At 44.1% G+C, this 143,159-nt stretch overlaps 6 protein-coding genes, 1 long non-coding RNA gene and 1 pseudogene across 11 annotated transcripts in view; 6 read left to right on the top strand and 2 right to left on the bottom strand.

Moving 5' to 3' along the window:
* LOC120064718 (calmodulin-binding transcription activator 2) overlaps positions 1–16,599 on the top strand; it is a 110,007-nt gene extending 93,408 nt beyond the window's left edge. Inside the window, exons 8-20 of the mRNA XM_039015339.1 lie at positions 1,929–3,826; positions 4,250–4,376; positions 4,635–4,769; positions 11,814–11,959; positions 12,057–12,241; positions 12,393–12,471; positions 12,568–12,835; positions 12,921–13,399; positions 13,466–13,650; positions 13,775–14,027; positions 14,447–14,518; positions 14,883–15,028; positions 16,521–16,599. Coding sequence (XP_038871267.1) covers positions 1,929–3,826; positions 4,250–4,376; positions 4,635–4,769; positions 11,814–11,959; positions 12,057–12,241; positions 12,393–12,471; positions 12,568–12,835; positions 12,921–13,399; positions 13,466–13,650; positions 13,775–14,027; positions 14,447–14,518; positions 14,883–15,028; positions 16,521–16,599 — 4,052 coding nt within the window. The remainder of the gene's footprint in view (positions 1–1,928; positions 3,827–4,249; positions 4,377–4,634; positions 4,770–11,813; positions 11,960–12,056; positions 12,242–12,392; positions 12,472–12,567; positions 12,836–12,920; positions 13,400–13,465; positions 13,651–13,774; positions 14,028–14,446; positions 14,519–14,882; positions 15,029–16,520) is intronic.
* A 27,433-nt stretch (positions 16,600–44,032) lies between these two features.
* Positions 44,033–68,318, top strand: vamp3 (vesicle-associated membrane protein 3 (cellubrevin)). Of its 3 annotated transcripts, XM_039015919.1 has the most exons (7): positions 44,033–44,154; positions 54,175–54,247; positions 55,677–55,835; positions 55,917–55,968; positions 66,696–66,774; positions 66,865–66,971; positions 68,210–68,318. In XM_039015919.1, coding segments are annotated over exons 1-7 (483 nt in total). In that variant the 5' UTR covers positions 44,033–44,152; the 3' UTR covers positions 68,221–68,318. The 3 variants fall into 3 exon arrangements, with proteins under 3 accessions (XP_038871847.1, XP_038871849.1, XP_038871848.1); XM_039015921.1 differs by lacking the exons at positions 66,696–66,774; positions 66,865–66,971 and having other exon boundaries at positions 68,210–68,299; XM_039015920.1 differs by lacking the exons at positions 66,696–66,774; positions 66,865–66,971; positions 68,210–68,318 and adding an exon at positions 60,011–61,618.
* A 4,043-nt stretch (positions 68,319–72,361) lies between these two features.
* LOC120064717 lies at positions 72,362–77,162 on the top strand (annotated as a pseudogene).
* Positions 77,163–77,364: 202 nt separating this feature from the next.
* On the top strand, positions 77,365–78,485 carry LOC120065148. Its single transcript, XR_005478646.1, has 2 exons — positions 77,365–77,736; positions 77,863–78,485. It is a non-coding gene; the product is annotated as an uncharacterized LOC120065148 (long non-coding RNA).
* An 841-nt stretch (positions 78,486–79,326) lies between these two features.
* On the bottom strand, positions 79,327–80,210 carry LOC120064716 (prepro-urotensin II-beta-like). Its single transcript, XM_039015338.1, has 4 exons — positions 80,105–80,210; positions 79,926–80,015; positions 79,593–79,636; positions 79,327–79,434 (listed from the first exon to the last, which is right to left on the bottom strand). Exons 1-4 carry the CDS (start codon positions 80,208–80,210, stop codon positions 79,327–79,329), a joined length of 348 nt encoding a protein of 115 aa, XP_038871266.1.
* Positions 80,211–84,389: 4,179 nt separating this feature from the next.
* Positions 84,390–101,552, bottom strand: LOC120065146 (matrix remodeling-associated protein 8-like). Of its 2 annotated transcripts, XR_005478645.1 has the most exons (13): positions 101,292–101,552; positions 98,008–98,034; positions 97,537–97,839; positions 97,269–97,370; positions 96,925–97,055; positions 96,241–96,420; positions 95,974–96,115; positions 87,323–87,481; positions 87,174–87,201; positions 86,988–87,073; positions 86,810–86,881; positions 85,957–86,035; positions 84,390–85,599 (listed from the first exon to the last, which is right to left on the bottom strand). XR_005478645.1 is itself a non-coding variant. In XM_039015917.1 (12 exons), the coding sequence occupies exons 1-12, from the start codon at positions 101,332–101,334 to the stop codon at positions 86,010–86,012; spliced, it is 1,299 nt and encodes a 432-aa protein (XP_038871845.1). In that variant the 5' UTR covers positions 101,335–101,550; the 3' UTR covers positions 84,390–86,009. The 2 variants fall into 2 exon arrangements, 1 of the variants encoding a protein (XP_038871845.1); XM_039015917.1 differs by having other exon boundaries at positions 84,390–86,035; positions 101,292–101,550.
* Positions 101,553–114,117: 12,565 nt separating this feature from the next.
* psma5 (proteasome 20S subunit alpha 5) lies at positions 114,118–119,590 on the top strand. The gene is made up of 10 exons (XM_039015916.1): positions 114,118–114,208; positions 114,503–114,547; positions 115,007–115,073; positions 115,861–115,987; positions 116,310–116,377; positions 116,622–116,729; positions 116,929–116,987; positions 117,192–117,294; positions 118,666–118,752; positions 119,037–119,590. Exons 2-10 carry the CDS (start codon positions 114,519–114,521, stop codon positions 119,112–119,114), a joined length of 726 nt encoding a protein of 241 aa, XP_038871844.1. The 5' UTR covers positions 114,118–114,208; positions 114,503–114,518; the 3' UTR covers positions 119,115–119,590.
* Positions 119,591–119,887: 297 nt separating this feature from the next.
* Positions 119,888–143,159, top strand: part of LOC120065144 (sortilin-like) — a 24,805-nt gene continuing 1,533 nt past the window's right edge. The window contains exons 1-20 of one of the 2 annotated variants that reach the window (XM_039015914.1): positions 119,888–120,226; positions 134,598–134,657; positions 134,732–134,805; positions 135,498–135,600; positions 135,886–136,047; positions 136,299–136,372; positions 137,146–137,195; positions 138,560–138,687; positions 138,770–138,914; positions 139,074–139,229; positions 139,324–139,436; positions 139,565–139,667; positions 140,454–140,622; positions 140,750–140,949; positions 141,150–141,339; positions 141,622–141,738; positions 141,826–141,934; positions 142,055–142,167; positions 142,250–142,376; positions 142,577–143,159. The exon at positions 142,577–143,159 is cut by the window's right edge and continues 1,533 nt beyond it. In XM_039015914.1, coding sequence (XP_038871842.1) covers positions 119,987–120,226; positions 134,598–134,657; positions 134,732–134,805; positions 135,498–135,600; positions 135,886–136,047; positions 136,299–136,372; positions 137,146–137,195; positions 138,560–138,687; positions 138,770–138,914; positions 139,074–139,229; positions 139,324–139,436; positions 139,565–139,667; positions 140,454–140,622; positions 140,750–140,949; positions 141,150–141,339; positions 141,622–141,738; positions 141,826–141,934; positions 142,055–142,167; positions 142,250–142,376; positions 142,577–142,591 — 2,448 coding nt within the window. In that variant the 5' untranslated portion in view covers positions 119,888–119,986 and the 3' untranslated portion in view covers positions 142,592–143,159. The remainder of the gene's footprint in view (positions 120,227–134,597; positions 134,658–134,731; positions 134,806–135,497; positions 135,601–135,885; positions 136,048–136,298; positions 136,373–137,145; positions 137,196–138,559; positions 138,688–138,769; positions 138,915–139,073; positions 139,230–139,323; positions 139,437–139,564; positions 139,668–140,453; positions 140,623–140,749; positions 140,950–141,149; positions 141,340–141,621; positions 141,739–141,825; positions 141,935–142,054; positions 142,168–142,249; positions 142,377–142,576) is intronic. The other variant, XM_039015915.1, reaches the window with a different exon arrangement.

Genomic DNA, 143,159 nt, shown 5'->3' with positions numbered 1-143,159 from the left:
GCCAGTCACATTCTGTTAAAGGTCCACAAAGCACACACATCCCTGGGTCGCTTGTCTTTTCAGTTCGCTGCAGCTAGCGACTGGAACGAGCTGCAACAACACTCAAACCGGACAGTTTTATCTCAATCTCTTCATTCAAAGACTCAATCATGGACACTCTTACTGACAGTTGTGGCTGCTTTGCATTATGTATTGTTGTCTCTACCTTCTTGCCCTTTGTGCTGTTGTCTGTGCCCAATAATGTTCGTACCATGTTTTGTGCTGCTACCATGTTGTGTTGCTACCATGTTGTTGTCATGTTGTGTTGCTACCATGTTGTTGTCATGTTGTGTTGCTACCATGTTGTTGTCATGTTGTGTTTCTACCATGCTGTGTTCTCATATGTTGCTGCCTTGCTATGTTGTTGTCTTAGGTCTCTCTTTATGTAGTGTTGTGTTGTCTCTCTTGTCGTGATGTGTGTTTTGTCCTAAATTTATATATATATACTGTATATATATATATACCTATAATTATTATTTTTTTTTAATCCAAGCCCTCGTCCCCGCAAAAGGCCTTTTGCCTTTTGGTAGGCGGCCATTGCAAATAAGAATTTGTTAATAACTGACTTGCCTAGTTAAATAAAGGTTAAATAAATAAATAAATAAAAAATTATTGCGGTTGTAGTGAAATGTTTGTGTTTCTAGCTCCAACAGTGCAGTAATATCTAACAAGTAATATCTAACAATTTCACAACAATACACACAAATATAAAGTAAAGGAATGGAATTAAGAATATATAAATATTTGGACGAGCAATGTCGGAGCGGCATAGACCAAGATACATTAGAATAGAATAGAATACAGTATATACAAATGAGATGAGTAGTGCAAAATATGTAAACATTATTAAAGTGACGAGTGTTCCAATTATTACAGTGGCCAGTGATTTCAAGTCTATGTATATACAGCAGAAGTCTCTAAGGTGCTAATGATGGATTTAAAATGTATTAAATGTTAAATGTTTATGTTTTTTGTCACTGGTATACACACAATACCCCATAATGTCAAAGTGGAATTATGTTTTTAGAAATGTTAACAAAGCTGAAATGTCTTGAGTCAATAAGTATTTAACCTCTTTGCTATGGCAAGCCTAAATAAGTTCAGTATTACTGTATGTAAATTAAATATTTCTGCATTTAATTTTCAATACATTTGTCATTAAGGGTTATTGTGTGTAGATGGGCGAGATTTTTTTAAAATCCATTTTGAATTCAGGCTGCAACACAACAAAATGTGGAAAAAGTCAAGGTGTATACATACTTTATATTATGCTCGAGAATACTTTGGAACAGATGTCCAAAAATTGTGGGGGGGAACCCTGCTCTAAGGCCTTGGTGTCAAACTACATTCCTGGAGGGCCGTTTGTCTGCTGGCTTTTGTTATTTCCTTTAAATCTATGTCCAATTAAGACCTAGAAAGCCAGGTGATGAGGAGTTCCAAACTAATCAATTACCTAAATGTATCATTCAAGTACAAGAGAGGAGTGAAAAGCTGCAGACACTCTGCCCTCACGGACCGGAGTTTGACACATGTGCTCTAAGCTCTCAGGGCCATGAGAGAAACATAAAGGATCAAACAGGTAAACTAGAAGATATTCAACTTAATTGTTAAAACAGATTTAATTCCCCTCTGAAATTGACAGCTGGTAATGTCCAAACTATGTGATCAATACTTGATAACATGAAGTGACAAAATGTTGTCTCTGTATTTGTGTTTTGTGGCTTGTAAATTGTTTGTGACAGTTTATAAATTATGTAGTGTATAACAGTGATATACTGTATATCAATCCCTGTCTCTGTCCTTTCCACCCCTCCTTCTCTCCTTCTCCATCTCTCTGTCCTTTCCACCCCTTCTTCTTTCCCTCTCCATCTCTCTGTCCTCTCTCCCAGGTGCCGGGAGTAGCCTGCACCAGAAATGCTCCACAGCCAAACACCGCATTATCTCCCCCAAATTAGAAGCAAAGACAGGGACAGGGACTGGGACAGGGACAGGGGCTGGGACTGGGACAGGGTCTGGGACAGAGGTGCAGAACAGTGATGTGTCTGAGGGGCAGACAGAGCCCAGTCCTGGAGTGGGGGCCAGGAGCAGAGGAGGGGGGGAGAGGAAGAATGGTAGGCTGCCCAAACCCTCCCTGCTTCCTCAGAGCAGCATGGAAGTCTCCTCCACATCCACCAATCAGGTGGAGGTTCCCGACACCACACAGAGCTCCCCACTGTCAATCACCAGCGACATTACTGCAGACAGTCCCGCCCTCTGCCTGGCCAGCAGCCTATCACAGAGCTCTGCTGCCGTGTTCATGTCCAAGGTTGCCACGGTAACAGGGGATTCCGTGTACACCACAGAACACGCCCACCTGATTGGCGCCACCCATGACGCCACCACCACTGGGATTCTACTGGCTGTTGCCCCGGACACCCAGCGCTTTGAGTTCCCTGGGGGGGTGGGATTAGCAGAGGAAGGGGGGGAGTTGGTCCTCTCCAGCAGTCTGGATGCCGGAGGTTCTGGAGTCAACCTTCTTGAGACCAGCATGAACTTTGACCCAGACTGCTTCCTCAACAACCCCAAGCAGGGCCAGACATACGGGGGAGGAGGGGGTAAGGCCGAGGGAGGTAGCTGTAATGGTGAGGGGGGGCTCCACTGCTCTCCACAGTCACTAACGACTAACGGCTATGTATTCAACGCCACGCTCGTAAACATCAAGACCGAAGATACTCCCCTGGAGCATCCGCTGGATAATCAGAGCGGGTACGCTGGCGAGGGGACGGGCCTGAGCCCTAGCACCACACTGGAGCAAATGGACTTCAGTGCTGTGATGTCATCAGCCTGCGCCCAGAGCTTGGCACAGCAGATACACCAACACTCCCCTAGTCTCTTCTTGCAGGCCTCCCCTAAGACCCCCCTCGCCCAGGCCACCCAGCCCCAGATCTGTGCCTCTGAGACGGGCCAGGACTCAGGCGAGACCCAAGCTTATCTGGGCCTACCTACTATACCACAGACTGACTCTCCAGGCACCAACGGAGACCCTCACACATACCTCCACCAACCCTCACCAGACCAACATGGCGACAGTGAGGAAAGCAGCCAGGGAGGTCTAGTGGGGCTGGGTAGCTTTCCTGTAAGGGGGCAGGAGATGAGAAAAGACCAGCTGAGCACCAGAGGACCTGGGAAGGTGACGTCCCCAGAGAAAGAGACACAGAAGAGGGCAGAGTTACTCCTCAATCCTGGGGAACAGCATGATGCCTACAGAAACAACACTGGTGTTGGGAGAGGTGGAGAGCACTACCTACAGCCAACAACCAAGAGTGGGGGAGTAGAGGGAGGACAAGAAATAGGAGAGAAATATATTTTCAGTAACGGGGTCAGGGATGCAGGAGTTAACAGCTCAGTGGTGGACAGTCCTCAGTCTCTAGCTGGAGCAGCCATGGAGGGGGGGTTGTACAGCTCTACTCTTCCCCAGCCGGGTGTAGGGGAGGCTGGGGGAGCTGAGGGGGCAGGCGGGGGCATCAGCCTGGAAGGCTTTGAGGCATCGTTTGGGAACCAGTTCTCTGACCTCATCAATGACTTCATCTCTGTGGAGGGGAGTGGAGGGGGGGCGGTGGCCGGGACAGGAGGCAGTGCACTCTACACCCCTGCTCTGATGCCCCAGGAGGAGGTTGGAGAGGGCCAGGAGGCAGGAGCAGCCCCCATTCAGGGTTCAGAGGTGGAGCAGGGAACTCTGAGATTGCTGCCAGAGACGGGAAGGCTGTTTGGGGTGACGGACTACTCCCCCGAGTGGTCTTACCCAGAGGTGAGGCACTAGTACCTAACCCTTAACCTCTGACCTCTTACCTCTTGAAGCCCAACTTCCCATTCCCTAGCTTCCGAATGGATATATCACCCAAAGTAGCTACATAGACATAGGAAGTAGTGTATAGATTACACTAGTATACATGAACTATCAGCAACTGTCACCTAAACCATATAACTCATAAGGCCAACGTCTGCTGTACGCAGTAAGAGTCTGACGTAGATCCTCTGAGACATTAATGACCTGAGACACACACACACAGTCTGTGGCTCAGCATTGATGTCAGTGCCCAGTGGCAAGTGGGTCAGACTGAGACTAGGGAGACACTAAGAAAGAGAACATACAGAGTGGCGTCATCCCCTTGGACGCTTTGACACACACACACACAACATCACTGCATGTGACTGTGTGTCTTTGTTTCAGGGTGGGGTGAAAGTGTTGATAACAGGTCCTTGGCTGGAGGCCAGCAGGGAGTACAGCTGTCTGTTTGACCACATCAGTGTCCCAGCTGCTCTCATACAGCCAGGAGTACTGCGCTGCTACTGCCCTGGTAACACACTCACACACACACACAAAGACATGCATACACTCAGCAATCTACTTTCTCATGCACACACTCTATTACTAATCCCAACCCGTGTGTGTGTGTGTGTGTGTGTGTGTGTGTGTGTGTGTGTGTGTGTGTGTGTGTGTGTGTGTGTGTGTGTGTGTGTGTGTGTGTGTGTGTGTGTGTGTGTGTGTGTGTGTGTGTGTGTGTGTGTGTGTGTGTGTGTGTGTGTGTGTGTGTGTGTGTGTGTGTGTGTCTTAGCCCATGAAACAGGTCTGGTGATGCTGCAGGTGGCTATGGGTGGGGATGTGATCTCTTCCTCTGTGGTGTTTGAGTATAAAGCTCGAGACTTGCCCGCCCTGCCCTCCTCACAACACGACTGGTTGTCCCTGGACGGTAAGTCACTGTCTGTGTGCGTACGTGAGTGTATACCATCCTGCATCCCACTGCTGGCTTGTCTCTGAAGCTAAGCAGGGCTGGTCCTGGTCAGTCCCTGGATGGGAGACCAGATTCTGTTGGAAGTGATATTGGAGACACTCTTCCTCTGGTCTAAAAAGAAATATCCCAATTCCCCAAGGCAGAGATTAGGGACATTGCCCTGTGTAGGGTGCTGTCTTTCGGATGGGACGTTAAAGGGGTGTCCTGACTCTCTGTGGTTACTAAAGATCCCATGGCACTTATTGTAAGAGTAGGGATGTTAACCCTGGTATCCTGGCTAGGGTGTCCACTCCCAGTGCTCAGAATGACTGAAATCACATGTAGATTATGGTCATTCCTCTTAACAGAACATGCAACTCCTGTAATGAAGCAGCCAATACAATGTAATTTGCCAAAATGCAATTTGCAGGAAAACACCATTCTAAACAGTGCACCTGAGGAAGCAGTTCCATGTGTGACAGAGATGAAAATCTCTGTTAGATTCCCCCTCTTTCTAAGTTTCTAAAGATGTGACAACCAGGATGGGTTGATAATATGACTAGGATTGTGCCTTTGGCTTCTGGACAAAAAAAGATAGTTGATATGAAAACCAATGGAACAGGAGAGAAATGCTAGTTTCAATGGCATAAAATAATTTCCTCCATGTTTCTATAAGGTAAGACATGCCTCATAATTTTAAGTAAAACATTCAGGTTTCAAACAATTAATAATATGTTTTCAAAATGCATACTGCCTCCGGCTCACATTGCAAAGTGGTAGAGGACGTGCTGATAGCCTGCCTACCTTTGTGTATTCACTTGAATGGCGAATAGGAAGCGTGCTTCAATTATTAGTTGAGAAATAAAAATAGTAGCTCTTTTTAATCGTGGCCATCAAAACTATTTTGAACACACGATTGCATATAGAATTGTTGCGCAATGACTGGGCTTATAAAAGCACATTTCACTCCAACAGCATCGAGCTGAGGAGCTACAGCAGCTCTAGCACTGTCTGACCAGCTAACGGAAACCCTGGTGCGCTCTTTACGTGCATACATGCCACTCTATGACAGATGTTATGATGTCTTATGTAGCTGTGATGAAGGCTTCATGAATGCATACATGAGGGGGGGTTACAGAATCCTCTTCTCAGATGCTAGTACCAAGGGTGAAACAGAGTGTTTAGACAATTTACTGTTTTAAATCAAATCAAATTTTATTGGTCACATACACATATTTATCAGATGTTATTGAGGGTGTAGTGAAATGCTTGTGTTCCTAGATCCAACAGTGCAGTAGTATCTAACAGTGTAGTAGTATCTAACAATACACACATCTAAAAGTAAAAGAATGTAATGGAATGTCGGAGTGGCATTGACTAAAATACAGTAGAATAGAATACAGTATATACATATGAAATGAGTAAAGCAGTGTGTAAATTATTAAAGTGACCAGTGATTCCATGTCTACAGTATGTATATAGGGCAACAGCCTATAAGGTGCAGAGTTGAGTAACCGGGTGGTAGCCGGCTAGTGATGTAATATATTTCTACAGATTTGGGTTCCTGCATGTAATATAGCATTTTTGGTGTGTTGCTGATCATGCCATAGGTTTGATGGGAGATTCCACCATGTTGTATGGGTGCCTGGATTTACACGTCACATAGGGGCCAGGAATAGGGACAAGGGGTGTTTTGGGACCAGATACACTCTCTTACAATCTCTCTCTGAGTGAGTGTTGAGTTGGAAATAATGATAGAAAATGTAGAGGCTTGTTTCAGCACCATGGACAGCACCACTAGTCTAGAGCCACTGGCTGGAAAAATGTCATTCTTTCCCAAAGGCGAGACATTCTACCACTATGCCTGATGGGATTTGTTAATTTAAGCCTGCAAAACAGTACCAGCCGAAAGTTTGGATACACCTACTCATTCAAGGGTTTTTCTTTATTTTTTACTATTTTCTACATTGTAGAATAATAGTGAAGACATCAAAACTATGAAATAACACATATGGAATCATGTAGTAACCAAAAAAGTGTTCAATCAAAATAGATTTTAGATTTTAGATTGTTCAAAGTTGCCACCCTTTGCCTTGATGACAGCTTTCCACACTCTTGGCATTCTGTCAACCAGCTTCACCTGGAATGATTTTCCAAGTCTTGAAGGAGTTCCCACATGTGCTGAGCACATGTTGGCTGCTTTTCCTTCACTCTGTGGTCCAACTCATCCCAAACCATCTCAATTGGGTTGAGGTCGGGTGATTGTGGAGGCAAGGTCATCTGATGCAGCACTTCATAACTCTCCTTCTTGGTCAAATAGTCCTTACACAGCCTGGAGATGTGTTGGGTCATTGTCCTGTTGAAAAACAAATGATAGTCCCACTAAGCACAAACCAGATGGTTGTGGTAGCCATGCTGGTTAAGTGTGCCTTGAACTCTAAATAAATCACTGACAGTGTCACCAGCAAAGCACCCCCACATCATCACACCTCCTCCTCCATGCCTCGTGGTGGAAACTACACATGCAGAGATCATCCGTTCACTTACTCTGCGTCTCACAAAGACACGGCAAATCTCAAATTTGGACTCATCAGACCAAAGGACAGATTTCCACCGGTCTAATGACCATTGCTCGTGTTTCTTGGCCCAAGCAAGTCTCCTTTTCTTATTGGTGTCCTTTAGTAGTGGTTTCTTTGCAGTAATTCGACCATGTAGGCCTGATTCACACAGTCTCTTCTGAACAGTTGATGTTGAGATGTGTCTGTTACTTGAACTCTGTGAAGCATTTATTTGGGCTGTAATTTCTGAGGCTGGTAACTCTAATGAACGTATCCTCTGCAGCAGAGGTAACTGGGTCTTCCTTTCCTGTGACGGTCTTCATGAGAGCCAGTTTCATCATAGCGCTTGATGGTTTTTGTGACTGCACTTGAAGAAACTTTCAAAGTTCTTGGCATTTTCTGGATTGACTGACCTTCAATGTCTTATAGTAATGATGGACTGTTTTTTCTCTTTACTTATTTGAGCTCTTCTTGACATAATATAGACTTGGTATTTTACCAAATAGGGCTATCTTCTGTATACCACCCCTACCTTGTCACAACTCAACTGATTGTCTCAAACACATTAAGAAGGAAAGACATTTCTTAAATTAACTTTTAACAAGGCACACCTGTTAATTGAAATGCTTTCCAGGTGACTTCCTCATGAAGCTGGTTGAGAGAATGCCAAGAGTGTGCAAAGCTGTCAAGGCAAAAGGTGGCTACTTTGAAGAATCTCAAATATATTTTGATTTGTTTAACACTTTGGTTACTACATGATTCATATGTGTTATTGCATAGTTTTGATGTCTTCACTATTATTCTACAATGTTGAAAGTAGTAAAAATAAAGAAAAACCCTGGAATGAGTAGGTGTGTCCAAACTTTTGACTGGCACTGTATGTTTTATACTGCAGCCTCCAGGGAGCCTTTGTGTGGGAGACATACTATATATAGCCTGTGTATAATTGCTGTCATGTGAATTGAAATTAAGTTTTTAAACACCTGTTGGTCATAGGCTTAAGACCCTTGTTTTATGTGATTGCTGTGTGTTTTGTTGTTTTTCACCATGCACAACATGAAGACAACATCCTGCCAATTATTGAATGACAATAAGGTTTCCTGACTGTACGAACCTCTAAGTAGTTACATTTTGTTTGCTACTCAATTTTCCCTCTCACACAAACATTCACTCTTGCAAACACTAGTCTGTGCAACAAGGTGCTGTAATTCTTCAATGCCTGTATAGTTCAGGGGCTTGTGTGTTTCATCTCGTTCGCTCCAGTCTATGTGATAGATACGCTATTGTGGCCTGTGCTATCGCCCGCAATGCAGAGAGAGAGAGCGAGCGAGCAAGAGAGAAAGAGCAAGAGAAAGATGGGGGAGGGGCAGTGCGGCAATGCGTCTACAGAAAGACGCACTGCTGCGGTCCACATAAAGAGAACACTCGCATAATGTTTTGTTGCGTTAACGGTCTGTTTTATTGCAGCTAAATGTAAACCGTAATGGGTCTTCACCAGGTTCCGCTCACATAGGATACACAAAGCGGAATAGCAATAGATTTTATAGCGTTTTAGAACGCTGGAGGTGGGATTAATAGAGCAGCCATCTGTGCATAGTCGCTCCCAGCATAATCTCGACAGACTGACCGAATGAGAGAGAGGCGTAGCCTCGGCAGCCTAGTTTAAGCCTGTTTCAGTGGTCGGTCGCCCCATATTGAGGCTCGTTGTCATAAACTAGCCTACCAAAATTGTACAATGCACCAAAGAGATCAAATAGCCGAATGATAAAGTACGGTTACCCAGGCATATTCGCATTAGCCTACTCACGCCTGCTTGAATTCACTCTCGTCTCTCCACTGTGCCTTTGTTTGAAAAGCGGGTAGTCAAGTTATTCTACTGTCTCTGACTCTTGTGATTCGTTTATTTTTCTCCCACCGATGATGACCGAGACACCGGTAGCTCGTGGAACTCCCCATGGTTAGATTTAACCCCGGCGTCTGTTTCCCTGCGGCGCAATTAGAATGAACGTCTGCCCTGTTTACGCACCTATCACGGTTTTAGGGGAGAGAAACGGCGCGAAATGGGAGGGGAGGGTAGAGACTCTCTCTCTCGGCTCTTCCACTTTGTTCTATTGATGTTGCATGGTAGCAAGCGTCGCACACCTCAAACTAAAAGGGAACTGTAAAACAGAAGAAGAAGGACAAAGAGAGCGTCAGAGAAACTATTTGAGCTTTCCGGTTAGTAGCCTTATCTATTATGTGAAAACGAGATAGAAAACAGAAAATAGACTTTTAGCTGTTGTCGGTGTTTTGTGCATTTACCTCGTAATTGGTGTTGAAAATGCGAGAGCCACAGAGTGTCTCGGAGGTCGCTGTTGAGTCTGGACTGGAGCCATTTAGAGGATTTTAGTTTATCCTATTATTCACTTTGGCTATCTGACTGTGGTGTTGATAGTAGGCTATGTCTGCCTATGCATGCTCGCATCATCTCGAAAGTCGTTAGTTGTGTGTGTTTACATTGCTTTCATTGGTCATTGCCGATGATATACCTGGTAAAGGCTCATAGCCAACACAGTCCAGGTAAATTCCCTCATCTTGCGGCACAGGTATTAAAACGTGTGTAAATGGCTAACCCCTGTATATTATGTTGTGTAACTTGGCTGGCCTGGTAGCACAATGACTAAGTAACTAAGTAACACGTGTGCTGTGGAAGAGCTGCTATCTCTTTCTCTCTCTCTCTCTCTCTCTCTCTCTCTCTCTTGCGCTTTGTCTCGCTCTCTATCTCTTTCTCTCTGAATAAATCAACCTCAAACAAAGGACTACAATAAGCCACTGTCCGTGTAACTCATATGCCGTTTGGGGACTTCTGTAGCCTAGTCTATTAACTTTTCGCAAAGGCATAGGCCTACATTTTGGGAAATGAACTATTATAACTTGTAAACTATAAGTGAGTGAATTGAACAGAGGGGAGTAGGCTACGAGCTGGTCTGAACCAAGTCGAAGTTGCATGAAGCGCATCCCACATTCTGATTTCAGCACCAAGAGAAGTGGACAGTGCCACGAGTTGTAGACTAGCTGTGAGTTGTGCTGAAAGCCCTGTGGGCTGGTGAAAATAATTTCCTAATGTGACATTTCACAGTTTTTATTCTGGTTACTTTAACAATTATATAACAATTTAACAAATCCCAAGTCTGATGGGCAGGAACAGGGGCAGAAAGTGGGTCAAAACTTGGAACAGAATTGAACAGTTCTGGAAAACAAGCTTTTCTCTAATTAAACAGACCTCCCGCCATCCATAAATACCCAACTGAAAAAAACTAAAACATAGAAACAAGCATGTTGTCAGCAGTGGTCATGTCTCCACCGCCAAGTACTGTGTTGTCCTGGACATGCTGTTGTCACTGACATGCTGTGTGTGTGACTGGAAGTGCCCCTGAGGGCCTCATAGAAGGGTAGGAACGGGGTGTAGCCTATGGAGTAGACGGATAGGCTCCCTGTAGGAGGAAAGTGACTGACACACATACAAACATATCTTGTGAGCAACACAAACATGGTTGGAGACTGAGACACACAAGTCTGTAGATACACACATGCAGAGACACAAACACACACAGTTGGAGAGTCAAAGAGGGTCAGTGTAATTCATGATTCCTCTGTGTCTGGTGAGAGATCAAGGTCCCACATGCAGCAGACTGATGCAACACCCACACAGATCGGAGTAATCCAGACAGACCCGCCTAGACATAGAACAGAGAAACTTCTAAATTCCCCCTAAAATTCTGTCCACCCAATGTGGTGGTATAACCAGCTGGTATTGAACCCAATATGTCTGGGTGACTACAGAACATGTTAGCCCACTGACCTTAAGGCATTTGTTTGGGAAGCTAACACAACATGTTGAGTTTGTTTTTCTGTTCATTCAGATGAGCTCTCTGTCATGTGTAGCTGGCAGGCTATGCTCCATTCTGATTGGCTGTAGTAGTTGTGTTAAAGGGGAGGAGCTCTTATGTCACAGTTGTCGTCCCACCTTCTTCTCCTCCTCTGTGTGTGCCGCATCCTGAGAGAGAGGGCGAGAGTGAGAGAGAGAGAGGGAGAGACAGAGATGGAGAGGGAGAAAGAGAGACCATCAGGTGGGGATGACATAATCTGCACTGCAGCAACACTGCAGTAGCATTTGAACAAAGACGCGCGCAAGCACACACACACACACAGTGCAAGTACACACTCCTGTTCTCTCTCACATAGATAGAAACATGGACTATTGTTGACTTGCCCCCAGGTCTAGTTTGTTTTTAAGGTTTATCTCTGTAGAGAGAGAGCTTGATGTTTCACCCATGTAAACTCTGTTTTCTCTTACTGTATGGGAATCTGCTACAGGGATAATGAACACATTATGAATAGAGTTATGCACAGCTCACCTCAACCAGTCATCTCTGCCTGTCCCACTTTTATCCAATCACAGTGTGTCCCTCCTGTGTTTCCATAGATACCCAGTTCAGGATGTCCATTCTGGAGCGTCTGGAGCAGATGGAACAGAGGATGGCTGAGATAACCAATCACCATCAGAGCTCCGAAACCACAGCAGCCACGGGGGGAGGTGGAGGAGCAGGTGGCACTGACCACCAGTCCCAGGTAACTCAATGGATTGGTTAATTGATTGGTTGGTTGATTGATTGGCTAGTTAATTGTTTTATTGATTGATTGCTTTTACCCCTCCCTCTCTCTCCAGCTCTCCCCAGCCGAGGGTTCATTTGAGGGCCGTGTGGTGGTGGTGTGTGAGAAGATGATGACCCGCCCCTGTTGGGTTTCCTCCAATCAGCTGATCCACAGCCGGAGTTCCCGGGGCATGACCCTGCTGCACCTGGCCGCAGCTCAGGGATACGCAGGGTTAATACAGACTCTCATCCGCTGGCGGTGAGAATCCACACACACACACACACACACACACACACACACACACACACACACACACACACACACACACACACACACACACACACACACACACACACACACACACAGGTACATTAAGATATGGTTCTAAACGTGCTCCTCTGTTCCTCAGCACTAAGCATGCAGACAGCATAGATCTGGAATTAGAGGTGGACCCGCTCAATGTCGACCACTTCTCCTGCACCCCACTGGTAAGAGATTGTGTTTGTGATGTAATGTGAATGTATGTTCTGTCTATATTTATTTAATGCTGTGTGTATATGACGTGTTTTGTCTCCGCCCGGTAGATGTGGGCCTGTGCTCTGGGTCATACAGAAGCAGCGCTGGTTCTGTACCAGTGGGACCCCAGAGCTTTGGCCATCCCTGATTCGCTGGGCCGCCTGCCACTCAGTATTGCACGCTCACGGGGACACACTCGCTTGGCCGAGCTACTGGAGCAGCTTCAACAGACTCCTCCTACTCAGAGTCCGCCCACTGACACCTGGATGGACAGGTGGAGCAGCGAATTGGAGCCCAGTGGACATAGGGAAAGCCCCGCACCCAGCTCTAACCAAGGTGAGAGAGGTTACCTTGGTTACATTGGGGTATTTAACCCTGAGGGCCGCAGTTCCATGTGTGATATCATGCTCTGTCTCTCCAGACCTAAGGAGAACCAGGACAGAACCACAGCAGAGCACCCAGAACCACAGCCAGAGCCAGAGTCAGAGCTGGGCTCATCAGGGCCAACCCCAGTTGCAGGGCCAACACCGGGGGCCACCAGACAACCAGGGAGACCTCCCACCAGCCAAGAGACTCAAACTCAACCCTGAGGCCCAGCAACAGCCAGTCAACCCCCCACGCTCTCAACTACCCAACCTCAGCCCCCTAAACACTCACCCACCCAGACCCAGCTCTAACACCCCAAATCCCCACTTCCCCAGCCCACCTCTGCAGGCCAGGTTAGGGGGGTCAGGGGGTGGTAGTAGGTATAGCTTGCGGCAGGCTCTTGGGAGGCGGAGTTTGGCCAGGAGGATTCTGGGAAAGGAGAGACTGGCCAATCATCTGCGTCAGAGGGGCGTATCCACCAGGGGGGAGGAGCCAGAACTTCTGACCTATCAGGAGAACAGTGAAGACCTGCAGGTAGGAGGAGCTTAGGCTAGTTTGACCAATAACTCCACTCAAGCCTCTACTTTTACTTCATGCAAGCACTTATTTGTGTGTGTGTTGCAGATGAACATGATGATGCTGGCAGAACACATCATGGAAGCGACTCCTGACAGGATCAAACAGGAGGGTTTTGTTGCCACGGAGACTGAGATGTCGCCACCGGAGACCGTTGGGGTCAGCGGTGATGTCAGCTGGTTGGCTAGTTACATTGGTGACGTAGAGCGGTGAGTCCAGAAAGCTCCTATCTCTATATCTCCTATCTCTATATGATACTGTGGTATTGTATCGATGTAGTGTATATTACTGCCTGCACTCTCCCTCATACTGCTTCTGGTGATTTTCCTTCAGGTTTCTATACTCCAGGCCCCAGATGCCCACCCCAAGCCCCATACCAAGCCCCCTGACTGGGCCTGAGGATCAGGAAAGTCCCCTGGCTCCGCAAGGCCTGCCCTCCCCGGCCGACTGGAGCTCCTTCCTGCATGCATCACTCAGTGGAGAGGGCCCAGACACCAACCCTGCCCACCTCACACTGACAGAGGCGGAGCAAAGAGAACTGTACGAGGCTGCAAGACACGCCCACCACACCCTCAGAAAGTACAAGGTATTGATAATAACTCTGTTTGTAAAGCCGTCGTACACAAAAATCACTCAAAGCACTACAAAATACAACAGAAGGGTCAAGTAGAAGAAGACTTTATTCTGGGTTAAAAGTTCTCCCTGCCAGGTCCCTGGCTCCACAGGTTGAAGGGTGAATGGGTGGATGTCTGGAGTAGTATTGTCTGGGTGTGTGTGATTGACCCTGCATGGGGAGTTTAAGCAGAGCATGGCCTGGATAGAAAAAACAACTGCACTGCATTCTCTCTCTCTCTCTCCCTCATAAGGATACACTGCAACAGCTGTATGATCTAGAATCCAGTGTTGTGAAGTTTGGGGTCAACCATCTGTGGCTCGCATGCCCACTCCTGGTCTCTCCCCTGTGGTTGCCATGCCAACTCACCCTTCCCTCCCTCCTTCCTCTAGGGCCGGCCAATCCAGGAGCAACGTAAAGAGACCGTAGCAGTGGTCCAGCGCTGCTATAAGAAATACAAACAGGTACAGTAAGACTCTCAATCCCAGATCAATCAGAAGAACATATCAGCCCTGCTACTGAAACCAATGACCAATCAGCATCAGTCAGCTCAGCCATTAGTCAGGACAGCTAGAACACAGCAGCTGACATACCTTCTACTCTATGTCTAGTCTGGTTCACTATGACTGGATGTGTCCACAATATGTCCTTCATACTCTCTCTCTTTCTTTCTCCCTCTCTCCATCTCTCTCAAGCTGTCATGGATAGCCTTGAAGGTAGTGTGGCACTCTCTCTCAATCTCTCTGTCTTTATTCTATAACACATTGTTTGAATGTACATTAAGTTTGTACTATTTCCCTGACCAGTCTAATGTAATATCTCTATCAGTATGCACTTTATAAGAGGATGACGCTGGCAGCCATTTTGATCCAGAGCCGCTTCCGCAGTTTCCACGAACAGAGGAAGTTCCAGCAGAGCCGGCGAGCAGCAGTACTGATCCAGCAATACTACCGCAGCTACAGACACTCTCTCAGGTACACACATGGCACGCACATAGGTCATTATCAATACAACATCACAATAAGGTGCACATAGGTCATTATCAATACAACATCACAATAAGGTGCACATAGGTCGTTATCAATACAACATCACAATAAGGTGCACATAGGTCGTTATCAATACAACATCACAATAAGGTGCACATAGGTCATTATCAATACAACATCACAATAAGGTGCACATAGGTCATTATCAATACAACATCACAATAAGGTGCACATAGGTCATTATCAATACAACATCACAATAAGGTGCACATAGGTCATTATCAATACAACATCACAATAAGGTGCAGAACGTTTGATTTACCTGCTGGGGGGCGAGGAGACCCCCATCGCCGCTGCGTGTCGTTTTTAAGGGATTGTTAAATAAATACATGTTATAACTATTTGGTTTTAATATCATCACCTCTTGAAGAACATAGTCAGGACTACACATTTACAATTATGCCACATTTAGCTCTATTATCCGACTTAAACAGCAAGTAACTGTCTGCTTTCATGATCAGTAAACATCAATTGATCATGTAATTTCAGATACATGAGAGTATTCCCAGGATATCTCTTTATATTGGCCACCATTAATTGGATATTTGAGTGATATAACATAAAAGTGAACTATACCTGACAAATATGACTGGTTTAAGTTCATTTCCCATCCTTTGTGGGGTCTACCTGTCAAGCAGCAGAAGGGTGCATTTGCCAAAGTATTGTTTGATCATGTTTACTTTGCAAGCTACCGGTAGAAACGTTGTACAGTTGGCTAAACATAGTGGTAAGTCGACCTAATGTGCTTTTTTATCCAACCAACGTGGACCTACCTAGCAAAGTTAGCTAACATTATCCCCTTTTCAACAGTGTTTTTCAGAGTGTTTAATCACGATTGCTGCTGACAGACATGATAGGCTACAGTGATTGATGGACACCGTCAAAGTGGCTAGCTAGCTAACAACAGATCGCGTCAATATGGCCAGTTAATAAGCTAACTTTCAGGGCTTAAACTAGATGGCTATATCCAAATATAGTTTGATTTGCTTGTCATCTATTGTGGTGATGACAGAAGTCTGACTGACAACTTTACCAGGACGATGACTTGTCAATCTCTTTCCAAAAGCCTAATCTCTGATGAAGCAAGCTAAATGACACATGTTATATATGCCAAATGGATAGGCTACCCTCACGTATCTGACATTTTACTGATCATGAAAGCAGGCAGTTACTTGCTGTATAAGTCTGATGATATTAAAACCAAATAGTTATAACATGTATTTAACAATCCCTTAAAAAGGACACATTTTAAAAAATAGCACAATGGTTTTAGCGGTGCTGGGGTCTCCTTGCCCCCCAGCAGGCAAATCGAACGCTCTGCACCTTATTGTGACGTTTTATTGATACCGACCTATACACACAAACAGACAAGCACACACACACACCCTAACTGTGCTGTGTGGTTGTCATCATGCAGCAGTCTCCTCACTAAGAGACAGAACCAGGCTGCCCGTAAGATCCTGAGGTTCCTGCTCAGATGCCGCCACAGGTACTAATACACACAATCTCCTTCCTGCTCCAGACCAGCTGTCACTACATCACCATGATAGAGAGGATGCAGGTGTTGACCATGTCTGTCCTCTCTAGCATGGCCGTGTGGTGACAACCCCACCCCTCCTTCCCATACCCAGTGTGTGTGTGTGCTAATAGTTGGTGTTGTTTTGCTGTTTCTGTGAAGCCTCTTGATGGACCATAGACCAGTCAAACGGGTAAGTGAGCACCAGTAACTCAGTTTGGGCTTTTCTTACCCCCTCTTCTTACTCTCATTTCTTACTTTCTCCTCATACTCTCTCTTTTTCTCTCCTTCGCCCCTTCTCTCTCTCACTTTTCTCTCGCTCCCTCTCTCCATGTGGCTGATGCCTGTTTGCATGTCAGCTCTTGAGAGGGAGAGAGGGAACACTGGGTCAGTCCAAACCTCAAACATAAACACCTCTATCTGTCCCTCTAGTCTGTTTGCTTTCTCTCTCTCCCTCTCTGTTTCTCTCTCTGTTCCTCTCTCTCTCTCTCTGTTCCTCTCTCCCTCTCTCTCTCTCTCTCTTCCTCTCTGTTCCTCTCTCTTTCTCTCTCTCCCTCTCTGTTCCTCTCTCTATCTCTCTCGCTCTCTGTTCCTCTCTCTATCTCTCTCGCTCTCTGTTCCTCTCTCTCTTTCTCTCTATTTCTCTCTCTTTCTCCCTCTCTCTCCCTCTCTGTTCCTCTCTCTTTCTCTCTCTCCCTCTCTCCCTCTGTTCCTCTCTATGTCTCTCTCGCTCTCTGTTCCTCTCTCTCTTTCTCTCTCTTTCTCTGTCTTTCTCTCTCTCCCTCTCTCTCCCTCTCTGTTCCTCTCTTTCTCTCTCTCCCTCTCTCCCTCTCAGTTCCTCTCTCTTTCTCTCTCTCTCTCTCATCCTCTCTCTTTCTCTTTCTTTCTCTCTCTCTCTTCCTCTCTATTTCTCTCTCTTCCTCTCTCTTTCTCTCTCTTTCTCTCTCTCCCTCGCTCTCCCTCTTTGTTCCTCTCTCTCTCTCCCTCGCTCTCCCTCTCTGTTCCTCTCTCTCTCTCCCTCTCTCTCCCTCTCTGTTCCTCTCTCTCTCTCTCCCTCGCTCTCCCTCTCTGTTCCTCTCTCTTTCTCTCTCTCTCTCTCCCTCTCTCTCCCTCTCTCTCCCTCTCTGTCCCTCTCTGTCCCTCTCTGTCCCTCTCTGTTCCTCTCTCTTTCTCTCTCTGGATATTGCTGAATGATGCTGGTATTTCTGCATGACTGACAGAGAGAGGGGGCAGGTCCTTCTGCTTTACTTCCAGGGACTGGGGCATGCTTTGAATGACATCACTTCCTCTGTGGGAGGGGCTTCTCTCTTGTTTGGCCTGCCAGTATCCTGCTATTATTTTTGGCTTGGTAGTTGTGGAGGGAGAGGGGGGAGAGAAGTGTGTGTGTGTGTGTGCGCGCTTGCCCGCGTGCGTGGGTGGGTGTGCGCGTGTGTGTGTATGAGGCCGCTCATCTTACAGTCATCTGAGAACTGTAACACAGAAAGTGGCTGGTGAACCAAAATAACTGTTTGTTGTCCCCAGTGCCACCCATCAGTGTGGTGTGTGTGTGTCTGACCTGGAGCTCTTCTCTCCTCTAGGGCAAGAGAGCAGAGAAAGGCCAGGGGTCCTGAGAGCCCACGAACCAGTCCAACACAGAGCCCCCTCATCCTGTGAGCTCCTCTACACCCTTCTCTTCCCTCTCCTCCTCTCCCTTCCTCCCTCGGTCTCACAGGGGCAACTCTATTTTCCTCCCTCTCCTCATACCACTCTCACAATGGGACTACTTCACAGTCCACACTCCTCTTCTCCAAACAGACTGCTAACAATGAGGATGGATACATGGCAACTATATCACTGAGACAACACAGAGACAACTCTCCTCTCTCTCCTCCCTCTGTTTCTGTGAGACAAACGCTTCCCAAACAGACAGGTACACATCAATATCTGGGAGACTGCTCTGATGAACGTATGGACCTGGCTCTGGCCACAGCATCGCTTTACTTTCCTCTTCCTCCAGATCACAGAGAGGAAACTACATTACCCTGCCTGGCATCTTTCCACTCTTCACAGATAGATCAATGTTTTCTTCAAGAGCAGAAAAGAACAAGAGAAGAAGATCAGAATGCAGCTGAAGATGCAACATTTTTTATCGAACGTGTTCGATACGGAGAATGAGATGATTGGTTTTCTCATATGGGCAACATTTGCATTGACATGCATAATCTATATTGGACCTGTTGTACATGCTGTATAAATGATACATTTTAGGAAAGGAAAACATAAACCAAATATCACTCCCATATCCTGTATGCATGCACTGTTTTTCACTAGCTCTTCTCCCATGGCTTTTATGGCAGTTGGCAAAGTCAATGTGATCACCACACTCTGATTGCCTGGCTAGACAGGTCAACCAGTCCCCCAAAGAGAAGTACTACACTTGAATGTAAGAAGAACATTAACAGATAGGGGTTTAGATGTAAATAACAGTGTCTTAATTTGTTATATTGACTTGTCTATGAAGTCATTCTCTGAGGCAGCATTTTGCTAGCCTGATGTGTGAGTCTGTGTTTGTTGAATCTAATGCATGTGTTTGAGCTGTGAGCTCCTGCATGCGAACCAAACTTGTTTGTTTTGTATTTATGTGTAGTGGTGTCTCACTTCTGTCCTCATTGACTATCTCTACCCTGTGTTTATCATGTGCTCTATGTAAGGAAAATAACCTGGGTTTTCTGTTTTTATTTATGTATTATTTATCTATTTTTTTTATTATTTACCTTGTTATGTTATTTCATTTAATTTACAGTAAGAAAAGGGCATTTTAGCCCGAGTCAGTTTTATCCCCCTATTGTGTGGTAATGTGTGGTAATGTGTGACATATTCAGTTCAGATGGTTATCTGTCTCTGTCAATTTGTTCTTAACATGAACTTCAAAAAGCCACATATGGTTTTGAGGAGAGTGTCACATTGCATTGCCTTGACTTCTTATAGTCTGTGAGAAGTCCCTATACTTACTATACGCTAGCCCCTGTCTAGGACATGGGTCCCTATATTAGCCCTTATAGAGTTTAGCCCAACCCATATTTTTGACTATTGAGCGTCTCTGTACATAAATGACGAGGTAAGGGTATATATAGAGACCCTGGATCTTTTCATGAGAAAAGACTGTATTTAAGAATATATATTATTTTACTTCTATAACAACAATATGAGCAGATAGAGACCCGGGTATACAGGACAATTGTATTGTTTGTAAATAATGTAAATACTAACCATGGATCTATGTGCATGAGAAAATAAGACAAAGAAACGGGGCAAGAAAATCAACATACATTTTTTTGTGGCTATGGACTGTAAGAGGATTTGAACTACTTTACAAGTGTTTGATATAAGTGTTATTGAAGAACATTTTGCTAAAGCATGACATTGATGAAATCTTATGTTAAAACAAGTGATATAAAGAATAAGGGCAGAAAGCAAAATGTATACACATCATGCTTTTGATTTCAGGCTAGCAAGAATGAAATAATTTTGCTAGTGGTGCCAATTATTATGAATTCTACTTTTCCCTAGGACCCTAGGATTAGCGCAGGAGTTTTTCCTGACCATGTGGTCACTTGTTCAGGAAAAACTCCTGGTACAGGAGGTAAAACATACAAGTATTAAATATACTGTACACAGTCATCTCAAGCAAATGAAGGATGGGAAAGCAAGGAGAACTTCATAATCTATTCTTCTAAAGTGTACACAGAATGAGTTCCTGTCAGGTGTCAAAACCAAACAAACTGGTGATGGGTGATGTTTCTGTTAGTGTGGTCCTCTGTGGCTCAGTTAGTAAGAGCGTTGTGCTGGCAATGCCAAGGTTGTTGGTTAATTTCCTGCAGGGATCACACACATACTCAAAATGTATGCCCTCACTGTACTGAGTAAGTTACTTTGGATAAAAGTGTCTGCTAAGTGGTATATACTTTTATGTTAATGCAATTGCAGATTTGAAACTTTCATCTCTTAGCTTCAGACAGATGTTTTCCCCTTCAAATTCCCCAGCATGTAATTGCCAATAGTATGGCCCGTGTTACAATGAGGCGTTTCCTTCCCTGGAGTGTCTTACAGATTTGCTTTGACTGAGGATTATGACCAGTTTGGTTAGAAAGTGCCTACTCATATACAGAACGTGCAAGCTAATATCAGGAACCCACTATATGTCTCCAAACTAGTTAACCCATTCTCTCTATAGTTTCCCAAATTGTGTGTGACGATTATTCTACACAGAAGATTGGCGCCCAGTCTTATTTTGAACTCTAATTTGTTAGTGATTTTTTTTCTGCTTCCTATACCTAAGTGTTTATGCATTCAAAAGATTCCATTGTTAAAAGACAGTGACAAGATGGCTATAGCAGAAACAGACTGATACTAGTGCTTACTAGTGCCTCTAAGCAGATGATGTATTTTACTCCTCCTACCAGGTAGACACTGAGTAGTGGATCCCAGCATACATTACCATGGTTCATTTGGGTTGCTACATTATTTTAAAAAATCCATAGCTCTGATTTGCCCCCTACATGTATTTATTAGTGAGAAGGAAACATGGACAACGTTTCAATCCTCATTGGGATCTCAGTTAGGTTGCCAGATCATGCCATATCTCTGACTGGGCTGGTTGATATATTATAGGCTAAATTCTGCATGGCACATTCACGCCCATTTTACAGTAATGGCAGTACATGTAGGCCTAGACACTGTCATATAGATACCTTGGGTTAAGTCTTTAGTGAGATGTAGAGCACAAGAAACCCTCTTTCTGGAATTCAACTGCTGTATGGTCATTCTCAAGATGCAAATATCTGTTTTGAACATTGATAAAGTGTATTCTTCTGCATGGAAATTGCACGACATTTCACTTTATTTATCATCTGTTCAGTCCTGGCAGTAATGTTCTTCCAACGTTCTTACATAAAAACATATCTTAGCTGGAGCAAACTTCACATACACAGACAGAGACATGCACACGACTCACTCGGTCGTCTCACAATCTCCAATCTTGCACACACATCACACTCTCTCTCTTTTATTTTTTCTTAGGGAGCAGTAACTCCCTCAGATTTAAACTCAGGGTTCTAGAATGGCTTGGGGGTGTGGAGTAGGCCCTGTGTGTGTGTGTGTGTGTGTGTGTTAATCAGCCAATTGTGATTAGGCTATACCTCCTCTTTCATAAGATGACAGTGGCGATGACCCCACAGAGAGCTGGCAGACTGAGGTCTTGTTCACAGGGAGTTGGCCTGAGATGGGTGCCACACACATCCCATCTATAAAGGACTTCCACGTCCAAACACCTGAGACACAACATATAACATATATAATACAAACATTTGAATATATGTAGAGCCTCACAAAGAAGACAATAATATCCTCTCTAGGGCCCGGAGTGGTTTTCCTGACCAGGAAAAACTCTGGGCATAAAACTCTGGGCATAATGACATAATGTCATTATGGCCCAGGAATTATTCATGTTGGAAAGGCTCTCCAGCCTATCGCTGTTTCACTCTGTAGTCAACTCTTGAATGCGCTTAATCATTTTATACCCTGGCCTGGAACTGTGCCCTCCAACCACATCACAGCTACACTAACAGAAACACAGAGAGGGGCTGCTGTTTAAAGGGGGTGAATTCACACTGGATAAGGCTTTCCACTGAAACACACAGAGCAATAAACAAACATATACATTTTCTAAATGAGGATCTGTAAATTTAAGTAAGCGTAGAGATCAGTTTGTAGAGAAAAACATAAGCTATGTCACAGGCAACTTTGACTTCCTCTAAGGAAGTGGGCCACATTCAGTAGCCGAACGTTGCAGATAGAAATGCTATGAATATAGCTGACGTGATTCCTTATTCTACATGTCAGAGAGGCATGTTTGTTCTACATGCCATATTTCTATCTGAACATAACAAAACGCTGCGTCCTGCTGAACTCGCTCCTGGGCAAGCTGCACAGAGGTGACCTTTGACCCACAGGTTAAAGGTCAAATAAGAGATAAATTATGAAATACAGGCCGTAGTTATAACGGGCTATGGGCTGACATCACTCTGCATGTTTAAATAGTGCTAGCTAGACTTCTCCCTCTCTTTCTCTTTTCCTCTCTCATCCCTAGCTTTGTTCCTTCCTATTTTGTGTTCTTCATGCCCCCTCTCTCTCTTTATCTCTCTCTCTTTCTACCTCTCTTTCCCTCTTTTGTAAGTGAATTTTTTATAATGTGCATGTATACGCATCAATAAATAGTTGAATATGTTTTTAAAAAGTATCTTCTGCTGCTGAGGCCATGCAAAGTGTTTTGAATTGCCCTTATATGTGGAAAATGTATTTTGAATGCTTTACATAATTTCTGCTGTAAAATGAAATCTGAGTAAAAAGAAAATTTGCACTTTACTGTAATGGTCTGATGTTTATTTTATTGTCAGTGTGATTGTACGACATTTAAAAGAAACTGGGCTACAAATTGTTTATCATATCTATGCTACGTTTTTGTATTTGTAGTATTTCCAGAAATACTGTTGAAAATTAAGTCTCTGGTAATTCTGTCCATGGGCCTATAATGAAGTAAGTTGAGGCATTGAAGAGACTTTATTTCCTTGTTGAATAATGATTTCATTTAAAGTAACTATCTAGTGAAAATCTCACTTTTAAAAGCTCTTAGGGCTCGATTCAATCCGTATTGCGGAGGTTCAGCGTTACAACGTGATTGAAATGTAAAGGCAATGTTCCCGCATTAGCAGAGACTGCATTCACGATAAACACTGCATATGTTGGCTTTACTTTTCTATGGTGCAATCTGTAATGCTTCAGCGAAACAGATTGAATCGAGCCCTTAATCTGTTAACTCATACCCAAATAATGTTGTTGACTCATCCTGTACTTGAAGTTGTGGCCAAAGCATACATTTTAGAAGGGGAAAAAACACTTTTAAAACCCTACCTCAAACATTTATCTCAAACAGCTTGCTATTTCCTGATAGTGGATGATGTCATGTTTTTGACCAAGATGTCTCACTGGCTCATTGGCTGTTTACTTGTCATTAATATTTTTATTGATATGCCCACAACATTCTGTCACAGAGTTTATAAACCCTGAGGTACAACATCACCAAGCTTGCGAAGCAGACCAAGCAGACCAGGTTTGAGAAGTCATTGAGAGAAGTGAATTTTCTCGAAATCTCAAAGCACAACCTAGATTCGAGACCAGTATCTTAAGTAGTTGAACATGTTATTACTCCAACCTCGTGAAAGTAACTAACTGACACATTTTCATTTTCGTCAAAAACAACTTTATATCGAAGGTGTGCCTTTGATTTGATGGCCTGCATGTGCTCAGTTTGCGCAAGACAACCGTTAGACCCGATGACGGGTTTCTACGCATGAACTTAGCTAGCCAACGACATCGCCTACAAGCGTGATCAGTGACTGGAGAAGCAGTTTCTGCCTATCTTTACAATGTACTGTCTTTGATTCTGTTGTTGGGGTATGCCCACACCATTCAAACACAGAAAAGCTGCTTTTTAACATACCTAATTACCAGTTTTTGGAAGAAAACTATTTCACTCATATTGTAATTAATTATAGATCATATTTAATAGAAATCTGGAAACACTGGACAGCTGCTTTAAATCCATGTGTATGTATTGCTGACTTCATGTGCTCATGGGAAACTGGGAAGTGGGAAGTGGTCAATCCAACATGATTGTGTTGAAGTGCTTATGAAGTCGAAACAATTCTTCAACCAATAAGACTTTAGCTAGCTTGAAAAACTAGCTAAAATTGCTAATAATAAAGTTAGCTAGCTTTCTTAGCATTGACAATATGGTCAGACTAGCTACATTATACATATTCATAAGGTTGTAATTGTCGAACACTGATTTGTTATCATCTGTTGGTTAAAAAGGTAAAATGTCACTGGTGAAACGTCACAACTCGACAACTCAGGTAACAACATTTTCTCAGAGTTTCAAACTTGTAATTCCGATTAGGAGGGTTATTCAAGTGAAATTTCCCACTGCAAACTTGGAGCTTCCGATAACTCCGACAGCACGTGAACGCCGCATAATTCCATTCTCATTTGCCACGTTTAGGTGCTAGTCGGAACTAGGAAACTTGTATATTTCCGACTTACTAACTAGTTGAACGCGGCATGTGTATAACTACAACCAGTTAGCAAGTTGGACATTTCAGAGTTTCCTATTTCCGACTAGCAGGTTAACTACATCACCCTTTTACCCATATTAGACTGCGTTTACACAGGCAGCCTAATTTTGATATTTTTTCACTAATTGGTCTTTTGACCAATCAGATCAACTCTAAAACAAGCTCTGATGTGATTGGTCAAAAGACCAATTAGTTTGAAAAAAGATCAGAATTGGGCTACTACTAGCGTTGTATGCCTATTCAAGACAAAGGAGATGATTGTGGACTACAGGAAAAAGAGGACCGAGCACGCCCCCTTTCTCATCGATGGGGTTGCAGTGGATCAGGTTAAGAGCTTCAAGTTCCTTGGTGTCCACATCACCAACAAACTAACATGGTCCAAGCACACCAAGACAGTCGTGAAAAGGGCACGACACAACCTATTCCCCCTCAGGAGACTGAAAAGATTTGGCATGGATCCTCAGATCCTCAAAAGGTTCTGCAGCTGCACCATCGAGAGCATCCTGACTGGTTGCATCACTGCCTGGAATGGCAACTGCTCTGCCTCCGACTGCAAGGCACTACAGAGGGTAGTGCGAACGACCCAGTACATCACTGGGGCCAAGCTTCCTGCCATCCAGGACCTCTATACCAGGTGGTGTCAGAGGAAGGTCCTAAAAATTGTCAAAGACTCCAGCCACCCTAGTCATAGACTGTTCTCTTTGCTACTGCATGGCAAGCGGTACCGGAGCGCCAAGTCTAGGTCTAAGAGGCTTCTAAACAGCTTCCACCCCAAAGCCATAAAACTCCTGAACATCTAATGAAATGGCTACCCAGACTATTTGCATTGGCCCCTCTTTTACACCACTGCTACTCTCTGTTGTTATCATCTATGCATAGTCACTTTAATAACTCTACCTACATGTACATATTACCTCAACTAACCTGTGCCCCCCACATTGACTCTGTACCGGTACCCCCCTGTATATAGTCTCGCTATTGTTATTTTACTGCTGCTCTTTAATTACTTGTTACATTTATTTCTTATTCTTATCCGTATTTGTTTTAACTGCGTTGTTGGTTAGGGGCTTGTATTGTGACTAATACTGTGCTCTCTGCTACTGCAGTTTTATTTTTTACAGTTTACAATTTTATTTGATTTCTTCTGATGGATTTACCTAGACAGGCAGCCTAATTATGATATTTTCTTCAAATTATTTGGGCTTTTGACCAATCAGATCAGCTCTTAAAAATAGCTTATGTGAAAAGATCTGATATGATTGGTCAAAAGACCAATTAGTGCAATTTCTTTTTTTTGTTGTTGCAGAATTAGGCTGCCTGAGTTCTTCACTTGCCTTGGGTCAGGAGTAGAATCGGATTGCTGAATCAATGCTATTCCTGTTCAGAAAAGTGAGAAAGACAGACAATTTTTGTGAATGATAATGTGGAAAGAACACCCCAAGAAGGATTTATTTTCTTTACACACCTGTGTGGAAATTTGGTAGGTTGATGTAAAGAAGTGCAGGAGGGAACCTGTGTGAAGCTATCCACAATAAGGATTAGCCACAATCTTGGAATTTGCGGTTTGCCTTCAAAATACAGGTTCCCCTTTTGCGAGGTTTCCATGTAATTGGCAACAGATTTTCATGCTAATATTCTAAAATGATGCAAATTTTCCCACCAGAGTGTTTCCATCAAACTGACTTGTTTTTTTTTTTTTTATTGCAAATTACAAAACAATAACAAACATAGATAGGACATCACTACAAGTATATTTTGTCTAGAGCGCAAGTATAGCCTACATGATAAGATTATTATTATGGACAAAAGGAAGATAATTTTTGTTTGCCAAATGGCAGCCAAGCATTGATTATTATGTCACCAGAATAAGACCCTCGATATTTGTTGGAAAGGAGCATCATGCTCATTGCCTTGCACTTTCACAACCATGTGAAGATTGTCATTATTTTAAATCAAATCTTATTTATCACATGCACCGAATACAACAGGTATTAACCTTGCAGTGAAATGTTTATTTACAACCCTTTAACCAACAATTCAGTTTTAAGAAGAAAAAAGAGAAGAAAAATAACAAATAATTAAGGAGCAACAATAAATAAATAAATAAATAATAACAGTAGCGAGGCTATATACAGGGGATTCCGGTACTGAGTCAATGTGCTGGGGCACCGGTGAGTTGAGGTAATTGAGGTAATATGTACATGTAGGTAGAGGTAAAGGGACTATGCATGGTTAATAAACAGAGTAGCAGCAGTGTAAAAATGGGGGGTTGGGTGGGGACAATGCAAATAGTCCGGGTAGCCATTTGATTAACTGTCAAAGAGTCTTATGGCTTGGGGGTAGAAGCTGTTAAGTCTTTTTGATCTAGACTTGGAGTTCCGGTACCGCTTGCCGTGCGGTAGCAGAGAGTACAGTCTATGACTAGGGTGGCTGGAGTCCTTGGCAATTTTTTGGGCCTTCCTCTGACACCGCCTGGTATAAAGGTCCTGGATGGCAGGAAGCTTGGCCCCAGTGATGTACTGGGCCGTACGCACTGCCCTCTGTAGTGCCTTGCGGTCAGAGGTCAAGCAGTTGCCATACCAGGCAGTGATGCAACCAGTCAGGATGCTATCGATGGTGCAGCTGTATAATGTTTTGAGGATCTGAGGACCTATGCCAAATCTTTTCAGTCTCCTGAGGGGGAATAGGTTTTGTCGTGCCTTCTTCATGACTATCTTGGTGTGTTTGGACCATGTTAGTTTGTTGGTGATGTGGACACCAAGGAACTTGAAGCTCTCAACCTGCTCCACTACAGCCCCGTCGATGAGGATGGGGGTGTGCTCAGTCCTCCTGTTTCTGTAGTCCACAATATTCTCCTTTGTCTTGATCATGTTGAGGGAGAGGTTGTTATCCTGGCACCACACTGCCAGGATGACCTATAGGCTTTCTCATCGTTGTCAGTGATCAGACCTCCCACTGTTGTGTCGTCGGCAAATGTAACGATAGTGTTGGTGTCGTGCTTGGCCTTGCAGTCATGAGTGAACAGGGACTAAAGGAGGGGACTGAGCAATGCACCCCTGAGGGTCCTCGTGTTGAGGATCAGCGTGGCAGATGTGTTGTTACCTACCCTTACCACCTGGGGGCGGCCCGTCAGGAAGTCCAGGATCCAGTTGAAGAGGGAGGTGTTCAGTTCCAGGGTCCTTAGCTTAGTGATTTTATTTTATGGGTCTCAGTGGAAAACCCCACTGAGACCCAGAGTCTCTTTTTCAAGGGAGACCTGGCCAAGAAGGCAGCAACAATCAATACATTACAGAATTAAAACATACAACAATACAATACAACAACATGATTCAGCCTAAAAAAAAGCATTTACACTCCTCCGTAACAGAGTCTCCCATCAATATTTTAAATTTATTCAGTGGCACTAACATATCGAGATGAAGCATGGATTGTAGATTATGCCACGCGTCTGGTGCACAAGAAGAGAAGGCAGTCTTGCCTAATACTGTAAATGTCCTGGGGACTTTAAGGTGGAACCACCTAGCAGACCGGGTATGGTAACTGCTGGTGGTGAAGGAGACCAGACTACAGAGGTAAAAAGGGAGTTTACCCAAAAGGGCATTGTAGATGAACACATACAAATGTATCTTTCTGCACAAATGAACTGAGGTCCAACCTACCATTTGGTACAATGTGCAATGGTGGGTGAGTGACTTGGCATTTGTAATAAAGCACAAGGACGCATGATAAACCGAGTCCAGTCTTTGTAAGACAGAGGAGATTGCAATCATATACAACAAGTCCCCATAATCAACTACAGAGAGAAAAGTGACCTGAACAAGCTTCTTTCTAGCCATAAGCGGGAAGCAAGTCTTATTACGAAAATAAAAACAATTTAAGCTTTGTCACAAGATTATCCACATCAACTTTAAAGGACAACTTGTCATCCAACCAAATACCTACAGTTGAAGTCGGAAGTTTACATACACCTTAGCCAAATACATTTATATTCAGTTTTTCACAATTCCTTACATTTAATCCTAGAAAAATTCCCTGTCTTAGGTCAGTTAGGATCACCACTTTATTTTAAGATTGTGAAATGTCAGAATAATATTAGAGAGAATTATTTATTTCAGTTTTTATTTCTTTCATCACATTCCCAGTGGGTCAGAAGTTACATACACACAATTAGTATTTGGTAGCATTGCCTTTAAATTGTTTAACTTGGGTCAAATGTTTCAGGTAGCCTTCCACAAGCTTCCAACAATAAGTTGGGTGAATTTTGGCCCATTTCTCCTGACAGAGCTGGTGTAACTGAGTCAGGTTTGTAGGCCTCCTTGCTCGCACATGCTTTTTCAGTTCTGCCCACCAATTTTCTATGGGGTTGAGGTCAGGGCTTTGTGATGGCCACTCCAATACCTTGACTTTGTTGTCCTTAAGCCATTTTGCCACAACTTTGGAAGTTGTCCTCCTCATGATGCCATCTATTTTGTGAAGTGCACCAGTCCCTCCTGCAGCAAAGCACCCCCACAACATGATGCTGCCAACCCCGTGCTTCACGTTTGGCATGGTGTTCTTCGGCTTGCAAGCCTCCCCCTTTTTCCTCCAAACATAACAATGGTCATTATGGCCAAACAGTTCTATTTTTGTTTCATCAGACCAGAGGATATTTCTCCAAAAAGTATGATCTTTGGTCGCATGTGCAGTTGCAAACCATAGTCTGGCTTTTTTATTGGCAGTTTTGGAGCAGTGGCTTCTTCCTTGTTGAGCGGCCTTTCAGGTTTTGTCGATATAGAACTCGTTTTACTGTGGATATAGATACTTTTGTACCTGTTTTCTCCAGCATCTTCACAAGGTCCTTTGCAGTTGTTCTGGTATTGATTTGCACTTTTTGCACCAAAGTACGTTCATGTCTAGGAGACAGAACACATCTCCTTCCTGACCGTTACGACCTCTGCGTGGTTCCATGGTATTTATACTTGCGTACTATTGTTTGTACAGATGAATGTGGTACCTTCTGGCGTTTGGAAATTGCTCCAAAGGATGAACTAGACTTGTCTACCATTTTTGTCTGAGGTCTTGGCTGATTTCTTTTGATTTTCCCATGATGTCAAGCAAAGAGGCACTGAGTTTGAAGGTAGGCCTTGAAATACATCCACAGATACACCTCTAATTGACTCAATTGATGTCAATTAGCCTATCAGAAGCTTCTAAGACCATGACATTATTTTCTGGAATTTTCCAAGCTGTTTAAAGGCACAGTCAACCTAGTGTATGTAAACTTCTGACCCACTGGAATTGTGATCAGTGAATCATAAGTGAAATAATCTGTCTGTAAACAATTGTTGGGAAAATTACTTTTGTCATGTACAAAGCAGATGTCCTACCCGACTTGCCAAACCTATAGTTTGTTAACAAGAAATTTGTGGAGTGGTTGAAAACGAGTTTTAATGACTCCAACCTAAGTGTATGTAAACCTCCGACTTCAACTGTAGTTATTTATAGGATGACACTTCTTCAATGGATAAGCCACCAGATGTGACAATGCTAACATTGTCTGGCAGTGTTCTAGCTCTGGTGAAGGTTATGAATTTATTTTTTTGTATATTCAAGACCAGTTTGAGACCATAAAGGGAGGCCTGCTGTGATTTAAAGCAGTCTGGAGCTATTCAACAGCCTGAACCAGAGAAGGAGCAGATGAATATATATAACTGTATAACTTTGCAGGTTGCTTCCCATTTCCCAAATCATTAATGCAAATGAATCTAATGAAACCCTGGGGCACACCTCTATTAATCTCAAGAAAGCTAGACTTGTGATTGTCAATATACACAGTGTTCTGTCAGAAAGATAGTTCCTAAACCAATTTTCTGGCCCTTCACTGAGACCAATGTTTCTGAGTCTAGCTAGCAACAATCCATGGTCAGCTGAATAAAAGGCCTTTGATAAATCCACAAACAGAGCAGCTGTCACGGCCGTGAAAAGAAGAGGACCAAGGTGCAGCGTGGTGAAAGTACATTTTCCTTTTATTAATAAAAATGACGCCGAAAAAACCAATAAACACTACAAAAACAAACCGTGAAGCTGAAGGCTGTGTGCCCTAAACAAAGTCAACTTCCCACAACACAGGTGGGAAAAAGAGCTACCTAAGTATGGTTCTCAATCAGAGACAACGATAGACAGCTGTCCCTGATTGAGAACCCTACCCGGCCAAAACATAGAACTACAAAACATAGAACATAGAATACCCACCCCAACTCACGCCCTGACCAAACCAAAATAGAGACATAAAAAGGATCTCTAAGGTCAGGGCGTGACAGCAGCACAATGTTGCTTTTTATCAAGTCCAATAATGATGTAATTTGCCATAGCTGCAGTTGTGGTGCTGTGCCCCGATCTAAAGCCAGACTGAACCCCTCTCAGTATGTTCTTTTCAATTAACACGTTTTTTAACTGTGAGTTCACTAGGGATTCATAGACTTTAGCCAGGATAGGAGGTCTGGAGATAGGATGATAGTTATTAGCATCTGAGGGATCTACATTCTTTAGCAGTGGGATGACATAAGCTGATTCCCAAATGCTGGGTATGGAATTGGTCAAGAGACTCAAGTTGAAAATGTGATCCACAGGTTCAGTAATAATAGCAGCTGCTACCTTTAAGAGGTAGGGGTCCGGGTTGTCTGGACCTGCAGACTTTGTAGTGTCTATTGCCTTTAGTGCTTTATAGACATCAGTATAAGAAACAGGCTCAAAGTTAAAATGGTTCACATGAGGGCCTATATCATAGTTGACTGTAACAGAGCTTACATTAGAGGCCTGGGCCTCACCATTATCAACAACTGAACCAGCAGATATGAAGTGCTTGTTAAAAAACCCTACAATATGGGCTTTATCCTTCACTTCATTAGAATCCATCATTAAATGGTCAGGAAGGCCAGAGGACTATGGGGGTGATGAGCTTTGAGGGCACTATGGTGTTGAACGCTGATCTGTAGTCAATGAATAGCATTCTCACGTAGGTGTTCCTTTTGTGCAGGTGGGAAAAGGCAGTGTGGAGTGCAATAGAGATTGCATCATCTGTGGATCAGTTGGGGCGGTATGCAAATTGGAGTGGGTTTAGGGTTTCTGGGATAATGGTGTTGATGTGAGGCATCGCCAGCCTTTCAAAGCACTTCATGGCTACAGACGTGAGCGCTACGGGTCAGTAGTCATTTAGGCATGTTACCTTGGTGTTCTTGGGCACAGGGACTATGGTGGTCTGCTTGAAACATGTAGGTATTACAGACTCGGTCAGGGACAGGTTGAAAATGTGATTGAAGACACTTGCCAGTTGGTCAGCGCATGCTCGGAGTAGACGTCCTGGTAATCCATCTGGCCCTGTGGCCTTGTGAATGTTGACCTGTTTAAAGGTCTTACTCACATTAGCTACAGAGAGCGTGATCACACAGTCGTCCGGAACAGCTGATGCTCTCATGCATGCTTCAGTGTTGCTTGCCACTTTCACAACCCTGTGAAGATTATCATTATTTATTTTATCTGTAGCCTAATTAACTGCATGCTTCCACAACAAGTCATAGTGAGAGGACCACACAACATGTCATTGCACGACTCCAAGTTAACTTCAATCAATCAAATGTATTTATAAATCACTTTTTACATCAGCAGATGTCACAAAGTTCTATACAGAAACCCAGCCTAAAACCCCAGACAGCAAGCAATGCAGATGTAGAAGCATGGTGGCTAGGAAAAACTCCCTAGAAAGGCAGGAACCTAGAAACAAACCTAGAGAGGAACCAGGCTCTGAGGGGTGGCCAGTCTTGCTGTGCCGGGTGGAGATAGTACATGGCCATTATGTCCAGATTGTTCTTCAAGATGTTCAAACATTCATAGATGACCAGCAGGGTCATTCAGAGGTTGAGACCGCAGGTGTGAGAGAGAGAGTCAAAAAACAGCAGATCCGGGACAAGGTAGCACTTCTGGTGAACAGGTCAGGGTTCCATAGCCGCAGGCAGAACAGTTGAAACTGGAATAGCGGCACGACCAGGTGGACTGGGGACAGCCAGGAGTCATCAGGCATGGTCCTAGGGCTCAGATCCTCTGGGAGGGAGAGAGAGAGAGAGAGAGAGAGAGAGAGAGAGAGAGAGAGAGAGAGAGAGAAGTATACTTAAATTCACACAGAACACCAGATAAGGTTGGATGGAATCCTGGTTGGTGAAAATGATTCAAACTGTGGAATCATGCCATATTTGGACTAGATCATTTTAACCAAGGTCAGAATGTTGTTATATACATTCAACAAATATCAGTTGAAATCACACTGTGGATGTATTATACTTTCAATTGCAGTGGGGGCATACTTACAGTATGTATATATTTTTTGTCATTTAGCAGAGGCTCTTATCCAGAGCAAATATCCTACCAACGGGCCATCAAACTGTAATATCCTATGTTTCACGGAATTGTGGCTGAATGACGACATGGATATTCAGCTAGCGGGATATACGCTGCACCGGCAGGATAGAACAGCACACTCCGGTAAGACGAGGGGAGGCGGTCTGTGCATATTTGTAAACAACAACTGGTGCAAGTAATCAAAGGAAGTCTCTAGATTTTGCTCGCCTGAAGTAGAGTATATTGTGATAAATTGCAGGCCACACTACTTGCCTAGAGAGTTCTCAGCTATACTTTTCGTGGCTGTTTATTTACCACCACAAACAGATGCTGGCACTAAGACCACACTCAGTCAGCTGTATAAGGAAATAAGCAAACAGGAAACCACTCACCCAGAGGCGGCGCTCCTAGTGGCCGGAGACTTAAATCAGTTCTACCAAATCTCTATCAACATGTTAAATGTGCAACCAGAGGGTAAAAAATCTAGATCACCTTTACTCCACACACAGAGAAGCGTATAAAGCTCTCCCTCGCCCTCCATTTGGTAAATCCGACCACAACTCTATCCTCCTGATTCCTGCTAACAAGTAAAAATTAAAGCAGGAAGCACCAGTGACTCGGTCTATAAAAAAGTGGTCAGATGAAGCAGATGCTAAACTACAGGACTGTTTTGCTATCACAGACTGGAACATGTTCTGGGATTCTTCCGATGACATTGAGGAATACACCACATCAGTCACTGGCTTTATCAATAAGTGCATCGAGGACGTCGTCCCCACAGTGACTGTACGTACATACCCCAACCAGAAGCCATGGATTACAGGCAACATTTGCACTGAGATAAAGGGTAGAGCTGCCGCTTTCAAGGTCCAGGACACAAACCCGGAAGCTTACAAGAAATCCCGCTATGCCCTGCGACGAACCATCAAACAGGCAAAGCGTCAATACAGGGCTAAGATTGAATCATACTACACCGGCTCCGACGCTCGTCGAATGTGGCAGGGCTTGCAAACTATTACAGACTACAAAGGGAAGCACAGCCGCGAGCTGCCCAGTGACACAAGCATACCAGACGAGCTAAATCACTTCTATGCTCGCTTCGAGGCAAGCAACACTGAGGCATGCATGAGATCGTCAGCTGTTCCGGACGACTGTGTGATTACACTCTTCGTAGCCGACGTGAGTAAGACCTTTAAACAGGTCAACATACACAAGGCTGTGGGACCATACGGTATACCAGTACGTGTGTTCCGGGCATGTGCTGACCAACTGGCAGGTGTCTTCACTGACATTTTCAACATGTCCCTGATTGAGTCTGTAATACCAACATGCTTCAAGCAGACCACCATAGTCTCTGTGCTCAAGAACACAAAGGCAACCTGCCTAAATGACTACTGACCCGTAGCACTCACGTCTGTAGCCATGAAGTGCTTTGAAAGGCTGGTAATGGCTCACATCAACACCATTATCCCAGAAACCCTAGACCCACTCCAATTTGCATACCGTCCAAACAGATCCACAGACGATGCAATCTCTATTGCACTCCACACTGCCCTTTCCCACCTGGACAAAAGGAACACCTATGTGAGAATGCTATTTATTGACTACAGCTCAGCGTTCAACACCATAGTACCCTCAAAGCTCATCACTATGCTAAGGAACTTGGGACTAAACACCTCCCTCTGCAACTGGATCCTGGACTTCCTGACGTGCCGCCCCCAGGTGGTGAGGGTAGGTAGCAACACATCTGCCACGCTGATCCTCAACACTGGAGCTCCCCAGGGGTGCGTGCTCAGTCCCCTCCTGTACTCCCCAAAGAGCAGTCATCACACAGAGGATTTGCAATAGTTTGTATTCTCTTCCAGGGGAGGAGTGGAGAGGGTATGAATGTGTGGTGTTCATATACACACTAGTCCAGCTCCAATGAAACTTCAATGCATTTAGAAAAATAGATTCGTTTGCAGTATAAAGCACTGGAACATAGCGGGAAGAGAAAGGGAACAAGAGAGGGCTTAGCTGTGGTCTTGAGGGTGCAGGTGTACGATCTGACTATCCGATGGGGTGTTGGGTTGTAGTTGAACGCTTCGCAACAATGTTGCTACTAATCCATTTGATCCATAACCGTTGCGGTCCCAAATGAAAATAACCACGTCGTTGAGCGATCACACCGAGGATTGATCCAAACACTGTACAACCACATACGCTGAAGACAAACAAAAAACCTCTGCAGCATAGCACACACAACCAAAAGTGTCGCGCCACCCAAGAGCTCCTCCCCAAAGAGCTGAACGAGCTCTTTTATTTCCTCCTTCCTACTGCTCATGCGCTCTTAAAGTGGCAGCGCACGGTGAAGGCTCCGTGCAGGATTTCGCCACACTCCTCCCCCCATGAAAAAACAAAGCCTGTAGAAACAGAGAGGATGCAGGCTTTGACAAGTTAATGTTCCTGCTATCCAAAACCAGGGAAGTCCTCATCATCAGAGTCCTCCACGAAGAGTTCCTGCAGGTGTTGCTTTTGCCTGCGATCCTGCTCTTCTGCCGTAGGGTAGCAGGGCTTTAGGTCAACAACATGCACCGTCCTGACATCTTCCCCAGTGTCCTCCAAACAGACCAAGTAGTTCACTGGTCCCAACTGCTGCACTACACGGTATGGGCCTTTCCATCTCGAAGCTAGCTTGGCAGTGAACTTCTTAGATGCCTTCGACAGATGATTCGAACGTACCCAGACACGAGACTCGGGTGGGAAACACACGTCTCGTCTATGTTTATCATAGTTTCTCAGCTGTCGTTTGGCTTTGGTTTTGCTGGCCTCCACTCTGGCTAGCAAGGTGTGGTGGTGTTGTACGGCATCAAACGCTGGGCAGTCAGGTGAAACATTAGAACTTTGCAAGACTCTGTCCATCGGACCTTTTAGTGGTCTTCCCAGGTGGAGTTCAGCGGGAGTGACCCCAGAAGTCTCCTGCACGGCAGAGTTCAGTGCAAAGCGAAATTCAGGAAGATGCTGATCCCACCTTGTGTGCTGATCCCCCACGAATGAAGCAATCATCCCTTTCAGGGTACGGTTTACCCTCTCGGTCAAGTTGGTCTGAGGATGGTAGGCTGTGGTCAGCTTGGCAATTACACCCCAGTAGGTACAAAGCTCTTTGTATATTCCTGATATGAACTGCGGACCTCGGTCAGAGAGGATTTGGTCTGGAATTCCGAATCTGGTAAAGACCTCCCGTCGCAGAATTAGAGCAATGGCTGATGCAGTGGCTTTGCGGAGTGGAAACAACTCCACCCAGTGTGTGTAGTAGTCCACTACCACCAATAAAAATTCATTCCGGGTTCCCCGGCTGGGAGGAAAAGGTCCCATGAGGTCAATTCCCAACATTTCATTTGGATGGTTTACCACGGTCTGCTGCATTTTTCCAGCAGGTCTGCCAATGTCTGGTTTGTATTTCTGGCAGACTTCACACTGCTGTACAAACTTCCGGGTATCAACCCACATGCCTGGCCAGTAAACCACCTCTTGTAGTCTTCGATACGTCTTAAAAACTCCAAGATGGCCACTCATGGGGTTAGCATGATAAGCTTGGATTATCTGGTCACTCAATGTAGAGGGAATGAAGACGCGATAATGGGAGCTGTGTATTCCCTCTCCTCTTGGAGTTTTTCGATACACTTTATCCTGAATTATGCTATACTTATCATTGAAACGACTCTTTGAGTCTTCTTCAGACAGACTCTTGTGGATCGCCATGATGGCAGCATCCTTCTGCTGTGCTCTCCATACACTCTCATCATCCAGAGGAAAGGAATCATCCAGACACTTAGCGGTAGTGTAAGTGCTGCACAAGGGAGGACAAACATTGGCAGTCTCTGTAATCCGAGAAAGGGCATCTGGTACAACGTTCAGTTTTCCTTTGCGATACTCAATGATGAAGTCAAACTTCTGCAGTCGGATAGACCAGCGAATAAGACGGCTGTTGGTCTTGCCTGATGCCAGAACCCACTGCAGAGCAGCGTGGTCTGTGACAACGGTGAAGATCTTCGCCTCCAAGTAGTAGCTCCATTTCTCCAAAACCCAGACCACAGCGAGGCACTCCCTTTCAGTCGTTGAATAATTCCTGTCGGCTGAATTAAGGGTGCGACTTGCATAGGCAAGAACTTCTTCTGTTCCAAGTCCTGTTTGTTGAGCCAAGACGGCTCCAAGTCCTGTTTGACTTGCATCCGTGTACACAATGAAATGAGCATTCAAGTTAGGATGTCCAAGCACTGGAGGAGTAATGAGACTGTTTTTGAGTGCTTCAAATGCACTTTGGCATGCAGAGGTCCATTGGAATTTCACACCCTTCTTCTTAAGGTGGTTGAGGGGTTCGGCGACCTTTGAAAAGTCAGGCACAAACCTGTGGTACCATCCAGCCATACCCAGAAAACGCTGAACACCTTTGAGAGATGTGGGAATTGGGAATTCCTGCACGGCTGAATCTTTGGCTGGATCTGCATGGATACCTTCAGCATTAACCACATGACCAAGGAACTTGAGTTCTAGCAAACAGAAACAACACTTCTTCAAGTTCAAGGTCAAACCTGCAGCCTTTAGTCTGTCGAAGACGGACTGTATGTCTTTCAGATGATCCACGACAGAGGAAGAGTAGATTATGATGTCATCCAGATACACAAGACAATTTCTACCCCTCAGATCTCCCAGGACAGTCTCCATCAACCTTTGGAAGGTTGCTGGAGCATTCTTCAAACCAAAAGGCATGACTTTGAAGGAGTACAAACCAGCAGGGGTGACAAAGGCAGTCTTGTCCTGACTAGCGGGATCCATTGCCACCTGCCAATAGCCACTGTTCAGATCCAGATGACTAAAGATAGATGCTCCTGCCAGAGATTCCAGTATGTCTTTTATGTTTGGTAGAGGGTAGGCATCGCTTTCTGTTATGGCATTCGGCTTCCTGTAGTCCACACAGAATCGATATCCACCATCTTTCTTAGGAATCAGGACAACCGGAGAAGCCCATCCGGAAAAAGACGGTTCCACAATTCCATTCTCCAACATGCTTTTGAGCAGTTCATTGAGGATTGCCAGTTTGGCGGGGGACAACCTGTAGGGACGCTGCTTAATAGGGACATCATGCCGGGTATAGATTTTGTGTTTGAAGATGGTTGTACGGCCGAGTGTAAGAGTGCAGACCTCACTGTTCATCTCCAACATCTGGAAGAGCTTCCACCTTTCATCATCCGACAGACATGCCTGTTCCACTGCTTGTTTGATGTAGAAATCAGCATCAGGTTTGCTTTTGCTCTCGGATAGAAGGGGGGGTACGGCGGTAATCAGGGTGATAGTTCGGTTCTCCGACTTCACTGATGGAACATGTTTTTGTTTTTGTCTCTTTAGATTTTCTCGGTCTCTGACTTGACCTTGTCCGGACTCTGCATAATGTAGCAGGCTCCAGCCTGAAATCAGTGCATTACCAGGTTGAAATGGATGAGGCTGGGAATAGTCAGAGTGCAGCCGATAGGAGGGTTCGGACATCGAGATGGTCAGTCCACTGAAGAACAGGAAGTCTAGGCCAAGGACTACAGCAAATGCAAGGCTTGAATCTGCAAGCATAGCCACAGGAAGTTTAATAGTCTCATCATGCAGTTGTATTATTATACTAATCCAGCCCAAATGGGTGGTAGGTTCTCCATTGGCCAAGTACAATGGTCCCTCCTCCCATGTTTGTAGCTCCTCATGAGCTAATGCCATGTTCTGCCACAGGGCCTCTTGCATCAGGGTGTAAGTTGCTCCTGTGTCAATTATGGCCTTCCCTCTCCAGTTCCTAACAGTCAGGGGCACCAATAGTTGTTGCGGAATAGGAATAAGACCGCTAGTTGTGATGTCTAAAGGCTTCATGGGCATTAAGGCTGACCCAATGGTATGCAAGCCACCACGTCTGTCTAGACTGTCGGTCTTCTGTCCTTTCTGACCTTTTCCGGAATCCTGACGCTGGACATAGAGCGGGCAAGAACCTGGAGGATGTTGGACTTTACACCTCCAACACATCACTGGACCTTTGTCTTGGCTCTTGGGTACAAATATCTGAGATGGTTTAGCCCCTAGAGAGCTATGGGTATACTGGGATGAGGGAACAGGGTTTTTAGTTTGAAGGTGGTGCTTCCAGTCCTTCTCAAACTGAGTCCCCAGACGCACCAGATCATCCACATTCTGCACACATTCTCGAAGTTGACTAGCAAGGCGGGGAATCATGTTCTTGAGAATGAGTTTGACCATCTCCTGCTCAGTAATGTCAGCCTTCCATCTCCTACATAGAACTTGATAGGAGAAGGCAAAGTCCCGTATTGGCTCTGCTTCACCCTGGACTCTGTTACGAACACGTTCCGCCAGTTCATCCCCATAGTCCTCTGAGAGGAAGGCTGAGAGGAATATTTTTTGAAACTCCTCCCAGGTTTTCACATGTTCACAGGCTATCTCCCACCAGTCTCTTGCTGTACCATGGAGAACACTGCGGAGGGTGGCAAGAACCTCCCAGTCAGTAAGGGGCCGGATAGAAAGAAAATCATTACACTTAGATAAGAAAAACAGTGGATCAACATCATCTTCTAGGCTGCCAAAAGTGGGGAAAAGTAGTTTGATAGGGAGGGAGCGCTCTAGAGGAGGCATGACAGTTTCAGCGGGAGTTCTGTTTAACAGTATCTTCATAGGGGGTTTTGTAGTGCTACCTGTTCCTATTCCGGTACTGACCAAGCCAGTGGCAGAGGTAAAACCTAAGGGAGGTACAGAAGATTTGTCCAGAAGGGAAAAGCCTTTCATTTCCTCCTGGTGCAGCTCTTCCATTTGAAGGTCTGTGGCCTTCTGTGCTTTTTCCATCTCATTAACGGTGTCCTTTTGAGTTTGTTCAATCAACAATCGTAGTTCCCCTGTGAGAGAGTTCTTCATGTCCTCCATAACTTCCTTCAGATAAGAACACACTCCCTTCACAACAGAGGCTGACTCCTCTGCTCTCTGTTTTTGTTCCTCCTCAAGATAGATTATGACTTGCTGATGATTAGATTCCATTTGTGTTTTGAACTGGTGCAGTTGTCCCTGAATATCCTGTTTCAGAGAATCGTGTAAATATTTCTGTCTCTGAACAATTTGTTGTTGGTTTTCCTCCATTTGACAGGGAAGGTAATCCAACCTCCGCTGCACATCTGACTGATGAGCCTCCACACATTCACTGAGTTTGCGAATGGCATTCTCCTGCATTGTCAAACTATGATTGGTGTGTGTCCATTGATGTTCCAGTCGTCCAGTGATCACAGAGACACCTCTCCCAGTCTCTCTGGGCAGGGTAACAGGAAGAGGTTGAGGGGAGGGTAATGGTGGAGAGGTTATAGGTGAGTCAGAAACCTGGGGATTAGGGTCAGTGCTATCCAACTCCATTAGTTCATCGAATCCTTCCACAATGAAAGAATCTTGAACACGATTACCATTAGGTGTGTCCACATTAACACAGTATGGGGTTCCAACAAAAGACATGATTCAACCTTGTGTGGATGGTGTCATGGGTGTTTCTCTTCAAGTCCCTGTTCGGGCGCCACTTCTGTAGCGGTATTAATTTGAGAAGGGTAAAGAAGATTTTGTTCGGGCGCCAGGCAGGTATTAACCATGCCGAAAGGAAAATAGTAGAACAGCGAGAGTACCACTACCAGACCCACACACATCAGCAGAAGAGACTGCCTAGAGTGTAGCCTGTTGACCAGATAGCCAGCGGAGAGAAAAAAAGAATACACACCCTATAGATCCCACATCACAGCACAGTCCTTCCACAATTCTTGGTAACCCCACCAAGCATACCTCATATAATAATAATGGCAGAGCAAATTAACAGCAACTTCATACAATAAAGAATGAACCCAGTCATCACACAGAGGATTTGCAATAGTTTGTATTCTCTTCCAGGGGAGGAGTGGAGAGGGTATGAATGTGTGGTGTTCATATACACACTAGTCCAGCTCCAATGAAACTTCAATGCATTTAGAAAAATAGATTCGTTTGCAGTATAAAGCACTGGAACATAGCGGGAAGAGAAAGAGAGAAAGGGATCAAAAGAGGGCTTAGCATGTAAAATGTAAAATGTAAATGTCTTGAGGGTGCAGGTGTACGATCTGACTGTCCGATGGGGTGTTGGGTTGTAGTTGAACGCTTCGCAACAATGTTGCTACTAATCCATTTGATCCATAACCGTCGCGGTCCCAAATGAGAACAACCACGTCGTCGAGCGATCACACCGAGGATTGATCCAAACACTATATAACCACATACGCTGAAGACAAACAAAAAACCTCTGCAGCATAGCACACACAACCAAAAGTGTTGCGCCACCCAAGAGCTCCTCCCCAAAGAGCTGAACGAGCTCTTTTATTTCCTCCTTCCTACTGCTCATGCGCTCTTAAAGTGGCAGCGCACGGTGAAGGCTCCGTGCAGGATTTCGCCACACCATCATTAAGTTTGCAGACGACACAACAGTGGTAGGCCTGATCACCGACAACGACGAGACAGCCAATAGGGAGAAGGTCAGAGACCTGGCCGGGTGGTGCCAGAATAAAAACCTATCCCTCAACGTAACCAAGACTAAGAAGATGATTGTGGACTACAGGAAAAGGAGCACCGAGCATGCCCCCATTCTCATCGACGGGGCTGTAGTGGAGCAGGTTGAGAGATTCAAGTTCCTTGGTGTCCACATCAACAACAAACTAGAATGGTCCAAACACACCAAGACAGTGAAGAGGGCACGACAAAGAATATTACCCCTTAGGAAACTAAAAAGATTTGGCATGGGTCCTGAGATCCTCAAAAGGTTCTACAGCTACACCATCGAGAGCATCCTGACCGGTTGCATCCCTGCCTGGTAGTGCGTACGGCCCAGTACATCACTGGGGCTAAGCTTCCTGCCATCCAGGACCTCTACACCAGGCGGTGTCAGAGGAATGCCCTAAAAATTGTCAAAGACCCCAGCCACCCCAGTCACAGACTGTTCTCTCTACTACCGCATGGCAAGCGGTACCGGATTGTCAAGTCTAGGACAAAAAGGCTTCTCAAGCCATAAGACTCATGAACAGGTAACCAAATGGTTACCCGGACTATTTGCATTGTGTGCCCCCAACCCCTCTTTTACACTGCTGCTACTCTCTGTTTATCATATATGCATAGTCACTTTAACTATACATTCATGTACATACTACCTCATTTGGCCCGACCAACCAGTGCTCCCGCACATTGGCTAACCGGGCTACTGCATTGTGTCCCACCACCCGCCAACCCCTCTTTTTACACTACTGCTACTCTCTGTTCATCATATATGCATAGTCACTTTAACCATACCTACTACCTCAATAAGCCTGACTAACCAGTGTCTGTATATAGCCTTGCTACTGTTATTTTCAAATGTCTTTTTACTGTTGTTTTATTTCTCTACTTACCTACACACACACATACCTTTTTTTCACACTATTGGTTAGAGCCTGTAAGTAAGCATTTCACTGTAAGGTCTACACCTATTGTATTCAGTGCACGTTGATTTGATTTGATTGAACTTTCAGGAGCGAGTGCATACCTTTTCATTGGATACTAGTCCTCCATGGGAATGGAATCCACAACCCTGGCATTGCAAGCACCATGCTCTACCAACTGAGCTACAAGGGAACATATGCACTGTACAGCCTAACCTATAGATGTTGTACCCATGAAATGGGGTATAGGCCCACTCAGTGACACTCACAGTACACAACTGTGTAGAATTTACACAAATATTAGCATCTTCACTCTTATTGCAGGACTTTGAATGTGGGAAATCATCTATCCAGTCAGTCTATAGTGTGTATTGGACATTCAAAATGCACTGTACAGCCTAACCATGCAACACCCAAGTCCCGCAATAATTGCTATGATGCTAATATTTGTGAAACTCTTCACAGTTGTGTTCTGTGTCACCGAGAAGGCTGATACCACATTTAATGGGTTCACAATCTCTAGCTTAGACTGCACAGTCCAATATGAATGTTCAATACACACAATAGGTCATACAGGTGCTCCTGAGTGGCACAGTGGTCTAAGGCACTGCATCTCAGTGCTTGAGGTGTCACTATAGACACCCTGGTTTGAATCCAGGCTGTATCACAACTGGCTGTGATTGGTAGTCCCCATAGGGCGGTGCACAATTGGCCCAGCGTCATCCGGGTTTGGCTGGTGTAGGCCGTCATTGTAAATAAGAATTTGTTCTTTACTGACTTGCCTAGTTAAATAAATAAAAAGAAATACAGTGAGCTGATTTCCCACAGATAAAGTTCCCCAATAAGAGCTAAGATGCTAATATTTGTGGGAACTCTACACAGTTGTGTTCTGTGAGTGTCAATGAGTAGGCTGAAACCTCATTTCATGGGTGCAACATCCATAGGTTAGGCTGAACACAGTGTATATAAGTATGCCCCCAAGGCAATTCTAAAGATTAATAGTTCCACAGTGCGATATTAACTAATTATTGCCTTTTGTTGTATTTATATAACAACGTTCCGAGCTTGTTTAGCATTAACTAATCCAAATAGCATGATTCCACTATTTGTATCCGTTTAAATTACTTTCAATTGGGGATTTCATTTTGAAGGCGAAAAGCAAAATCCACTGTGGCTAATCCTTATTGTGGCTAGCTTCACACAAATTCCCGGGGGAGGGGTAGCCTTTTCTTGAAACACTCTGGAAATGTGTATTTCAAATTCAGATCAATTTAATCAGATGCTCGTTTTGTTAGTTTAAAATTGTCCAATTGCTATTCATTGATATTTTTGGGAATGACGCAATGAATTTGAGGTGCGCCATTTATTATACATACTGTCACTTTAAATTACACAGAAGAAGAAAACTGGTACGGATTGACACCGCCTCATACAAGCAAACTAGCTACACGTTCAAGATTTCCGGTGCTTTCTATCTCTGGCTGCTAGCTAGCTATCAAATAAAAACATGTAAGTATTTTCTCTTCTCAGGTTTATAATAACTTTAGGTCACTTGATCAACTACACGAACTTTCATTAACTTGGTCGGTGTTTCGAATACGTGTATTTATTGTTAAAAAAAATAGAGTCAACAACGCCCAACTTCTCCGGGTTTGGGTGTGTGAAGGTCTCGCTTGTTAGCAGCTAACTTTCATGCAACAAGTGCTTGCTCAAACTAGCAGTATATAGCTAGCTGACATTAGCGTGCTAATGCTGGCCCAGTAACTTCTTTAGCTAGCTGCGTCAATTTGTTTTTGTAAACTAGCTAACTTATTATTTAGCTCGCTAAGTTTAACCGTACCCAGGGTCTGACGCTGACGCTAACGTTACCTAGCTATGGTTTTATATATATATATATATATATATATATATATATATATATATATAATGTTTGTTAAATGTTTAGTTCGCTAGGGCGATCACTCACTGACACTGCTCTAGAATGTAGTGAAATATGGGTAAATCCAAGAGGGTGCTACTAAATGAACGTCTCAACCTAGTTTTCTTTAGCCTACGTCATTATGAATCACATACAACGAATCATTACATTATTCTCTACAATATTACAACCATAATATATGCTTTGTACTTAACAGTGTTGATTAAATAATAACGTTCGTTTGTTGTGACCGTTGCTAGTTTAGACCGCGCAGCTAATAGGTTGTAAAGTATCTGTTGCATATTTCGGTGTTGGGAGGTGGGCCATATGGTTGTTTTTGTCTGTCTACTTGGCGTTGTTAAGGAGGCTACTTTGTCTGGACATATAATTATTCCATTGCTGTCGTTCTCATGATCCAAGCCCATGCATGCTTACTATTATTATATATTCTCGACCAGGCATGTTTACTGAGAGACAGAAAATTACAGAATAAAATTACAAATGTTGATTGTACAATCACAAACTAAGGTTGTGGCATAAGTGTCTGGATAAAAGTTTTGCTCTTCTCGAAAGTGAAACAATATTTTTTTATTAACAAATATCAACAAACAAAAGAGGAATAGTCACATGCAAACAAGCATACAAACAAACTATTTACATTGGCAGGAATCCTAAACAAACAAATCATATTCATTAATAATACAAAAGTTTTAATTGCCTTTTTGTTTTTAATTTTAGTTAGTGGTGCCATATTGTTTAAACTCATTTATAAAGTGAAAAAAGTTAGGTTTTGAATTAGACCATTTGCATTTGTGAACATTACATTTACCTAGTATTATTAGCAGTTGAATTAAATATACTACATCTTTATCTATGTCAGAATTTCTGAAATAAATCGTATCAAAACCATTAAATAGTACAACCGGTCCTATTTTTTTTGTAACAAAATTCTGTATGTCAATCCAAAACATTCTACGATAAATTCAGGCAGAAAACAAATGCTAAATGGTGTCCTTCTCCATTCCACAGAATCACAGTTATATTCAATATTTAGCTTGAATCTTTCCAAAACATGTTTCACAGGATAAATTCTATGTAACATTTTAAATGAAACTTCCTTTACTTTGTTACTGATACAATATTTGTTAGCAATTTTCCATGCTTTCCCCCATTGTATATCACCATAGATATCTGACCAAAATAATCTTGCTGAGGGAATTGTAGTATCACAAACAGTATTCCTAATCTCTTTATTACTACATTTATCTATGATGTTAATATTGCCAATGAATATATTTTCATGTAAATCTATGTTACTTACATCAACCACAGAGGAATTTAAAAGAGATACAACCCCCCTTGGAATCGCATCAAAAACAATTGCATATTCTTTCGGGGTTATTGGAATTTTAAACTTATCAAGAAATTCCCCATATGAGAGTAGATATCCATCCTTATTCAGTAACAGTGAAACAATATACGCAGCCTGGTTTCATACACTTAAAGTAACTCTGGGATCATTACTCAAATTAGTATAATATGTTACTTATGGATAACGCGAACGTCTCGCAACCTTTGTTATCATCTCATCACGGACAACTTTAACATTTGAGTTAATTAGCAACTTTTCAACTACTTACTACTTTTTAGATACTTTGCAAATTTGTAACATGTCATTCGAATTGTAATTTGAAAACCTATATGAAGTGGGTGATGGACATCCACAAATTAATACATACCATACGAAATGTAACACATCATACTAAAAGGAGTTTCTCGGATTTACATACAGAATAATACGAAATGCTTGGAGGTCAATCTGTCTGGAATAAATGCAGGCAGTAGTAGCCAGCCATGCATTAGGATGTTTATTAGCCTATTTTGTTTATCATTGAATAGGAATAAGTAAGTAAATCATGTGCAGTTTCATCTGTCAGGGTTGTTTACCGTTGAACAATCTGTGTGAAGGAACCTACCAATATGCTCTGAGTGATGGCGCAGTAATGTGCATTTGAGGTATAGGTTCTACCTGCATTTTAAAGCGCACTTCTGGGTTTTCCAATCACAAGTAAATCTCATTATGAGTATCAAGTGTGATAAAACGGATACAAATACGAGTGAGACGAGTTACAGATAGTAAACAGTAGCAGCAGCGTATGTAATGAGTCAACGTGTACAAAAAAAGTCAATGCAGATAGTGCGGGTAGCTATTTGGTTAAATATTTCACTATTTATTAGTCTTATGGCTTGGGGGTAGAAGCTGTTCTGGGTCTTGTTGGTTCCAGACTTGGTGCATTGGTACCGCTTGCCCAGACTTGGGTGGCTGGAGCCTTTGACAATTTTTATGGCATTTCTCTGACACTGCCTGGTACAGAGGTCCTGGATGGGAGGGAGCTCGGCCCTAGTGATGTACTGGGTTGTACGCACTTCAGCCTCGCTGAAGTGTGAAGGGGCGTGCTTGGCCTACCGTTTCCTGTAGTCCACGGTCAGCTCCTTTGTCTTGATGATGTTGAGGGAGAGGTTGTTGTCCTGGCACCACACTGCCAGGTCTCTGACCCCGATATAGACTGTCTCATCGTCGGTGGTCAGGTCTACCACCGTCACGTTGTCTGCAAACTTAATGATGGTGTTGGTGGAGTTGAGCACAGCCACACAGTCGTGGGTGAACAGGGAGTACAGGAGGGGACTAAGTACTCCTGAGTGGCGCAGCTGTCTAAGACACTGCATCTCAGTGCAAGAGGCGTCACAACAGTCCCTGGTTCGAATCCAGGCTGCATCACATCCGGATGTGATTGGGAGTCCCATAGGGTGGCGCACAATTGGCTCAGCGTCGTCTGGGTTTGGCCGGGGTTAGGCCGTCATTGTAAATAAGAATTTGTTAGGGCTAGGCGTCCCTCGGTGAAACTGGAGGGCGCGCAATTCAAATAATAATCAAAAAAATTATGGATATTAAACATTTAGGTACATACAAGTGTCTTATATCGATCGGTTCAAAGCTTAAAATCTTGTTAATCTAATGGCACTGTCCGATTTACAATAGCTATTACAGCGAAATCATGCCATGCGATTGAGGACGGCGCCCCACATCAAAATATTTCTCCACCGGCACAGGTTTTATAAATTCAAAAATAGCAATTTAAATATTCACTTACTTTTTGAAAATCTTCCTCTGATTTGTCATCCAAAGGGTCCCAGCTATAACATGTAGTGTTGTTTTGTTAGATAAAAGCCTTCTTTATATCCCAAAAAGTTGGTGCCATCGATTTGAGTAATCCACTCGTTCAACATGCAGAGAAAGGAATCTGAAAATCTACCCCTGAACTTGGTTTCAACAAGTCAAAATATTTTTCTATTTACTCCTCATATACCCTAAAATGTAATCAAACTAATAATATTTCTTACGGAAAGAAGTATGTTCAATAGGAAACCGATTTTAGCAGGTGCGTCTTGTCTTTATGGCAGCGCAAACACGAATTTCCAAGACTGTGTCCCTGTACTAAAACTGATTTCTTATTTGTTTTGGAAGTTACAAGCCTGAAACCTTGAACATAGACTGCTGACACCCTGTGGAAGCCATAGGAATTGCATCCTGGCAGCTAGAATTGAGTATGCACTTATACTTGCCATTGTAAGAGCATGGTCACTCAAAAACAAATCCGGTTGGTTTTTCATTGGATTTTCTCCTACCATATCTATTGTGTTATATTCTCCTACATTATTTTAACATTTCTACAAACGTCAGTGTTTTCTTTCCAATGGTACCAATTATATGCGTATCGTGGCTTCAGGGCCTGAGCTACAGGAAGTTTACTTTGGGCATGTCATTCAAGCGGAAATTGAGAAAAAAAGGGCATAGCCCTAAGAAGTTTAACTGACTTGCCTAGTTAAATAAAAAAAACGTACGCACACCTGAAGGGCCCTTGTGTTGAGGGTCAGCGTGGCAGATGTGTTGTTGCCTACCCTCACCACCTGGGGGCGTCCTGTCAGTAAGTCCAGGATCCAATTGCAGAGAAAGCTGTTCAGTCCCAGGGCCCTTAGCTTAGTGATGAGCTTGGAGGGCACTATGGTGTTGAACTCTGATCTGTAGTCAATGAACAGCATTCTCACGTAGGTGTTCCCTTTGTCCAAGTGGGAAAGGGCAGTATGGAGTGCAATAAACATTGCATCATCTCTGGATCTGTTGGGGTGGTATGCGAATTGGTGTGGGTTCAGGGTGTCTGGGATCATGGTGTTGTGAGCCATGACCCGCCTTTCAAGGCATTTCATGGGTACAGATGTGAGTGCTACAGGGTGATAGTCATTTAGACAGGTTACATTGGCGTTCTTGCGCACCGGTACTATGGTGCTCTGCTTAAAATATGTATGTAGCCAGTTAGCGATGCTAATGATAACCTTCTTGTGGGTAGACAGACTTTCCCCAAAAAACCCAATTAAATGTTAACTGCATAGTAGGCTTACCTGACAATAATCATGATTGAGTTTCAACTGTTAGGAAAGAGAAGACAAAGCTTCTACTAGTCAGACTCTCAATCTCACAGGCACAAATGTGACTGGAGTTGTTACCATGGTAAATTTCTCATCTGTGATATTTTGGTTAAGACTCACTTCATAAAAAAATGTATTAAACAATATACCACATTAGTTCTTACTAGTAATACATTTGTTTTAGTAACACTACAAAGCATGCTCATCTGTTTGTTTTGTTGGTGTAATTTTAGCAGGGGACACTATTTTTGCTGGTAAAAAAAATCAAGAGTGTCTGGTAGATAAAAAAAAAAAAATGTTTTTTTTGAATCTACCTGCCACAAGTTAATTTTATGCCCTGATCTTGAGAGAATGTGAATGCTCAGTTAGCACCTCTACGGACTGTATCTATCTTTATCAGCATCATAAAAACTGATCGTATTTCAAGCATATAAAATGTGCATCCAAGCCGAACTGAAATCTTATCAGAAACATGTTTGGTTGTTTTCAGTTTTCTATTTTCTTACAACCGGTCAAACTGATGTCATTTGGACATTTTGCACAGAAAATCTTTGTTTAGTTTTTATTCCATTTTCTCCCCGGTCCCTAAACGTCTTTGCTCTGCGAAAGATGACAGAACTTTACCAATGTCAGCTAGATTGAAGAATTCATTCTATTGATTTATGACATCTGGTGAGCAAAGGTTTATTTAGTCTTCTAGGGGAACATATAATTATAGATACTAACAAATAGGAAACAGGGACCCCACCCCCCGGCCAGGGGACGCCTGGCTGGCTACCTGATGTACTTGTGGAAACACTGTGCGCAGTTTGAGTTCCTTAAGTTTAACCTTTATTTAACTAGGCAGTTTGAGGCGCTCGTTTAAAAAAAAATCAAATAATATGATTACTATTGTTGCACGTGTATGTGTCGATAGTACATTTTAGGTTTTCAATATCACAAACTTTTAGCATATTGGTTATTGATTTGGACACTTTAAAACTGTGTTTTGACATTGGGCTATTTATCAATGTCTTGTCAACAGAAAGCAGTGACAGCAAGTTTTAGGAATATAAATTGAACTTTCAACATTCATTTCCAATGGTATTGTACTTAATCAGGTCAACTGCTGAATGAGTCCAATAACTTATTTGGACTCAAATAATTTTGATATACCAGAAATCACCAAGGGTTTGCCTTGCTTAATGGCGATTCTCGTTTAAGCCCAGAAAGCAGCCATTCAGCTTGCCATGCACCAGCATGTCAAGCGTAATAATGTCAAAATATGTTCAGTACTTACCAAACAATGGAGTTGTGCTTAGCAACTATCGTCACTACTGCTGTTATGGCCGGTATATAACGTTACTTTCCAAAAACGGTCTAATGAAAAGTTACGTGAAACCGAAAAGAAAACAAATGTTTGTCTGGAAAGAATCTAAGTATTGTTTTGGACCAAGTGCACATGCCAAATGCACCTCGTAATAAAATCCCTCATTAAAATGCAATATTAGTGGGCCTCCCGAGTTGCGCAGCGGTCCAAGGCACTGCATTGTAGTGCTAGAGGTGTTACTACAGACCCGGGTTCATTAATGGGCTGTGCCACAACCGGCCGTGGCCGGGAGCCCCATAGCACGGCGCACAATTGGCCCAGCGTTGTCCTGGATAGGGGAGGGTTTGGCCGCTGGGGCTTTCCTGGCTCATCGTGCTCTAGCTACTTCTTGTGGCGGGCCGGGTGCCTGCAGGAAGACCCCGGTCGCCAGTTACACTGAACAAAAATGTAAAGTTGTGGTTTCCTGAGCTGAAATAAGACCCCAAAAATGTTCCATACCCACAGAAAGCTTATTTCTCTCAAATTTTGTGCACAAATTTGTTTACCTACCTGTTAGTGAGCCTTTCTCCTTTGCCAGATAATACATACATACACCTGACAGGTGTGGCATATCAAGAAGCTGAGTAAACAGCATGATCATTACACAGGTGCACCTTGTGATAGGGACCATAAAGGGGCACTCTAAAATGTGCAGTTTTGTCACACAACACAATACCACAGATGTCTCAAGTTTTGAGGGAGTGTGCAATTGGCATGCTGACTGCATGAATGTCCACCAGAGCTGTTGCCAGAGTATTGCATGTTCATTTCTCAACATTGTTTTAGGGCAGTACGTCCAACCGGCCTCAACCCCAGACCATGTGTATAGCATTGTGTGGGCAGGCGGTTTGCTGATGTCACCGTTGTGAATAGAGTGCCCCGTGGTGGTGGGGTTATGGTATGGGCAAGCATAAGCTACGGACAATGAACATAGTTGCATTTTATCAATGACAATTTGAATGCACAGAGGTACCGTGACAAGCACCTGAGGCCCATTGTCGTGCCATGCATCTGCTGTGATCATCTCATATTTCAGCATAATAATGTACAATGATGTTGTACATCATGTTGCAATGATCTGTACACAATTACTGGAAGCTGAAAATGTCCCAGTTCTTCCATGGCCTGCATATTCACCAGACATGTCACTCATTGAGCATGTTTGGGATGCTCTGGATCGACTTGTACGACAGCTTGTTTCAGTTCCCGCCAATATCCAGCAACTTTGCACAGCCATTGAAGAGGAGTGGGACAACAGGCCACAATCAACAGCCAGATCAACTCTATGTGAAGGAGATGTTGTGCTGCATGAGGCAAATGGTGATCACAACAGGCACTGTCTGGTTTCCTGATCCACGCCCCTACTTTTTTTTTTAAAGGTGTCTGTGACCAATAGATGCATATCTGTATTCCCAGTCATGTGAAATCCATAGATTAGGACCTAATTAATTTATTTCAATTGATTGATGTCTTTATTTGAACTGTAACTCAGTAAGTTATTTGAAATTGTTGCGTTTATTTTTGTTCAGTATAGATTCTTTCCAGACAAGGCGTTATTTCGGTTGCATGTAGCTTCTTTTTTTATTTAAACCTTTTTTGGAAGTACATACTGGACGCGAAGGCGATAGTTGCTCAGGGACACTCCATTCTTTGGTAAGTACCAAGCGTATTTTGACATTTTATCACGCTTGAAAAGCTGATGCATGGCAAGTTGACATCAAGCCTCACATTCCCCTCAATTTAAGTGATATTTTGAATCAATGGCCGGGCTTGCTTTCTTGCTAGACAAGCCATGAATATACATAGCTAGGTATATAGCCTATATTTTAATCCTAGGATGAATGTGGATAGCCAGATGCATACGTAACGTCATCAGTTTGTCCAATAATTTTTTACATTTTTAAATTCTCTGTAGCTAGCTAGCCAATATTAGCAAACACTTTTGAGGTTGTATGAAGCTAATGTGGCCAACCAAAGTGTTTTATTGCTCCAGGCAGTGAAGATGCAAACCTTCCATTTGTAACTCACATTAGCTTGGGTGTTGTTATGGTTTATGCATATTCAAGGTTCATAGAATAGGGGCTAATACTATAATGCAGATGCCTAAATTGGCATGTACTATGCCATTTCAAAGTTTGATTCCTGGAATGACCTATTTTAGTCCCTTCAGTTGAATGTCTCTACGCTCATTGTAAACTTCAGTAAGCTCTATTGGATCATGAGCGAGCGGAACTATGTCGGAGAATAATAGGAAGCCTGCTTTGTGACCTTCGCTATCTGCATCCTCATCGGAGAATGTTCCGCTGATGCAGCGCACGGACGGAAATGCCCGGTGCCTCGACTGCGGTGTCCAGCTCGGGGGCCACGTAATGTGATTTTCCTCTCTTAAAAAGTCCTCTAATACTGAATAGATTATACCAACTTCTCTCCTACGTTCCCTACTTTAAGTTATTACTGATCTGAAAGGGCTAGATTGGTGAGAGCAGTTGGGTGAAAACTTTCTCATTAATTAATCTATGTGATTAAAACCTTGAAGGATGTCAATACACACAGAGGGAGAGGTGCAGCTTGGTACCTGTAGTCAAAACAGGCTGTATTGGGGGAGAAGTATGGCAATATGGAACAGACTGTTTGTGTTAGCAGGGTGTGATGAAGTGTAGGAGACAGAATGGTTCTGCAGTATTGGGTGTAGTAGAGCAGGCTGCAGTGGGGGAGTGTTGAAAGGGGAACTGAGAGCAGAAACTTGAGTGGAATGTTGAGACCACACCTCCCTGTATCATGCTACCACTACCAGCCACCCAAGCTCCACTATCATTACGTACTCAGTCACACACTGTAAAGTTACGCTATGTCCCCCACCATTAGTATATATTCCACACTATCATGTATTCCCCCACACACACCACTACTCTTATCGTAACATACGGTAGTCAATCAATCTGGACCTATTGCGGTAGGAATTAATGTGGTCGCTGACTATCTGTCCACCAGGATGGTACAGTGTCTGGATGACTGAGATACAGAACAGGAATTAACCGGACTAGTGCCAAAGTGGCTGAGTGGGCCAACTTCAGCGCCTGCTCTCCTGAGAGGTTTTAGGAAGAGGGCGTGGAGTTCTTGCCGTGCGTTTGTGTTTGGGGAGAGGGAGCGGGGCCATTTATCTGTCTGGGTTACCACCACTGCTCTCTATCCTACTGTCTGTGTGCTGAATCAGTAACACACACACTAACCACACACTCTCACACTTGTATATACGCGCGCACACACACACACACACTACCCTTTCCGTCCCCCTGAGGAAAGCTAGGACCTCTCTGAGCTGTAGTAATGGAATAACTCCAGTGAGGTAGTAGGCTTACTGCCATTTCTCCAGCAGGTGTCAGCAGAGCGCCGCTTTAGAAAAGGTCTTCTGTGTTTTCATATGGACATGTCATAACACCATCATATTAATCATGTGCTTGGGTGAAGTAACAGTACAGTTGGGCTAGAGAAATGGTCATCAGGCTATATGGAAGCCTTTTCACATGAGTCATCTAGGTGTGCACTTCAGATATCACTTTGATGTGAAGAAATGAACGTGAATGCATGTAAAGTGATGCCCCTGTCCTATTGCAGAGATGTATTTACTACCCCTGCATTTGGATAGGGACTGATCACCCCCACACCTGTTGCGTTTGAGTGCAATGCGGTCATGGAAGGGTGCAAAATGAAATGGGTAATCCTGCATATATGGAGACTAGAGTGGGTGTGTCTAAACCCTCTGTTGCTCTTTCCCCAGGTCCGCTCCTGCTACAGAAGGCTCCGCGCCTGGCAACCGCCGCCTACAACAGACACAGGCCCAGGTGGATGAGGTACGACCCCACACACTCACACACATACACCCTTCACTCTAAACATACTCAGCATACACAACTCCCACCACCTACAGCAAGAACTGCTTTCATGATTATCAGCTGTTGTCAAACACCTGTAGGTCTGAAAATATTATCTTCCTCCATCAGTGTGCAGCGAATTCATACTAGAAGATTAAATGAGTATGACGTCCTGGCATTTAATGTGTACTCTATTTATTTTTTTGTATTACATTTTTTCAGAATGTTCACATCATGAAAACTTTATTCACGCCTATCAAAACGGCAATATGAGAATCCAGACACAGCCACAGACCCATCTTAATTTCCTAGTTGTAGCCTTCTACTTACCTGGTTCTGTACAGTTTCCCCAGAATGTTTCTGTTTAACAGCAGACAGCCTGTGTATCTGTTTAGATGTCAGGGCCACACTGCACTCAGGATGAAAGTCTCACACCCACACACACGCAGGCCCAAAAACATCTCTCCCTAGTCCCTATGCAGTTGTGTAACTGTGAGAGTATTGGATAGGTTAGAGATATTGCAATATTTCCATTAAACATTCTAAATGATCATTTCTAGTGGGCCTGGTGGAATTTGTGGGTTTAATTTGGTTGACTGTAGAAGTTAATAACTCCGCTGTACTCGGGAAGAGCATCCATCAACCCTCTGCCCCACACGTGTCCCTCACACGCCTACCATACCCCTTTACTCCACCCTAACCCTCAGCTCTTTCACAGTCTCACCTCTCGCTGAAGCTCTTGGCTTCCCTGAGCATGTACAGTTGCTCCTAGCCAAGGATTATATAATAACTGGTAGTGTGTTCCACTACCACCCCCCCCCCCCCCCCCCCCCCCTAAAAACCTTATCCCCTGTGTGTCCAAAGCCTCCTGATAGGCTGCTTGTCTCTTATGCAATACATTTTGTCTCCATGGTTATGTAACCACTGCATGGGCTGGCACAAGCTGCCGCCTCTCCCCTCTCAGGGTCTATCTGGCAGGAGGGGCAGGGTTTGTGGCTCTGTAGAACATATGGGTTAGGCTATGTGCGCTTTGGGCAGAGTGTGCGCGTTGCAAGTTTGTTTTTCTGGCGAGGTGTTGTGTTCCTTCTACGTGGGCTTTATTATGCAACACTGAGCGTCTCATTGATACTGCAGCACTACTGTCCTCACGCGGTGGAGGATATAGACAGTATTGCTGTTGTCTCTGACAGGACCTGCATGTCTAGGACACGCTCTGGGCTTGTATTTATAATTTTTTAAACTCAGAAATGGGGTGCTTATCCAGGATCCGGTCCCCCTGCCCATGTTGTTTATTATAATCTGAAAGGCCAAATTGGCGCACATGTTCTCATTTCAGCTCAACCTGAGTTTACTGCAGAAACGAACAAACACCTATAAATGACTTTTTCCCATAAAAATGTGTGTGTAGGTGGTGGATATCATGCGTGTGAATGTGGACAAGGTGTTGGAGCGTGACTCGAAGCTGTCGGAGCTGGATGACAGGGCGGACGCATTGCAGGCCGGAGCCTCCCAGTTTGAGACCAGCGCTGCCAAACTCAAAAGGAAGTTCTGGTGGAAGAACTGCAAGGTGCAGTACTCTCTCTCACTCACACACACGCACACACACAACCACATGTTGAGATGTTGAGGTGTGTTCTTTGCTCTCCAGATGTGGGCCATCCTGATAGCTGTCATAGTCATCATCCTGGTCATCATCATCAGTGAGTATAGCTCTGGGTGGAACCGTATGGTTGGGTAGTAGAGATGTGCGGGTTGACTCAGAACCTACAGTCCCCATGGATTTAGGGTCATGAAATATTGTGTGGAAGAAGGGCTGGTGGGGGGCGGGCAGGTTGAATAAAGAGAGAACAATACCTTAAACATATCCATGAATGTAGGCTAGCATTCTTGTGCAATTGTATATCTGTAGGCTACATTGAGGTTTTTCTTTCATCTATCTGGCATTAGTGTGTAAGCCTAAAAAGTAGGGTTACGAGCCAAATAGCCTACACACCAATCTCCAAATGCTTTTGGGAACAGGCAGAAAGGGTAAGGACAATGTCGGCGTTTAATTCAATAAGAGAGAAGCTGTAAAATGGAGAGTTGAAAGTAGAGAGTGGGGAGGGCCAGAAGATTAAATCTTTCCTAAACATAAGTTAAGTGGTAAAAGATGATAGCAGTGAATGTTGTGTGAGATGATTGTGAGGCACTATACAAATTCGACAGTCACAAGATGGGGACTTCACATGGCAAGTCAAGCGAACCCTAGCCTACTGTTCCAACATGATCTCAGAGCATTTCATATTATTCTGTAAGTAAATCCAATACACTTAATTTTTAGTATGATGTGTTAAGTTTAAGGTATGTATTAAATTGTTGTTGCTAATTTTAGCTAACATTAGCTAGCTTTAGGGGTTAAGGTTGGTGTTAATGTTAGGAGTAAGGTTGAAGATAAAAAAAAAATTATTCACCTTTTATTTTAACAGGGTGTCATTGAGACCAAGTCTCTTTTTCAAATGAGCCCTGCACAATACACACACCAATAGAAAATACTAAATTGCAAAAAATGGTCATTAAAAAACAAAACAATCTTCACTTCGAGCATTCCCCACTTTTTTAACGTCCACAAAGAGCAACAGACATTCAAGCCTGAGCCTCCCCTGCAAAACATTGTACATCTGTGGAGCATAAAAACCATAAGCAGCTCTCCCTAAATCAGAAGCCTCCCGTAGAAACTCTAGCACTATCCAATCTTGTGCTCTTGTACTGTATTCTATTGTTTTGACCTTGACACGTGTTGTCAGATATGTAGGAGGTTCAAAGTAGTGAGTAGTTGCAAAAATGCTAAAGTTGTCTGTGATGAGATTCGAACATGCAACCTTTGGGTTGCTAGACGTTTGCGTTATACGCCCACCCATCCGCCCCGACCAATAACACTACTTTAGTTTTTGCCTTAAAAACCTGTCTTATGTTTCCATACCAAATGTAACATACTGTATCATGCTAATTTAAGTGTCCCGGATTTACGTTTACTATGCGAGACCAATCTGACTGTTCAGATGGGTTAAATGGAAACTGAAATCTGGACACTGACTAGGTCTATAACCTCTCACATAGCCTTTAATATTAACTCTTGCAGAATGAAGCATTTTTTGCATTTCTTGCCTCGGGAACAGGAGTGGTTACTGTTTTTTTTTTTTTTTTCATTTATGTTTTGAGGTTGGACTTGAGCGTGTAGGGCGCACTGATTTTAGTGTCACCTCGTTAGTCAGTATGTGTTATACCTGTGCTGGTTGCCATCTCGTTAGTCGGAAGGTGAAACACCTGTGCTGGCACAGGTGCTATTTAAGAGTGGTTGGCTAAGTGCTCCAGTTCTCTTGATGTGGAGGGTTAACACCTTTAGTTGTCTTTGTTAGTTCCCCCTTCTGTTTGAGCGGCCATTATTTGCTGGGGAACGTAGCAGTGGATAAATATGATTTCATTCTTTCAGCATTTTGAGAAAATATGAATTCGCATTTAGGGAATGTCTGTAGAGGTGCTATATTTATCAGCATCATAAAAGCTGATATTTCACACACAAAATATGCATCCAAGCCGAACTGAAATTGTATCAGAAACATTGGGTTATCACAGCTTTCTATTTCCTTACAACCGGTCAAACTGACTTGGAGTTTTTGCACAAATATTTGAGTTATTGCATTTTCTCCCCGGTCCCTAGATGTATTTTCTCCACGAAAGAAGCAGAGATGATGACAACTTCACTGAAGTCAACTAGATTGAAGCATTAATTTCATTCTATCAATTTTAGAGTCTTCTAGGACTATATATATACAAGGGAACACTTAAACAACATAATGTAACTCCAAGTCAATCACACTTCTGTGAAATCAAACTGTCCACTTAGGAAGCAACACTGATTGTCAATAAATTTCACATGCTGTTGTGCAAATGGAATAGACAACAGATGGAAATTATAGGCAATTAGCAAGACACCCCCAATAAAGGAGTGGTTCTGCAGGTGGTGACCACAGACCACTTCTCAGTTCCTATGCTTCCTGGCTGATGTTTTGGTCACTTTTGAATGCTGGCGGTGCTTTCACTCTAGTGGTAGCATGAGGCGGAGTCTACAACCCACACAAGTGGCTCAGGTAGTGCAGCTCATCCAGGATGGCACATCAATGCGAGCTGTGGCAAGAAGGTTTGCTGTGTCTGTCAGCATAGTGTCCAGAGCATGGAGGCGCTACCAGGAGACAGGCCAGTACATCAGGAGACGTGGAGGAGGCCGTAGGAGGGCAACAACCCAGCAGCAGGACCGCTACCTCCGCCTTTGTGCAAAGAGGAGCACTGCCAGAGCCCTGCAAAATGACCTCCAGCAGGCCACAAATGTGCATGTGTCTGCTCAAACGGTCAGAAACAGACTCCATGAGGGTGGTATGAGGGCCCGACGTCCACAGGTGGGGGTTGTGCTTACAGCCCAACACCGTGCAGGACGTTTGGCATTTGCCAGAGAACACCAAGATTGGCAAATTCGCCACTGGCGCCCTGTGCTCTTCACAGATGAAAGCAGGTTCACACTGAGCACATGTGACAGACGTGACAGTCTGGAGACGCCGTGGAGAACGTTCTGCTGCCTGCAACATCCTCCAGCATGACCGGTTTGGCGGTGGGTCAGTCATGGTGTGGGGTGGCATTTCTTTGGGGGGCCGCACAGCCCTACATGGACTCGCCAGAGGTAGCCTGACTGCCATTAGGTACCGAGATGAGATCCTCAGACCCCTTGTGAGACCATATGCTGGTGCGGTTGGCCCTGGGTTCCTCCTAATGCAAGACAATGCTAGACCTCATGTGGCTGGAGTGTGTCAGCAGTTCCTGCAAGAGGAAGGCATTGATGCTATGGACTGGCCCGCCCGTTCCCCAGACCTGAATCCAATTGAGCACATCTGGGACATGTCTCGCTCCATCCACCAACGCCACATTGCACCACAGACTGTCCAGGAGTTGGCGGATGCTTTAGTCCAGGTCTGAGAGGAGATCCCTCAGGAGACCATCCGCCACCTCATCAGGAGCATGCCCAGGCGTTGTAGGGAGGTCATACAGGCACGTGGAGGTCACACACACTACTGAGCCTCATTTTGACTTGTTTTAAGGACATTACATCAAAGTTGGATCAGCCTGTAGTGTGGTTTTCCACTTTAATTTTGTGTGACTCCAAATCCAGACCTCCATGGGTTGATACATTTGATTTCCATTGATAATTTTTGTGTGATTTTGTTGTCAGCACATTCAACTATGTAAAGAAAAAAGTATTTAATAAGAATATTTCATTCATTCAGATCTAGGATGTGTTATTTTAGTGTTCCCTTTATTTTTTTGTGCAGTGTATATAAATGAATAAAAGTATAGACAAGTTGACTAACAAATAGGCTACCAATGTTGGAAGTTATAAGCAGAAATGTATCTAAATTAGGCCCCAAAAAATCCTGTGCCCCCCTGGCGAAGAAGAATTGTTTCACCATCTGACTGTAGCCTACAGTGCATATATTTGCAGGTTAGGGTTGGGTGTGGGCTTGGGATTTTCACTTTATCACAGTCGGCCGGTTGCGGATGGGTGCACAAAAGGCTAACCCGCGCACCATTAGTGGTTAGGGACAATACTGGGAACAAAGGTTATGACTAGCTTGGCTGGGGGTTGAGTGAGGCCTATGGCTCTTTCCTACATGTGGTTGTCTGTGTGCCTAACTCCTCCTCTGCCTTCTATGTCAGTCTGGAGCCAGTCGTCGTAAAGAAGCAGTTGTTGGAGGCGGAAGAGGAATGGGCGAATGATGGAGAGGAGCGAGTAAAGAGCTGAACGTCTCAAACACGAGGTCTCATGGTTTAGCCTACTGAGCTTCAAAGCCCATTCTCTACTGCAGTGGTCTTTCTTCCTGGTCCTGGAGGGCCTATCCAGTGAGATTTAGAATGATACATTGCAGATAGAAATGTATTGCATAAAACTGATACCATTCTTCATTTCATGATAGAAAGTTATGTTCATTTTGTACAGTACCTTTTTCTATTTGCAACCCTCTGAATGTACCTGCTGATGGTTGAACTACATATAAAGGTCAAACAGGCTGCGGCCCTCCAGCACCAGGTGTGAAGCACACTGCATTGAATTTCTCAAGTTATATTTGTGTTTTTTGTTAATAATAATAATAATAGATTTGATTGTGTGTGACAGAGTGAGACAAGACCATGTGTGATTTGATCTGTGTGCTTTCCTGTTAGTCTCTACTGTAATATTGACCTGATGTGCCAAGGAGTCACCCTCCACCCCCTTAAACACACACACCAGTCATCAGATCAGAACACCAAATGACTAATTGACATAGACTTTTGGATTATTATATCCACAGAAACAACTGGGCATGGCTGAGATTCCATCTCAACCTTGTTCCTGTCTCCAACAGGACTGTGTGTGTGACACTAAATATGTGTGCTTGAGTTCAGAGAAACTGCCAAGATGCCAAGACGGGCACACAAGCCTTGTTTCTTTTCTGTTAGTCTGCTTGCCCAAAGTGACTGACAATGATACTGCCAATGCCACCAGTGCCACGCTGGTCATATAAAAGTAGTGCCTTAAGTAGTGATTCATGTCAAAGCACCAAACAATAGATATCAGGCAAAGATGGTGATCACATTTAACTTAAGAAAAACAGCCAAAAGTCAGCCAAGCCTTATCGAACCAACATACGCAACCAGCAGTGCTTTCCAATGGTCTGCATATTCATGCCCGCACACACATATAGGCACTAATGGTCTTCTCTGCAGGCTCCTGCTATTCTTTATATTATGCTAACAACTACAACCTTTTTATTAATTTGATGCCAATAAATGTATTTGTTTTTGTTCCTTAAATATATTTGCTGTGTAGTGTTACTAATCTTAAGAGAAACGGTGTAGTTCATTTTTCTTTGCATACTGAAATGCCTTTAGTTGCCATGGTTACTTTGTTGCTGCAGTGAAGAGCATCATGGATGTTTGGGAAGGAGGAACTGTGTGGAGCATGTTCAGTATGTGTCACCACCTTTTTATAGGGTGCCAAAACCAAGGGCCTATTTTCTGGGGTGCAACTATACGGATCCTTCAGGCAGATTTGTATTGCATAGAACCAACGTCACGGTCTTGTTGAGTGAATTTTGTTCAATTCATTACATTTCTGAAGTGCTCTAAAGATGTTACACTTACTAAATAAACTCCAGCCCTGCCAAATAAGCCTTCCGCAGGTCTACCCCTCCCTGTATGAATATTAGAAACAAGTGCAATTCTACTCTAGCTTTACAATGTTGTCTTGCTTGAATAAAAACAGATTTAACTTTTATCACAAATGTACATCCACTGTGTTCTGTGTCAGTATGAATGGGAGACTCTGGATTCAACAATGCTTTAATCCATCACATCTCAATGGGTTGTTTGCAGAAACTGTTGATCAATCCAGGGGCCCAACTGGCATCCTGGTCTGTGTGTGGGGGGGGGGGGGGGGGCAAGTGAATAGCACCACATGTTGGCCTCTGCAGGTGTGGTACTGCGTGTTAGTCTTGCAGCCAATAGCTGGCTTGATCACACAGGAGAAAGTCCCTTTTGAGTTTGTCAACCCCATCTCTGGGGGCCTGCCCAACAACCTCAGAGCAGCAAAACTGGTGGGTTCACTTTCATTCGATCAGCATTCTCTACTACAGTACATGTATAGTACCCTGTAAAATGTCTATATTTCATGTAAATATCTTATTTTGTGATTCCAATTTGCCATTTGTGAGCCTGACTGAGTCACTCCCTCTTCCTAATTCATCAAATCATTCTCCACTACAGGACACCTTTGTATTGTCAAGTGTCAAAGAAATTGTGTTAAACATTTCATTGACTGATCATAGCTATTATAGTATTATTGCTCATAATAATGGGATGTTTTCCATCCCCTTTTGTTTATTTTCCACATTTCCATCTTTTCCTATTTTAATAGTTTTTATGTTCTAGGAGAACTCATTGCATTTCCCCTTTTATATTGTTTTAGATCACTATTATCAATATTGTTGTTGTGGGAACTTTCATTGAAAGGAGACTTTAGTGTGTGGTAATTCAAGTAGGCCTGGCTCACCACTGCTGCCTCGTTGACCCAGACGCACTATGGTGCGCAGGTTAGTGGCAGGTTAGGTGTCTGTTCAGCCGCAACCACCCGTATTTGCTAATAACCCATCCCCACCGCCTGACTATATGTGATAAAGTTAGACTGCTCCCAGACCCGTACAGACAACTTATGCTTGATCTACAACGCAATTGCGGTGCTACCGGAGGCCTGCAAATCTAGCGACTCCCAAATGTTGTAATGCGGAGGGCTTCATATAGCTCCACATTGACATGATTGGTTTGGTTGACGGTAGGTATAAGCACAAACTCACTTCCTTGACAACTTCCTTCACAACAGCTTTGCGCTCTCTTTGAAGCGCAAGAAGTATGAATGCCCTTACTTCTGCAGAGGCCGTAGCACCGTAAACGCTGCAGTCCAATGCAGACGCCGATTGACCATGCAGCGGCCTTACCACCATATATAGAAAATGCGGTTGTAGGCTACAGTCAGATAGCATAACGATTTTTTGACAGTGGATGCAGGATTTTTGCCTCATTTAGATATGTTTCTGCTTAGAATTTCTAACATTTTAGTAGGCTATTTATTAGTCAACTTGTCAATAATTAGATACATGCAGCTTCTCTTCTATCATATGTTGCCCTAGAAGACTAAATAAACCCTTGCTCACCAGAATAATGTCATAAATCAATAGAATGAAATGAATGCTTCAATCTAGTTGACATTGGTGAAGTTTGCTTTGTCGTCTGCTTCTTTCTTGGAGCAAAGACCTTTAGACACCAGGGAGAAAATGCAAAACTCAAAAAATGGGGAAAGATTTTCTGTGCGAAATGTCCTAATGACATCAGTTTGACGGTTGTAATGAAATAGAAAGCTGTGAAAACTACTAAAGGTGTTTCTGATCAGATTTCAGTTTGGCTTAGATGCATATTTTATGTGGTTGAAATACTATCAGCTTTTATGATGCTGATAAAGATACCATTTCTACAGAAGGAACCTAACTGCATTCATATTCTCTCAATATTCTGAAAGAAATGCATCATATTTCTCCACTCCTGTTCCAGAACAAAACATAGATTTGGTGTATAATTTTACTGCAAGAAATGCTTCATTCTGCAAGAGTAAAAATTAAAAGGCTACAGTCAGTGTCCAGATTTAATTTTAACAGACGGGGCTGTAGTGGAGCCACATCACCAACAAACTAACATGGTCCAAGCACACCAAGACAGTCGTGAAGAGGGCACGACAAAACATATTCCCCCTCATGAGACTGAAAATACTTGGCATGGGTCCTCAGACCCTAAAAAGTTTCTAAAGCTGCCCCATCGAGAGCATCCTGACTGGTTGCATCACTGCCAGTTATGGCAACTGCTCAGCCTCCGACCGCAAGGCACTACAGATGGTAGTGCGTACGGCCCAGTGCATCACTGGGGCCAAGCTTCCTGCGATCCAGGACCTCTATACCAGGCGTTGTCAGAGGAAGGCTGCTACTGGCTGCTATTGTTATCTATGCAGTCACTTTAATTACTCTACCTACATGTACATATTAACTCAATTACGTCGACTAACCGGTGCCCCCTGTATATAGTCTCCCTATTGATATTTTACTGCTGCTCTTTAACTACTTGTTACTTTTATTTCTTATTCATGTTTTTTAAACTGCATTGTTGGTTAGGGGCTTGTAAGTAAGCATTTCACTGTACGGTTGTATTTGGATGTTTTGTAGGCTAGGCTACATGAAGTGTTGGTTATTTCTATTGTTGGAAGTGACTCATTCATTGGGATGTTAATGTAATGAAATAATAGAGCAGATGGTGTTTGGGGTCTGCAACTCGTTGACTGAGAAGCAGCAGGTAATGTGGGCTTTGTAGTGAGGACAGGGGACAGGGCTTTTTCACATCTCAATAGAAATACAAACATAAGAAAGTACACACAACACCATCCATTGAAGTCCAATATATCAGGAGTGTTAAACCATTTTCCCCGCTTGCTGCATTCGGTCTTCATAAATTGAGAAAAAAATGGTCCTCTATCCATCGCTTTTGCCATTTTTGATGCTCTCTGACTGTCTAGCTTTTATTTTGATGACTGTTAGCAAGCTGGACAGAGTAAAGAGACTATAAATGTAGGCTATTACCGTTTCTACACAGGTTCGATTTGGTTTTAGTAATTTTAATGTCGATTGAGATTGTTTTTCATAGAAAGAAAAAAAATACTCAAACCACCTGCAGGCCGATTGAATGGGCTCCGGCCCACGGGTCTTGAGTTTGACAGGTGCAATATACAGTTGAAGTTGGAAGTTTACATACACCTCAGCCAAATACATTTAAACTCAGTTTTTCACAATTCCTGACATTTAATCCTAGTAAAAATGAGAAGAGAGAAAAGAATGATTTATTTCAGTTTTTATTTCTTTCATCACATTCCCAGTGGGTCAGAAGTTTACATACACTCAATTAGTATTTGGTAGCATTGCCTTTAAATTGTTTAACTTGGGTCAAACGTGTCGGGTAGCCTTCCACAAGCTTCCCACAATAAGTTGGGTGAATTTTGGCCCATTCCTCCTGACAGAGCTGGTGTAACTGAGTTAGGTTTCTAGGCCTCCTTGCTCGCACACGCTTTTTCAGTCTGCGCACAACTTTTCCTACGGGATTGAGGTCAGGGGTTTGTGATGGCCACTCCAATACCTTGACTTTGTTGTCCTTTAGCCATTTTTCCACAACTTTGGAAGTATGCTTGGGGTCATTGTCCATTTGGAAGACCCATTTGTGACCAAGCTTTAACTTCCTGACTGATGTCTTGAGATGTTGCTTCAATATATCCACATAATTTTCCTACCTCATGATGCCATCTATTTTGTGAAGTGCACCAGTCCCTCCTGCAGCAAAGCACCCCCACAACATGATGCAGCCACCCCCGTGCGTCATGGTTGGGATGGTGTTCTTCGGCTTGCAAGCCTCCCCCTTTTTCCTCCTAACATAACGATGGTCATTATGGCCAAACAGTTCTATTTTTGTTTCATCAGACCAGAGGACATTTCTCCAAAAAGTACGATCTTTGGTCCCGTGTGCAGTTGCAAACCGTAGTCTGGATTTTTTATGGCGATTTTGGAGCAGTGGCTTCTTCCTTGCTGAGTGGCCTTTCAGGTTTTGTCGATATAGGACTCGTTTTTACTGTGGATATAGATACTTTTGTACCTGTTTCCTCCAGCATCTTCACAAGGTCCTTTGCTGTTGTTCTGGGATTGATTTGCACTTTTCGCATCAAAGTACGTTCATCTCTAGGAGACAGAACGCGTCTCCTTCCTGAGCGGTATGACGGCTGCGTGGTCCCATGGTGTTTATACTTGCGTACTATTGTTTGTACAGATGAACGTGGTACCTTCAGGTGTTTGGAAATTGCTCCCATGGATGAACCAGACTTGTGGAGGTCTACATTTTTTTGTCTGAGGTCTTGGCTGAATTCTTTTGATTTCCCCATGATGTCAAGCAAAGAGGCACTAAGTTTGAAGGTAGGCCTTGGAATACATCCACAGGTACACATCCAATTGATTCCAATTATGTCAATTAGCCTATCAGGAGCTTCTAAAGCCATGGCATCATTTTATGGAATTTTCCAAGCTGTTTAAAGGCACAGTCAACTTAGTGTATGTAAACTTCTGACCCACTGGAATTGTGATACAGTGAATTATAAGTGAAATAATCTGTCTGTAAACAATTAGATGTCCTAACCGACTTGCCAAAACTATAGTTTGTTTACAAGAAATTTGTGGAGTGGTTGAAAAACGAGTTTTAATGACTCCAACCTAAGTGCATGTAAACTTCCGACTTCAACTGTACATATCACCAAGTTGCAAGTTAGAACTCCATCTACGAAATTTGGGTCAGTGGTAGGGGATACAAGGTGCTGTCTAAAGAGCTGGGTTTTCAGTCTGTGCTCTGGCGGAACGACTCTGCTGGCCTGACCATGGTAGGGAGCTTCTTCCACCACTGAGGTGCCAGGACAGAGAAGAGATGGAGGTGCCAAGGGGCCAGAGGTGGCAGAACGGAGTGCTCAGTCCAGGGTGTAGGTTATAACCATATCCACGGAGGTAGGGCAGAAGTAGAGAATGACAGTTTCATAAAGAGATACAACGTTCTTCATCGCCAACTACATACATACTATTCACTTTATAGAAAGGAACGTTTGGTATATCTAGCTCAAAAGGTTTAGGAGGAGATGGCTAGAATATTCTGAGGAGAATGGAAGATTCCATAGAGGGTTATGAATGTTGTTGCTGGTGGAGTTAGTGGAGGTTGACGTTGTTTGCTGCTGTTGCTCCTGCAGCTCCCCGTATCCCCATGGACAAACGCATCTTCACCACCACACACTCCCCGGGCTGTGTTTTCCTGAAGGTGGACGATCGGTCAGTACACACACACACGTAAACAAACCCACGGTCAAATTTTTCAGATGAATTGACTCTGACTGTGTGTTTGGTGGTGTTTATGTGCAGGGCTGTGCCGTTGCTAGGATACCTGCCTCAGGATCTGATTGGCACGTTGTTGCTGACCTGTATTTACCCAAAGGACCGGCCCATCATGTTCTCCATGCACCGCAAGGGTACGCCTTTATCACATCAACCAATCACACCAATTCACTACAGCAACCAACCAATCCCAACAGTCCAACTACCACAGCAACCTTGCATCCACATCCTCCACTTTATCAATCAACCAATTACAATTTTGCCAAGCAACTTTACTCAACAAAGATATAAACACAACATGCAACATTTTCAAAAATGTTGCTGAGTTACAGTCCCTATAAGGAAATCAGTCAATTTTAAATAAATTCATAAGGCCCTAATCTATGGATTTCACATGACTGGGCAGGGGCGCAGCCATGGGTGGGCCTCGAAGGGCTAAGGCCTAGCCGGTGGGGAGCCAGGCCCAGCCAATCAGAATTCGTTTTTCACCACAAAAAGGCTTTATTACAGACAGAAATACTCCTCAGTTTCATCAGCTGTCCGCGTGGCTGGTCTCAGACAATCCTGCAGGTGAATAAGCTGGATGTGGAGTTCCTGGGCTGGCGTGGTTACACGTGGTCTCCGGTTGTGAGACTGTTTGGACATACTGCCAAATTCTCTGAAACGACTTATGGTAGAGAAGTTAACATTCAATTCTCTGGCAACAGCTCTGGTGGACATTCCTGCAGTCAACATGCCAATTGCACGCTCCCTCAAAATATGAAACATCTGTGGCATTGTGTTGTGTGACAAAATGCAAATTTTAAGAGTGGCCTTTTATTGTCCCAAGCACAAGGTGCACCTGTGTAATGATCATGCTGTTTAATCAGTTTCTTGATATGCCACACCTGTCAGGTGGATGGATTATCTTGGCAAATGAGAAATGCTCACTAAAAGGGATATAAACACATTTGTGCACAACATTTGCGAGAAATAAGCTTTATGTGCATATGGAACATTTCTGGAATCTTTTATTTCACCTCAAGAAACATGGGAACAACACTTTCTGACACGTTGCTTTTATATTTTTGTTCAGTATAGTTACAATCTCTCTCTCTCTCTACCTCTATTTCTTGCTCCTTGACCCCCTCTCTCTCCTTCCTTCACTCTGTGTAGTGTTGAAGTATGTGGGCCAGTCTCCATTTGAGCACTCCCCAGTGCGTTTTTGTTGTCAAAACGGAGACTACGTCACCCTGGACACCAGCTGGTTCAGCTACATAAACCCCTGGAGCCGCAAGGTCGCCTTCATCATCGGACGACACAAAGTCAGGATGTGAGTGTACCTCTCTCTCGCTCTCTTTCTCTCTCTCTGACCCTGTGTGTCTCTGTGTAGGGGCCCTCTGAATGAGGATGTGTTTGCTGCTCGGAGTAAAGAGGACCTGCCAATCATCCACAAAGAGATTAAAAACCTGCAGGCCAAGAAATACAAGCTCTTCCTGCAGGTAAGAACACACAAACACCATGGCCCCTATATTGCTACCAGTTTAATCCTCTCAGTCTGGAACGTGTGTAAATGTGTGTCTCGTTCTCTGTTCAGCCGGTCCATAATAATGGCTCCAGTGGTTATGGCAGTCTGGGCAGTAACGGTTCCCATGAGCACTACATCAGTGTGGATTCCTCTTGCGACAGCAATGGCAACCTTTGGGAGGATTCACACCTTGAACCGGTGAGACAATACAGCACCAGTACAGCCTGTTACAATACTATTCCTGTTACCTAGATACTAGTTTGTGTCTCTTTTTACTGCTTCGAGAGTCATGATTCGTTTGATCTGCTGCAGCAATATATTTTACAGCAGGATAAGTACGTGCTCCTCCGGCTCAGCGGATCTGGAGCCTTGCTCCGACCAGCAACTGTCTATCATGTGCATGAGGGAAAACAGATCAGGCTGCATGCACCTTAGAGAAGAAAATATATGTTTAGAACTGATAACTGATCGCACGGTGCAAGAATGAATTTAATTCATTATTGAATGTTGTGATGGGTATGAGAATAAAGGCCTAAACACAATATCATTTGCGAACTGCAGCCTTCCAAACAGTTCGTGTTTGTTGAGCAGAGGCTGTGTATGTTCTGGTTCTACTCAACAAACTCGAGAATGAATCGTTTGGAAGGCTGTAGTTCGCAAACAATATTGTGCTCAGCACATTGAACTCTCAGCCCATTTAACTCTCAGCCCATTGCACTCTCAGCCCATTGAACTCTCAGCCCATTGAACTCTCAGCCCATTGAACTCTCAGCCCATTGCACTCTCAGCCCATTGAACTCTCAGCCCATTGAACTCTCAGCCCATTGAACTCTCAGCCCATTTCACTCTCAGCCCATTTCACTCTCAGCCCATTTCACTCTCAGCCCATTGCACTCTCAGCCCATTGAACTCTCAGCCCATTGAACTCTCAGCCCATTGAACTCTCAGCCCATTGCACTCTCAGCCCATTGAACTCTCAGCCCATTGAACTCTCAGCCCATTGAACTCTCAGCCCATTGAACTCTCAGCCCGTTGAACTCTCAGCCCATTGAACTCTCAGCCCATTGAACTCTCAGCCCATTTCACTCTCAGCCCATTTCACTCTCAGCCCATTGAACTCTCAGCCCATTGCACTCTCAGCCCATTGAACTCTCAGCCCATTGCACTCTCAGCCCATTGCACTCTCAGCCCATTGCACTCTCAGCCCATTGCACTCTCAGCCCATTGCACTCTCAGCCCATTTCACTCTCAGCCCATTTCACTCTCAGCCCATTTCACTCTCAGCCCATTTCACTCTCAGCCCATTTCACTCTCAGCCCATTGCACTCTCAGCCCATTGAACTCTCAGCCCATTGCACTCTCAGCCCATTGCACTCTCAGCCCATTGCACTCTCAGCCCATTGAACTCTCAGCCCATTGCACTCTCAGCCCATTGCACTCTCAGCCCATTGCACTCGTACCAGTATACGGGTTGAAACTGGCAGATTTGGGCACTAATAAGCGAGTAGTGGCTGTACAGTAACATGCTATACATGACATCAGAGCTCTGGATCTGCGCTTCACAGTGCTGTATGGGTTTTGACTGACACGTTCTGAACTTGAGCACCGCGCGCGACAGGAAGTTACCCCCATCCCTGAGCAACTTTTGCAAATGTTTTGTTGTCTGAGTGAGGGAAATGCTGTAAATTAAGATGACTCTATGTATTTTTAAAGATGAAACGTTGAGGTTTATAGTAAATATCGCTTTGTTGTCATAAAAGCAAGCCAAAATCATAAAACTGACGTCATATACAGTGTCAACGTTTATGATCACTATGTTTGATGTACAGTTAGAAGATGACATGGCGTTATACCCTGGGTTGTTCTGAACAGAATGAGCCTATGTTTGTCTATGTGAAGAAAATTTGCCCCGGCACACGCACCTGAATGCATGACTCTGTTTCTCTGAGTTACCTTGTGAAAGCCGACCGCTGTAAGATCGTATTTTATGACTTAGCTAGTCATGTTGGCAATAGAACAAGCTTTCATATGATGCCCACATGACCCAGATTGCGATTTATAATGGGCCGTTTTTGGATTGCATGAAACAGCAACAGTAATTGTGTGATGGCATGGATTCAGAATTGTGTTCCAAACTAAACAGCTAGAAGTGTGCTTGCTTCAGTTCCTCAACGGAGAGCTAAAAAAGGTACCTAATAGTTGAAGACTCTTCTTTGAGTCATAAAAGTGCATTGAAATGACGTAGGAAGTGTGCACACTATGGGGAGGTGTGTGGCCACTTGAAGACACCAGTTAGTCCTCTCACTCAGACCCTTGTCATTTGTTTCTCTTTTGTTGCACCTTCCCAACATTTTCCAGGATTATTCTTATCATGTTAATGAATGTACTCAGAGTATTTTCAGATTTCGTTATCAACAAATGCAGTAACAGTAGAGTAAATGTGTAATGCACATAATGGCAACGGTGTAATGTTTGGATTCAGTGTTGTCAGGTGAACTGTTGTGTACTCACATTTAGTCTAACAATTTCCCCATTATCTCCAAACTGTTCCCTTTTAATTGCTACCATGGTTATGCATTTTCATATTCCTTCTGTAAGTAACATTTCAATTTAGCCCTATCCCTAGAGGCCAATTCCCACGACTGTAAAGGGTTAAATGCTTATCACCCTCACGGCTGTCAAGCAATGCATTCCGCCAAGAGTCGTTCACGATCTAGCCTGGTTGGGGCCACAACTGGAGCTCGTTTCAAATGTTTCAAGAAATAAACGTATTTGTATGCCAAAAAAATCAACAAATGTACATTGTTTTAAATCACATTTTTACAAGTCAGTCACAAATGGCAGGTTCAATAAGCTCCCTGTATGCCGATGGTGAACGAGAAACTAGTAAAATCATGACTCTTTCGATTTGTGTGGTGTGTGTATGACCATGCAGCAGATCTGTGCTGATGTGAAGAGTTGGGGCCAACAGGCATACTTGGAATCCAGCCACATACTCACCCCCTTTGGGAAATCTGCCACAGGTACGATAATGCTCAGACCCTGATCCAACAGTTACCAATACTGGTCCTGGGGAACCAAAGGCTGTGCAGGCTGTTGTACCAGCCTAGCACTAACACACCTCATTTAGCTAATCAATTAATCATCTAGCTGTTCAGTAGTTAAATTCTGGCTTACCTTTGACCCCTTTGTGATGTCACACAGCGCCCTTCCCCCACACCAGGGCTGAGGTCAGAGGGCATGAGGAGACCAGGAAGCAAGCGCACATTCCGTCCCATCAGCAGATCAACTCCGTGGACAGCATCATCAGGTGGGTGGATCCTCTGACTGACAGCAGAGGGTGACGGTGTCACTGTGATGGTACATGTATTTTATCTGCAATCAATGTTTCAGTGAGGATCCGAATAAAGTGTGTGTTTGTAGGTATCTGGAGGGCTGTGGTCCACACTTGAAGCGTAAGAGCAAGTCTCGCTCCATCGGCACATCTTCCTCCTCCTCCTCTACCTCAGAGGATGACACACCCACCACTGACCCACACACTGCCCAGGCCAGCTCCGACGGTGAGTTACACAAACACACACAGCTCAGACCATCTCTGATGGAAATATATATATACACACACACACACACACACACACACACACACACACACACACACACACACACACACACACACACACACACACACACACACACACACACACACACACACACACACACACACACACACACACACACACACACACACAGCTTTCTGATGTTTTGTCTGTCTGTATGTGTAGTTGTGGTGCTGGACAATCAGGTGTCAGTGGGCTCTACAGCAGCAGCTATGGTGAGAGCTCCTCTCACAGACATCGCTCTGTCTACAAAGGCTATGAGTGTAGTGTCAGTCACCAGCTAGTGCTCCTACAGCAGCACTATAGTGCATGTTCCCCAGCCAGCGTCAGGTACGGACACACAATCATATTCTACCCTTTTATTTGTAATGACAAAACAAACAAAAAATATATCTTCTTTATGCCCTGCCCTCCAGAGGTGACAGTCTTAGAGGATGCACCAATGGGCAGCAAGCCTGCTGACCCCACTCCTGCTCGCGCTGCCCCCACTCCTGCTCGCGCTGCCCCTAGCCCCACCCCTAGCTCTTCTGCCAAGGAGCTGCAATTGGTGGGTCTGACCAAGGAGGTCCTTTCAGCTCACACTCAGAAGGAGGCGCAGGAGTATGTGGATCGCATCCTCCACAGTCCCTATAGCTCCTATCTACAGCAAGACAACAGTTCCGGGGTTCACCCTCAACACCCAGGCCAGTGTGTGTGTAGAGGACTGTTATCACACATGCTATGGAGCAGGGTGACTTGTGTCAACCACCAAGCTGGAGGCCTGTGGCATTGCTTTGTTAGGATGATGAGGTTTTCTTCCAGATAGATGTGCTGTATTTGTGATTACTATTCTACTGTTCTCTCTCCTCCCTCCCTTCAGGTGACTACGTGATGCAACCGGTGACTGCAGCCGTGTTGAACCGCACTCGGACAGGGAAGCCTAATAAACACAAGCATCCCAAACCCAAAACTTCGTCTGACAGCTACGCCTCTCCACCCGAGCCCCCTCTTGCCCTCCCCCGCCCCTACTCCGCCTGGCCCTCCTCTGAATCCTCTAACCCCCTTCCCCAGTTTGGGCTGCCCCACCCTCCTATATCCCCTCCACAAGCCCCCATGGGTACCCTCCAGACCCCCTACTTCACTATGCTGAGAAGCCAGCCAGGGGTGGACCAAGTGGGGAAACAGCAGCAGGCATGGGTGGGCCCCATGGTGCTTCAACCAGACCAGAACCCAAACTCAAACCCACAGAACTTTCAGGAGAACCTACAACAGAATGTTCAGCAGAACCTCCCGCATAACTTTCAGTTTATGCAGTCCATTCAGAACATGCAGACCCCAGTCTATGCAGTCTGTCCAGGTGCAGTCCATCCAGTCCAACATTCCCAGACAGAACTTTCAGTCCATTCAGATCCAGAACATTCAGGGCTTCCACAACATACAGCCCATGGCCCCATCCCAGGGGTTGAACCCTTACATGGCTCCAATGATGGCTGTGATTCTACCCAACTTACCCTTCAGGCTACCCTACCAACTACCCCTCCTACCCTCCAGGCGACCCCACCATGTACCACCCCACCACACCCTCTCTGCTACCCCAGGCCCCCTTTATCATGTCAGGCTTCGGCCCTGGTCTAGGCCCCTTCGCCCAGCCTCAGCCTAGTTCCCAGCCCCAGACGCCACCAGGCCAGCTATACTGCTCCCCCAGACCGAGCTCCTCAGTGGGGGAGGAGGTGGCTGGGCCCCCGGCTCTGTTCTCCAACTCTCGCTCCAGTTCTGCACTGCAACTCAACCTGCTGCAGGAGGCCCAAACCCAGCGAGAGTCAGAGCAGCACTGGACGCACACACGCCCGTGCCGAGAGCCTGCACGACGCGCACACCAAGGGGGTGAGTCAACTCTGACCTCTCACCTTTTACCCTGTGTGTTTCTCATTTGGAGACTTGGCTCTTCCTGTCTCCTTTCCCTTTCCTCTTCACTGCTGATTTGACAATCCAGCAGAAGGTGAAAGCAGTGGAAAGTTAAAAACCTTTATTTCACCAATCAGTGGTCATGAAGGAGAGACCAGACTTCATCTTTTTTTTCAGATTTAACATTCAAGGGAACACTGTTACAAAACAGTAGGTGGTAACACAACTATTCATGCCACTCTCCCTCATCAGATTGATGCACCCTGTGAATCAGGTAACCATGACGCACGCCCAGGCTACGTCAAGTGAGCTGTTGGACCTGCTATTGCAGGAGGATGGCAGGTTAGGTACCGGCTCTAACGCCTCTGTGTCTGGCTTTGGAGTGGCTGGCTCTCTAAGCTCTGGCTCCAACGGAGCATCCACCTCACACACAGGTATGCATAGATACACACTGGTACAGCACAAACACACACACACACACATCCCCTTAGAGTGCTGATGCCCAGTGTTCTCTCACCATCCCCCAGGAAGCAGTAACAGCAGTAAGTACTTTGCCAGTAACGACTCGTCAGACACGTCTCGTAAAGCCAGCAAGAACCAAGAGGCCCAGCAGGATCACGCACAACTCACGCCTTCAACATGCGTGTCGAGAACTCCCTGTGGCGCATGATCCAGCACATGCCAGAACCTGTGAAGATGACCTACCAGATCCATCCCAGGTACCACAACTCAAGCACTCTAGAATCCAATGCTAGAACCCAAACTCTACTCTATAGAACCCTGCTCTAGAATGTAACGCTAGCACCTAATATTAGTACCCAGCTCTAGAACGTAACGCTAGAACCTAATATTAGTACCCAGCTCTAGAATGTAACGCTAGCACCTAATATTAGTACCCAGCTCTAGAATGTAACGCTAGCACCTAATATTAGTACCCAGCTCTAGAACGTAACGCTAGAACCTATTATTAGAGCGCTGCTCTAGAATGGAACACTACAACCTATTATTAGAGCCCTGCTCTAGAGTGGAACACTAGAACCTATTATTAGAGCCCTGCTCTAGAGTGGAACACTAGAACCTATTATTAGAGCCCTGCTCTAGAATGGAACACTAGAACCTATTAGAGCCCTGCTCTAGAGTGGAACACTAGAACCTATTATTAGAACCTATTATTAGAGCCCTGCTCTAGAGTGGGACACTAGAACCTATTATTAGAGCCCTGCTCTAGAGTGGAACACTAGAACCTATTATTAGAGCCCTGCTCTAGAGTGGAACACTAGAACCTATTAGTAGAGCCCTGCTCTAGAGTGGAACACTAGAATCAATTATTAGAGCCCTGCTCTAGAGTGGAACACTAGAACCTATTATTAGAGCCCTGCTCTAGAATGGAACACTAGAACCTATTAGAGCCCTGCTCTAGAGTGGAACACTAGAATCAATTATTAGAGCCCTGCTCTAGAGTGGAACACTAGAACCTATTATTAGAGCCCTGCTCTAGAGTGGAACACTAGAACCTATTATTAGAGCCCTGCTCTAGAATGGAACACTAGAACCTATTAGAGCCCTGCTCTAGAGTGGAACACTAGAACCTATTATTAGAACCCTGCTCTAGAGTGGAACACTAGAACCTATTATTAGAGCCCTGCTCTAGAGTGGGACACTAGAACCTATTATTAGAGCCCTGCTCTAGAATGGAACACTAGAACCTATTATTAGAGCCCTGCTCTAGAGTGGAACACTAGAACCTATTAGTAGAGCCCTGCTCTAGAGTGGAACACTAGAACCTATTATTAGAGCCCTGCTCTAGAATGGAACACTAGAACCTATTAGAGCCCTGCTCTAGAGTGGAACACTAGAACCTATTATTAGAACCCTGCTCTAGAGTGGAACACTAGAACCTATTATTAGAGCCCTGCTCTAGAGTGGGACACTAGAACCTATTATTAGAGCCCTGCTCTAGAGTGGAACACTAGAACCTATTATTAGAGCCCTGCTCTAGAATGGAACACTAGAACCTATTATTAGATAGAGCCCTGCTCTAGAATGGAACACTAGAACCTATTATTAGAGCTCTGCTCTAGAATGGAACACTAGAACCTATTATTAGAGCCCTGCTCTAGAGTGGGACACTAGAACCTATTATTAGAGCCCTGCTCTAGAGTGGAACACTAGAACCTATTATTAGAGCCCTGCTCTAGAATGGAACACTAGAACCTATTATTAGATAGAGCCCTGCTCTAGAATGGAACACTAGAACCTATTATTAGAGCTCTGCTCTAGAATGGAACACTAGAACCTATTATTAGAGCTCTGCTCTTGAGTGGAACACTAGAACTTAATATTAGAACAAATGCTCTAGAACCCAGACAGCCGGTATGACTACCCTCCTAGCGTACTGACATGCTAGTTACCCTGCAGGGACCAGGCAGAGGTGCTGGCTGAGGTCAAGGAGAAGCTACGTCTGCTGCAGCCTCTACAGCCCTGGTTCACCCAGGAACAGAGAGAGGAGCTGGCTGAAGTCCACCCCTGGATCCAACAACACACAGTCCCTCAGATGATAGACACACAGGTGGGGAGGGCTCACATACACACATACACACACAGACACATAGATTTAGGTGCATGCTAACTCTCTCGCTCTCTCTCTGTCTGTGTGTCTCTCTCTGTCTCTCTCTCTCTCTCTCTGTGTGTGTGTGTTTCTCTCTCTCTCTCTCTGTCTCTCAGGGCTGTGTGAACTGTAGTGCAAGAACAGGGATTCACCCACAGGATCCAGAGAGCTCGTCCCCTTTGAATGCCCTCAGCAGGATTCTAGTCCCGCCCCTGACACCCCATCTAGGAAATGCAAACCTGCCAAGCCGGGACCCTTAACTCCGCCCACCAAATATCTCTACTGACCAATTACTAGGAGCTCAGAGAGGCTTTCTCTCAGTGCCCTAGAACAGTGTTTTTGCCCTAGCACTACACAGATGATTCAAATAATCAACTAATCATCAAACTTTGATTATTTGAATCAGCTGTGTAGTGCTAGGGCAAAAACCAAAACCCGGGTTGCCAGGTCAAGCTGAAATTTCTAAGGCCTGAAAACCAGCCCAAATATTTTTGGCCGCAGCAAGAGTTGCCACATTTATCCAATAAACCCATTTTCCTTAATGCTATCAAGCAAATTAAGCAGGAATATCAATGTAATTTCTAACTATGTAAGTTAAGAAGCAAAATTTGGTTTTCCAACAAAGGATTAATTCTTGTGAGTTTAAGAATATGTCGCAAGATAAAAGATAATTTGCCCTTATTAAACTCTCCTGATCATTTTCCATCAATGGATGTTGATTTAACCTTTTTTGACTGCTATGATTAAACAATTAAGCCTTAGGAGGTGTGGTATATGGCCAATATACCACGGCTGAGGACTGTTGTTAGGACACATCCCTTAGCCTTGGTATATTGGCCATATACCACAAACCCCTGAGGTACCTTATTGCTATTATATACTGCTTACCAACTTAATTAGAACAGTAAAAAGTAATTGTCATACCTGTGGTACACTGTCTGATATACCACAATTTTCAACTAATCAGCTTTCAGGGCTCAAACCACCCAGTTTATAATTCTAAATAAATCAATTTTGCGATTGTGCATAAGTATAGATAAATCCGACAGGAGAGTGAGTGATGAAAGTTGGACAGAGGATCTTGAAATCTCTGTGCAAGAAACCATTGGATGAACTTTGAAAAACGAATGTTGGTGTCCCCAGGACTGAGTTTGGGAAAAGCTGCCCTAGAATCTTCAGACACAGATTAACACACATACACAGATCTGAACAGCTGCATCAGAGGCTGTATTGGGCCGGAGGGCACAGAGGAATGGAGCATTCTGATTGGCACTTTCTGGCAGGTGAGAGACGGGTATTCTTATTGGCTGGTCTCTGGACCCCAATTGGATCACTTCTGACAGATTTTGTTGGATTCCAATGGATCATTTGTACTCTCTCTCTCTGTCCCTCCCTCTCTCTCATTATAGACCCTGTGTATATTAATTTGGGAGTCTGTTCTGCAGGCTGTTTAGAACCTGGATGGCCCGATACCACTGGGAGATATCAAAAACACAGACTGAAATCTACTGATGTTATGGACACACACTCTGGGTGATACTGGCAGAGTGATTGTATGGACAGTTACAGCCCTAAGCCGACTCCCACTACAAATGAACTCTGCATTTTTGTCTAGCGAGCAAATGGATCTGACAAGCAGAAGGGCCTTATGTTGTGTAGGAGTGACATGTGTATGGACACACACTGTGAGATACGGGGTGATGTTAGGGACACAGAAACCCTCAGTATGATACAGACAGTGACGGGGTGTTGAACTGCAGTACAGCGTCTGGGCTGTTCCCTGGATCCATGGACCAGCACAGGGACTCCAGAAGGCACAGTTGTGGACCTGGACCTAGAATGAACAGTTGCCATGACGTTCCACCGCTTCTGCTCCTTTCAATTTCTATTTTTGTGATTGTTGTTTATTGTGTCTCTACGATTCCAAAGGTTCCCTGGTACTCCTTGTCCTAACCTCAACAAGCTGCAACCACAGCCAGGCTCACTTTATTGAATGAAATGTTATAAAGGCTTGATGTTGGTGTCTTTTGTATGTTTGGTGTGTGTGTCTTCTCTATGCGCTCATGTCCATAAGTGTCCTGTTTGTCTAGGTTTTGTACATTTTTTTTGGTACAGAACAATGTATTTTAGAAGAAAAAAACTGTATACTGTATGTATAATGTATAATTGAGGGAGTTTTTGTGACAACTTGAAATGACTACATAAAAAGGATGACAACAATTGACTTTTTTTATATAGCCCTTCTTACATTAGCTGATATCTCAAAGTGCTGTACAGAAACCCAGCCTAAAACCCCAAACAGCAAGCAATGCAGGTGTAGAAGCACGGTGGCTAGGAAAAACTCCCTAGAAAGGCCAAAACCTAGGAAGAAACCTAGAGAGGAACCAGGCTATGAGGGGTGGCCAGTCCTCTTCTGGCTGTGCCGGGTGGAGATTATAACAGAACATGGCCAAGATGTTCAAATGTTCATAAATGACCAGCAGGGTCAAATAATAATAATCACAGTAGTTGTCGAGGGTGCAGCAAGTCAGCACCTCAGGAGTAAATGTCAGATGTCTTTATTTTGGTAACCTTTCCTAGCTAATCTTCTTTCAAAGGTAGCTTTTAGTCCAACAGTCTCTAGGTCTCTATCTGGTCGTCTATCAACACACAATCACATACAGTACACAGTCCTGACACTGAGTTCTCAAGAGATTTGTCACTGAAGCACAATCAACACAAGCTGATCTCCAAACATACTGTTTTATTCATTATTGTACATACAACACTACACAGTCATGTTTATTACTCATATTCACTATTTCACTATGTACACCTGAGCTGTGCCTGAACACAACAGAATAAATACATACTATGTATCGTGTGTGTCACTCCTAGACACAGTACTTCCAGAAGCACTCTGTAGTGGTTCTCTTTCTGTACTCTCTTCTGCTGCCCAGGAAACGAGGTTGAGGGCTCAGAGCTGGTGTTTCCAACAGCACCTGAGAGAGAGCGAGAGAAAGAAATTAAGTAGTAGAGAGAGTAAGTGAAAGGAACGAGAGTTGAGGAGAGCTTTGATACTTTGCTGAATGCTTAGTATGTGAAAGGTGCCTGTGTTCAATGAGATTGCTAGTTTGTTTTGGATGGACTGATCTCTCACCTCTCTCACGGCCTGGTCTGGGCTGAACACTGCTGATCTTAGATCTGTACAGAGACGAGTGGAAACAAAGACCTGGTTAGGTATATGTTTACCATTCTCTGTCTCTCTCTCATATACAGACTCACACATTTAGAGTGGAAACAAAGACCTGGTTAGGTATATGTTTACATTCTCTGTATCTCTCTCATATACAGACTCACACATTTAGAGAAGACCATCAGACCCACCCTCACATCGTGCTGCTCACATCGTACACTTACACAAGGCTGACACCATAGACCCGCTCTCTCTTCTGATGTACAAACTGACACACAAACACTCAATGTCACTCACTGCCACGGCCAGGTGCACTGTGGAATCTGTAGGTGTGGTCAGAAAGGACCAGCTCCTCTGGACTCACCACCTGGTCCTCCTCTACAGACGCTATAAACATGACATAACGGGACTTAACATGACATATATACAACATGATATAACGTGTGTGTGTGTGCTTGCATGTTTGTGTCACTCACCTGTTCCGGTGTAGGACATCTCGTTAGAGTGTGAGACGGGGTGTGTGAGGAGGGGTCCGGCGGCGGTAAGCAGCAGAACACACGAAAGGAAACGCTTACACTGCATGTCTGTACTGGACCGTCTGTACTGCCTCCAAACTGTCTGTAGTACTGTCTACTGTCTGTACTGTCCTACAGGTGTCTGCCGGTAGCTGTTTCCCAGCCGTCTGTACTGCAACACAGAGTCTGTAGCTATATTTGTCTGTTGTGTTTGAAGCAACACTGTGGCAACACTGTGTCAGAACCAACTGTAGAGGATGCCGTTTCTATGCTACGTAGCTACTTTTTCTTCTTTCTCTCTTTCTCTCTCTTTCTCTGTGGATCCCTGCAGGTCTCAATCAGGTGCTCTGCTCTGGATCCATACCCTGCCTTATATACCTCCCGCCTTCCCTCTCTCCTATCTTCTCTCAATCCATCTCCACTATTTCGGCCCTGAGTTGTAAATATTGCCCCGTACTGTCGGTGAGGCTGACAGGGAGGCCCAATAAACCAACCTCTCTCCCTCTCATTTCCATCTTTCTTTTTCACTATCTACCTCTCTCCTTCCCTCTTTTGGCATAGCGTGCGTCAGGGGTGACACATTTAACCAGCTTGTCCTGATGCCACCCTAATAAATCTGCACAGCGCAGGTGTGAGTGTATGTGTTAGTGTACACTGAGTGTATATGTGTTGGTGTGAGTGTCCATCGGTGACTGCCACTGCTGGTTCACGCCCCAAAATGGCCCCTGAATTTACTTCCCCGTTCACACACTCGTTTGTTTTACAATCATTGTATGGACCAAACAATTAATTATCATTCAAAATCCTATTTTCCCTAACCCCAAACCCTAATTCTAACCCTAATCCTAACCTTAACCCCAAACCCTAATTCTAACCCTAATCCTAATTGTAACCATAAACCTAACCCTCAAAATGTCCCCACTTGTCTGAATCTTCCTTGTTTTACTGGCCTTGATCCCCACAAGGATGGCTAAACCAAAACACACACAGATAGCCTGTTCCAGGCCTCTCTCCCTCTCAACCTAAGTCCCCAGAACCAGGATTAGGACTTCCTGATCTATACCATAGTCATGTGCCTGTGCATTAGCCTGTTCTTTTGTCACCTCTCACTCTTCCTCTACCAATTCAATTCAAGGGGCTTTATTGGCATGGGAAACATGTGTTAACATTGCCAAAGCAAGTGAGGTAGATAATATACAAAAGTGAAATAAACAATAAAAATTAACAGTAAACATTACACATACATAAGTTTCAAAACAATAAAGACATTACAAATGTCATATTATGTATATATACAGTGTTGTAACAATGTACAAATGGTTAAAGTACACAAGGGAAAATAAATAAGCATAAATATGGGTTGTATTTACAATGGTGTTTGTTCTTCACTGGTTGCCCTTTACTTGTGGCAACAGGTCACAAATCTTGCTGCTGTGACGGCACACTGTGGAATTTCACCCAGTAGATATGGGAGTTTATCAAAATTGGGTTTGTTTTCGAATTCTTTGTGGATCTGTGTAATCTGAGGGAAATATGTGTCTCTAATATGGTCATACATTGGGCAGGAGGTTAGGAAGTGCAGCTCAGTTTCCACCTCATTTTGTGGGCAGTGTGCACATAGCCTGTCTTCTCTTGAGAGCCGTGACTGCCTACGGCGGCCTTTCTCAATAGCAAGGCTATGCTCACTGAGTCTGTGCATAGTCAAAGCTTTCCTTAAATGTGGGTCAGTCACTGTGGTCAGGTATTCTGCCACTGTGTACTCTCTGTTTAGGGCCAAATACCATTCTAGTTTGCTCTGTTTTTTTTGTTAATTCTTTCCAATGTGTCAAGTAATTATCTTTTTGTTTTCTCATGATTTGCTTGGGTCTAATTGTGCTGCTGTCCTGGGGCTCTGTGGGGTGTGTTTGTGAACAGAGCCCCAGGACCAGCTTGCTTAGGGGACTCTTCTCCAGGTTCATCTCTCTGTAGGTGATGGCTTTGTTATGGAAGGTTTGGGAATCGCTTCCTTTTAGATGGTTGTAGCTCTACCTCTCATTCCATTTCCCTCTTTCTATTTCCCCCCCCCCACTCACCCCCCACCCTCTCTCATTGTCACCTCAGAGGCTTCAGTAAATCATGTGTGTGATTCACAGCTCAGACCATCTCCACTCCGCAGAGCACTTCCGTGCCACGTCTCCTGTAACCTCTAATTGATGTGTGTTTGTGTGCATGTGTGTATATACATTTATGCATCGCATACCACCGGCAGGGCTGCATCTCTAGTAAATGGGTTGGGATTTAAAGGCAGAATATCTCACCTTGTTAGACAGAAACACGATCACTTCATTGGCCATGGAACCCAGAGTGCGTCACTGACTGCTACAGCAGCTATAAAGGGGAGTCATTCATACAAGTATCTGCCATGGTAAATTTACACTCAGTTTCTCCTAAAGCAAAACACTCAGTTAAACACTGAAGGGAATTCTGAATAAAGAACATCTATTTTTCTCCTGTATCTTGTTAATATTGTGATAGATGTGCTACGTGCACCAGTCAAATCTGTATGAATCTTAAAATTGGTTTGATGATTTATTTGTATTCATATTTATTATGGATCCCCATTAGTTCTTGCCAAGGCAGCACCTACTCTTCCTGGGGTCCATTAGTTCCTGTCAAGGCAGCACCTACTCTTCCTGGGGTCCATTAGTTCCTGTCAAGGCAGCACCTACTCTTCCTGGGGTCCATTAGTTCCTGTCAAGGCAGCACCTACTCTTCCTGGGGTCCATTAGTTCCTGTCAAGACAGCACCTACTCTTCCTGGGGTCCATTAGTTCCTGTCAAGGCAGCACCTACTCTTCCTGGGGTCCATTAGTTCCTGCCAAGGCAGCACCTACTCTTCCTGGGGTCCATTAGTTCCTGTCAAGGCAGCACCTACTCTTCCTGGGGTCCATTAGTTCCTGTCAAGGCAACACCTACTCTTCCTGGGGTCCATTAGTTCCTGTCAAGGCAGCACCTACTCTTCCTGGGGTCCATTAGTTCCTGTCAAGGCAGCACCTACTCTTCCTGGGGTCCATTAGTTCCTGTCAAGGCAGCACCTACTCTTCCTGGGGTCCATTAGTTCCTGTCAAGGCAACACCTACTCTTCCTGGGGTCCATTAGTTCCTGTCAAGGCAGCACCTACTCTTCCTGGGGTCCATTAGTTCCTGTCAAGGCAGCACCTACTCTTCCTGGGGTCCATTAGTTCCTGTCAAGGCAGCACCTACTCTTCCTGGGGTCCATTAGTTCCTGTCAAGGCAGCACCTACTCTTCCTGGGGTCCATTAGTTCCTGTCAAGGCAGCACCTACTCTTCCTGGGGTCCATTAGTTCCTGTCAAGGCAGCACCTACTCTTCCTGGGGTCCATTAGTTCCTGTCAAGGCAGCACCTACTCTTCCTGGGGTCCATTAGTTCCTGTCAAGGCAGCACCTACTCTTCCTGGGGTCCATTAGTTCCTGCCAAGGCAGCACCTACTCTTCCTGGGGTCCATTAGTTCCTGTCAAGGCAGCACCTACTCTTCCTGGGGTCCATTAGTTCCTGTCAAGGCAGCACCTACTCTTCCTGGGGTCCAGCAAAATTAAGGCAGTTTATACAATTTTAAAAACATTACAATACATTCACAGACGGTGTGACCTCAGGCCCCTACTCAACCACTACCTCATATTTACAGTAAAAAATCCATGTGTACATGTGTGTATAGTGCGTATGCTATTGTGTGTGTGTGTGTATGCATGTGTCTGTGCCTATGTTTGTGTTGCTTCATAGTCCCCGCTGTTCCATAAGGTGTTTTTTTATCTGTTTTTTAAATAACATTTTACTGCTTGCATCAGTTACTTGATGTGGAATAGAGTTCCATGTAGTCATGGCTCTATTTAGTACTGTGCACCTTCTATTGTCTGTTCTGACTACCTCTTGTGGGCATGTCTTGTGGGGTATGCATGGGTGTCCGAGCTGTGCGCCAGTAGTTCAAACAGAAAGCTTGGTGCATTCAACATGTCAATACCTCTCATAAATACGAATTAATGTGCCTCTCTACAGCATGTGGTTTCATTTGCACTACAGAGCCAGTTGAGTGTTTTTTTTCAGGCATACTTTGTTTGTAGAATTCATGAACAAGTGTATTTACATCAAACAAACATGGAGAGCAAAGAATAATGTGAGTATTTTAACATAAAATGCCTCTGTTGCAATAAGATGGAAGGACTGTTGACAGAGGAAAGTCTAGACAGAAAATAGAGTTGGGTAGAGTAGATCTTTATTGTCCCAATAAGCTATTTGTTATGCAGACAAGGAGACATGCTACAAGAGTGTCAAAACTTAACGGGTATAAGGGATTCAGTCCATTAACGATACAATACAATAGTAACATAAAGCATCAGAGTACACAAATAAAAACAGTTCATAATGTGCAATGCAATGGCTTATTTATTAGAAAATTACACTTGTATCACTTTATTTAACCTCTGTTTAGCCAGGTAAGTCATTGAAAACCAGTTATATTTTACAATGACGACCTAGTCAGTCAAAAGGTGACCGTACAATACACCAATATAGTCACGTGATGGCAGTATGATCACTCACAATAGGTTTTTATTAACAATTACTGTATATACTGTAGTTGCGAATGTGAAGCAGAGTAGGATGAAGATGCCCCTAGACACTGATCTATGGCCAGTTTTGCATTGTTCCCTCTTAATGGTTAATGTTGGGATTGTAGGTTGATCCTAGGTCTGTGTCTAAGGATAACTTATATCTGTAGCGTGTAATGCTGTCTGAAGAAGTCATGGCCTTCACTCCCCTCTAGAGGGTTCAGTGCTGCTGAAAGAACACAGGTACCTGCCTCATAGGGACTGGAGTTACCCTAACCATCTAACCTAATTTGGGAAAAACTCTGGGCTTCGGCAACCCTGTCATTTAAACCCTGTGCATCTTTGTAAATAAATACCTTCCCACAACGGCAATTTTTTGCAACCAATGACATAATTGTAACAATATGAAGGTAATAGTATTGCTGTGTAACTGTTTAAAGGCACCCACGTACTAGGTTCACTTTGCTCCTAGCAGAAGTCGGCTAGGTTAAGCAAATGTCTGTGCCTCACATACTCCCTTAAAAGACCTTCGCTTGAAAAACAAGAAAAAAGCACGAGACGCTGAAGCAACAACATAGCCAGTATACACTTCCTCAAAATAGTCAGAATTAATCGAAGATAAATCCAGAAATCTGTTTTGACGTTTTGGCCGAGGAGGTCTTAGTCGCGTGAAAAAATGTGCATGAAAACGAGTTGTCTCTCGTTGAATGACAACAAACACTTCTTTGAAGAATCCCTTCCATAGTTCCCACTCCTACTAGGAGTAGTACAGTTGACCAATCCCCGACAAAAGGGTGTAGACTTCGACTACCGAACTTTGACTTGCCCCAAGAAAATGTTTTGTGTGCATGAACCTGCCGAACATCAAAACGAACAAAAACGTCACAACATTTCGTCATAATATATGCACAAACTGTTTCACCTGTGAAGCATACAGTAAGCTTTACAATCACATTGTGGTTATCAAATGTGAGTGAAGGGTCTAACTGTGGGTGAGAGGCTGGAGGTGGAATGTAGAGGTGGGACTAGTGGAGTAGAGTGGACATCCCTACAGTACACTGAAACACCAGTAGCAGAGGGCCTAGGGGTTGGTTTGGAATGCAAGGCTGGAGGTGGAATGTAGAGGTGGGACTAGTGGAGTAGAGTGGACATCCCTACAGTACACTGAAACACCAGTAGCAGAGGGCCTAGGGGTTGGTTTGGAATGCAACCTGTGTCTGTAGCGTCTGCCTCTGGACCAGCCAGCAGCAAGCTGACTCCCCTCTCATTTCCAATACACCTTCTCCATCTCTGAAAGAGAGAGAGAAAGAGAGACTATTGTAATAAATAAATAAACATATATATATATAGTAAACTGAATGTAATATTTTGTACTGAGTGTACAAAACATTAAGAACACCTACTCTTTACATATGACATAGGCTGACCAGGTGAATCCAGGTGAAAGCTGTGATCCCTTATTGATGTTACTTGTTCTATTCACATCAAAATAGTATAGATTTAGGGGAGGAGACGGGTTAAAGAAATATTTTTAGGAACATGTTCTTAATGTTTTGTACACTCAGTGTATTTAAAAAAAACTCAGTCAGGGTCTCAACTTACTGTTGTGTAAGTTCGAAAATGTGTTGTGCATCATCAGTTTTCCCCTTATTTTGTCAGTAACTAACAGTCGCTCAATTAGCCATGTCAGCTAACAATTTTTAGATTGGTAAATTAGTCTCGCCAGTTATCTAAACTTGTAGTAATCATGGCCGAATACCGAGCGAGCATACAGGGCACGTGCCCAGGGGCCCTGACCTTCAGGGGGCCCCCATTGATTTTGTTAGTCCCTCTCACTCAGATATCATTAACATGGCATAAGTCATGGCAAAATGAGTAGAATTGCAGGAAATTCGCTTTAAAACTGCTAAAATAATTATCTGCCCCACCGCAAAATTAGTAGAATTGCATAAAGTGTGTTATGAAAAAAGGGAAAAAAAAGAAAGAAAGGCTAGAGCCGGCCCTGCGTACTTCATATGGATGAGAGACATGGAGGGTTTAAGTGTGTGTGTGTGTGTGTGTTACCTTTGTCCAGGTCGATGACTTTGGGCAGGGTGGACATTTGAACCTTCTCCCTCAGCAGGTTGTTTTTGTAGTCTGAGAGACAGAAGAGAGTGGAGTGAATATATATATACACACACACACACACACACACACACACACACACACACACACACACACACACACACACACACACACACACCTAGTTTCTTCTCCTCCTGGTTGCACGTCTTGACTTCAGGAACGTCCATCTCAAACTCATTGGTGGCCATGTCGCCCCTGTTGGATCTATCACAGAGAGAGGAGTGAGTGTGTCAGTGAGTGTGTCAGTGAGTGTGTCAGTGAGTGAGCAAGCGAGCGTGTGCATGTGTGCGTCCAAGTTTCTCACCTCAAAGATGTCTGTGGGTAAAACTCCGCTGAAACACAAAAACACAGTAAAGATGAAGACAGGCTGACTCAGACACACTGACAGAGAGAGAAAGCTGACAGACACAGATACAAAGTTAGTTAGTCAGGTTTTAGTACAGGAGCTCAGACCTTTGGTCTTGCGTCGGTGGGTAAAGATGATGATGATAAGCACAATGAAGGCCAGGAGGAGGAGCGTAGTCAGAATGTAGCCCAGGGGCAGCAGGAAATGATGTCGCTGATCGGGCAGGATGACGTTGATGACACGTGGTGCCTCAGCCTTGCTATCCTCTGAGGAACAGAGAGAGGATTGTTAACCAATGGCTCCCCCTGTCTGTGATACACCCAGACTATGATAAAAGTATATTCTGGCCACCAGGTGGGGCACTCTAGTCACTGTTGGAAGCTTCACTGGTGCTGCTCTGGTAAAGCGAGTGAACAACAACAGCAGCTAAATACATTGGATCATCTCCTGTACATCATAGACATAATAAATCATTAACCGACCTGTTTGCTATGTTCAGGCTTAGGGATATGTCCGCAAAAAATGTATTTAGTTTCTGTACGACTGTACTTGCTTTTGGGTATTTGTACAGATTTGATTTCAGACCGTTCTGGGGGGTGTTTATAGTGGCAACATAGATGGTAGATCAGACTGTGAAATCATTGGATAGGGCTAAGTCAATCTCACAGTTATTCAGTGGGTGTACGAGTGTGTACAGTATGTGTGTGTGTGTATGTATACGTGCAGCTTTGTCTCTTTTGTCATGTCAATTGGGAACTCCAACGCCAAGATGTCATCCCTACCAGTGCCAAGCCGTGTTGTAACATTGTAAAAAATAATAATAATTATCCATGATAGTGGACAACAATTGGACAGTCAACAATAGCTGTGTGCTGATCTACTGAGTGTTGAGAAGTAGAGCCACTACAACTGCTGGTTTCCTTTATGCTCGTAAAAAATGTGCAAGGCAAGAGGCAGCCGGGGAGCAGCTGCCCAGCGTGTCTGAGCCAAAACGAGTTCCAGACCTGAAGTCATACTGTGATTTACTTTTCCTGGCAGTAAAAGACAGAGAGAGGGGTGGAGGGAAGGAGAGAGAGTGATGGAAGGATGGACAGAGGGAAAGAGTGGGGGATTCAGTGGTTTCTGTACTGTAACTCTTCAAGCATGTCTGTCATAGTAGACTTAACACAGAGACGACCGTAAACAAAGGGATCTGATTCAGAACCATCTGTTTGTTTGGCCTTGGTCCATCTCCTGGGATCCTCCTCTGTGTGTGTGTTTGTGTGTGTGTGTGTGTGTGTGTGTGTGTGTGTGTGTGTGTGTGTGTGTGTGTGTGTGTGTGTGTGTGTGTGTGTGTGTGTGTGTGTGTGTGTGTGTGTGTGTGTGTGTGTGTGTGTGTGTGTGGTCTCAGACAGACCCTTCCACTCTCTGCCTGAACAACACTGAGAAGTGGGCCAAATGGGAGGGGGGAGAAGGGGGTAGCTGCAGCCTAATATGGTGACTGGAGTATGTTCGAGAGGGTGTGTCGAAAGGAAATGAGTGGAAAGGAGTGGAAAGGACTGGGTGTGTCGAAAGGAAAGGAGTAGGTGTGTTGAAAGGAAAGGAGTTGATGTGTCGAAAGGAAAGGAGTGGGTGTGTCAAGGAAAGGACTGGCTGTGTCAAGGAAAGGACTGGCTGTGTCAAGGAAAGGACTGGCTGTGTCGAAAGGAAAGGACTGGCTGTGTCAAGGAAAGTAGTGGCTGTGTCGAAAGGAAAGGACTGGCTGTGTCAAGGAAAGGACTGGCTGTGTCAAGGAAAGGACTGGCTGTGTCGAAAGGAAAGGACTGGCTGTGTCAAGGAAAGGACTGGGTGTGTCAAAAGGAAAGGAGTAGGTGGGTCGAAAGGAAAGGAGTGGCTGTGTCGAAAGGAAAGGAGTGGGTGTGTCGAAAGGAAAGGAGTAGGTGGGTCGAAAGGAAAGGAGTAGGTGGGTCGAAAGGAAAGGACTGGCTGTGTCAAGGAAAGGACTGGGTGTGTCAAAAGGAAAGGAGTAGGTGGGTCGAAAGGAAAGGAGTGGCTGTGTCAAAAGGAAAGGAGTGGCTGTGTCAAAAGGAAAGGAGTAGGTGGGTCAAAAGGAAAGGAGTAGGTGGGTCAAAAGGAAAGGAGTGGCTGTGTCAAAAGGAAAGGAATAGGTGGGTCAAAAGGAAAGGAGTAGGTGGGTCAAAAGGAAAGGAGTGGCTGTGTCAAAAGGAAAGGAGTGGGTGGGTCGAAAGGAAAGGAGTAGGTGGGTCGAAAGGAAAGGAGTAGGTGGGTCGAAAGGAAAGGAGTGGGTGTGTCAAGGAAAGGACTGGATGTGTCAAAAGGAAAGGAGTAGGTGGGTCGAAAGGAAAGGAGTGGCTGTGTCAAAAGGAAAGGAGTGGGTGGGTCGAAAGGAAAGGAGTAGGTGGGTCGAAAGGAAAGGAGTAGGTGGGTCGAAAGGAAAGGAGTAGGTGGGTCGAAAGGAAAGGAGTAGGTGGGTCAAAAGGAAAGGAGTGGCTGTGTCAAAAGGAAAGGAGTAGGTGGGTCGAAAGGAAAGGAGTAGGTGGGTCAAAAGGAAAGGAGTGGGTGGGTCGAAAGGAAAGGAGTAGGTGGGTCAAAAGGAAAGGAGTAGGTGGGTCGAAAGGAAAGGAGTAGGTGGGTCGAAAGGAAAGGAGTAGGTGGGTCAAAAGGAAAGGAGTGGGTGTGTCAAAAGCATTCTGCTATATGTTATACGGTTTTGATTGAGCATTGTTTTTGTTTTTTCACCAAGCAATTACCATACCGTGAGAGTTTGGAGTCATATTTTATTTTATTTTTACACAAATAATTGTAAATGTTCAGTTATAAAACTGACGATTGTTTATTTTTTATTAAAAGTACTGATGATGGGTGTACTGTTGCCAGTATGCGTTGTATATGTGTGTGCTTACTGTGACTGTCACCCTTGATATTCACTTCCAGTTTAGATGGTTTGGATCACATGTGTCAAACTCATTCCACGGAGGGCCAAGTGTCAGCGGGTTTTCGCTCCTCCCTTGTGATTGATGAATTAAGGTCACAAATTACTAAGGAACTCCCCTCACCTGGTTGTCTAGGTCTCAATTGAAAGGAAAACACAAAACCAACAGCAGACACTAGGCCCTCCAAGGAATGAGTTTGATGCCCCTGGTTTAGGTAGTCTTATTTATCCATCTTCCCATTCTGAATTCAGGCTGCGAGTGATTAAAAGTTCTAATTGTTGAATATCCTCACTCTGGCTGGATTCCAATAGGAAGTACACATCACTTTGCAAGTCTGCATAATGTGATTTGCAGGCCTGATGTGGCCTGTAAACCAGAAGTTTCCTAACACCATTGTTAGGGTATAACTAGGCCCTCAAAGAAAATCCTTTTGATATACAGTATGTAGTCATAAAGACTTTAATTTAAAAGGCTAATAAGGCTGGTGGAACCATTCATAGAGGGTTCTAAGAATAACCCTTAAAAGATAAAAGGGTTCTTGGTAGAACTGTTCATAGAGAGTTCTAGGAAGAACCTTTAGGTGATAAAAGAGTTCTTGGTAGAACCATTTATAGAGGGTTCTATGAAGAACCCTACATAAAGGTTTCTAGGTAGAACCCTCTGCAAAGGGTTCTACCTAGCACCGAAACAGTTCTCCTATGGAGATAAACCGAAGAACCCTTTATTTTTGTAAGTGTGCACTCCTTTCGACACACCCACACGCCATATTAGGCTTTAGCTACCCATACTTGTAGAATCTCTCTCTCTCAATTCAATTCAATTCAAGGGCTTTATTGGCATGGGAAACATATGTTAACATTGCCAAAGCAAGTGAAATAGATAATATGCAAAAGTGAAATAAACAATAAAAATTAACAGTAAACATTGCGCTCACAGAAGTTCCAAAAATATAAAGACATTTCAAATGTCATATTATGTCTATATACAGAGAGTTGTAGCAATGTCCAAATAGTTAAAGTACAAAAGGGAAAATAAATAAGCATAAATATGGGTTGTATTTACATTGGTGTCACTGGTTGCCCTTTTCTTGTGGCAACAGGTCACAAATATTGCTGTTGTGATGGCACACTGTGGTATTTCACCCAGTAGATATGGGAGTTAATCAAAATCGGGTTTGTTTTCGAATTCTTTGTGGATCTGTGTAATTTGACGGAAATATGTGTCTCTAATATTGTTATACATTTGGCAGGAGGGTAGGAAGTGCAGCTCAGTTTCCACCTCATTTTGTGGGCAGTGTGCACATAGCCTGTCTTCTCTTGAGAGCCACGACTGCCTACGGCGGCCTTTCTCAATAGCAAGGCTATGCTCACTGAGTCTGTACATAGTCAAAGCTTTCCTTAAGTTTGGGTCAGTCACTGTGGTCAGGTATTCTGCCACTTGGTACTCTCTGTTTAACGCCAAATAGCATTCTAGTTTGCTCTGTTTTTTTTGTTAATTCTTTCCAATGTGTCTAGTAATTATCTTTTTGTTTTCTCATGATTTGGTTGGGTCTAATTGTGTTGCTGTTCTGGGGCTCTGTGGGGTCTGTTTGTGTTTGTGAACAGAGCCACAGGACCAGCTTGCTTAGGGGACTCTTCTACAGGTTCAATCGCTTCCTTTTAGGTGGTTGAAGAATTTTAACAGCTCTTTTCTAGGTGCTGCTGTAGGCCCTCCTTGGTTGGTGACAGAAGCACCAGATCATCAGCAAACAGTAGACATTTGATATCAGATTCTACTAGGGCGAGGCCAGGTGCTGCGGACTGTTCTAGTACACTCGCAAATTCGTTGATATACTGTATATGTTGAAGAGGGTGTGGCTTAAGCTGCATCCCTGTCTCACCCCATGGCCCTGTGGAAAGAAATGTGGGTTTTTTTTTGCCAATTTTGTGTACATGGATTTTATAATGTTGTATGTTTTTACCCCAACACCACTTTCCATCCATTTGTATAGCAGACCCTCATGCAAAATTGAGTCAAAGGCTTTTTTGAAATCAATAAAGCATGAGAAGACTTTGCCTTTGTTTTGGTTTGTTTGTTTGTCAATTAGGGTGTGCAGGGTGAATATGTGGTCTGTCGTACGGTAATTTGGTAAAAAGTCAATTTAACATTTGTTCAGTACATTGTTTTCACTGGGGAAATGTACGTGTGTGCTGTTAATGATAATGCAGAGGATTTCCCCAAGGTTGCTGTTGACGCATATCCCACGGTAGTTATTGGGGTCAATTTTGTCTCCACCTTTGTAGATTGGGGTGATCAGTCCTTGGTTCCAAATATTGGGGAATATGCCAGAGCTAAGGATGTTAAAGAGTTTAATTATAGCCAATTAGAATTTGTTGTCTGTATATTTTATCATTTCATTGAGGATACCATCAACACTACAGTCCTTTTTGGGTTGGAGGATTTGTATTTTGTCCTGTAGTTCATTCAATGTAATTGGAGAATCCAGTGGGTTCTGGTAGTCTTTAATAGTTGATTCTAAGATTTGTATTTTATCATGTTTATGTTTTTGCTGTTTGTTCTTTGTTATAGGGCCAAAAAGATTGGAGAAGTGGTTTACCCATACATCTCCATTTTGGATAGATAACTCTTCGTGTTGTTTGTTTAGTATTTTCCTAATTTCCCAGAAGGGGAATTCTATGGATTCTTCAATTACATTGAGCTGATTTCTGACGTGCTGTTCCTTCTTTTTCCGTAGTGTATTTCTGTATTGTTTTAGTGATTCACCATAGTGAAGGCGTAGACTCAGGTTTTCTGGGTCTCTATGTTTTTGGTTGGACAGGTTTCTCAATTTCTTTCTTAGGTTTTTGCATTCTTCATTGAACCATTTGTCATTGCTGTTAACTTTCTTCGGTTATTTGTTTGAAATTTTATACGGAAGCCGAGAGGTCAAATATACTGTTTAGATTTTCTACTGCCAAGTTTACACCTTCACTACTACAGCGGAACGTTTTGTCCAGGAAGTTGTCTAAAAGAGATTGAATTTGTTGTTGCCTAATTTTTTTTGTTTCTCTCTCTCATCAAGTGAAGTTCCTGTTCTTATTTATTTATGACCAAGTTTTATTTGTTTTGTCATTTTTTGAAGGGGGGGGGGGGACATGTCTTATATGGGCAGAAAGCTTAAATTCTTGTTAATCCAACTGCATTGTCCAATTTACAGTAGCTATTACAGTGAAACAATACCATACTATTGTTTGAGGAGAGTGCACAACAACAAAACACTTATCACAGCAACTGGTTGATACATTCACCTCTGAAGGTAAATAATGTACTTACATTCAGTAATCTTGCTCTGATTTGTCATCCTGAGTGTCCCAGAGATAAAATGTAGCATAGTTTAGATTGATCAAATCCATTTTTATATTCAAATGTAGGAACTGGGTTCTACAGTTTGAACCTCTGCTGTCTATGATTTTTTTTAAATGTAATAGACCTCAGGAGGAATAATGTCCCATCCAGATGATTTGCCTTTGTTCATGCTATCCAATGCCCTTTTGAGGAGATCTACCTGATTCTGTCAATAAACAATGAAAAAGAGAGAGAGAAAGCAGGAGAATGAAAAAGAAAGAGGAAGGCAGAGGGGAGGAAGAGAGCATGAGGGAGAGAGAAAAGTGAATACATTTTGATGAGATGGAGGTAAACAAACTCTAGACGTAGGCAAAGTCAAGTTGAAATAAGTGCCTGTGGGAGCTCAGGATAGGTAGAGGAGAAAAACAGGAATGAGACAGCGATAAAGAGAGAGATAGAGGGAGAGAGAAAAATGCTCTAACTCGTTTAGAATGTCCGGTCTGGCCAAAGTCAACAGCAAGCCAGACACCCTGGGCAGAATCAGAGGGTACTACAGGCACAGAATCTACTAGTGTGTGTGTGTGTGTGTGTGTGTGTGTGTGTGTGTGTGTGTGTGTGTGTGTGTGTGTGTGTGTGTGTGTGTGTGTGTGTGTGTGTGTGTGTGTGTGTGTGTGTGTGTGTGTGTGTGTGTGTGTGTGTGTGTGTGTGTGTGTCAGTTCTGTCATGGATGGGAGGTGGGGTGTAGTAGGGGGTTTTGGGAATTGCTGAGAGTTCAGTTTTAAACATGTTATTCCACTGAGATTGGAGGAACTTTGAATTGAGAGAAAACACACACACACACCCAAACACAAATACTGTACACACACAGCCATGGCTCCAAAGAACACAGATATTTCTCAACCACACTCAATGACTTTCCCACATTCTCCCATTAGTGGCTTCAGAATAGCACCCCCTCCCCGAACACACACACACACACACACACACACACACACACACACACACACACACACACACACACACACACACACACACACACACACACACACACACACACACCCTCTCTCTCTCTACATTTGCAGTGGTGGGTTGGCTGATTTCCAGACGTAAACACATAGTTATCTGCTGATCATGGACGGAGCAAAGAAAAAAAGGAGAAACAAAAGGAGGTAATAATGGGAATTAGAGAGAAAGGAAGAGAAAGGACGAGAAAGGGAGAGAGCATAGCTAACTGGGAGGGAGAGCGAGTCTGGTGGCAGAGTGAGCGGAATGGGACAGGGACTGTCTGAAGACAAAACCAGATCCTCAAAACTAACCTCAGACTACACCCCCCTCCCCGTCACACACACTCCATCTACCCTCCACATTTTCCCTCTTGAGAGTGGGGAGGGGGGGGGGCTGAATGCTGAGAGGTGGTGGAGTGGGTTTAGGAAGTTATGAAGTTAAGGCGTGGGAGATTTGGAAGGCTGTCTTGGATGGGAGGAGGGGTAAGGAGGGGGCAGGTTAGGGAGACTGGCCAGGGTGGGTTGGGGTAAGGAGGATTTGGAAGGCTGGGTTGGGTTGGGAGAGATGGGTGAAGAGGGGGAGGTGTCGTAAGGAGGGGTATGGGGGTGAGGAAGAGGGAGGAGGGTGGTTTAGGGGTCTGGCGCCGCACTAGCTGACAAGGCAGGAAGAGCTGCTCATAAAACAAATCTAATCCCCTAACTACGACTGGTTACTCCCCCTCTCTCCTTCTCTTTTCTCTCTCCCTGCTCCTCCTATACTCCCCCTCTCTCCTTCTCTTTTCTCTCTCCCTGCTCCTCCTATACTCCCCCTCTCTCCTTCTCTTTTCTCTCTCCCTGCTCCTCCTATACTCCCCCTCTCTCCTTCTCTTTTCTCTCTCCCTGCTCCTCCTATACTCCCCCTCTCTCCTTCTCTTTCTCTCTCCCTGCTCCTCCTATACTCCCCCTCTCTCCTTCTCTTTTCTCTCTCCCTGCTCCTCCTATACTCCCCCTCTCTCCTTCTCTTTTCTCTCTCCCTGCTCCTCCTATACTCCCCCTCTCTCCTTCTCTTTTCTCTCTCCCTGCTCCTCCTATACTCCCTCTCTCCTTCTCTTTTCTCTCTCCCTGCTCCTCCTATACTCCCCCTCTCTCCTTCTCTTTTCTCTCTCCCTGCTCCTCCTATACTCCCCCTCTCTCCTTCTCTTTTCTCTCTCCCTGCTCCTCCTATACTCCCACTCTCCTTCTATTCGTCCCCCTCTTCCTCCTCCCCTCCCCCCTCTTAAAATGTGCTGTTTGGAAAAAAGGAAAAGCCAATGATGTTTGAGGACGATAGGGAAAAAGGGATAGGGAGGGAGGAGAGCAAATGAAAGAGCAGCTGGGATTTCTCTCTAAGTTGTACATAAACACGTGTACAATTTCTACAGTGGTCAACTGGAGTGCAGTATAGTGTGTATCTGTGTGTACTGTATATTATGTATTATGTATGTCTGTGTGTCTGTGTGTGTACATGCAGTATCTCACCCTTGTCTTGGTTGTGGGGTGCTCTGGGGGCAACAGTAGCCCGAGGCTCAGGTGGTCCTACGGTGAGCTGAAACTGTCTTCTCTCATGAAGACCACAGTAGTGATGATGTAGGTGACAGGTGTACAGACCCTGATCTCCTGGCTGTGGGGCAGACAGCCAGATATCCCTGTTTTACCACTGTAACACTGTAGTTACTATGATGTTACACAGTTGTTACATGTTGAGCACAGACAGATAGACAGACACGGGATGGTGTTATAGAGGACCTGCAGGGCAGAGATAGCCAGAGAGAAGTCTCCCTGTGAGAAGGACTCAGCGCTGATGTTCATCTTCCTCTGGAGGAACAGGGGTCCGTAGCTGCGCTGCTCCCCAGAGGCATACAGGTCTATCAGACGGTCTGCACGGTCGTGACGAACACCCGGAGGCTGCCGGTCCCAATGCACCACCTAAGACCAGATAGAGAAGGATTGGACAATACATTATAGTAAAAGAGACCATACATCCTTCTTTCCAACTACCCTTGAAGTAATCACTGGACTGACTTTACATGATTAATGAAATAAATGCTGGGAAAGCATGCACTACCTAAGATGGGATAGAGGGTTAAGATAGATATTAGGTGATAAAAGTGCCCAGGAAATATACATGACAAGACTGAGACTGAGAAGTATTTGAGATCATGTCATTAAGGAAGCCAGCTGTTCCAATCCTTCCATTCAGTTCCATTCACTTGGAGTTTCATTTGTCTTCCTGCCCAGATACATTCCTCCTAAATGACATCACTGTCCAATTCTTCCTCATCTCATTCTAGTGCTGTTTAAAAGCATTCATAACACACACACACACACACACACACACACACACACACACACACACACACACACACACACACACACACACACACACACACACACACACACACACACACACACACACACACACACACACACCTGCTGTTCCTCCTCACCGCCATCTTCTGTCCACACAGAGCGGCGATTCACACACGGCAACACCACCGTGCTGCCTACCAACACCACAAACACAGCTTTCTGACCGTCCCAGAACCGCTGCTCCTTACGACCTGAAACCCACACAGATAGATCACAATACAACCACACGTTGAGAGAGGTTAGGATCACAATACAACCACACGTTGAGAGAGGTTAGGATCACAATACAACCACACGTTGAGAGAGGTTAGGATCACAATACAACCACACGTTGAGAGAGGTTAGGATCACAATATGACCATATCATGACTATTTTCCCCTACTTGGGATAAGGCAGAACTTACGTGACTTGGTGACGTTGACCTGTATTCTGATCGTCTCATACAGGTGACAGTAGTGATGGTGCAGGTTACAGGAGTACAGGCCTCGGTCACTTATCGCAATGTCTAGAGAGAGTGGGAGAGAGAGAGAAAGAGAGAGGGAGAGAGAGAGAAAGAGAGAGGGAGAGAGAGAAAGAGAGAGGGAGAGAGAGAGAGAAAGATAAGGAGAAAGAGATGGCCTCAAGTCACATTAAAAGAAACAGACAAAAAGACAGAGACAGACAGCGCTCACCTCTGATGACGAGAGAGAAGTTTCCGTCGTTGAAAGCTGATAGGCTGAGGCTGACCCTCCCCTGGTTGTGTCCATTATAGATGCGCTGGTCTCCAGCAGAGAACATGTCTGCCACCCTCTCCATGGCATAGTCTGGCCCTGGGCGGTACAGGTCCCAGTGGACCACCCTCTGTCTGTCCTTCAGACTGTCCCTGGTCCACACCATGCGCCCGCTCACACACTGCAGTACCACCCTAGAGCCAGTGGGGGCGCTCACGTTGTAGCCCGCAACAACCAGACTGCTGCTGTCGGACTGAGCCAACACTAAAGGAAAGAAAGAAGCACTTACAGTATTTGCATGACATAAACACACTCACAAACACGGTCATATCTAATACACACACACTCAGACCTAACACATTAAAGTTGCACACATACTAAATATATACAAACACACACACTAGTCCGGTAAAACAGTGAGAGGCTACTCACCAGCAGTGATGAAAAAGGCCGCAGGGACTGTAACAGAAACATGAGAATCATCGTACTGTAATTACAAACACAGACGCTAGTCACACACACAAACACACACACACACACACAACATGGGACTCTGGTTAAACACACACGTGTATGTAAAAACACACTCAGATACACACACCACAGGAGACTCAGGAAAAACCCACAGAAGCTACAGTAACATTACAGCAGTAGCATTCCAGCTAAAGAGACCCCATCAAATCCCAAGGTGTCATAGCCAGTCCAAAGCCAAAGGTCACTCAACATGCTGTTTCAATGCCACTGGATAACTTCAACCATTCGACACACTGGGGGAAAACCCTAGATCAAGTGTTCATGGGAACCTATTTTGGAACCCTTTGAAAAGGATGAAGTGTTCAGTTGAGGAACACATTCTGGTGGAAAATGGACGATGAGCAAGAGGCCGCTACACGCTGATTCAAGGTCAGTTTTGCAATTCCATCCCGAATGGGTTTATGGTTGGGATTTGGGGAGTATTAAAGTGATGCCAGATATGTGCCTATAAGGACAAAGCTATGAGCGAGGATGCTGCTCCAACTGACTTATAACATCCCTTTCTGGTTTCTGTCCAAGCCCTCCATCTGACCTGAGAGGACTTTGCCTCTGATTGGCTCATCCTGTCCAGAGCTCCACAAACACACATCTTGGCCCACCAATCACACTCAGAGAGAAGAAGTATAGGTAAAAACTATACACAGCTGTACCATAAAGAAAGAAAGAAAGAAAGAAAGAAAGAAAGAAAGAAAGAAAGAAAGAAAGAAAGAAAGAAAGAAAGAAAGAAAGAAAGAAAGAAAGAAAGAAAGAAAGAAAGAAAGAAAGAAAGAAAGAAAGAAAGAAGAGAGAGAGATTAGGATCTGGGAAAAAATACTTGAATCAGTTATAGAACCCATTGCCCTTTATGGTTGTGAGGTCTGGGGTCCGCTCACCAACCAAGAATACACAAAATGGGACAAACACCAAATTGAGACTCTGCATGCAGAATTCTGCAAAAATATCCTCCCTGTACAACGTAGAACACCAAATAATGAATGCAGAGCAGAATTAGGCCGATAGCCGCTAATTATCAAAATCCAGAAAAGAGCCTACAACCACCTAAAAGGAAGCAATTCCCAAACCTTCCATAACAAAGCCATCACCTACAGAGAACCTGGAGAAGAGTCCCCTAAGCAAGCTGGTCCTGGGGCTCTGTTCACAAACACACCCCACAGAGCCTCGGGACAGGCACACAATTAGACTCAACCAAATCATGAGAAAACAAAAAGATAATTACTTGACACTATGGAAAGAATTAAACAAAAAACAGAGCAAACTAGAATGCTATTTAGCCCTTAACAGAGAGTACACAGTGGCAGAATACCTGACCACTGTGACTGACCCAAACTTAAGGAAAGCTTTGACTATGTACAGACTCAGTGAGCATAGCCTTGCTATGCAGACCTGGCTCTCAAAAGAAGACAGGCTATGTGCACACTGCTCACAAAATGAGGTGGAAACTGAGCTGCACTTCCTAACCTCCTGCCCAATGTATGACCATATTAGAGACACATATTTCCCTCAGATTACACAGATCCACAAAGAATTCGAAAACAAACCCAATTTTGATAAACTCCCATATCTACTGGGTGAAATACCACAGTGTGCCATCACAGCAGCAAGACTTGTGACCTGTTACCACAAGAAAAGGTCAACCAGTGAAGAACAAACACCATTGTAAATACAATCCATATTTATGCTTATTTATTTTCCCTTTTGTACTTTAACCACTTGTATATTGCTACAACTCTGTATATAGACATAATATGACATTTGAAATGTCTTTATTATTTTGGAACTTCTGTGAGTGTAATGTTCACTGTTGATTTTTATTGTTTATTTCACTTTTGCATATTATCTACTTCACTTGCTTTGGCAATATTAACATATGTTTCCCATGCCAATAAAGCCCCTTGAATTTAATTTAATTTAATTGAGAGAGAGAGAGGGAGAGAGGGAGAAATAGATAAATGGGCAGAGAGAGAGGGTAGGAAAGAGTTGGGGAAAGCAGGTTAAAGGAGAGAGAAAGTAAAAGAGAGAGTGAGGGGTGATAAGAGGAGGACGTAAGGTGGCAGCTTTTTGCTCTGATGGAAGAGAGGTGAGGTGATGGGGTTGAGTATGAATGGGGGTGGGGGTGGGAGAGAGTGGTGGAGGGTAAGCCTACGTAGCTGTGTGGGTGTTTAGTAAGAGAGGCGTAGAGGAATCAGCCCCACCAGACTAGAGCATGCAACTAACACCACAACTTTACCACACCGGAAAAACAGACCCTATAATACACACTGTCATTTACTCTTTGTTACTCCAGACCACAGAAACACCCAATGACAGAAACACACACATTGTATATTAGATACATAGTCAAACACATAATGTACTCAAACATATACCTGCATAGAGGCATGCAAGAGATCACATCCCCACCCATAGCCACCTGCAGCATCACCAGACCTGTTTCATGGGCTAAGACACACACACACACACACACACACACACACACACACACACACACACACACACACACACACACACACACACACACACACACACACACACACACACACACACACACACACACACACACACACAAACACATACAGTTGCATGCTCTAGTCTGAACAGCTGTGCCTTCCATTCTAGTGAATCAGTAAGTGAAGACTGTACTGGTCGTCAACCAGTATCCAAACACACATCCCATAATACTCAACTGCTTTACAGTCCTCTGTTAAGAGAATCATAGGAGATAAAAAAAAATAAGCACAGACCGACAGACAGACAGTTAGTTCATAGTTCTGTCTGGAAGCAGAGTTCTAGCAGCTGTTTTTTCTTTAGATGAGAATTTCTGTCCAAACAACAACAGGGTAGGACTACCTCTCATCTGACATTTTGTGGGCATGAGAAAATGTGCCATCTACTTCAGCCTTTGAAATGTTGAGCTTTCCTTGCTGGTTTGGCAACAGGACCCATACCCCCATACCCATGCGTGCACGTATACGCACTCACGCTCACACACGCATTCACAAATCTAGTGCTAAAACAGTGCATAACTGCTCAGACTCACTGTGTTGTGTGTTAGGTTAAACTGGGCGAGATCAAATGCATCATGACCCAAAATGAACACAATGTGTATAGGCTTGACAAAATTATAGTAGTCGAAAAGCTAATAAAATAACTGTGTAGTATTTCAAGTTGGGTTGGCTACTTACTTTGGACCAAAAGGAGGACTTGAATCACGTCCGGTATCTTCATCTCAAATCTCTGTTGTTTACAAAGGAGCAGGCACTTTTGTTGCCTACACCTATTGCCAGTCACACCTGAGAAAAACAACAACAATGTCCGCTCATCCGTCAGCTCAGTTGTTCCTCGGCCCACGAAACCAGCGACTGTCTGATGAGCTGTGTAAACTTTTCACTGCATTCAGCGACTGAACCAAACAACCTCAGTTAGTGAAACGAACAGACCCGAACTAACCCTCCTTGGTTTGTCGTCTGAACAAACTCTGACTTCTCCCGTTGCAGGCCAGGGCCACCCCCCTGCGCTGAAACCCAACTCCACCGGGCCTCCTCCACCTCCAGGCTGCACCCTCATATTAATCCTCTTTATTCCTCTCATCCTATCTACTCAACTCTCACCATATTAGCAGTGGTGGAAAAAGTACCCAATTCTCATACTTGAGTAAAAGTAAAGATACAGTATCTTAATAGAAAATGGTAAAAGTGAAAGTCACCCAGTAAAATACTACTAAAGTAAAAGTATGATCCTTTCAAATTGCGTATATTAAAAGCAAACCAGGGGCACGCTCCAACATTCAGACATAATTTACAAACAAAGCATTTGTGTTTGTTGAGTCTGCCAGATCAGAGGCAGTAGGGATGACCAGGGATGTCCTCTTGATAATTGTGTGAATTAGACAATTTTCCTGTCCTGCTAAGCATTCAAAATGTAAAGAGTACCTTTGGCTGTCAGGGAAAATGTATGGAGTAAAAAGTACATTCTTAAATATAAATAGTAAAGTAAAGTACAGATACCCCCAAAAACTACTTAAGTAGGACTTTAAAGTATTTTTACTGAAGTAGTTTATACCAATTACTTCACTGAACTCAAACTGAACAGGAGTGGATACACAAAATGATGTCTGAGATAGGCCTATTGGCTGTAGTGTGTTTGGCTTTCATGCACTTGTGCTATGATTTTTCTTTTCATATTATGACTGTTGTCTTGCACAATACACACTTGTACTCTAAAAATCAGGGGTTCAACAAGGATTCTTCTAAGATCCTCAAAGTTCTTCAAAAAAGGTTAAAAGGTTAAAAGCCCCTAAAAGGTTATTCCAAGAACCCCATAGGAGGTGGGTTTCAGCGAGGAACCTCCTTAGTTAGTAGGGGTTTCAGCGAGGAACCTCCTTAGTTAGTAGGGGTTTCAGCGAGGAACCTCCTTAGTTAGTAGGGGTTTCAGCGAGGAACCTCCTTAGTTAGTAGGGGTTTCAGCGAGGAACCTCCTTAGTTAGTAGGGGTTTCAGTGAGGAACCTCCTTAGTTAGTAGGGGTTTCAGCGAGGAACCTCCTTAGTTAGTAGGGGTTTCAGCGAGGAACCTCCTTAGTTAGTAGGGGTTTCAGCGAGGAACCTCCTTAGTTAGTAGGGGTTTCAGCGAGGAACCTCCTTAGTTAGTAGGGGTTTCAGCGAGGAACCTCCTTAGTTAGTAGGGGTTCATGCAGGAACCTCCTTAGTTAGTAGGGGTTTCAGCGAGGAACCTCCTTAGTTAGTAGGGGTTCATGCAGGAACCTCCTTAGTTAGTAGGGGTTTCAGCGAGGAACCTCCTTAGTTAGTAGGGGTTTCAGCGAGGAACCTCCTTAGTTAGTAGGGGTTTCAGCGAGGAACCTCCTTAGTTAGTAGGGGTTTCAGCGAGGAACCTCCTTAATTAGTAGGGGTTTCAGCGAGGAACCTCCTTAGTTAGTAGGGGTTTCAGCGAGGAACCTCCTTAGTTAGTAGGGGTTTCAGCGAGGAACCTCCTTAGTTAGTAGGGGTTCATGCAGGAACCTCCTTAGTTAGTAGGGGTTTCAGCGAGGAACCTCCTTAGTTAGTAGGGGTTCATGCAGGAACCTAATTGCCCAACTGAAACATTTTGATTTGAATTTGAAAGGACAGGAGGTGCAGGCACTTAACTGAAAAACTGTAAAGATATCCTCAATTTAAGGTAAGGTTTTATGATGATACCAGCTATCTTCTTATATTTGCGCAAATCTTTCTAAAACAGAAAGTGGACACAATTCAATGGATATCAATCAACAAAGAGGTAATATGTATGAATATGTATACTATACGAATATGTTGAAGTCTAGCTGTATTGGGTGTAGATGACTGAACTGCTCACTTTTGTGTCTGTAGGTATACAGAGGAGGAGGCGTACAAAGGTATGTCAATTGGTATTGGTATGTTATTGTAACGGCAGCCTTCCTCCTCTTTGTCTGAAGAGGAGGTGTAGCAGGGATCGGACCAAGACGCAGCGTAGTTTGTGCTCAACATATTTAATAAAGACGAATAAACGTGAACACTTACAAAACAAAATAACAAATGTGGCAAACCGATACAGCCCTATCTGGTGCAGAGAAAACACAAAGACAGGAAACAATCACCCACAAAATCCCAACACAAAACAAGCCACCTAAATATGATTCCCAATCAGAGACAACACAAAACACCTGCCTCTGATTGAGAACCATATTAGGCCAAACATAGAAACAGACAAACTAGACACACAACATAGAATGCCCACCCAGCTCACGTCCTGACCAACACTAAAACAAGTAAAACACACAAGAATTATGGTCAGAACGTGACAGTTATGGAGATCACATTTACCATCCTCCTCCCTTGCCTCTTCAATGAAAATCCTATAGGCCTCTACATTATGGACAAGGTATGTGTTTGAAAACCATTATCAAAACAGTTTTTTTCCATTCACATTTACCACAAAAACCAAGGTATGAATACTGTCGTGTGCATCTTTTGTTACATTTTTATAATTAAAATGTTTTGGATTCACAGACTTCACCCTCCCTACAGCTCTGATGAATATAACAGGAAACGTGTTAGATCACCATGCACTGGAAAATCATTCTGGCTGTGGATACGGAGAACATCAACACGTTAACATCAACACACCAGAGGATAAACCCATTGGACTTGAGGCTCTGCTGGGAGTTTACCTCATATTTAGATGTTTTAATTCTGCTTTGCCACTATAATCATAATAAACACTGACAACTCAAATATTGTGTTAATGTTGTTATTGTTATGCCTATTATTAATAATAATAATGGTAGGGGGGGGGGGGGGGGTAGTTCAATTAACCCCAACAGGTTCTTCAAAAAGGTTATTCGAGGATCCATTAAAAGGGGTTCTTTGAAGAACTTATAGGGGTTCCCCCACAGTTTCAATTTGAAGAACCCCTAAAGCACAGGTGTCAAACTCATTCCACGGGGGGCCGAGTGTCTGCGGGTTTTCGCTCCTCCCTTGTACTTGATTGATGAATTAACATCACTAATTAGTTAGGAACTCCCCACACCTGGTTGTCTAGGGCTTTATTGAAAGGAAAAACCAAAAACCTGCAGACACTAGGCCCTCCGTGGAATGAGTTTGACACCCCTGCCCTAAAGGATACTCCAGGAACATTTTCTTTTTACAGTGTGCTCTCAGCTGGCCTCTCTCTTTTTCTTTTCTTTGTTTTAGCTCTTGTGGAGTCCCAGGAAATTATAGACTAGAATAGCTTGTTGGACATTTTTGTTGTTGTTGCATTGTCTTATACTAATAGACTATTCGAAGAGGGATGCAAGCTTGCTCTTGTTTGCTGAATGTTAAATGCAGCAGCATAAACAACATGCGATGAGTTTGCAAGAAGAAAGAGAACACTGCGCGATTGCGATAGGCTATAGCAGTTGTGCATTTAGACCCATAACCATTCAGTATGCATGAAGAGAAGCTAAAAGTCGTCTGGATCTTATTCTAGTCCTATATTATTCAAGCATGTCATTACAATGATAAAGATAAGGACAACAAAACGGATTTAACTGTTGAGAGGAAGGAAGGAAGCAACAACATATAGAGAAAGAGGAATACCATTAGGGGAAATATTATCAAAAGTAATGCGTCAGCCTACTAATATAAAAATGTATTATATTTCTAAATTAAAATCAAATTCACCAGCCTATAATTATAAACATGTCCTGCACCAGCATCGCATGTTCTCTCCCAGCTTCATGGTTTGAACGAGGTGCGTAATTCCAGTCCATATACAGTACAGTAATACCACACTCAAAAAGATGACTGGAGCTTGTTTAATTTCTTTCCCCAAGAGAGCATACATCTATGGGCTTTTATTATTTTCTGTGTGTGTAAGTGCGATAACCTACATAGCCTATCATAGGCCTATTTGGATAATGGCACAATCATTCAAGCTTTTTTGGGCTTGGGCTCATAAAATGTCTTTAATGTATGGCTCATTAGGCTCAGGTAACAACAGGCTTGAATGTTCATGCCGATCAAAGATCTAATCAAATCCAGACATATTTATATGTTTTAGAATGACACTTTCTGCTTTGTTGGGAAATACTGGGTTACCCTGGAGAAAAGTGATTTATTCTCGAGATGGAACACTTGTAAAATACCAGAAAAATATAAAACCTTAGTCAAAGCCTATAGGGTAAAGTACAGTTCTGCACTGTCTGTGGGTCAGCTACACTGTAAAAAGAAAAGGTTCCTGGAATATTCTTTAGGGGTTCTTCAAATTGAAATTGTGGAGAAACCCCTATAAGTTATTTGAAGAACCTTTTAAAAGCATGTCATCGAACAGTTTCCTGTTATTTTCAGAGGGTTAGGGAGGGTGAATACAAAAAATAGTACTTATACAGATAATTAACAAAACATGCATATGACAGTATTCATACCTTGGTTTCTGTGGTAAATGTGATTGAACAAAACTGTTTTGATTATGGTTTTCATACAAATACCTTGTCCATAAAGTAGAGGCCTATGGGATATTCATTGAAGGGGTAAGAGAGGAGGATGGTAAATGTGATCTGCATAACATACCAATATACAAACTATCAGGTTTCAGGTATGACCCAGATGCAGACAGTGTCGAAGAAACAAACGTGTATTTCTAGTACAGGGGCAGGTAAATGACAGGTCAAAGGCAGGCAGAGGTCAATAATTCAGAGAGGGTGCAAAAGGTCCAGAACGATTTTGTATCTATCAACAACAACAAAAATGAACAGTTCTATAGCTTCAACTATTTAAAACACTGATTATACCTTTATTACCTCTTGGATGCATCTGAAAACAAACATAATATGAAAAGTAATCTACACGGAGTGTACAAAACACTAAGAACACCTTCCTAATATTGAGTTGCACCCCCTTTTTCCCTCAGAACATCCTCAATTCGTCCGGGCATGGACTCTACAGGGTGTTGAAAGCATTCCACAGGGATGCTGGCCCATGTTGACTCCAATGCTTCCCACAGTTGTGTTAAGTTGGCTGGATGTCCTTTGGGTGGTGAACTGTTCTTGATACACACGGGAAACTGTTGAGTGTGAAAAACCCAGCAGCGTTGCAGTTCTTGACACACTCAAACTGGTGCGCCTACATACCCCGCTCAAAGGCACTTAAATATGTTGTCTTGCCCATTCACCCTCTGAATGGCACACGTACACAATCCATGTCTCAATTGTCTCAAGGTTTAAAAATCTTTCTTTAACCTGTCTCCTCCCCTTCATCTACACATCAATAAGGGAGATCAATAAGGGATCATAGCTTTCACCTGGATTCACCTAGTCAGCCTATGTCATGGAAAGAGCAGGTGTTCCTAATGTTTTGTACACTCAGTTGTATGTATTGACAGTATAATGCTAATCATCTATATACATTCCTAATCTATCTAATGAAGTCTAATTTCTAAAGCACAGTCTAGGTTCAATGATATCAAAACTACGTTTTGTTGATCTATGCCGACATTACAGTTTTGTGTTTTTCTTCCCTTAGTTGAGCCCCATGTCAGAATGAGCTCAATGACTCCACCCAGTGGCAGACACCCTGCCATGCTGATGTGCAGCGCCTACGACTTCTACCCCAAACCAGTCAGATTGACATGGCGGCGGGACGAACAGGGGGTGAAGTCTGATGTGACCTCCACGAGGAGCTGGGTGATGGGGACTGGTACTACCAGATCCACTCCCACCTGGAGTACACACCAACGTCTGAAGAGAAGATATCCTGTATGTTGAAGCACAGAAGCCCTCACTGAGCCCAAGATGCATCACTTGGGTAAGGACGCATATGCCGGGTTGGGGTTTGTGAGGATTGGGGTGTGTGAGCTGAGTTAGGGTGTGTGAGGATTGGGGTGTGTGAGCTGAGTTAGGGTGTGTGAGGATTGGGGTGTGTGAGCTGGGTTGGGGTGTGTGAGGGTTGTGGTGTGTGAGGGTTGGGGTGTGTGAGGTGGTTTGGGGTGTGTGAGCTAGGATGGGGTGTGTGAGCCGGGTTGGGGTGTGTGAGGGTTGGGGTGTGTGAGCTGAGTTAGGGTGTGTGAGCTGAGTTAGGGTGTGTGAGGGTTGGGCTGTGTGAGCTGGATTGGGGTGTGTGAGGGTTGGGGTGTGTGAGGTGGTTTGGGGTGTGTGAGGTGGTTTGGGGTGTGTGAGGTGGTTTGGGGTGTGTGATCTGGGATGGGGTGTGTGATCTGGGATGGGGTGTGTGGTCTGGGATGGGGTGTGTGGTCTGGGATGGGGTGTGTGGTCTGGGATGGGGTGTGTGGTCTGGGATGGGGTGTGTGATCTGGGATGGGGTGTGTGATCTGGGATGGGGTGTGTGATCTGGGATGGGGTGTGTGAGGGTTGTGGTGTGTGACCTGGGTTGGGGTTGGTGTGTACCCTCGTCCCCAGGCTATTGCGCACAGTGTATATAAGCCTGAGACATCGACTCAAAGTTGGCCTTGGTGGGAGTGACCATATCATTCTATGGGAGTGACCCAACTGAGTAAAGTATTTGTCAATATTTAATTTGAGTGAATCACACAACTGCGAGGTGTGGCTCCATAAACAGACACGTACAGGGGAGGATTAGGGGGAAGGTGTTGTGGGAGATGATTGGTTGGTAGATTAAGCCAATGAAGTGAATGCCTATGCGTCGGGGATTTCTTTCTATAGTGGCTAACGAAGGCCACGTTTAATGCGTTGGTCCATCAGACTATTTGCGCATTTCGCCGGGATTGTCTTGGATTGAGATTAGGGTGTGGGTTGGGGGGTGTGAGCTGGGTTGGGGTGGGTGAGGGTTGGGGTGGGTGAGCTGGGTCGGGTTGTGTGAGGGTTGAGGTGTATGAGTGGGGTAAGGGGGTATGAGTAGGTATATGTGGGATAAGGGGTATGAGGGAGGTAAGAGTGTGTGAAACTGCTCAGAAGGGGGTAATAATAGGTGCGAGTGGGGTAGAACATGGGATAAGAGTATGTGAACAGAATAAGGGGTGTGAGTGTGAGTGGGGGAAGGCGTTGTGAGTGGGGTGAGAGTGAGAGTGGGGTAAGAGTGTGAGTGGGGGGGATCCCCACCTTGCGAGCAAAACATTTTAGAGGAGACAAAAAATGTATGTTTTAGAGTAAATTTCCTTTTACAATTTTATAACTCATTTCATGCAATTCTGCTCATTTTGACATGAGGCAGAGAGAAAATGTAGCTTTTTTACAGCTAATTTCCTGCAATTCTTTACATTTTGCCATACGGTGGATAGACATTTTTGTTTTGTGTTCCCGCCCCATATGATTCTTATTTCCCCTCTCTCTTTCTCTCTCTCTTTTTTTTATCTCTCTCTCCTTCTGTAACAGGGGTGCTCTAGTAGTAACAAGCTAAAGTGAGACTCCTTTTCTGATTAATCACAAGTTAAAATGGCTTGTTATCACCAGTTATTTTCAGGCTTGAAGGCACATTGCTGTATCTGCTACATAGATCCGAAATGAGATTTTATTCGTTAGAAATCACTACGACTGAAAAACATCTACTGCTGGAGTGTATTACTCAACAATAGGTTAAGTAAATTGTGAAAAAAATGTGTACGGTAATACTGGTGTTTGAGAGAGAGTAAAAAAAAAAAATCCTAGTTTTCTAAGTGCTTTAATTTCAGACTTGAGTCTAAAGAGTTATTATATGATTGATATTTCTCTCTCTGATTGATTTCATTTCCCCTTTACAGACGTGTGTTGCTCATTTGCTGTTCTGTCATGGTGTGGGTTTTAGGTCCTCAATATAACTGGGACATATTTTTGCCTTTGATATGATACAAGCTTTTCAATAAACCATTCAAAATGTCATGAGGCGGTGTCTCTCAGTTTACTAGAGTTTGCTTTGATGTTTTCTTGGTATCTGAGGCAAAAGTATGGTTGGCCTGAACAAGTCGTGTATCTGTCGCTCCCCTGTGGTTGTGGTTGGTGTGACATACAGTACGTGTTCTGAATACTGAATCTATCCCTAGGCCCTACTTGCTGTAGATGGGAAAGGATCAAGAAGGTCTAAGCAGTATGGTCATTACTTCACCTGCCTACTGAAAGGCTATCACATACAACCACAGAGTGGTTTCAGTACACCGGTTATGTCGTAGACTTAAATGCTATTACATGGGCATAAGGTATTACATTTTTTAGTTGCCTTTCTCATAAGCTTTTGCTCTGCACGACTATAGGCTATTTTACTGTGCAGATCTATACGTTGTTAGTATAGTCTGTAGTTTTTGGCTTCAGTGCCCATAGTGTACATACTGTATGTGGATTGTGTAAATTCTGCATCTACAGTGTATTTTGTCTGTACTTTCAGTCTATTGTCTGTCTGTTTATTGTCTGTCTGTTATTGTCTGTCTGTAACTCCGTAGCAGCTACAATTCACTGAGTCAAATTCCTGTACATACAAATATATTTGGTGAATAAAGGTGATTCTGATTTCAAAGTCTGACTTGCATTTGGACACAAACACACGTACAGTACCAGTCAAAAGTTTGGACACACCTACTCATTCAAGTAAAAAAAATACCTATTTTCTACATTGTAGAATAATAGTGAAGACATCAAAACTATGAAATAACACATACTGAATCATGCAGTAACCAAAAAAGTGCTAAAGAAATCAAAATATAATAAAGATTTTAGATTCTTCAAAGAAGCCAATCTTTGCCTTGATGACGACTTTGCACACACTTGGCATTCTCTCAACCAGCTTCATGAGGAATACTTTTCCAACAGTCTTGAAGGAGTTCCCACATTTGCTGAGCACTTGTTGGCTGCTTTTCCTTCACTCTGCAGTCCAACTCATCCCAAACCATCTCAACTGGCTTGAGGTCGGGTGATTGTGGAGGCCAGGTCATATGATGCAGCACTCCATCACTCTCCATGGTCAAATAGCCCTTACACAGCCTGGTGTGTTTTGGGTCATTGTCCTGTTGAAAAATAAATGATAGTCCCACTAAGCGCAAACCAAATGGGATGGCATATCGCTGCAGAATGCTGTGGTAGCCATGCTGGTTAAGAGCGCATTGAATTCTAAAATAAATCACAGACAGTGTCACCAGCAAAGCAACATCACACCTCCTTCTCCATGCTTTATTGTTGGAACCACACATGCAGAGATCATCCATTCACCTACTCTGCATCTCACAAAGACAGATTTCACGGTCTTGTGTCCATTGCTAGTGTTTCTTGTCCCAAGCAAGTATCTTCTTCTTATTGGTGTAGTGGTTTCTTTGCTGCAATTCGACCATGAAGGCCTGATTCATGCAGTCCCCTCTGAACAGTTGATGTTGAGATGTGTCTGTTACTTAAACCCTGTAAAGCATTAATTTGGGCTGCAATTTCTGAGGTGCAGTTACCTCTAATGAACTTATCATCTGCAGCAGAGGCAACTCTGGGTCTTCCTTTCCTGTGACTGTCCTCATGAGAGCCAGTTTCATCACAGCGCTTATGGTTTTTGTAGCTACACTTGAAGAAACTTTCAAAGTTCTGGAAATGTTCCGGATTGACTGACATTCATGTCTTAAAGTAATGATGGACTGTCGTTTCTCTTTGCTTATTTGAGCTGTTCTTGCCATAATATGGGCTTGGTCTTTTACCAAATAGGACTATATTCTGTATACCACACCCCATACCTTGTCACAGCACAACTGATTGGCTCAAACACATTACGACGGATAGAAATTCCATAAATTAACTTTTAACAAGGCACACCTGTTAATTGAAATGCATTCCAGGTGACTACCTCATGAAGCTGGTTGAGAGAATGCCAAGAGTGTGCAAAGCAGACATCAAGGCAAAGGGTTACTACTTTGAAGAATCTCAAATATAATATATATTTTGATTTTTTTGAACACTTTTTTGGTTACTACATGATTCCATATGTGTTATTTCATAGTTTTGATGTCTTCACTATTATTTTACATGGTAGAAGTGCATTTGGAAAGTATTCAGACTTTTTCAACATTTTGTTACGTTACAGATTTATTCTAAAATTGATTAAATTGTCTTCCCCCCATCAATCTACACACAGTAACCCATAATGACGAACTAAAAACAGGTTTCTAGAAATATCACATTTACATAAGTATTCAGACCCTTTACTCAGTACTTTGTTAAAGCACCTTTGGCAGTGTTTACAGCTTTTGTCTTCTTGGGTATGACGCTACAAGCTTGGCACACCTGTATTTGGGGAGTTTCTCTCATTCTTCTCTGTAGAGCCTCTCAAGCTCTGTCAGGTTGGATGGGGAGCATCGCTGCACAGCTATTTTCAGGTCTCTCCAGAGATGTTCGATCGGGTTCAAGTCCAGGCTCTGGCTGGGCCACCCAAGGACATTCATAGACTTGTCCCGAAGCCACTCCTGCGTTGTCTTGGCTGTGTGCTTAGGGTCGTTGTCCTATTGGAAGGTGAACCCTCACCCCAGTCTGAGGTCCTGAGCGCTCTGGTGCAGGTTTCTCTGTACTTTGCTCCGTTCATCTTTCCCTCAATCCTGACTAGTCTCCCAGTCCCTGCCAGTGAAAAACATCCCCACAGCAAGATGCTGCCACCACCATACTTCACTGTAGGGATGATGCCAGGTTTCCTCCAGACGTGACACTTGGCATTCAGGCCAAAGAGTTCAATCTTGGTTTCATCAGACCAGAGTTTCTCATGGTCTGAGAGTACTTTAGGTGCCTTTTGGCAAACTCCAAGCGGGCTGTCATGTATCTTTTAATGAGGAGTTGCTTCCGTCTGGCTACTCTACCATAAAGACCTGATTGGTGGAGTGCTGCAGAGATGGTGTCCTTCTGGAAGGTTCTCCCATCGCCACAGAGGAACTCTGGAGTTTGTCAGAGTGACCATCGGGTTCTTGGTCACCTCCCTGACTGAGGACCTTCTCCCCCGATTGCTCAGTTTGGCCTGCCGGCCATCTCTAGGAAGAGTCTTGGTGGTTCCAAACTTCTTCCATTTAAGAATGATGGAGGCCACTGTGTTCTTGGGGACCTTCAATGCTGCAGAAATGTTTTGCTTCCCTTCCCCAGATCTGTGTCTCAACACAATCCTGTCTCGTAGCTCTATGGTCAATTCATATAACCTCATGGCTTGGTTTTTGCTCTGACATTCACTGTCAACTGTGGGACCTTATATAAAAGGTGTGTGCCTTTCCAAATCATGTCCAATCAATTGAATTTACAACAGGTGGACTCCAATCAAGTTGTAGAAACATCACAAAGATGATCAATGGAAACAGGATGCAACTTGAGAGCTTTTTGAGAGTTGAGAGATCAAGTTCCTTGGTGTCCACATCACCAACAAACTATCATGGTCCAAATGCACCAAGACAGTCGTAAAGAGGGCACAACAATGCCTATTCCCCCTCAGGAGACTGAAAAGATCTGGCATGGGTCCTCACATACTCAAAAAGTTATTCAGCTGCTCCATCGAGAGCCTCCTGACTGGTTGTATCACCTCCGGGTATGGCAACTGCTCGGCCTCCGACCGCAAGGCACTACAGAGGGCAGTACGTACGGCCCAGTACATCATTGGGGCCAAGCTTCCTGCCATCCAGGACCTCTATACCAGGCGGTGTCAGAGGAAGGCCCAAAAAATTGTCAAGGACTCCAGGAGCCATAGAAATAGACTGTTCTCTCTGCTACTCTCTGTGCTGCTACTCTCTGTTACTCTCTGTTTATTATCCATGCATAGTCACTTTACCTCTACCTACATGTACATATTAACTCAATTACCTCGACTAACCGGTGCTCCCACACATTGACTCTGTAACGGAACCCCCTGTATATTGCCTCATTACTGTTATGTTATTGTTGCTCCTTAATTATTTGTTATATTTTTATTCATAGTTTCTTTTTATTCTTAAAACTGCATTGTTGGTTAAGCATTGTAAGTAAGCATTTCACTGTAAGGTCTACCTGTTGTATTCTGCGCATGTGACAAATAACATTTGATTTGATTTGACATTACCTCAATTTCGAGTCTTACAGCAAAGGGTCTGAATACTTAAGTAAATAAGGTATTTCTGTTTTTTTTTTATATAAATTTGCAAACAATTCGAAAAACCTGTGTTCGCTTCATCATTATGGGGTACTGTGTGTAGATAGATGAGGAAAACATGTATCTAATCAATTTTAGAATATAGCTGTAACGTAACAAAATGTGGAAAAAGTCAAGGTGTCTGAATACTGTATGCTTCAGTAAGGTTGGCTTCTTAGCGTTCATAGCAATGGTTATCAACTGTACCGCAGAAATGGAATGTATATCACAGAAAATAGACAGCTGCAGAGAAGTATTTGGTTCAAGAGCAGATAGTGTCAATGTAGTGGAATGGGGTAGTGGGTTTTTAATGAGTGTAGGGTTAGTTAGAATGAGTTTTTATTTTTTATATATATTTTTTTCCTTTTCCCATATTGTGTCACAAAGTATAATGGATTTATATTATAGTCCGGTTGGGGGCGGTAATGAAACATATTGGATGCCAACCACCCTTAAACCTCATCAAAGACGAAGAGGAAGCATTTCCCTCTCAGTGTGTTTGAGCACGCACACGCTTCCTGTAGAAACAAGCGAACTCATTCTACGATCTAGAGCGGGTGGTAGGCAAATAGTATTCTCTTTCTTGACTGCGAATCCAACATTATTTTCCATTATAGTTGTATGAATCATACATAATGTTGTGTAAAAGTATCGTAGCGTGTAACGTTACCCCTGAAATGTAGTTTGCTAGCTCTAACTTTTTGAACCAATGCCGGTGGTGTTAATGTAGCTACTGCTGTACACAGATCTTTCCTACCTATCTGCAAGTTCCCACACACGAGCTAACGCTACATTTTGTGTTTTAATTGCATGTTCCCAATCGCGTCTCTTCAACAAAGTGTTTTTGTTTACAGATCTAAAACCTTTAAGATGTTTTTGACGAGATCGGAGTACGACAGGTAAGTTAATACACGGAATTGCATTGTCACGACATCGGGCTAGCTAACTAGCCGCTAACAATTAACGTAGCTAACTTCCATACGTACCATCGCACAGTACAATTTTAGTTAGCTAGCTAGTGCTTGCTAGGTGGATTGTGCACTTATGTCTGGTAAACATCTGCGTATTAATCATTCCTTAATGGTATACTATAATATGTCACTGAAATTGCCGTGATAGTTTGCTGTATAACGCTAGCTAGCTAACGTTAGTTTCTTTCACTTTCACTTAGCTAAAGTTAGTTAGCTACAGTAGCTAATTGCAAAATGGTCGTGTTCCAGACTGGTGTATTTTTTGCTGAGAAAGAAGTTTACGTTACCCCGTTACCTTAGTTCATCTAGAAAGCTCTTCTAACCTTTACAGGACTGACGGAATAGCTATTGGAACTTCAGGGCACTAAATCTATCATCTTTTTCCAGAGGAGTAAACACCTTTTCTCCAGAGGGACGACTGTTCCAAGTGGAATATGCTATTGAGGCGATTAAGGTATTTTCAAAACATCAAATTCAATATCACAAGAATACACCATTACACTTCACCTTCAATAATAGCTTCCTCGGGAAAGACATTGTTCATTGTCACGGAAAATAGGCAACCTTGTGTGTCAACTCTGTATATAGAGTTCAAAAGGTACTCTCACTCAAAGCATGTAAAAGAATCACCCAAGGAGCCCGAGATGTAAAAAAATATTATACTTAATTGAATAATACTAAGGGTGACAGGGCAAGGTGCTAAACAAAAATGGCATGTTTTGGCCATATTTATTTATTTAACCTTTATTTAACTAGGCAAGTAAGTTAAGAACAAATTCTTATTTACAATGACGGCCTAGGAACAGTGGGTTAACTGCCTTGTTCAGGGGCAGAACGGCAGATTTATACTGTGTCAGCTCGGGGATTCAATCTAGCAACCTTTCGGTTACTTGCCCAACGCTCTAACCACTAGGCTACCTGCCGCCCCAATCATGCCTTAATTGGTGCTGTAAAATAAAGTAGACACACTTAGGTACACAACTGCTGTGTGTAACAAGTGCAGCCATCTTAAATACTAGTGAATGGTAAGTCAAGGTATATTAGCATAGAATATGTAGTAGAGAAATATAAAAAAACGGACAATTCAAATGTCACATTATGGAAGTAAGACAACAGTCTAGGCTACATAACAATACAGTACTGAAGTATACTGAAGCTCAGAGGGCGGGACTGGGGACAGCTGGTCATCTTTGTATATGACATTTCTATCAACAAGAGTCTGAACACCTGTTGTCTCTCAGCTGGGCTCCACAGCCATTGGCATCCAGACGTCTGAGGGGGTGTGTCTGGCCGTGGAGAAGAGGATAACCTCTCCTCTAATGGAGCCAAGCAGCATCGAGAAGATTGTGGAGATTGACACCCACATCGGTAAGCAGCCAGAGAAGGGACTAGGCAGGGGCAGACACTGTCAAACACACAGACGTGAACACTTATCGGAGCTCATGTTTGTATAACGCATGACCTGACTGGTCTATGGAGAAAACAAGTGTTCTCAATCATTCTGGGAAAATGAAAGGTAACTGGATGAAGCAGTCAGAATAATTTATATAGGCTCAACATATTTTTGTATCAGAGATTATTTTTAAGATAAGTACCACTGTGTAAAAGAGGCCTTCTATAGGCCGTGTTTCAGAGATTAGTATTCAAGGTTTGAAAATGTGTTTTGAGCGTCCGTCTCTTCTCCTCAAAGGTTGTGCTATGAGTGGCTTGATAGCTGATGCCAAGACTCTTATCGACAAAGCAAGAGTGGAGACACAGGTAAGTGTTGAGTTGGCTGAATTCAAGTACAGGTGCATTTTCAAACTGAACATTACTACACTATCGAGGTAAAAATGAACACATGGCTGATGTTTGCACTTATGAGATGCACACTACATTGTGAACTACTTGTAAAGCAGTTTTGTACAACATAAAGTAAAGCATTTTAGATCCTCAGCTACTTGATATGTAAAGCCTTTTAGTTTCTTTCCTTTTTAACCCTGCTTTGTTTGTCCCCTTCCAGAACCACTGGTTCACCTACAACGAGACCATGACAGTGGAGAGTGTGACCCAGGCCGTGTCTAACCTGGCCCTGCAGTTTGGAGAGGAGGATGCAGACCCTGGAGCCATGGTTAGTGATCACAGAACAATGAGACAAAACCTCAAAGATCAACTCACTTGCGTATTGCTCACCTTTTCATTAATTCAGTGATGTATTAATTCATAGAAACTGTTCGAGGTTGAAAGCACTTTTTCAGCTAGTTGTCACTTATTTCTCCCACAGCTGTGAGGCGTCACACTGTACTCATTCACTGTGGTTCTCCCCTCAGAGCCGACCCTTCGGTGTAGCGCTTCTCTTTGGTGGACTGGATGAGAAAGGGCCCCAGCTGTACGTTAATCTATTCAACATACATTTAACACTTTGTTTTAGTGTGATATAATTGGTTTGGGCAAAATCTCTCATACCTCACTTCTAATCCAGGACTTGTGCTGAGTTTTCATGAGAGAACCAAACCTTCAGTCTTCATCAGATGGTGAAATGTCTCTTGAATTTCTACACCCCCTGAATTTTCAACTTTGTGTGTGTGTGTAGGTACCACATGGACCCATCAGGCACCTTTGTCCAGTGTGATGCCCGGGCTATCGGCTCTGCCTCTGAGGGAGCCCAGAGCTCTCTGCAGGAGGTCTACCACAAGGTACCACCATCCCCCTCTCAGGCATCATCTCCCTCTCCTCTGTTGCTATCATTATCACTCGCCAACCTTCTCCTTCATTACATCCTCCGTCACCCCCCCCCAACCTTCTCCTTCATTACTTTCTCCGTCACCCCCCCCCAACCTTGTCCTTCATTACTTCCTCCGCCACCCCCCCAACCTTCTCCTTCATTACTTCCTCCGCCACCCCCCCCAACCTTCTCCTTCATTACTTTCTCCGTCACCCCCCCCAACCTTGTCCTTCATTACTTCCTCCGCCACCCCCCCCAACCTTCTCCTTCATTACTTTCTCCGTCACCCCCCCCCAACCTTGTCCTTCATTACTTCCTCCGTCACCCCCCCAACCTTCTCCTTCATTACTTCCTCCGCCACCCCCCCCAACCTTCTCCTTCATTACTTCCTCCGCCACCCCCCCAACCTTCTCCTTCATTACTTCCTCCGCCACACCCCCCCCCAACCTTCTCCTTCATTACTTCCTCTGCCACACCCCCCCCCAACCTTCTCCTTCATTACTTCCTCCGCCACACCCCCCCCCCCAACCTTCTCCTTCATTACTTCCTCCGCCACATCCCCCCCCCCAACCTTCTCCTTCATTACTTCCTCCGCCACACCCCCCCCCCCAACCTTCTCCTTCATTACTTCCTCCGCCACACCCCCCCCCCCAACCTTCTCCTTCATTACTTCCGCCGTCGCCACACCCCCCCAACCTTCTCCTTCATTACTTCCGCCGTCGCCACACCCCCCCAACCTTCTCCTTCATTACTTCCGCCGTCGCCACACCCCCCCCAACCTTCTCCTTCATTACTTCCGCCGCCCCCACCCCCCCCCAACCTTTTCCTTCATTACTTCCGCCGCCCCCACCCCCCCCAACCTTCTCCTTCATTACTTCCGCCGCCCCCCCAACCTTCTCCTTCATTACTTCCGCCGCCCCCCCAACCTCCTCCTTCATTACTTCCGCCGCCCCCCCAACCTCCTCCTTCATTACTTCCGCCGCCCCCCCAACCTCCTCCTTCATTACTTCCGCCGCCCCCCCAACCTCCTCCTTCATTACTTCCGCCCCCCCCAACCTCCTCCTTCATTACTTCTGCCGTCGCACCCCCCCCCCCAACCTCCTCCTTCATTACTTCTACTTCCTCCGTCGCACCCCCCCCCCCCCCAACCTCCTCCTTCATTACTTCTACTTCCGCCGTTGCCCCCCCCCCCCCCAACCTTCTCCTTCATTACTTCCGCCGTCGCCCCCCCCAACTCCACCAGATTGTCAGTCGGTTTCATTCTCCATCCTATCACAGGGGTGACGACCTTATTTTATTTATTAACCAAGACCTCTGTTTTCTCTCTGGGTGGCCTCTCCAGTCCATGACGTTAAAAGAGGCCATCAAGTCATCCCTCACCATCCTAAAGCAGGTGATGGAGGAGAAGTTGAATGCCACCAACATTGAGGTGAGCTCTAATCCTTCAGTCTCAACCACTGACCCTACTTCTAGTCGAGACATCTATTTGTTGGATCTAAGCAATATGGTGTAAGCCCCACTAAGCCTACCAGACGTCTGGTCATATTGTATTGTTTACCATAAATTCAGGTCTGCTGAGCCTTAGTCCTAGAGGGACTAATATTCCTGTTTTACTGGTGTACCAGCTATCGTTAGGGTGATGGGCAGCAATGAACCAAAACATATCACTCATCACATGTTTGTTTGTGTGCTGACCTTCTCTCACCCCTTCAGCTGGCTACAATAGAGCCAGGCAAGACCTTCCACATGTATTCCAAAGAAGAGCTGGAGGATGTTATCAAGGACATCTAGAGCAGAGTGGTGCTCTGTGGGCCTAGTCAGCACAGAGGTAATCCACCTGGGCTCTGAGGATCACCACACATCTACAACTACATTTCCCATCAGCACTCTCGCTAGTTTCATTGGTTCCTTGTGTGGAAGGGAGGCAACTCTTTGTAATGTGTTATATATTTTTTCTTATTTTGGCTCTGGAAATGGGGGGGCAGGGAGCCTAGTGGTTAAGAACGTTGGGCCAGTAACTGGAAGGTCGCTGGTTAGAATCCCCGAGCAGACCAGGTTGAAACATCAGTTGATGTGCACTTGAACAAGGCACTTAACCCTAATTGCTCCCATAAATGGCTCTCAAAGCATTTGCTACATGACTAAAATGATTTCTACAGTGCTGTACAGGCATCGGTCAGATCAGTGCTTAGAGCTCTGACATTAAAAAAGGGGGGTACTTTTTGTTATGGATCAATGCCTAAATAAAAACTGATGTATTCTAAAAGGTGTGGTTTGTGTCATTTCCTCCATGGTGTGTGTCATTTCCTCCATGGTGTGTGTACTTCTGACGGTTTCATTACCAAAATCATACAGGAGGGTGAGGTTGACAACCTTCATCTGGTTTTGTCCGCCAGGTAGCGTAATAGCAAATAACTTTGCTCCTACTGGGAAGAATAAGGAATGAATGGACGCATCTACAGTCCAATGAAAAGACATTTCAATTAAGTCTCAACCAATCGGACTGATAGGTGGGCGTCTCATTTTGAAACGCCACAGTTCACTTCTGCACCAGATGAACACTGTGTATGCCGCCGCCTACGTGGGGTAGTCTAAATACAGTTGGTGATAATAGAAACGGATTACTAAATTGATTTTTAGCAACACAACTCAGACTTGCGAATATGACTCCGCTGTATAGCATCGCTGTTGTCTGGTTATTTACCTATGCGCTATGCGAGGATTTCTGTAAGAAAGCCAACTTCTTCGGCGGGGCACACACAACGTTCGCGAAGACCCCGCGACCGAGAGATTCGCCGGTGTTGTCTGGACACAACCTTAACAAACGGAGCACTGACCCCGACGGAGAGACGTGCAAATCTCTAACGGGATTCGAGTCCACGCTGAAAAATAACACACACACCGTAAGTTTTTTTTTGTATTATCATAGTCTGTTGCTTGTAAAATATAAAATAAAACGTCATAAAACTGCACATTGTCATTGATTTGTGTTGGCTGCAACCCAGATATCCCACCACAGCGAAAATAATCACATTTCTCTCAGGGATTTGATTGAGGAATGGTCAAATCCATTGTGATAATCTGTCATTTGTGACCTTACAGACTGCTGTGGTGATATTGACTCATGGTTCTCATCACCACGTGGGCTATACATTCCTAATTGACTGATTGATTAGAAGGATGAACTTTATTGCATATTCTGACAAGAGTTAGACTGTCTTAAAGCTACAATCCTTAGTTGCTGCATATTCTTTATTTATAAATTGACGATATATACCCATTGATACTTGAACTAAACTCGAGGCATTTATAAATTGTGTTCTCCAACTGTCGACCCCATAGAACCTAAAAAGCTTGTTTTACTCCAAAACAAAGTAAATGTAACCCCCACCCCCCTTGCTGTATAGCCTCAAAACATGGTTAAAACGACACATTTGATATCATGGATGGTCAGTCCTTGCATCCATAGCTCTGTAAATGAATTTGAGAGTGGTTACAATTCTCCAGGCCCATCCCTCAGCTTTTTACCAAAACGGGCAGGGTACCTGCTTTGCTATTGTTTCTACTAGGGATTCAGTCAAAGTGAGTTTGACCCAAGGAGTACCCTACAGCAAAGGGTCAGGTGGAGTGAATATGCATTCCGGTTTCTCATAATGCATCCATTATTGATAGAGGACGGATCATATTGTGGCATCAGTCTCCTACATTCGGTAGGCCTGTCTCTGTATAGTTTGGTAATATATGCTGTGATTTAAATACACAAAAAGTCTAATTTCATTATCACCCCCAGACCCTAAAAAAACATATTGAACATAATTGAAGGCCAGTATATTTATAGTAAAGTATAGACTGACTGAATGAGAACAATGATGGCTTAGGATGTCTATGGGCCAAACATTGCTCAAATCATCATGATTACTTATGTTTTAACCTACTGTTGCTGGGCATGTTGCTTTGCATCACGTCTTTCTGTTAACAGAGCTGGTTATAGCAGCCAGAGTGGTTGCCTGTATTGCAGAAAAAGGTGTGTTGGGGAATGTAAATTGCTGTCTGTAAGCAGCAGTTTTGGTGTGAGTTCATATGACTGTACACTAGCAGGGTCTCCTTTGAGTGGATGCTCTCTGTGCAGTTCACTGCTCCGCTCTGCTCCACTGTGATGCAGTAGAAAAAGGGACATAGTGTTTCATTACTGTTTGCAACATGAAACAAACTATGTAAGTATCATGTTCTGAGACTGACAAAAAGTTAGCACACTGCATGCATGCCATGATTGAGGTGGAGAGGAAATGCAAACCCCTGTAACATTTTGTCAGTATTTATTTCCCTATCAGTCAACACTGGCCTGCCTCTGTCACTGAGGAGTCAGGTGATTCTGTTCAGCCAGTTGAAGGCAGATGCTAATGGGGTTATAGTGTAAGCCACCGCTAACTCAGGCTAAATGTGGCCTTATGAGGAGCAGCAAAAATGGCAGTGTTTGTCTGGGCTAACCCGCCCCATACGCTGTGATGCCTCTGGCTCTGCTGTTGGCCTACTAGAACACTCTTGCAGCCCAGACTCCACATGGCTTCTCTGTGTGTTTAGTGGAGTGGGTTGTGGGCCCTGCAAATGTGACTCAATGCTGAGTTGAAGTCGGAAGTTTACGTACACTTATGTTGGAGTCATTAAAACTAGTTTTTCAACCACTCCACAAATTTCTTGTTAACAAACTATAGTTTTGGCAAGTCGGTTAGGACATCTACTTTGTACATGACACAAGTAATTTTTCCAACAATTGTTTACAGACAGATTATTTCACTTATAATTCACTGTATCACAATTCCAGTGGGTCAGAAGTTTACATACACTAAGTTGACTGTGCCTTTAAACAGCTTGGAAAATTCCAGAAAATGATATCATGGCTTTAGAAGCTTCTGATAGGCTAATTGATATCATTTGAGTCAATTGGAGGAGTACCTGTGGATGTATTTCAAGGCCTACCTTCAAACTCAGTGCCTCTTTGCTTGACATCATGGGAAAATCAAATTAAATCATCCAAGACCTCAGAAAAGAAATGTAGACCTCCACAAGTCTGGTTCATCCTTGGGAGCAATTTCCAAACACCTGAAGGTACCATGTTCATTTGTACAAACAATAGTACGCAAGTATAAACACCATGGGACCACGCAGCCGTCATACCGCTCAGGAAGGAGACACGTTCTGTCTCCAAGAGATGAATGTAATTTGGTGCGAAAAGTGCAAGTCAACCCCAGAACAACAGCAAAGGACCTTGTGAAGATGCCCATCGTTATGTTTGGAGGAAAAAGGGGAATGCTTGCAAGCCGAAGAACACCATCCCAACCGTGAAGTACGGGGGTGGCAGCATCATGTTGTGGGGGTGCTTTGCTGCAGGAGGGACTGGTGCAATTCACAAAATAGATGGCATCATGAGGAAGGGAATTTATGTGGATATATTGAAGCAACATCTCAAGACATCAGTCAGGAAGTTTAAAGCTTGGTCGCAAATGGGTCTTCCAAATGGACAGTGTCCCCAAGCATACTTTCAAAGTGGCAAAGTGGCTTAAGGACAACAAAGTCAAGGTATTGGAGTGGCCATCATAAAGCTCTTACCTCAATCCTATAGAAAATTTGTGGGCAGAACTGAAAAAGTGTGTGCGAGCAAAGAGGCCTACAAACCTGACTCAGTTGAGAGTATGTAAACTTCTGACCCACTGTGAATGCGATAAAAGAAATAAAAGCTGAAATAAATCATTCTCTCTATTATTCTGACATTTCACATTCTTAAAATAAAGTGGTGATCCTAACTGACCTAAGACAGGGAATTTGTACTAGGATTAAATGTCAGGAATTGTGAAAAACGGAGTTAAAATGTATTTGGCTAAGGTGTATGTAAACTTCCGACTTCAACTGTATGTAAATGTGATAATTCAGTTTTCTATTTTTAATACACTTGCAAAAATGTCTAAAGGCCAGTTTTGCCTTGTCATTAAGGGGTATTGTGTGTAGATTGAGGGGAAAAAACTATTTAATCCATTTTAGAATAAGGCTGTAACGTAACAAAATGTGGGACAAGTCGAGGGGTCTGAATACTTTCCGTATGTGCGTTTGTGTATACAGTACCAGTCAAAAGTTTGGACACACCTACTCATTCAAAGAGTTTTCTTTATTTTTACTATTTTTTACATTGTAGAATACTAGTGAAGACATCGAAACTATGAAATAACACATTGAATCATGTAGTAACCCAAAAAGTGTTAAACAAATCAAAATATACTTCAAAGTAGCCACCCTTTGCCTTGATGACAGCTTTTCGTACTCTCTCAACCAGCTTCACCTGGAATGCTTTTCCAACAGTCTTGAACCACACATGCAGAGATCATCAGTTCACCTACTCTGTACTCTCTCACAAAGACATGGCAGTTGAAACCAAAAATATCAAATTTGGACTCATCAGACCAAAGGACAGATTTCTGCTGGTCTAATGTCCATTGCACGTGTTTCTTGGCCCAAGCAAGTCTCTTGTTCTTATTGGTGTCCTTTAGTAGTGGTTTCTTTGCAGCAATTCGACCATGAAGGTCAACTCCTCTGAACAGTTGATGTTGAGATGTGTCTGTTACTTGAACTCTGTGAAGCATTTATTTGGGCTGTAATTTCTGAGGCAGGTAACTCTAATGAACTTATCCTCTGCAGCAGAGGTAACTCTGTGTCTTCCTTTCCTGTGACGGTCTTCATGAGAGCCAGTTTCATCATAGCGCATCATTGCGCATTGACTGACATGTCTTAAAGTAATGATGGACTGTCGTTTCTCTTTGGTTATTTGAGCTGTTCTTGCCAAAATAAGGACTTGGTCTTTAATCAAATAGGGCTATCTTCTGTATACCACCCCATACCTTGTCACAACACAACTGATTGGCTCATGCATTAAGAATGCTAGAAATTCCATAAATTAACTTTTAATAAGGCACACCTGTTAATTGAAATGCATTCCAGGTGACTGCCTCATGAAGCTGGTTGAGAGAATGCCAAGAGTACGCAAAGCCGTCATCGAGGCAAAGGGTTGCTACTTTGAAGAATCTCAAATATAATATATATTTTGATTTGTTGAACACTTTTTTTGGTTACTACATGATTCCATATGTGTTATTTCATAGTTTTGATGTCATCACTATTATTCTACAAAGTAGAAGTGCATTTGTAAAGTATTCAGAATGAGTAGGTGTGTTAACTTTTGACTCATTCTGTATATATTTCACAGTTTTGAACTTAGGCGCCCCCAAAAAACTCATAGGCGGCCGCCCAAGGGTTTCTCTGGCAGAAAAGTCCCTGCACTGAGATATGCCTCAAGGCCCACACCCTAACCCAGTTTGCTATGGAATTATGATCTCTCATATGGACCTGACCTGAACCCTCCAGCCAATGAGATATGCTACAAACACCATCCAAACCTCTCTCGACCTCTCTCCAAATGTTCTCAAACCCCCTCGGCCCGAGTCTTGATGACTTCCCAAATGGACACTTAGAAGTTCCTCCCAACTCCATAAACAATCTCTCTCTGGTAATCCCACAGTAAACCAGCTTAGCCCATCTCCAGTTAAAATGGCCTTCCCAGTGCATTCTCTACCCCCTTCCAACTCACAGGAGCTTTGAAACCCAGCGGTAACTTAATTTGGCCGTCTCTCCAGCTCTCTTTGTCCTCAGGGAAGCAGGAAGTGTTTTTAGGAGCAGAACAGCCAGTTCAGTACAGTCCTGGTGTTTTCATGGTAGACAAATACGAATACGGCCAGAGGAATGTTCTAGAATTCTGTGAAATGCCACAACTAAGTACTTGATGGTCTTTGTGTTGTCAGATCAGTGAGTGAATGTGCTAGAGTTGGAACACCTGAAGCTCCTTTTGACCATGGAAAAAGCACTCCTATTGGCAGTGTGGTCCACCCACCACCTCCTATCCACACTAGCCTGTGCTCCCTCATAAACATTCCCCACATGTTTCTCTCAGACCTCCAGTGAGTCTATCTGCTATAAGAGCAGGCTGACTGGCCAAGACAAGGCACAGGGGGCCAGTATTTTTTTTTAGGTTTGTGGCGAGGGCTGAATCTTCTGTGTCAAGACAACACAAGCCTCGGCTCACTTGCTAGTCATAAAAGTCTGTTACAATTCGTGAGAGACTTACACCCCTAAATACCAGAGAGATAATTGATTCAGTCAATGCCTCTTTTTGGTTTCCATAGCATTGTGCAACAAACGAACAGTTGACATGGCTCATTTAAAGAGGAGAGTGTGTGCGACAGTATGTTCCAACACAGTGTAGCCAAAGATAGTACAATATGACGATTTGCAGAATCTGCTTCTCCAATAGAAATCTCTGATCATACTTGTAGGTGATGTCATGCGCAGAAACACGTCATCAGGTCTAATGGCCGTGTCGCACCGAACTGCGCATGTGCAGACAGTCAAATCAAAGGCACAACTTCAATATAAAGTTGTTTTGATGAAAAGTGTCAGTTTTTCTCTTTCACGAGATTGTAGCAACGAACATTTCAGCTACTTAAGAGATTGGCTTGAATCTAGGTTTTGTATTTTTCTGAAATTCAACAGCTAAGGTTTTCACTTGACTTGGCAAACTTCAGTCTGGTCTGCCGAGTCTGCTTTATGAAGAATTCCCGAAAGTATTGCGACGTTGCGCCTCTAGGTTTAGAACCTCTAAGGTCTAGCACTGTGTGAGGGCCCAGGGTCTTAGTTACAGAAAGTGACAAGAAGTGAAATTCCATGGTAACAGAATGATGCTGACTCAGATTTCTTTTTTTACTTTAAAAGTATGCCAAACAAAAACCATTGATTGCAAAGTTAAACAAACCATACGACTCAATGCACAAGCACTACGTTTAACAATTTCCACAGAACATTTTACAAATATACATGTACAGTGCAGATGTAAAGTTTGGTAACAGAATGATAAAATCTTCCTCAGTTTGTGACCACGTTTTCCCAAAACTCTGTTAATTATTTACTCCAAATTAAGATTCAAAGATGTCTACAAAAATAATCGGGTGTCAGCTTTGATATGACACCTTGAGTTTGAAAAAATATATTTTGGTTATTAGACTATAAGTGAAGTTGATTAACACCCGGTAACAGAAATATAATAACAGACTGACATTATGCGTCCCTAATTTCTACTACACAAAAAGGCATAATTATAAATGTCATTCTCTTCATGGTGATGTATCCTGAATAGATACACAAAGTTAACTAAATGTAATATCCTCCTTTGCATGTTTGGTTATATTTCTATCATTCTAATGAGCTCCACCCCCAAACAAGACCAAATTTGGTTGGTCTGGAGCGGACCAAATCTGTACCAGTGGAGGCTGGTGGGAGGAGCTATAGGAGTATGGGCTCATAGTAAGTGCTGGAATGTAATAAATGGAACAGTATCAAACACATCAAACATACGGAAACCACATTCTATTAATTCCATTTGTGACAACCCTCCCACTCTGTCTGCCGAATTCTTTCTCTTTGCTCTTGTTTTCCTTAATAGGATGTCGGTGGGCGGAGCTGGGAGGGTCGTCAGCGAAATGGGACACACCTGGGCTCGGGTGTGTCCTGGGGATAAATATATCTTCACCCCATTCATTGAGGAGACTCGCTCCATGCAGACACACTGTTATTTTTGGTTGTGGAATTTTGTGGCTTGTTTGTTTTGGCACCTCTCAACAACCCTAATTTTCACCATCTATGCACACAACCACTCATTAACACTACTGATTACACACAGACACCATTGTTAATTGTTTGTAGTTTACTTTGTTTAATAAATATATCTGTTATTCCTTATCTCCACGTTGTCTCCTTCTTTGTTACGGGCTACGAGCTGGTTCATGACACATTCCAGCCATTCCAATGAGCTCATCGTCCTGTAGCTCCTCCCACCAGCCTCCACTGACCTGTACCAATCAGAGTATGTTTACTGTACACGCACACTAATAGTCCGATACCAAACTGATAATGGCAGTAGGCCGAGTATTCCATTAGCCATGTAAACACCTTACTTAGCTAATCTTAATTGGTGTAAGGTCATAATCAAAGTAAGCATATGCAAATTTAAACACCTGGTTGTCTCAGCAATCTTTCAAATTATTAGGACATGTAAAGACCTTAATCGGCGTTCCAGCGGTGTGTTTGATGTGCACATGTGCTAGCACCAGCAGTGCAAGCCTCCCTCTTTTCAAACATTATATAACCGAGCTCAGAATCAAATAGGCTTCCCAAAAATTACATGGTACGTGTGGTAGAACAATTATTTTAATTGCCGATTTTCTGCATTTGTCAAATTCCCATCAGGTAGCCTGATTTCAGATGTGTCCATGGAAAAGGATTATTAAGCAAATCGTTCTCCTTGCAAAGCATGTAAACATTTTAATCAAACTATTATATTAATTTGCCTATTCACAATAATCTTTTGTTCTTGTAACTGTACACATATACAGTACCAGTCAAAAGTTTGGACACACCTACTCATTCAAAGTTTTGTATTTTTTTACATTGTAGAATAATAATGAAGACATCAAAACTGACAACACATATGAATCATGTCGTAACCAAAAAAAGTGTTAAACAAATCAAAATAGATTTTAGATTTTTCAAAGTAGCCACCTTTGCCTAGATGACAGATTTTTCCTCATGAAGCTGGTTGAGAGAATGCCAAGAGTGTGCAAAACCTTTGACTGTGTGTGTGTGTGTGTGTGTGTGTGTGTGTGTGTGTGTGTGTGTGTGTGTGTGTGTGTGTATACAGTTGAAGACGGAAGTTTACATACACCTTAGCCAAATACATTTAAACTCAGTTTTTCACAATTCCTGACATTTAATCCTAGTAAAAATTCCCTGTTTTAGGTCAGTTAGGATTACCACTTTATTTTAAGAATGTGAAATGTCAGAATAATAGAGTGATTTATTTCAGCTTTTATTTCTTTCATCACATTCCCAGTGGGTCAGAAGTTTAAATACACTCAATTAGTATTTGGTAGCATTGCCTTTGAATTGTTTAACTTGGGTCAAACGTTTCGGGGAGCCTTCCACAAGCTTCCCACAATAAGTCGGGTGAATTTTGGCCCATTTCTCCAGACAGAGCTGGTGTAACTGAGTCAGGTTTGTAGGCCTCTTTGCTCGCACACGCTTTTTCAGTTCTGCCCACAAATGTTCTATAGGATTGAGGTCAGGGCTTTGTGATGGCCACTCTAATACCTTGACTTTGTTGTCCTTGCCACAACTTTGAAAGTATGCTTAGCGGGTAGATTTGCTTTTAGCCAAATCCTTTTAGAGCAAGCCAAATAATTTCATGTTTTAAAAAGTTATCCTAGATCAGGTTTCATTGTTTGAATGGTAAGATGCCAATCATTTGAGTTTGGAAGATCCATTTGCAACCAAGCTTTAACATCCTGACTGATGTCTTGAGATGTTGCTTAAATATATCCACATAATTTTCCTACCTCATGATGCCATCTATTTTGTGAAGTGCACCAGTCCCTCCTGCAGCAAAGCACCCCCACAACATGATGCTGCCACCCTGGTGCTTCACGGTTGGGATGGTGTTCTTCGGCTTGCAAGCCTCCCCCTTTTTCCTCCAATCATAATGATAGTCATTATGGATAGTCATTTTTGTTTCATCAGACCAGAGGACATTTCTCCAAAAAGTACGATCTTTGTCCCCATGTGCAGTTGCAAACCGTTGTCTGGCTTTTTTTAATGGCGGTTTTGGAGTAGTGGCTTCTTCCTTGCTGAGCGGCCTTTCCGATTATGTCGATATAGGACTCGTTTCACTATGGGTATAGATACTTTTGTACCTGTTGTTTGTACAGATGAACGTGGTACCTTCAGGCATTTGGAAATTGCTCCCAAGGATGAATCAGACTTGTGGAGGTCCACAATTTTTTCCTGAGGTCTTGGCTGATTTCTTTTGATTTCCCCATGATGTCAAGCAAAGAGGCACTGAGTTTGAAGGTAGGCCTTGAAATACATCCACAGGTACACCTCCAATTGACTCAAATGATATCAATTAGCCTATCCGAAGCTTCTAAAGCCAGAAGCTTCTAAAGCCATCTGTTTGAAGGCACAGTCAACTTAGTGTATGTAAACTTCTGGTCCACTGGAATTGTGATACAGTGAATTATAAGTGAAATTATCTGTCTGTAAACAATTGCTGGAAAAAGTACTTGTGTCATGCACAAAGTAGATGTCCTAACCGACTTGCCAAAACTATAGTTTGTTAACAAGAAATTTGTGGAGTGGTTGAAAAACAAGTTTTAATGACTCCAACCTAAGTGTATGTAAACTTCCGACTTCAACTGTGTATATATGTGTATGTTTTTCCTAGGGTGCTGCAGCACCCCTACTTCCCGCGACTATGATTATTCTCCCTCCTGTTGAGGGAGAGAAATGTGAAAATATCTTAAAGGTGAACTGCACTCACCGATTCCGCATGTGTTCGGTCATTACTGAAGCCCAAATGAGAGTTGTCTTTGGGGTGTGATTTAATGTGGGTGTGTCTTTGCCATTCAAGTTCAACAAACAAAGGCATTAGTAACTTAGTGACAGCTAAGTAAGCAAAGCTAGCTTTGCTACTGAGAGAAGTTTTGAAGTTTATATTTTCTCCCCTTCTGACTGACTCGCCGTCTCAAGATGATCTGCTAATTCAGTTCAATGTGTAGGCTAAAGCCTGTGCTCATCTTGTTATAGCACTAAAGGGGGGACCAGCTCCATATTAATGCCCATGATTTTGGAATGAGATGTTCGACGAGCAGGTGTCCACATACTTCTCTTGATGTAGTGTGTATACGGTGCTTTCAAAGTAGACCTCCCTTCATGTTTTCCACATTTTGGAAAATTGAATAAAACATGTTTTCTCATCAATCTACACACAATACCAACGCGGTTGTAACGCAACTCTTTTTTGTAACGCCTGGATCACACCTACAACGTCATAGCGCAAAATGGTACGCAGCATCATCTGGATATGTGTGCAACAAAAGTTCAACATTCACCTTCTGCTACTATTTTTGTCAAGCCGTCTACGGATACAATTTGATGCATATGTTCGATAAATCAAACGTATGCACCACACACAATACACTGCAGCCGTCTCTGCAAGGCAATGCTGTAAGGCAAACACATCGTTCCAATGGAAATGAATGTACTTCTGGTGTAACAAAACGCAAAAGACGCTGTCAGTGTGACCGAGTCGTTAATTCTTCCATGGATCTCACACTAAATTCAGCACAACGGGGATGTAGCACTGTTTAAACTAACACTATTCAAAGGCCACAGAGAAACTTGGAATAACAACCTGTACTTGGTTCGATGACAACTTGTAGAAGGCTTATATCTATATTTTGGAATGTCGGTTGTTGATTTCACCACAAAGGGAACAGACCACTTTTTCTGTTAACTTAAATGAATCACGACCCGGCATAGGATATCAACAGTGACAACGGTTGACTGTCCAAAAAATGTATTGGTGTGTGGCCAGCGACTTTTATAGAGAGACCACCCAAATGCTCTGTGCCATTTCATTAACTCCTCGTTCTAAGTCCTGCGCATCCCAGTTTGACAATATCAGCGGTACAGAACCAAAGATATTGAGTCGTTTTAAGCAATCAATCTTACGTCATCGTGATGACTAAACTTTTATACTAACATCACCAATCTGAGGTAAAAATGATTATTATTTATAATTCCACTAAATTGTATAGCTTGAAAATGAAAGCTTGTGTAAGGTAGTAACACAAACTGTCCACATTAGGGAAATTAGCGCAGTATACAATTTTTTATTTTTTTATTTAACTAGGCAAGTCAGTTAAGAACAAATTCTTATTTACAATGACGGCCTAGGAACAGTGGGTTAACTGCCTTGTTCAGGGGCAGAACGACAGAGTTTTACCTTGTAAATATGGCAAAATAGTTGGGAGGAGTCTTTACGCTAACATTGTGTTCTGATGTATTTCTAATACCTAATAAGACTTTTCCTGCTTGATGTTTTCTAAGACCCATTTTCCATCCTATGAACTTGACATGTTCGTGCTCATGTTTTGTTTTTTTTTTGCATGGAAATGCCCCTAAGCAAGGAACAGAAGGATATAGGTCTACAGTGTGTTATACAGTAAATAACCATTAACAACACTACCTACATAAGACATTAGTGTTATCAACATACATTATGATTATTCAGGGTAACTTGTCAGTAATGCATAACATCATAGTGTCCAAATATCTGTGTAAAATGTAGGCTAACTAAAGTGGTCACTGACACCAGTGGGAACTATGGAATTATGCCTATAAATCTAACTGGCCAGAACCACAGTGACCGTCTGTCTGAATATCCAGCTGTATGTTTACATCCTGACTCTCCAGGGCTGAGAAACCCACAGGCTAAAGACCTCTTTATCTGTGTCCAGCACAAACTCCTAGTCTCAGACACACACCACTATCTCTCCCTGACCTCTGATCCAAGGAGAGAAGACACAAAACTGAAGTATTTAAGGAAAATGTAATTAATTATTCCACGCATCTAGGGCAATATGTTGCTGCTTATTACCTTTTTTCTGTGTAGTATTCACCTTCGTCATTTGATTGAATGTGTCTAAATGTGCAATAACAACATCATGAGGGTCAGGCTGGCTGGCTGTTTTTTTTTCTCTGGTCTGTGGTCAGAATGTACAGAGAAAACATGTCCTGTTCCCTGTGTGTGTGTGTGTGTGTCAGAGCTGGGTTGCAGCCAGCAGCACAGAACCAAGGAAAGCAGCACAGTGACGTTCCACGTGCTGTTTGTGTCCAGAGGATAGAGAGAGGGACGGAGAGAAGGGTGCAGAGAAAGGGGGGGAAGGAGAGTTGGACGGCTAGATATAAAGAAAGAAGGGGATAGGAAAGAGGATAGGGGAGGAAGAAATGTAGGGTGAAGGAAAGTTTCATGGTTGGCTGTGTTTTTTTTGTTTTTCCATATTATCCCATCTTCACTCAATAGGGGTGGAGTAATGGGCTGTGTATGTGTCTCCTCCCAGATGCTAATAGCTGACTGAGCTTCAAGTAGGACCAGACTTTCACTTCACTCAGCTCCAGCCCAGTGCCTCAAACTTACTGTACCTAGACCTGCAATAGCCCTATATACAGTACCAGCCAGATCCATGCATTTAGAGTGTTGGACCATTGAGGTTTCTGCATTATGAAGCATTTACATGAAACCACAACATTCTATGGCAGCCATGTTAGCATTCCATTTACATTAAATGGGGAATATTTAAATAATGCTATGTACCTGAATGTCTAAAATTAGATCAATATTCAAAATTCTAGAAGTTGGCCCAACTCTCTAAATGCATGGCTCTGGTACAGACACAGCTGTCATCTGACCCTGCAGCCCCTCTCTCCCTGCTCCTTTAAGCTTCATACCCAACCCTCCAAACCATATATGACATTTACACAGCTTGACCTCAAAGATCACAGCCTGCATGTGTTTGACCTTTATTTCTGGAAATATTGATGTAGCACTCTTGTTAACACCTAGAACCCTGCAGAATAAGGGGCTCACTGTGCTGGCCTGTAACCTCCCAGCCCTACAGTATACCAGTGGTGTGTGTGCTTTAGCTCTGGAATATTTCGTCACAGGATGTGAGCTCATGTCTGGTCTGTGAGGTCACATCCTGTCTGGCAGTGAGGACACAGGGTTTGTAGCTGTATTTGACAATTAAATAATTTTTCCTCCCTCCTCCATCTCATCTTCTGTCCGTTGATGGTATCAATTCATCCCCTCAGGCAGTCTCCTCTCTTCCTCATCCCCCTCTTCTTACTCCTCGTCCCTCCCACCAAGTTAAAATATATCTGTCTGTGACAGAACCTCCTCTGGTCCCTGTCATCCAGCTGGAGCTGCTGACTGGGCTGACTGAGGCTGACCTGTCCCACACTGCCTTGCTGCTTTGTTTTGGGTTTGAAACTCAGGGCAGGGTATAGGTTGTCCAGGCAGCCTGGCAGGGGTTCAGAGGAACAAATTAAGAAAACACGTTCTTGGTTAGATTTGACACAGGTGTACAAGCATTGGTCTTGTACTATTATACTCCTAAGAAAAGCAGAAGCCTTTCCACCCCCATAACATGAACAATCTGCTACAGTAACATTATTTGTGCCCAGGCGTGCCAGCTTAAACCTGGCAGGGTTGTTTTCAACAAGAGTCTTTGAATTCAAGTTGTACCGGGTCGATCAGATCACTTCAGAGGAGGGATGAAGAGTGAGATGATTCCTTTGGAGCAGGATTAAGGAAGGATTGAGGGGTTGTATGAACATATCTACTGTATTTGGAGGAGGAAGGATGGAGAGAGTGTGAGGAACCGATGCTTTTGAAGAAAGGATGGAAACTTGTGTTCACACTTGGAGCGATCATGTGTTCCCCTGGACCTGTTTACTAGTAGTTTCCAGAGAGCTGCCTGCCTGCCTCCTGCCTGCCTGCCTCCTGTGGCTTTATAGACTTCCTAGAGTAGCAGACACTCTCCAGGCCTTACCTCTCCTCATAAACAACACATAGAGGCAGGCTAGTGGTGGGGGAACCATAGCATCCTCTCTCCACAGACCTACTAGATATAATTCAGGGTAGAATTGAAGAAGTGAACTCTGGATTAGTGGTAATGTAAGACAAACACTCTTTATGTTCTCCACCTGACTTCTTTGTCTTAGCTCTCTTTCTTTCCCCTCTGTCTCTTTCTGGGGGTAATCTCTCGATCAGCTCTAAGGCACACACACATATTCTCTGTCTCTCTCTCTCCATCGTCTGCAGACTGGACTAAAACTTTAGGGGGCCCTCAGGAGAATTAGGGGCCTGTGTGCGCAAGAGTGTTTTTGTCCTGCTTTCAGGACACAAGGCCCTCAGTCACTCTCTTGTTCTCGGGCCTCTCAGCTTGTCAGCCAAGTAGGAATGTAGGTCACACTCACAGTTCCATACAAAGAACATTGTTTGACAGTTGGGACACTCAGCAACAGCCTGGGAGGTGTGTATGTGTGTGTGTGGTCAACTCTCCCTGTGTTGAACAGGCAGGATTTGGATAAAGGAGAGTAGGAAAAGGGGAATCACACAAGTGAATGTCCCTCTGTGTTCTGTATGACATCACGTGTCAAATTTGACTGTTTCCTGTACCCTGTGATTTCACTTAGCGTAAACCACACGACGCTACACGTGCTGTACCTCATGATCCTTTGTAAGCCATGTTGATAAGCCTTCTCTTTCTCTCCTGTCTGCAGTATGCCTTCAATGACTTGAGTGGCTCAGTGTCTCTGGCCTGGGTGGGAGATGGCACAGGGGTAAGTAGAGTGTAAACTGTGTGTGTGTGTGTGTGTGTGTGTTCACCTGTAAAGCCTGTGTTGTATCTCCACAGGTGCTTCTGGTGCTAACCACATTCCAGGTGCCTGTCTTCATGATTCGCCTTGGCCAGTCTAAACTCTACCGCAGGTCAGAAACTCCAGATACAGGAGATACGGGTCTATTTTTACCAGTCTCAACTCATCAGGGATTGAATCGCACATTAACTTTTGGGGTCACCCTTAAAATAGTGGAGTTGGCCTCCCGGGTAGCGCAGTGGTCTAGGGCACTGCATCGCAGCGCTAGCTGCGCCACCAGAGTCTCTGGGTTCGCGCCCAGGCTCTGTCGCAGCCGGCTGCGTCCGGGAGGTCCGTGGGGCGACGCACAATTGGCCTAGCATCGTCCGGGTTAGGGAGGGTTTGGCCGGTAGGGATATCCTTGTCTCATCGCGCTCCAGCGACTCCTGTGGCGGGCCGGGCGCAGTGCGCGCTAACCGAGGGGGCCAGGTGCACGGTGTTTCCTCCGACACATTGGTGCGGCTGGCTTCCGGGTTGGAGGCACGCTGTGTTAAGAAGCAGTGTGGCTTGGTTGGGTTGTGCTTCGGAGGACGCATGGCTTTCGACCTTCGTCTCTCCCGAGCCCGTACGGGAGTTGTAGCGATGAGACAAGATAGTAATTACTAGCGATTGGATACCACGAAAATTGGGGAGAAAAGGGGGTAAAATTTAAAATTAAAATAAAAAAATAGTGGAGTTATGATGCTTTTAATATAAGGATTCCTGATTTGTATTGGGAGTGCCCAGTAGGTTTTTGTACATTCCCCCCCTGTCTCTCTCTCCCAGCGAGGACTATGGAAAGACATTCCAGGACGTGACCCACCTGATCAACAACACCTTTGTTCAGACTGAGTTTGGCATCGCCATTGGTCCTGACAACTCTGGCAGGGTCAGTACTTCTTCCCTTCATGACTACGTAGACATATTCTGTCTGTATAGACTGGATTGTACCTAGAGGATTCAGTCAACAGATGCACAGCTCCAGTAATCGAACTAGTCTTTGTTTCTCTCTGGTACTACTACGTGAGTTATAATTGCTCTGATTGCCCAGAGATTTAATGCACCTGGTTTCTCAGATCTAAGCCAGTTCCATGTCTCCCTCTATTGGTGATCTCTTCTGTCGCTTAGTGATCTCCTGGGTTCTCCTCTGATCCACTGTCTCTCTGTCATCCAGGTGATCATGACAGGTGATGTGTCAGAGGGAGGGGGATCCCGGATTTTCCGCTCGCTGGATTATGGACATAGTTTTTCCCCAGCGGACCTCCCCTTCTTTCCTCTGATTCAGACACTGTATAACCCCAACGACAGTAACGTGCTACTGACCCTCAGCATCACGGTACATAACCCTGACCCTAAGCCATAACCCTGACCCTCAACATCATTGTACATGACCCTAACCTCTAACCTCTGATCCCTGACCCTCAGCATCATGGCACATAACCCTTGATTAAGGCAGCCTCCGAGGGGTTGGGTTAAATGTGAAAGACACATTTCAGTTGAATGCATTCGGTTGTACAACTGACTAGGTATCTGCCTTTCCTCTTTGAATATGATCTGTTTTTTTCGTCCCTCTCTCCTCTCCTCCAGTTGGAACTGTGGCTGTCTGAAGACTTTGGCTCCACCTGGAGGAAGATCCATGACAGCGTGTGTCTGGTCAGATGGTGAGAGCTTCCATTTAACCAGTTCATTATTAATCAATCAGTAACAATGGATGTTTTTTATGATCTTGTTTACTTCCAAACAAACATCTATGTCCTCTAGCTCCATACTCGAACAGCATATCATTTACCTCTGTATCGCCCGGATCCTTCTCCCTTTTTCTCTCATTTTCTCTCCCAATCAGTGGTGTGAGCAAAACAAACAGCTACAGGAGTTGTGTGTGTGTGTGTGTGTGTGTGTGTGTGTGTGTGTGCAAGCTTGACTTTATTGTTGTTATTCCAGCTGTCTTGCCTGTCAGTTGTGACCACATATTTGACTCCAGTTTCAGTGCAGCAACAGAAGTTCAGATCAGGTCAAAGAGACAGGATGTGGTAGTTACTGCACAATCATCGCCTCGCACAGCATTCTGGGAACTCTGTGGCCACAGCTTCAATTGGAGCTCTGACCAGAATGCATTACACAAGCAGTTTGGGCTCCCAGGACAGTGAATCAGGAGTCAGCAGAATAGTGTATATTAATTTCACAACTCCTGGTAGAGGTCAGTTGTACAGTGGGTTGGTGAATATTGTCACTTCAGCAGCAGTCGAGTGACACCTCAGTCAGGTGGGAACCAGATGTTTTCATTCCTTTAAAGGGGTGTCACGGTGGGATGAGTCTGCTACATGTATACGCGTCAGGAGGAATGTACCGGCCTCAATCCCCAGTGAATAGGAAAGATCTCTTGTCTGTCTGTCCGTCCGTCTGTCTCACTGTCCGTCTGTCTGTGTGATCCTAGGGGTCCTGAGGACAGCATCTACTTCACCACAAACTCTAACGGATCCTGCAGTGAGTAGACCATGACTACAGTAACACAACCTCATGTCAACACAACACCAATAACAACAAATAAATCACTAACAGTAGAATCATTGAGCCAGACATCTGTCCAGAGAGACTGCACTAACAATAACACAGCCACACGATTCACCATACACAACAGCACACAATGATACACTACATGACCAAAAGTATAGGGACACCTGCTCGTCGAACATCTCATTCGAAAATCACGGGCATTAATATGGAGTTGGTCCCCCCTCTGCTGCTATAATAGCCTTCACTCTTCTGGGAAGGATTTCCACTAGATGTTGGAACATTGCTACGGGGACTTGCTTCCATTCAGCCACAAGAGCATTTGTGAGGTTGGGCACTGATGTTGGGCGATTAGGCCTGGCTCGCAGTTGGCGTTCCAATTCATTCCAAAGGTGTTCGATGGAGTTGAGGTCAGGGCTCTGTGCAGGCCAGTCAAGTTCTTCCACACCAATCTCGACAAACCATTTCTTCCAAATGCTCTATGGAACTCGCTTTGTGCACAGGGGTATTTTCATGCTGAAACAAAGTTGGAAGCACAGAATCGTCTAGAATGTCATTGAATGCTGTAGCGTTAAGATTTCCCTTCACTGGAACTAAGGGGCCTAGCCCGAACCATGAAAAATAGCCCCAGACCATTATTCCTCCTCCAAACTTTACAGTTGGCACTATGCATTTGGGCAGGTAGCGTTCTCCTGGCATCCACCAAACCCAGATACTTCCATCGGACTGCCAGATGGTGAAGCGTGATTCATCACTCCAGAGAACGTGTTTCCACTGCTCCAGAGCGGGTTTTACACCACTCCAGCCTACTCTTGGCATTGAGCATGGTGACCTTGTGTGTGGCTGCTCAGCCATGGAAACCCATTTCATGAAGCTCCCGACAAACCGTTATTGTGCAGACGTTTCTTCCAGAGGCAGTGGGGAACTCGGTAGTGAGTGTTGCAACCGATGACAGATGATTTTTACACGCTTCAGCCCTCAGCGATCCCATTCTGTGAGCTTGTAGTTCACCAGGGCAGCTCTAGCGGGGCCGAAATTTGATGAACCGACTTGTTGGAAAGGTGGCATCCTATGACTGTGCCACGTTGAAAGTCATTGAGTTCTTCAGTAAGGCCATTCTACTGCCAATGTTTGTCTATGGAGATTGCATATCTGTGCGCTCGATTTTATACACCTGTCCTCAACGGGTGTGGCTGAAATAGCCAAATCCACTAATTTGAAGGAGTGTCCACATATTATGTATATATGGTGTATATAGATGAGCAAAAAATCTCAAACTTTGTACTGATAACAATCATACGTGTTTTGACTCGTCTCTTTCCCTCTCCCCTCTTCAGATGATAAGGGCATGTTGGAGCTGAAGAGGTCTCTAGACTATGGCAAGAACATCAAGACCATCGCCAGCAAGATCTACTCCTTCGTACTGGGAGGATGCTTTGTCTTCGCCTCCATCATGACTGGCTCGGTGTGTGTGTGTGTGTTACGTTAGTATGTGCGTTTCCACAGTAAAGTCTGCGTGTGTTATAATGTGTGTGTGTGTTCCTCAGGGTACCCAGCGTATGATCCATGTGTCGGTAGATGGTGGTGATGTGTGGAACATGGCTCAGCTCCCTACTGTTGGCCATGAGCAGTTCTACTCCATATTGGCAGCCAGCGACGACATGGTGTTCATGCACGTAGACGAACCTGGAGGTCAGTCAGAACACACAATTATGGATTAAGATTCTTTCTTAGATGTGTGTCTTTGTTAAGATCTCACTTGTCCCTTGCTATCCTCCCAGATGAAGCTTTCGTCCACATGACAATAGATGGTTTATGAAGCTTTATTTACTTAGTGACACATTGTGACAGACACTGGCATAGGGACCATCTACATATCAGATGACAGAGGGACGCTCTACTCCAAGTCTCTGGAGCGCCACCTCTACACGGCCACAGGGGGCGACACTGATTTCACCAACGTCACCTCGCTCAGGGGTGTCTACATGACCAGCGTACTCACAGAGGGTGGGTCTACACTGCCACACACAGACACAGAGACGCACCGTTTTGAAGTGTTTTTCTATACAGTCTGACCCCCCCCCCTCCACTCCCTCTGTAGACGGCTCAGTGGAGACTGTGGTGTCGTTTGACCAGGGGGGGGAGTGGCGGCCGGTACAACGGCCTCGAAACAGCCGCTGTGACACTGAGACCGCCACCAACCGCCCGGACCGAGTGAGACACACACACACACACACACACAACCCTGTGATTATATATGTGTGCTTTAGCAATACTGTATGTAAGCTTTGTATTTCATGAGTGTTTTGTCCTTGTCCCTTACCCACCCTGTGTGTCTACAGTGCAGCCTGCACATCCACGCCTTATACAGCATCTCTATGAAAATGAACGTCCCTCTGCTGCCCCTCACACAGTTCAACGCTATAGGCCTCATTCTGGCTCATGGTAACACACACACAGTATACACCAGCCATACTCAATATTTCGGTCTGGATCCAGACCCAGAATGGGGTTCATTTTTACTGCTGTTGAGAGTTGTAATAGTAGATTGTACAAGGTGGAATTTAGAAATGTGGAAGTGCATGGGCAGTTATGTCATTCAATGTCAGAAATGTCCAGTTTATCAACTAGCCCCCTCAAACTCAACTCTGGATCTCAAAGACAGTTCCACTTCATTATTCCCCTCTAATCAGGGACTGATTTACACCTGGCACACCAGATGGGTGCAATTAATTATCAGGTAGAACAGAAAACCAGCAGGCTCTGGACCTCGTAGGGTAAGAGTCAAATAACCCTGGCACTAGCACCTGTTAGCTTGGGTAGCTGGTTAGCCCAGCTTACCTATCTAAATAGTGTAGTTATCATAGCCAGATTACATGCCCAGGGGCCTCCATTGATTTTGTTGAGTCACTCCAGTATCATATGAACACACAAGACATGGCAAAATGTGTAGAATTGCAGGAAAAGAGCTTTAAAACGGCAACATTTTCTCTCTGCCAGCAAGAGAAGTGTGAACAGACGGATCAGTTTGGGGTTGCATGGGTTGTGAGGTGGAGGTTTGTTACTACACCAATAAATGACAATATCCATCTGGATCTTTGCCACCTTGGAACATCTACACTGAGCCCAAAAAGAACACAAACACAGGCCCACCCTATGGAGCACTAGAATAATGGAACATTCATATCCCTATTCCTTCACTCCCCTCTCCCTCTCTTTCTCTGTCTCCAGGTAGTGTGGGTGACCCAGCGTCTGTGCTGTCTCCTGATGTGTATGTGTCTGATGATGGAGGCTACTCCTGGCTGAGAGCGCTAACCGGACCCCACCACTACGCCATCCTAGACTCTGGAGGCCTTTTGGTGGCTGTCGAACACACATCTGCACCCGTCAACCAGATCAAGTGAGTGAAAGAGAGAGAGACAGACAGAAATGGAGGAGGTCCTGCCATTTCAAATCTTTGCACTCAGGTTGTGTTTGATAATGATGCTAAGAGGCCTTTTCCCCCTCCTCCTCCATCTCCCCTGCAGGTTTTCCACAGACGAAGGCCAGTGTTGGCATGTGTATAACTTCACCAGTGAGCCGCTGTATTTCACAGGGCTGGCATTGGAGCCTGGAGCCCACTCCATGAACCTCAGCCTGTGGGGGTACAGAGTGGGCCTGCAGGGTCCCCTCAGTCACTACTGGGTCTCTGTTACTATTGACTTCAAACAGCTACTCTCCAGAGACTGTGAGTGGACTGTGAGTGGACTGTGTGTGTGTGTGTGTGTGTGTGTGTGTGTGTGTGTGTGTGTGTGTGTGTGTGTGTGTGTGTGTGTGTGTGTGTGTGTGTGTGTGTGTGTGTGTGTGTGTGTGTGTGTGTGCATGCGTGTGGATGTGCTTGTGATTGCGTTTGTGCCTGTGCTTACTGGTCTCCATGTACCCCTGCAGGTGGGGAAGGAGACTATGTTCAGTGGTTGGCGCACTCTGATGACCTCAACAACCCCAATGACGGATGCATTCTGGGATATAAGGAGCGTTTCCTGCGGCTGAGGAAAGATTCTGTCTGCTGGAACGGACGTGATTATGTCATCACCACCCAGCCCACCCCCTGCCCCTGCACACTGGACGACTACCAGTGGTCCGCACCTCATAAACCTTCCCATCTATGTTACTACTCACTCTCTCTTTACCTTTTATTTGACTCCCTTTCCTCCCCTCACCCATTCAGAGGGGTCGGGTTAAATCTGGAAGACATTTCGGTTGAATGCAATTCAGTTGTGCAACTGACTAGGTATCCCGCTTCCCCATCTTATCCATCTTTCACCATCACCTCTCTGTCTATCTCTCCTTGTGTTCAAGCAAACAACTGACATATGCATCTTTCTCTCTCTCTCTGTCTCTCTGTCTCTGTCTGTTGTAGTGACTATGGGTACTACCGTGCAGAGAACAGTTCTGAGTGTGTGGAGCAGGCAGACCTGAAGGGCCATGTTCTGGAGTTCTGTCTTCACGGCACCACAGAACAGCTGCAGACCAGCGGGTAAGGAACTCACCTCACCACAACTAAAAACAAAATCCCTCTCTCACCTTCCATTTTTCACCGTCTCTTCTGCTCTCCATCCTAAAGCTACCGGAAGATTCCAGGCGACCGGTGTGAGGGTGGGATCCAGCCTAAGAGAAAGGAGATTGATCTGAGGAGAAACTGCATCAGCAATGCACTTCACCCAAAACCCCTGGTCAGTGGTAGCATTCCTGCTACAGCTATGATACAGCATCTGGTAAAGTCTTTGTCTGGCTCAAGGAGTAGGAAAACCATTCTAGACTTAAGTTAACACCCCTCTCCTTCTCTCTCTCAGACGGAGGCCAACTTGTTAAGCTCTGCCTCTATAGTAGTGGTTGTAATGGTGATTCTGCTCATCAGCGCTGCCACAGGAGTTATGCTCGTCAAGAAATATGTCTGCGGAGGGAGGTCAGTTTACCTCACCTATCTCCTCCCTAACCTTTGTCCTCCCTGTGTGTACAGTATGTGACTGTGTGGTTATCTCGCTCAGGTTCCTGGTACACAGGTACTCAGTGCTACAACAGCATGCAGAGGCCAATGGGATAGAGGGAGTGGATGAACTGGACGCACACACCACCGAGATGGGCAAAACACACTACCACGAAGACTCAGATGAGGTTCACACACTGCTACCATACACAGACACACACAGTTTTTGTATGACACAGCAATTTTGTGTACAGTACATTACTAGTACATTCCTGCTCTTGTCCTGCATCATGCACTCGCCTCTGTCCTCACGATATTCTCTCTCTCATTGTGTGTGTGTGTGTGTGTGTGGGCGTATATCTGTGTACGTGTGGATTTTCCCGCCCAGGACCTCTTGGAGTGAGAAGCGAGCTGCGAGAGACTTAATCCGCCAACCTGACAGCCTACCCAAGACTACTCCCTCCCAGCATTGCCTCCTCCTCCTGCCGCCACTAATACCGCAGCTGCTCTGAGACTCCACTCCTACTCAATGACTGCAAACAGTTCTTACATACCTCTTCCCTTCCCAAGGACACTGGCACTAAAGGGATGTATCATGTCCTGCAGAGGGCTGGAGAGCAGTGGGGCAGGGGCTGTGGGCTTGGGGCCTGTGGAGGGGAGCGCAGAGGAGAGCTTTTGTGTCCCTAAGGAGCTTTTGGTGTGTCTGCAGCCTTCCTTTCTCCACAACGCTTTCTGATGCAGATTCACGGCGCAGGCGCTCTATTGCTGTGGTGCAGAGAGTCAGGGTACAACAGCAGTGGCACTGGGAATGGTGTGTCTGGATCAGACTGAGTTTCTATGGTACAGTACCTGATATGGTACACCCCTACGAAAGAGACAGTATACAAAATGAGATGTGGAAAGCTTTCAACTGAAGTGGTACATAGTTATAAATGTAGTTATGTCTGAAATAATTTTGTACCAAGTGTAAA

The sequence above is a fragment of the Salvelinus namaycush genome, chromosome 20 (genome assembly GCF_016432855.1).
Source record: "Salvelinus namaycush isolate Seneca chromosome 20, SaNama_1.0, whole genome shotgun sequence".
Taxonomy (NCBI): domain Eukaryota; kingdom Metazoa; phylum Chordata; class Actinopteri; order Salmoniformes; family Salmonidae; genus Salvelinus; species Salvelinus namaycush.
Note: the sequence above shows the minus strand (reverse complement) of the source record. Positions and strands in the feature narration are given on the sequence as shown.

What these genes read in the sequence shown, in the direction of transcription:
- vamp3 (XM_039015919.1), top strand. An exon ending in TCTGGTGGAAGAACTGCAAG is followed by an intron (nt 55,836 to 55,916) that starts GTGCAGTACTCT and finishes TTTGCTCTCCAG; the next exon opens with ATGTGGGCCATCCTGATAGC. An exon ending in TTCCTGAAGGTGGACGATCG is followed by an intron (nt 66,775 to 66,864) that starts GTCAGTACACAC and finishes GTTTATGTGCAG; the next exon opens with GGCTGTGCCGTTGCTAGGAT.
- LOC120064716 (XM_039015338.1), bottom strand. Translation starts at nt 80,210, where the DNA reads ATGCAGTGTAAGCGTTTCCTTTCGTGTGTTCTGCTGCTTACCGCCGCC. An exon ending in CAGTGCACCTGGCCGTGGCA is followed by an intron (nt 79,637 to 79,925) that starts GTGAGTGACATT and finishes GTCTCTGTACAG; the next exon opens with ATCTAAGATCAGCAGTGTTC. An exon ending in CAGACCAGGCCGTGAGAGAG is followed by an intron (nt 79,435 to 79,592) that starts GTGAGAGATCAG and finishes GCTCTCTCTCAG; the next exon opens with GTGCTGTTGGAAACACCAGC.
- LOC120065146 (XM_039015917.1), bottom strand. Translation starts at nt 101,334, where the DNA reads ATGAAGATACCGGACGTGATTCAAGTCCTCCTTTTGGTCCAAA. An exon ending in GGTCAACGTCACCAAGTCAC is followed by an intron (nt 97,056 to 97,268) that starts GTAAGTTCTGCC and finishes TGTGGGTTTCAG; the next exon opens with GTCGTAAGGAGCAGCGGTTC. An exon ending in AGTCATCGACCTGGACAAAG is followed by an intron (nt 86,036 to 86,809) that starts GTAACACACACA and finishes TCTCTCTTTCAG; the next exon opens with AGATGGAGAAGGTGTATTGG.
- psma5 (XM_039015916.1), top strand. Translation starts at nt 114,519, where the DNA reads ATGTTTTTGACGAGATCGGAGTACGACAG. An exon ending in ACGAGATCGGAGTACGACAG is followed by an intron (nt 114,548 to 115,006) that starts GTAAGTTAATAC and finishes ATCTTTTTCCAG; the next exon opens with AGGAGTAAACACCTTTTCTC. An exon ending in TGCAGGAGGTCTACCACAAG is followed by an intron (nt 117,295 to 118,665) that starts GTACCACCATCC and finishes TGGCCTCTCCAG; the next exon opens with TCCATGACGTTAAAAGAGGC.